The sequence below is a fragment of the Staurois parvus genome, unplaced genomic scaffold, assembly GCF_062004578.1.
Source record: "Staurois parvus isolate SC_StPar_1 unplaced genomic scaffold, SC_StPar_1.0 ptg000581l, whole genome shotgun sequence".
Taxonomy (NCBI): Eukaryota; Metazoa; Chordata; class Amphibia; order Anura; family Ranidae; genus Staurois; species Staurois parvus.
Window position 1 is genome coordinate 1,365,956 of NW_028318377.1, and position 144,179 is coordinate 1,510,134.

Consider the following 144,179-nt stretch of genomic DNA (forward strand, 5'->3'; position numbering starts at 1 on the left):
CACAGAATCAGCAGCATGCATGTCATGACTGTTGGGTCTGTTGGATTTCTATTACTCTACTACACCTGCTAGTAAATTATTTGCCAAAAACAGTGATTGATCAGGTTAGTGATGTCTGACTGCTATTATTTTGAACACAACTGTAAGTGTTCTGCAATAAAGCATTTACTGTTTTTTTACTCATTTCTCACCTGGCGCCTTCCTTCCGTCTGCTTTTCACGGCACCTGTCACGGCACAGTTTGGGAGCGGCTCCCTACATGGTCCCACTGCTGTCACCGATCCATCCATCAGAGTGTACCACGATCCAGCTCCTTTGCTGGTCCTTCCACTCCGCATGCCGACTGAAGGAATTCCAGATTAAGTCTCTGCTTTAAAGTTTTTCACTGGTTTCACTCCTCCTGACCTGCCGCCCTCCTTTCTTCTGCTTGAATCACAAGAATAGCTGAACAGAATTGCAAATCTTCTGGCAAGTAAAACAGTTCATATCCATGTTTTAGCTGAGTTAGCTGTTTTGTCTTAATTTATAATTTAGTTATAAAGTTTATAATGCATTGTTTGCTAATATCATAGTCTCCAGTAGATTTGGATTCCGCTCAGGGTTTGTTATAATCTTCACTGGTTGCTTTTTTATACGTCATAGAATAATAGAATATAGAAGGAAGTTCCCCCATAAAACATGCTGTGTTTGCACTATTGATAAGCTGGAACGGATGGGCTGGTTTTTTACATGTTAGGACTTGTGAATAGTAGAGAGAGGTAAAGCGCATACCTGTATCCAAAAATCAGTATCAGGAATCTTCACCTCTCTTACTACGGCCTGCACTACAACCTTCAAATGTTTTTATTGGCATATTTGCTTTTATTATTTGCCTGCCACCTGCTGGCCTAGAATTCTTTACTATAAAGATTAGAGATGAGCGAATCGAAGTAGGCGAAGTGGAATTCGTTTCGAATATTAGGAAAATTTCGATTCGCGTCGAATCCGAAAATAAGCAGACTTCGGATGCGCGAATCGAAATTTTTCCTAAAATGGCGGCGACATGTGCGGTGACGGAGCGGGGATGTCTGGGAAGGCGCGCAGACAAGGCGCGCTGACCCATAATGCATTCATTCATGACATGTGATCGCATTAGCCAATCAGCAGCCAGCCAGCCAGCACAGTGTAATGGTCGAGCTATAAATGGCGGCCATTTTAGAATTCTCCATTTGCCTCCAGTCATTCAACAGAGGCAGACCTGGCTGTATGCAGGGAGAGAGTTAGGGACAGAGAAATGTTACTTAGGGACACAGAAACGTTAGTTAGGGCCACAGAATCGTTACTTAGGGCCATAGAAAAGTTACATAGGGCCACAGAAACGTTACTTAGGGCCACAGAATCGTTACTTAGGGCCACAGAAACGTTACTTAGGGACACAGAATTGTTACTCAGGGACAGACAGAATTGTTACTGAGGGATACAGAATTGTTACTGAGGGCCACAGAATCGTTACTTAGGGCCACAGAAACGTTACTTAGGGCCACAGAATTGTTACTTAGGGACAGACACAGAATTGTTACTGAGGGACACAGATTTGTTACTGAGGGCCACAGAATCGTTACTTAGGGCCACAGAATTGTTACTTAGGGACAGACACAGAATTGTTACTGAGGGACACAGATTTGTTACTGAGGGCCACAGAATCGTTACTTAGGGCCACAGAAACGTTACTTAGGGCCACAGAAACGTTACTTAGGGCCACAGAATCGTTACTTAGGGCCACAGAAACGTTACTTAGGGCAACAGAAACATTACTTAGGGACACAGAATTGTTACTCAGGGACAGACAGAATTGTTATTGAGGGATACAGAATTGTTACTGAGGGCCACATAATCGTTACTTAGGGCCACAGAAACGTTACTTAGGGCCACAGAATTGTTACTTAGGGACAGACACACAATTGTTACTGAGGGACACAGATTTGTTACTGAGGGCCACAGAATCGTTACTTAGGGCCACAGAAACGTTACTTAGGGCCACAGAATTGTTACTTAGGGACAGACACAGAATTGTTATTGAGGGACACAGAATTGTTACTGAGGGCCACAGAAACGTTACTTAGGGCCACAGAAACGTTACTTAGGGCCACAGAAACGTTACTTAGGGACACAGAATTGTTACTCAGGGACAGACAGAATTGTTACTGAGGGATACAGAATTGTTACTGAGGGCCACAGAATCGTTACTTAGGGCCACAGAAACGTTACTTAGGGCCACAGAATTGTTACTTAGGGACAGACAGAATTGTTACTGAGGGACACAGATTTGTTACTGAGGGCCACAGAATCGTTACTTAGGGCCACAGAATTGTTACTTAGGGACAGACACAGAATTGTTACTGAGGGACACAGATTTGTTACTGATGGCCACAGAATCGTTACTTAGGGCCACAGAAACGTTACTTAGGGCCACAGAATTGTTACTTAGGGACAGACACAGAATTGTTATTGAGGGACACAGAATTGTTACTGAGGGCCACAGAACCGTTACTTAGGGCCACAGAAACGTTACTTAGGGAAACAGAATTGTTACTTAGGGACAGACACAGAATTGTTACTGAGGGACACAGATTTCTTACTGAGGGCCACAGAATCGTTACTTAGGGCCACAGAATTGTTACTTAGGGACAGACACAGAAACGTTACTTAGGGCCACAGAATCGTTAGTTAGGGACACAGAAACGTTACTTAGGGACACAGAATTGTTACTCAGGGACAGACACAGAATTGTTACTGAGGGATACAGAATTGTTACTGAGGGCCACAGAATCGTTACTTAGGGCCACAGAAACGTTACTTAGGGCCACAGAAACGTTACTTAGGGCCACAGAATTGTTACTTAGGGACAGACACAGAATTGTTATTGAGGGACACAGAATTGTTACTGAGGGCCACAGAAACGTTACTTAGGGCCACAGAAACGTTACTTAGGGCCACAGAATCGTTACTTAGGGACAGACACAAAATTGTTACTGAGGGACACAGATTTGTTACTGAGGGCCACAGAAACGTTACTTAGGGCCACAGAAACGTTACTTAGGGCCACAGAATCGTTACTTAGGGCCACAGAAACGTTACTTAGGGCCACAGAATTGTTACTTAGGGACAGACACAGAATTGTTACTGAGGGACACAGATTTGTTACTGAGGGCCACAGAAACGTTACTTAGGGCCACAGAATCGTTACTTAGGGCCACAGAAACGTTACTTAGGGCCACAGAATTTTTACTCAGGGACAGACACAGAATTGTTACTGAGGGATACAGAATTGTTACTGAGGGACACAGAACCGTTACTTAGGGCCACAGAAACTTTACTTAGGGCCACAGAATTGTTACTTAGGGACAGACACAGAATTGTTACTGAGGGACACAGAATTGTTACTGAGGGCCACAGAACCGTTACTTAGGGCCACAGAAACGTTACTTAGGGACACAGAATTGTTACTCAGGGACAGACACAGAATTGTTACTGAGGGACACAGAATTGTTACTGAGGGCCACAGAACTGTTACTTAGGGCCACAGAACTGTTACTTAGGGCCACAGAAACGTTACTTAGGGCCACAGAATCGTTACTTAGGGCCACAGAATCGTTACTTAGGGCCACAGAAACGTTACTTAGGGCCACAGAAACGTTACTTAGGGACACAGAATTGTTACTCAGGGACAGACACAGAATTGTTACTGAGGGACACAGAATTGTTACTGAGGGCAACAGAACTGTTACTGAGGGCCACAGAACTGTTACTTAGGGCCACAGAAACGTTACTTAGGGCCACAGAAACGTTACTTAGGGCTACAGAAACGTTACTTAGGGCCACAGAATCGTTACTTAGGGCCACAGAATCGTTACTTAGGGCCACAGAAACGTTACTTAGGGCCACAGAAACGTTACTTAGGGCCACAGAATTGTTACTCAGGGACAGACACAGAATTGTTACTGAGGGATACAGAATTGTTACTGAGGGCCACAGAAACGTTACTTAGGGCCACAGAAACGTTACTTAGGGCCACAGAAACGTTACTTAGGGCCACAGAATTGTTACTTAGGGACAGACACAGAATTGTTACTGAGGGACACAGAATTGTTACTGAGGGCCACAGAACCGTTACTTAGGGCCACAGAAAGGTTACTTAGGGACACAGAATTGTTACTCAGGGACAGACACAGAATTGTTACTGAGGGACACAGAATTGTTACTGAGGGCCACAGAACTGTTACTGAGGGCCACAGAACTGTTACTTAGGGCCACAGAAACGTTACTTAGGGCCACAGAAACGTTACTTAGGGCTACAGAAACGTTACTTAGGGCCACAGAATCGTTACTTAGGGCCACAGAATCATTACTTAGGGCCACAGAAACGTTACTTAGGGACACAGAAACGTTACTTAGGGACTCAGAATTGTTACTCAGGGACAGACACAGAATTGTTACTGAGGGACACAGATTTGTTACTGAGGGCCACAGAACCGTTACTTAGGGCCACAGAAACGTTACCTAGGGACACAGAATTGTTACTCAGGGACAGACACAGAATTGTTACTCAGGGACACAGAATTGTTACTGAGGGACACAGAATTGTTACTGAAGGACACAGAATTGTTACTCAGGGACACAGAATTGTTACTCAGGGACACAGAATTGTTACTGAGGGACACAGAATTGTTACTCAGGGACACAAAATTGTTACTCAGGGACAGACACAGAATTGTTACTCAGGGACAGACACAGAATTGTTACTGAGGGACACAGAATTGTTACTGAGGGACACAGATTTGTTACTGAGGGACACAGAACCGTTACTTAGGGCCACAGAAACGTTACTTAGGGACACAGAATTGTTACTCAGGGACAGACACAGAATTGTTACTGAGGGACACAGAATTGTTACTGAGGGACACAGAATTGTTACTCAGGGACACAGAATTGTTACTCAGGGACACAGAATTGTTACTCAGGGACACAGAATTGTTACTGAGGGACAAAGAATTGTTACTCAGGGACACAGAATTGTTACTCAGGGACACATAATTGTTACTCAGGGACAGACACAGAATTGTTACTGAGGGACACAGAATTGTTACTGAGGGACACAGAATTGTTACTGAGGGCCACAGAACTGTTACTTAGGGCCACAGAAACGTTACTCAGGGACACAGAATTGTTACTCAGGGACAGACACAGAATTGTTACTGAGGGACACAGAATCGTTTAATTAAAGAGTATGTCAGACAACATGCAGAGGAGTGGCAGAGGAGGCAATGTTTTAGGAGCGAGCAGACGTGGCAGCAGAGGAAGGGGTCGAGGCAGCACTATTCGCAGCCAGAGGCCAGTGCTCCCGGTGTCATCCAGCGGTCGTGTCTCCACCGACAACCCTGCCGTCATCGATTGGTTGGCTCGGTCGTCTTCCTCTTCCCAGGTCACCTCTGACACCTACAGCCAACGGTCGGTGGGTACGTCAGACACAACCGTTAGTTGGCATGGCCCGGGACCAAGCCCACTGAAATCACGTGTCCTCTACCTGCTCCTGTCCTTTGGTGTTCCCTCACCAAGCGAAGTATCGCATGCTGTGGGCTCAGCCCCACTGTACAGTGAGGAAGAGCAAACAGAGGGCGGTCAGGAACGGGGGGAGACATCTGCCTCTTCAGCAGCCAGGCGAAGAAGTAGTGGCGAGGAGAGTGGCTCGGTAGCCGGTCTAGAGACAGGTCTGTCTCCTGACCCACACGCAGCCGAGGGGGCTAGTAGTGAGGCGGAGACCCTAATTGATGATGATGAGGCTGATCGCACTCGGCAGCCTCGTCGTCATCAGGCTATTGCTTCCGCATCATCAGGAGAAGAGGGTGGCAGCTTGGCAGCGAGCAAAACAGTCGGTGGGTTGCCCAGGAGGCAGCAGGGTCGCAGCAGTGTCAGTGGAGGCAAACGGCCACGGAGTACAGCACCAGCTCCACTGCAGCCTACCACCACGGCCAGTAGTGGTGCCGGTGTGCACGGAGGAAGCAGCAGTCAGCCAGTGAGGAGTATCTGGGGCAAAGTTTCCTACTCGGCGGTGTGGCAATTTTTTGTCAAGCCGCCCTAGGAAGTAAACGTAGCCGTATGTCGACTATGTGGCCAGAAAGTCAAGCGTGGCCAGGGGGCCCATGTTGGGACTACAGCGTTGCGGCAGCATATGCAGCGTTGCCATTTGGTGGCCTGGGAAAACCGTGATAAAGATACGGCGGTTCTGCCCGCCCCAGCCCCCGCTCCATCACCCGCTCCGTTACTTGCTCCGTCACCCGACATCAATCGCCCTCTATCAGCCAGTCAAGGCTCCAACACCTCTGCTGAGGGGAGTTGTCGCTCGTTGCCATCTTCCGCTCGTTCAGATGCTTCTTCTCCTGCTACTCCTCTTCACGGATTCCGTCAGCAGTCTTTCTTGGAATCCGTTTCCAAGAGACAACAGTTTGCGAGCACGCACCCGACGGTGCAAAAGCTGAACGTCCTCCTGTCCAAGTTGCTGGTGCTGCAGTCCCTCCCTTTCCAAGTGGTGGACTCAGCACCTTTCCGAGAAATGATGGCTTGTGCCGAGCCGCGGTGGAGAGTGCCAAGCCGTCATTTCTTCGCCAAAAAGGCAGTGCCAGCCCTGCATTCACATGTAGAAGAGATGGTGGGCCAGTCTTTGAGCATGTCGGTCTCTGCCAAAGTGCACGGCAGCGCCGACGTGTGGAGCTGTAACTACCGTCAGGGACAGTACATGTCATTTACGGCCCACTGGGTGAACGTGGTGCCGTCACAGCCGCACCAGCAACTTGGACAGGTCACGCCGCTTTTGCCTCCACGTTTGCACGTCCTTGGTCCGGCAAAGATGTCCGCCTCTACCACCTCTTCTTCCGCCGTGTCCTCAGCCGCCACCCCCGTGCCAAGTCCCATTACCCGACCGGCATATCACATGTGCAGGGCGCAACGGTGTCACGCTGTGCTGCACCTGGTATGCCTTGGCGAACGTAGTCACACAGGGGAGGAACTTCTCAGTGTAATGAACAGAGAAATCGACAGATGGCTGTCTCCGCGCAAACTGAAAATCGGAACCATGTTGACCGACAACGGAAAGAACATGGTGTCTGCTCTGCGTCAAGGAAGGTTGCGCCATGCATGGCTCACGTGTTCAATCTGGTTGTCAAGCGGTTCCTAAAATCCACCATCCCACTGCAAGACATCCTTAAAATGTCACGTAAACTTTGCATGCATTTCAGCCATTCCTACACCGCAAAGCACACCCTCCTTGAGCTGCAGCGGCAGAACGGAATTCCACAGCATCGCCTGATCTGCGACGTTGCAACAAGGTGGAATTCAACCCTACACATGTTAGACCGCCTTTACGAACAGCGAAAGGCCATCACCGATTTCCTGATGTTACAAGCGGATAAAGGTACTCCCCTGTGTAACTTCGATGTCAGCCATTGGCAGCTCATGCGTGACACCTGCCGCTTGCTCAGGCCCTTTGAGGAGGCCACGCTATTCGTGAGTCGGCAGGACTATGGGATGAACGACGTCATTCCTCTGTTGCACGTCCTGGAACAAATGCTGTTAACAATGGCTGGTCAGGGTGCGGTAGACGTAGCGCACAGATCTCAACGCCACATGACCCCTGTGGGGGCAGGACAGGAAGAAGAGGAGGAGGTAGAGGAGGACATTTGTGCTCAGGAATTATTGAGTGAAATGGGTGGTTTTTCCACTCAGCGGACAGGAGTGGAGGAGCAGGAGCATCTGGTAGAGGAGGAGGAGGAGGAGACAGAGGACCCAGACGCACCGTGGCAGTATGCTGTGGAGATGGAGGCAGGGAGTCCCTCGCATTCCTTGGCACAAATGGCCCATAGCATGCTCGGTTGCTTGCGTAGCGACAGCCGAATAATAACCATCAGACAGGGATGACTTTTGGTTGTCCACCTTGTTGGACCCTCGCTACCGTTCAAAAATGGTGGCCTTTTTCACACCTGCTGAGAGGGAGGCCAAAATAACGTACTATAAAAACCACCTATGTAGTCAGTTGGTCTCTGCCTTTGTGCGCCAACGTCCATCCTCAGACACTGTGGGCCCTGTGCGCTCGCGTTCCGCTGCCATGGCAGCAGGGGAGGGGTGGGGTGGTAGGAGCAGTGGTAGCTCCACCAGCAGCGGCTGCCTCGGTCTGCAGTCGATGATGAGTAGCTTTCTTCACCAGCGCAGTGAGGAAACTACTAACCAGCCGCAGCAGCAGCAGCATCAGGTGGACCTGGAGCAGGACCTCAAACAACAGGCTTGGGCCTACTTGGACAGCACCCTGCCAACCGAGGTAGACAATCCCCTTGACTACTGGGCAACAAAACTTGACCTTTGGCCCCAACTAGCTGAATTTGCCCTTGAAAGGCTGTCATGCCTGGCCAGTAGCGTGGCATCGGAGCGCGTGTTTAGTGCGGCAGGAGGTATTGTAACTCCGCGGAGGACACGACTGTCCACCCAAAGTGTGGAGAGACTCACGTTTGTGAAAATGAATCAGGCGTGGATTAGTCTGGATTTCAAACCACCAGTTCCTGACACAACTGACTAAATCCGCCATGAATCATGCCCCTGCCATGTGCCACTTTCAGGTCTCCTCACACTGCTGGTGTGTTCAATTTCTTGACATAGGGTGCTGGCAGATTACGGGCCTCCCATAGCTGCTGCCAGGCCCCTAATCTGCCATGGGCCCCTATACCGCCTCCTCATGCTGCTGCCAGGTCCAGAGTCTCTCATGGGTCCCTGTACGGCCTCCCATTGCTGCTGTCTCCATCGCCACACTCTGCCATGTGCCACTTTCAGGTCTCCTCACACTGCTGGCGTGTTCCATTTTTTGTCATAGGGTGCTGGCAGATAACGGGCCTCCTATAGCTGCTGCCAGGCCCCTAATCTGCCATGGGCCCCTATACCGCCTCCTCATGCTGCTGCCAAGTCCAGAGTCTGTCATGGGTCCCTGTACGGCCTCCCATTGCTGCTGTCTCCATCGCCACACTCTGCCATGTGCCACTTTCAGGTCTCCTCACACACTGCTGGTGTGTTCAATTTTTTGACATAGGGTGCTGGCAGATTACGGGCCTCCCATAGCTGCTGCCAGGCCCCTAATCTGCCATGGGCCCCTGTACCGCCTCCTCATGCTGCTGCCAGGTCCACAGTGTCTCATGCCATGTGCCACTTTCAGGTCTCCTCACACTGCTGGTGTGTTGAATTTTTTGACATAGGGTGCTGGCAGATTACGGGCCTCCCATAGCTGCTGCCAGGCCCCTAATCTACCATGGGCCCCTATACCGCCTCCTCATGCTGCTGCCAGGTCCAGAGTCTCTCATGGGTCCCTGTACGGCCTCCCATTGCTGCTGTCTCCATCGCCACACTCTGCCATGTGCCACTTTCAGGTCTCCTCACACTGCTGGTGTGTTCCATTTTTTGTCATAGGGTGCTGGCAGATTACGGGCCTCCTATAGCTGCTGCCAGGCCCCTAATCTGCCATGGGCCCCTGTACCGCCTCCTCATGCTGCTGCCAGGTCCACAGTGTCTCATGCCATGTGCCACTTTCAGGTCTCCTCACACTGCTGGTGTGTTGAATTTTTTGACATAGGGTGCTGGCAGATTACGGGCCTCCCATAGCTGCTGCCAGGCCCCTAATCTGCCATGGGCCCCTATACCGCCTCCTCATGCTGCTGCCAGGTCCAGAGTCTCTCATGGGTCCCTGTACGGCCTCCCATTGCTGCTGTCTCCATCGCCACACTCTGCCATGTGCCACTTTCAGGTCTCCTCACACTGCTGGTGTGTTGAATTTTTTGACATAGGGTGCTGGCAGATTACGGGCCTCCTATAGCTGCTGCCAGGCCCCTAATCTGCCATGGGCCCCTATACCGCCTCCTCATGCTGCTGCCAGGTCCAGAGTCTCTCATGGGTCCCTGTACGGCCTCCCATTGCTGCTGTCTCCATCGCCACACTCTGCCATGTGCCACTTTCAGGTCTCCTCACACACTGCTGGTGTGTTCCATTTTTTGACATAGGGTGCTGGCAGATTACGGGCCTCCCATAGCTGCTGCCAGGCCCCTAATCTGCCATGGGCCCCTATACCGCCTCCTCATGCTGCTGCCAGGTCCAGAGTCTCTCATGGGTCCCTGTACGGCTTCCCATTGCTGCTGTCTCCATCGCCATACTCTGCCATGTGCCACTTTCAGGTCTCCTCACACTGCTGGTGTGTTCCATTTTTTGTCATAGGGTGCAGGCAGATTACGGGCCTCCTATAGCTGCTGCCAGGCCCCTAATCTGCCATGGGCCCCTATACCGCCTCCTCATGCTGCTGCCAAGTCCAGAGTCTGTCATGGGTCCCTGTACGGCCTCCCATTGCTGCTGTCTCCATCGCCACACTCTGCCATGTGCCACTTTCAGGTCTCCTCACACACTGCTGGTGTGTTCAATTTTTTGACATAGGGTGCTGGCAGATTACGGGCCTCCCATAGCTGCTGCCAGGCCCCTAATCTGCCATGGGCCCCTGTACCGCCTCCTCATGTTGCTGCCAGGTCCACAGTGTCTCATGCCATGTGCCACTTTCAGGTCTCCTCACACTGCTGGTGTGTTCAATTTTTTGACATAGGGTGCTGGCAGATTACGGGCCTCCTATAGCTGCTGCCAGGCCCCTAATCTGCCATGGGCCCCTATACCGCCTCCTCATGCTGCTGCCAAGTCCAGAGTCTGTCATGGGTCCCTGTACGGCCTCCCATTGCTGCTGTCTCCATCGCCACACTCTGCCATGTGCCACTTTCAGGTCTACTCACACACTGCTGGTGTGTTCAATTTTTTTACATAGGGTGCTGGCAGATTACGGGCCTCCTATAGCTGCTGCCAGGCCCCTAATCTGCCATGGGCCCCTGTACCGCCTCCTCATGCTGCTGCCAGGTCCACAGTGTCTCATGCCATGTGCCATTTTCAGGTCTCCTCACACTGCTGGTGTGTTGAATTTTTTGACATAGGGTGCTGGCAGATTACGGGCCTCCCATAGCTGCTGCCAGGACCCTAATCTGCCATGGGCCCCTATACCGCCTCCTCATGCTGCTGCCAGGTCCAGAGTCTCTCATGGGTCCCTGTACGGCCTCCCATTGCTGCTGTCTCCATCGCCACACTCTGCCATGTGCCACTTTCAGGTCTCCTCACACTGCTGGTGTGTTGAATTTTTTGACATAGGGTGCTGGCAGATTACGGGCCTCCCATAGCTGCTGCCAGGCCCCTAATCTGCCATGGGCCCCTATACCGCCTCCTCATGCTGCTGCCAGGTCCAGAGTCTCTCATGGGTCCCTGTACGGCCTCCCATTGCTGCTGTCTCCATCGCCACACTCTGCCATGTGCCACTTTCAGGTCTCCTCACACTGCTGGTGTGTTGAATTTTTTGACATAGGGTGCTGGCAGATTACGGGCCTCCTATAGCTGCTGCCAGGCCCCTAATCTGCCATGGGCCCCTATACCGCCTCCTCATGCTGCTGCCAGGTCCAGAGTCTCTCATGGGTCCCTGTACGGCCTCCCATTGCTGCTGTCTCCATCGCCACACTCTGCCATGTGCCACTTTCAGGTCTCCTCACACACTGCTGGTGTGTTCCATTTTTTGACATAGGGTGCTGGCAGATTACGGGCCTCCCATAGCTGCTGCCAGGCCCCTAATCTGCCATGGGCCCCTATACCGCCTCCTCATGCTGCTGCCAGGTCCAGAGTCTCTCATGGGTCCCTGTACGGCCTCCCATTGCTGCTGTCTCCATCGCCACACTCTGCCATGTGCCACTTTCAGGTCTCCTCACACTGCTGGTGTGTTCCATTTTTTGTCATAGGGTGCTGGCAGATTACGGGCCTCCCATAGCTGCTGCCAGGCCCCTAATCTGCCATGGGCCCCTATACCGCCTCCTCATGCTGCTGCCAAGTCCAGAGTCTGTCATGGGTCCCTGTACGGCCTCCCATTGCTGCTGTCTCCATCGCCACACTCTGCCATGTGCCACTTTTAGGTCTCCTCACACACTGCTGGTGTGTTCAATTTTTTGACATAGGGTGCTGGCAGATTACGGGCCTCCCATAGCTGCTGCCAGGCCCCTAATCTGCCATGGGCCCCTGTACCGCCTCCTCATGTTGCTGCCAGGTCCACAGTGTCTCATGCCATGTGCCACTTTCAGGTCTCCTCACACTGCTGGTGTGTTCAATTTTTTGACATAGGGTGCTGGCAGATTACGGGCCTCCTATAGCTGCTGCCAGGCCCCTAATCTGCCATGGGCCCCTATACCGCCTCCTCATGCTGCTGCCAAGTCCAGAGTCTGTCATGGGTCCCTGTACGGCCTCCCATTGCTGCTGTCTCCATCGCCACACTCTGCCATGTGCCACTTTCAGGTCTCCTCACACACTGCTGGTGTGTTCAATTTTTTTACATAGGGTGCTGGCAGATTACGGGCCTCCCATAGCTGCTGCCAGGCCCCTAATCTGCCATGGGCCCCTGTACCGCCTCCTCATGCTGCTGCCAGGTCCACAGTGTCTCATGCCATGTGCCACTTTCAGGTCTCCTCACACTGCTGGTGTGTTGAATTTTTTGACATAGGGTGCTGGCAGATTACGGGCCTCCCATAGCTGCTGCCAGGACCCTAATCTGCCATGGGCCCCTATACCGCCTCCTCATGCTGCTGCCAGGTCCAGAGTCTCTCATGGGTCCCTGTACGGCCTCCCATTGCTGCTGTCTCCATCGCCACACTCTGCCATGTGCCACTTTCAGGTCTCCTCACACTGCTGGTGTGTTCCATTTTTTGTCAAAGGGTGCTGGCAGATTACGGGCCTCCTATAGCTGCTGCCAGGCCCCTAATCTGCCATGGGCCCCTATACCGCCTCCTCATGCTGCTGCCAAGTCCAGAGTCTGTCATGGGTCCCTGTACGGTCTCCCATTGCTGCTGTCTCCATCGCCACACTCTGCCATGTGCCACTTTCAGGTCTCCTCACACACTGCTAGTGTGTTCAATTTTTTGACATAGGGTGCTGGCAGATTACGGGCCTCCCATAGCTGCTGCCAGGCCCCTAATCTGCCATGGGCCCCTGTACCGCCTCCTCATGCTGCTGCCAGGTCCACAGTGTCTCATGCCATGTGCCACTTTCAGGTCTCCTCACACTGCTGGTGTGTTGAATTTTTTGACATAGGGTGCTGGCAGATTACGGGCCTCCCATAGCTGCTGCCAGGCCCCTAAACTGCCATGGGCCCCTATACCGACTCCTCATGCTGCTGCCAGGTCCAGAGTCTCTCATGGGTCCCTGTACGGCCTCCCATTGCTGCTGTCTCCATCGCCACACTCTGCCATGTGCCACTTTCAGGTCTCCTCACACTGCTGGTGTGTTCCATTTTTTGACATAGGGTGCTGGCAGATTACGGGCCTCCTATAGCTGCTGCCAGGCCCCTAATCTGCCATGGGCCCCTATACCGCCTCCTCATGCTGCTGCCAGGTCCAGAGTCTCTCATGGGTCCCTGTACGGCCTCCCATTGCTGCTGTCTCCATCGCCACACTCTGCCATGTGCCACTTTCAGGTCTCCTCACACACTGCTGGTGTGTTGAATTTTTTGACATAGGGTGCTGGCAGATTACGGGCCTCCCATAGCTGCTGCCAGGCCCCTAATCTGCCATGGGCCCCTGTACCGCCTCCTCATGCTGCTGCCAGGTCCACAGTGTCTCATGCCATGTGCCACTTTCAGGTCTCCTCACACTGCTGGTGTGTTCAATTTTTTGACATAGGGTGCTGGCAGATTACGGGCCTCCTATAGCTGCTGCCAGGCCCCTAATCTGCCATGGGCCCCTGTACCGCCTCCTCATGCTGCTGCCAGGTCCACAGTGTCTCATGCCATGTGCCACTTTCAGGTCTCCTCACACTGCTGGTGTGTTGAATTTTTTGACATAGGGTGCTGGCAGATTACGGGCCTCCCATAGCTGCTGCCAGGCCCCTAATCTGCCATGGGCCCCTATACCGCCTCCTCATGCTGCTGCCAGGTCCAGAGTCTCTCATGGGTCCCTGTACGGCCTCCCATTGCTGCTGTCTCCATCGCCACACTCTGCCGTGTGCCACTTTCAGGTCTCCTCACACTGCTGGTGTGTTCCATTTTTTGTCATAGGGTGCTGGCAGATTACGGGCCTCCTATAGCTGCTGCCAGGCCCCTAATCTGCCATGGGCCCCTATACCGCCTCCTCATGCTGCTGCCAGGTCCAGAGTCTCTCATGGGTCCCTGTACGGCCTCCCATTGCTGCTGTCTCTATCGCCACACTCTGCCATGTGCCACTTTCAGGTCTCCTCACACACTGCTGGTGTGTTGAATTTTTTGACATAGGGTGCTGGCAGATTACGGGCCTCCCATAGCTGCTGCCAGGCCCCTAATCTGCCATGGGCCCCTGTACCGCCTCCTCATGCTGCTGCCAGGTCCACAGTGTCTCATGCCATGTGCCACTTTCAGGTCTCCTCACACTGCTGGTGTGTTCAATTTTTTGACATAGGGTGCTGGCAGATTACGGGCCTCCTATAGCTGCTGCCAGGCCCCTGCCATGGGCCCCTGTACCACCTCCTCATGCTGCTGCCAGGTCCAGAGTCTCTCATGGGTCCCTGTACGGCCTCCCATTGCTGCTGTCTCCATCGCCACACTCTGCCATGTGCCACTTTCAGGTCTCCTCACACACTGCTGGTGTGTTGAATTTTTTGACATAGGGTGCTGGCAGATTACGGGCCTCCCATAGCTGCTGCCAGGCCCCTAATCTGCCATGGGCCCCTATACCGCCTCCTCATGCTGCTGCCAAGTCCAGAGTCTGTCATGGGTCCCTGTACGGCCTCCCATTGCTGCTGTCTCCATCGCCACACTCTGCCATGTGCCACTTTCAGGTCTCCTCACACACTGCTGGTGAGTTCAATTTTTTGACATAGGGTGCTGGCAGATTACGGGCCTCCCATAGCTGCTGCCAGGCCTCTAATCTGCCATGGGCCCCTGTACCGCCTCCTCATGCTGCTGCCAGGTCCACAGTGTCTCATGCCATGTGCCACTTTCAGGTCTCCTCACACTGCTGGTGTGTTCAATTTTTTGACATAGGGTGCTGGCAGATTACGGGCCTCCTATAGCTGCTGCCAGGCCCCTAATCTGCCATGGGCCCCTATACCGCCTCCTCATGCTGCTGCCAGGTCCAGAGTCTCTCATGGGTCCCTGTACGGCCTCCCATTGCTGCTGTCTCCATCGCCACACTCTGCCATGTGCCACTTTCAGGTCTCCTCACACACTGCTGGTGTGTTAAATTTTTTGACATAGGGTGCTGGCAGATTACGGGCCTCCCATAGCTGCTGCCAGGCCTCTAATCTGCCATGGGCCCCTGTACCGCCTCCTCATTCTGCTGCCAGGTCCACAGTGTCTCATGCCATGTGCCACTTTCAGGTCTCCTCACACTGCTGGTGTGTTCCATTTTTTGTCATAGGGTGCTGGCAGATTACGGGCCTCCTATAGCTGCTGCCAGGCCCCTAATCTGCCATGGGCCCCTGTACCGCCTCCTCATGCTACTGCCAAGTCCACAGTGTCTCATGCCATGTGCCACTTTCAGGTATCCTCACACTGCTGGTGTGTTGAATTTTTTGACATAGGGTGCTGGCAGATTACGGGCCTCCTATAGCTGCTGCCAGGCCCCTAATCTGCCATGGGCCCCTATACCGCCTCCTCATGCTGCTGCCAGGTCCAGAGTCTCTCATGGGTCCCTGTACGGCCTCCCATTGCTGCTGTCTCCATCGCCACACTCTGCCATGTGCCACTTTCAGGTCTCCTCACACACTGCTGGTGTGTTGAATTTTTTGACATAGGGTGCTGGCAGATTACGGGCCTCCCATAGCTGCTGCCAGGCCCCTAATCTGCCATGGGCCCCTATACCGCCTCCTCATGCTGCTGCCAAGTCCAGAGTCTCTCATGGGTCCCTGTACGGCCTCCCATTGCTGCTGTCTCCATCGCCACACTCTGCCATGTGCCACTTTCAGGTCTTCTCACACTGCTGGTGTGTTCCATTTTTTGTCATAGGGTGCTGGCAGATTACGGGCCTCCTTTAGCTGCTGCCAGGCCCCTAATCTGCCATAGGCCCCTATACCGCCTCCTCATGCTGCTGCCAAGTCCAGAGTCTGTCATGGGTCCCTGTACGGCCTCCCATTGCTGCTGTCTCCATCGCCACACTCTGCCATGTGCCACTTTCAGGTCTCCTCACACACTGCTGGTGTGTTCAATTTTTTGACATAGGGTGCTGGCAGATTACGGGCCTCCTATAGCTGCTGCCAGGCCCCTAATCTGCCATGGGCCCCTGTACCGCCTCCTCATGCTGCTGCCAGGTCCACAGTGTCTCATGCCATGTGCCACTTTCAGGTCTCCTCACACTGCTGGTGTGTTCAATTTTTTGACATAGGGTGCTGGCAGATTACGGGCCTCCCTTAGCTGCTGCCAGGCCCCTAATCTGCCATGGGCCCCTATACCGCCTCCTCATGCTGCTGCCAAGTCCAGAGTCTGTCATGGGTCCCTGTACGGCCTCCCATTGCTGCTGTCTCCATCGCCACACTCTGCCATGTGCCACTTTCAGGTCTCCTCATACTGCTGGTGTGTTCCATTTTTTGTCATAGGGTGCTGGCAGATTACGGGCCTCCTATAGCTGCTGCCAGGCCCCTAATCTGCCATGGGCCCCTGTACCGCCTCCTCATGCTACTGCCAGGTCCACAGTGTCTCATGCCATGTGCCACTTTCAGGTCTCCTCACACTGCTGGTGTGTTGAATTTTTTGACATAGGGTGCTGGCAGATTACGGGCCTCCTATAGCTGTTGCCAGGCCCCTAATCTGCCATGGGCCCCTATACCGCCTCCTCATGCTGCTGCCAGGTCCAGAGTCTCTCATGGGTCCCTGTACGGCCTCCCATTGCTGCTGTCTCCATCGCCACACTCTGCCATGTGCCACTTTCAGGTCTCCTCACACACTGCTGGTGTGTTGAATTTTTTGACATAGGGTGCTGGCAGATTACGGGCCTCCCATAGCTGCTGCCAGGCCCCTAATCTGCCATGGGCCCCTATACCGCCTCCTCATGCTGCTGCCAAGTCCAGAGTCTCTCATGGGTCCCTGTACGGCCTCCCATTGCTGCTGTCTCCATCGCCACACTCTGCCATGTGCCACTTTCAGGTCTCCTCACACTGCTGGTGTGTTCCATTTTTTGTCATAGGGTGCTGGCAGATTACGGGCCTCCTTTAGCTGCTGCCAGGCCCCTAATCTGCCATAGGCCCCTATACCGCCTCCTCATGCTGCTGCCAAGTCCAGAGTCTGTCATGGGTCCCTGTACGGCCTCCCATTGCTGCTGTCTCCATCGCCACACTCTGCCATGTGCCACTTTCAGGTCTCCTCACACACTGCTGGTGTGTTCAATTTTTTGACATAGGGTGCTGGCAGATTACGGGCCTCCCATAGCTGCTGCCAGGCCCCTAATCTGCCATGGGCCCCTATACCGCCTCCTCATGCTGCTGCCAAGTCCAGAGTCTCTCATGGGTCCCTGTACGGCCTCCCATTGCTGCTGTCTCCATCGCCACACTCTGCCATGTGCCACTTTCAGGTCTCCTCACACTGCTGGTGTGTTCCATTTTTTGTCATAGGGTGCTGGCAGATTACGGGCCTCCTTTAGCTGCTGCCAGGCCCCTAATCTGCCATAGGCCCCTATACCGCCTCCTCATGCTGCTGCCAAGTCCAGAGTCTGTCATGGGTCCCTGTACGGCCTCCCATTGCTGCTGTCTCCATCGCCACACTCTGCCATGTGCCACTTTCAGGTCTCCTCACACACTGCTGGTGTGTTCAATTTTTTGACATAGGGTGCTGGCAGATTACGGGCCTCCCATAGCTGCTGCCAGGCCCCTAATCTGCCATGGGCGCCTGTACCGCCTCCTCATGCTGCTGCCAGGTCCACAGTGTCTCATGCCATGTGCCACTTTCAGGTCTCCTCACACTGCTGGTGTGTTGAATTTTTTGACATAGGGTGCTGGCAGATTACGGGCCTCCCATAGCTGCTGCCAGGCCCCTAATCTGCCATGGGCCCCTATACCACCTCCTCATGCTGCTGCCAAGTGCAGAGTCTGTCATGGGTCCCTGTACGGCCTCCCATTGCTGCTGTCTCCATCGCCACACTCTGCCATGTGCCACTTTCAGGTCTCCTCACACTGCTGGTGTGTTCCATTTTTTGTCATAGGGTGCTGGCAGATTGCGGGCCTCCTATAGCTGCTGCCAGGCCCCTAATCTGCCATGGGCCCCTGTACCGCCTCCTCATGCTGCTGCCAGGTCCACAGTGTCTCATGCCATGTGCCACTTTCAGGTCTCCTCACACTGCTGGTGTGTTGAATTTTTTGACATAGGGTGCTGGCAGATTGCGGGCCTCCCATAGCTGCTGCCAGGCCCCTAATCTGCCATGGGCCCCTATACCGCCTCCTCATGCTGCTGCCAGGTCCAGAGTCTCTCATGGTTCCCTGTACGGCCTCCCATTGCTGCTGTCTCCATCGCCACACTCTGCCATGTGCCACTTTCAGGTCTCCTCACACTGCTGGTGTGTTGAATTTTTTGACATAGGGTGCTGGCAGATTTCGGGCCTCCCATAGCTGCTGCCAGGCCCCTAATCTGCCATGGGCCCCTATTCCGCCTCCTCATGCTGCTGCCAAGTCCAGAGTCTGTCATGGGTCCCTGTACGGCCTCCCATTGCTGCTGTCTCCATCGCCACACTCTGCCATGTGCCACTTTCAGGTCTCCTCACACACTGCTGGTGTGTTCAATTTTTTGACATAGGGTGCTGGCAGATTACAGGCCTCCCATAGCTGCTGCCAGGCCCCTAATCTGCCATGGGCCCCTGTACCGCCTCCTCATGCTGCTGCCAGGTCCACAGTGTCTCATGCCTTGTGCCACTTTCAGGTCTCCTCACACTGCTGGTGTGTTCAATTTTTTGACATAGGGTGCTGGCAGATTACGGGCCTCCTATAGCTGCTGCCAGGCCCCTAATCTGCCATGGGCCCCTATACTGCCTCCTCATGCTGCTGCCAAGTCCAGAGTCTGTCATGGGTCCCTTTACGGCTTCCCATTGCTGCTGTCTCCATCGCCACACTCTGCCATGTGCCACTTTCAGGTCTCCTCACACACTGCTGGTGTGTTCAATTTTTTGACATAGGGTGCTGGCAGATTACGGGCCTCCCATAGCTGCTGCCAGGCCCCTAATCTGCTATGGGCCCCTGTACCGCCTCCTCATGCTGCTGCCAGGTCCGCAGTGTCTCATGCCATGTGCCACTTTCAGGTCTCCTCACACTGCTGGTGTGTTCAATTTTTTGACATAGGGTGCTGGCAGATTACGGGCCTCCCATAGCTGCTGCCGGGCCCCTAATCTGCCATGGGCCCCTATACCGCCTCCTCATGCTGCTGCCAAGTCCAGAGTCTGTCATGGGTCCCTGTACGGCCTCCCATTGCTGCTGTCTCCATCGTCACACTCTGCCATGTGCCACTTTCAGGTCTCCTCACACTGCTGGTGTGTTCCATTTTTTGTCATAGGGTGCTGGCAGATTACGGCCTCCTATAGCTGCTGCCAGTCCCCTAATCTGCCATGGGCACCTGTACCGCCTCCTCATGCTGCTGCTAGGTCCACAGTGTCTCAATCCATGTGCCACTTTCAGGTCTCCTCACACTGCTGGTGTGTTGAATTTTTTGACATAGGGTGCTGGCAGATTACGGGCCTCCCATAGCTGCTGCCAGGCCCCTAATCTGCCATGGGCCCCTATACCGCCTCCTCATGCTGCTGCCAGGTCCATAGTCTCTCATGGGTCCCTGTACGGCCTCCCATTGCTGCTGTCTCCATCGCCACACTGTGCCATGTGCCACTTTCAGGTCTCCTCACACTGCTGGTGTGTTCCATTTTTTGACATAGGGTGCTGGCAGATTACGGGCCTCCTATAGCTGCTGCCAGGCCGCTAATCTGCCATGGGCCCCTATACCGCCTCCTCATGCTGCTGCCAGGTCCAGAGTCTCTCATGGGTCCCTGTACGGCCTCCCATTGCTGCTGTCTCCATCGCCACACTCTGCCATGTGCCACTTTCAGGTCTCCTCACACACTGCTGGTGTGTTGAATTTTTTGACATAGGGTGCTGGCAAATTACGGGCCTCCTATAGCTGCTGCCAGGCCCCTAATCTGCCATGGGCCCCTGTACCGCCTCCTCATGCTGCTGCCAGGTCCACAGTGTCTCATGCCATGTGCCACTTTCAGGTCTCCTCACACTGCTGGTGTGTTGAATTTTTGTGACATAGGGTGCTGGCAGATTACGGGCCTCCCATAGCTGCTGCCAGGCCCCTAATCTGCCATTGGCCCCTATACCGCCTCCTCATGCTGCTGCCAAGTCCAGAGTCTTTCATGGGTCCCTGTACGGCCTCCCATTGCTGCTGTCTCCATCGCCACACTCTGCCATGTGCCACTTTCAGGTCTCCTCACACTGCTGGTGTGTTCCATTTTTTGTCATAGGGTGCTGGCAGATTACGGGCCTCCTATAGCTGCTGCCAGGCCCCTAATCTGCCATGGGCCCCTGTACCGCCTCCTCATGCTGCTGCCAGGTACACAGTGTCTCATGCCATGTGCCACTTTCAGGTCTCCTCACACTGCTGGTGTGTTGAATTTTTTGACATAGGGTGCTGGCAGATTACGGGCCTCCTATAGCTGCTGCCAGGCCCCTAATCTGCCATGGGCCCCTATACCGCCTCCTCATGCTGCTGCCAGGTCCAGAGTCTCTCATGGGTCCCTGTACGGCCTCCCATTGCTGCTGTCTCCATCGCCACACTCTGCCATGTGCCACTTTCAGGTCTCCTCACACACTGCTGGTGTGTTCCATTTTTTGACATAGGGTGCTGGCAGATTACGGGCCTCCCATAGCTGCTGCCAGGCCCCTAATCTGCCATGGGCCCTTGTACCGCCTCTTCATGCTGCTGCCAGGTCCACAGTGTCTCATGCCATGTGCCACTTTCAGGTCTCCTCACACAACTGGTGTGTTCAATTTTTTGACATAGAGTGCTGGCAGATTACGGGCCTCCCATAGCTGCTGCCAGGCCCCTAATCTGCCATGGGCCCCTATACCGCCTCCTCATGCTGCTGCCAAGTCCAGAGTCTGTCATGGGTCCCTGTACGGCCTCCCATTGCTGCTGTCTCCATCGCCACACTCTGCCATGTGCCACTTTCAGGTCTCCTCACACTGCTGGTGTGTTCCATTTTTTGTCATAGGGTGCTGGCAGATTACGGGCCTCCTATAGCTGCTGCCAGGCCCCTAATCTGCCATGGGCCCCTGTACCGCCTCCTCATGCTGCTGCCAGGTCCACAGTGTCTCATGCCATGTGCCACTTTCAGGTCTCCTCACACTGCTGGTGTGTTCAATTTTTTGACATAGGGTGCTGGCTGATTACGGGCCTCCTATAGCTGCTGCCAGGCCCCTAATCTGCCATGGGCCCCTGTACCACCTCCTCATGCTGCTGCCAGGTCCACAGTGTCTCATGCCATGTGCCACTTTCAGGTCTCCTCACACTGCTGGTGTGTTCCATTTTTTGTTATAGGGTGCTGGCTGATTACGGGCCTCCTATAGCTGCTGCCAGGCCCCTAATCTGCCATGGGCCCCTATACCGCCTCCTTATGCTGCTGCCAGGTCCAGAGTCTCTCATGGGTCCCTGTACGGCCTCCCATTGCTGCTGTCTCCATCGCCACACTCTGCCATGTGCCACTTTCAGGTCTCCTCACACACTGCTGGTGTGTTCCATTTTTTGACATAGGGTGCTGGCAGATTACGGGCCTCCCATAGCTGCTGCCAGGCCCCTAATCTGCCATGGGCCGCTATACCGCCTCCTCATGCTGCTGCCAGGTCCACAGTGTCTCATGCCATGTGCCCCTTTCAGGTCTCCTCACACTGCTGGTGTGTTCCATTTTTTGTTATAGGGTGCTGGCTGATTACGGGCCTCCTATAGCTGCTGCCAGGCCCTTAATCTGCCATGGGCCCCTATACCGCCTCCTCATGCTGCTGCCAGGTCCAGAGTCTCTCATGGGTCCCGGTACGGCCTCCCATTGCTGCTGTCTCCATCGCCACACTCTGCCATGTGCCACTTTCAGGTCTCCTCACACTGCTGGTGTGTTCTGCACTAATATAAAGGCTCTCTGAAGCCTAGAAACACCCTTTTATAAGTTAAATTCGCAGCGAATATATTCGACTCGAATCGAAATTTTTCCACGAATTCGCCGAATCAGTCGAATCGAATTTTTGAATACTTCGCTCATCTCTAATAAAGATATTACCGGGAAAGAGTTAAAAAGGCACACAATGCACCACACTTTGTATTTGTTATCATACAAGTGTAGGTAATAGCTGAATGACATTTAAATTTGCTAGAGCTCTGTGTATAAGATACAACTGCCATTGTTTTTAAAATAAAATACGTTTCACTTTTTTTTATTCTTTGCTGTGTATCAGATTAAGGAAGAGCAAAATATAGTTTTTCATGAAAAAAAAACCTGAAATTTTTAGATTTTGATTTTGTTCGAATTCTTGCTATTTTGGGGAAATACACTGTTTCCAATAGGGAAAGACAAATGACGGTGATTTGTGGTGTTTCCAGGGTGCATTTATTATGATTTTTATTGTTATTCAGGTTTATTTAATAATAATAATAATAATAATAATAATAATAATGATAATAATAACAATAATAGTTGCAAATAACTTTAAATAACGTCTCAGAGTTACAGACGCTCCTTTTAACTTGTGTCAAAAGTGGTCTTTACTATTTTACCCAGACTCACATTTTTTCACAGTAAGAAAAAAAAATAGCCAGTGAACAAGATTAGAACAAAACATTTAAGCGACAATACAAAAAAAAAGATCAGATACATGAAGAAAGGAAATAACTGATATAAAGAACATTACTTAAAATAAACTAAATTATCCGAAACACAACATTCCCCCTGCCAACAAAAAAGCCTAAGCAGCTCAATAACAAAAATTAAGCTTTTTAAAATAGCTAAAATTATTCTGTATCTAAAAACAGCTAAAATTACTCTCATTAATTAAAATTTCGCTTTGGTGAAATTTTGCAGCAAATTCAGTTCCCCCAAATCACTCCTTGCATACCTATTTCGGTACTCCCACAACATTTTTCCAGTCACCTCCAGTGTACATACTCCTTATGATGGCTGCATTGCATTTCTCAGGGTTTTTATTTTTTTTTTTATTTTTATAGTGACAGCAGTGAACCATTCCTATGTAATGTGTGTGTTGCACCATCACATTGGAAGCCCACATGACATGGTAACAACGCAGGAGTATAAATGGTGGACAGGGACAAAGTATTGTCACCATATTACAAGAAGTGCCTCAACAAGGACCTTTACAGTATTATCACCATGTAATACTTGAATAAATGCTGCAGATTTAAAAACAATGAAAAATACATTAAAGTGATAGATCACCTCAGGCTGCCCCCCTTTGCAGGTAAAGCTATGTAAAACATTAAACAAGTAGTGTCTATACTGTTTAAAATCCAGTAATACACTGAGGAAGATTTACTAAAACTGGAGCACTCAGAATCTGGTGCAGCTGTGCATGGTAGCCAATCTGCTTCTAACTTCAGCTTGGTCAATTAAGCTTTGGCACTAAAACCTGGAAGCTGATTGGTTTCAAGGAAATTTCACAGATGAACTTATTGCACAGGTGGCAACCTATCACGGTACCACGCTTGAATTCACTGAGCTCCTGAGAGCGACCCATTCTTTCACAAATGTTTGTAGAAGCAGTCTGCATGCCTAGGTGCTTGATTGTATACACCTGTGGCCATGGAGGTGATTGGAACACCTGAATCACATGATTTGGAGGGGTGTCCCAATACTTTTGGCAATATAGTGTATGTAAACAAAGGCGCAAATAAGCAAAAACAGAAAACAAAGGCAAACTCTTCAAAAAAGACACAGAGCAAAAAAAAAAAAAATAATAATAATAGTGGTCAACTCTCTAATGGCTCAACTAGTCTAATAGGTGAAGGGGTATAACCCAAGTACAACTCGTATAAGTTCTGTGTTGTAGGTGTTAGCATGAGAGTTAGGACCAAGAGCACACCCATCACATCCATGAGTGTTGGCTTGAAAAAAATAAAAAAAAATAAAAAAACAAAGGGTGGGGGGTGGAGAAGGGCAGAGAAAAAAAAGGAATGGTAGTCTGCCAAGGGTCTTTCCATATTTCTGAGGAGGTAAATAACAAAGCCTTAGGGCGCTCGCTCACTCCCCTCAGCTCGGGATCTTCAGATGGGAATATGCTCATTGAGCCAGATCAGCAGAGTAGCTTGCAGAGAAGGTGTGGTAGAACCAATAATACCAAGTCTTACAAAACTCGTCTTCCCTGTGATTGGAAGACACTAAAATCTCTTCTGTTTGCACCAGATTTTGCACTCTCCAGCTATGGTAAATAACCACCACTGTCTCGCCCTGCTCAGCACATGTGTAAGCCATGTACCGGGGTGGGCTCCCCAGGATACAGTGAAGTCACGGACGAGGAAAGCAACCCCAACACCAGTTTTTGTCACAACAGAATTTTACTTAGATGTGACAAATAAACAAAACCACAAATGCTGGAATATACAATAAATGTACATACACCCAGCCAAAGGCTGAGACCCTTGTGCTGCACGGCGCCTTCTGATGGATGAAGGTAGAAAGTGAAGTAGTTTACCTACTGGCGGGCACAACTAAGCTGCCACACCTTACCTGTTATTACCCTAAAAGAACAAGAATCAGTGTATGGGTGTATGGTATATGCCAGCCTGCGGTGCAGCACAACAGCTTACAATCTTAAACAAATCTACAGTATTCCCCCTCCCATAACTGGTCCTGTAGCATGTGCCTGAGTATTCCTTCTGAGCAAAATGCCAGTCTGGCTTGAGTTTGTAGGATTTTATCAGCTCTCCAATGTGAAATGTCACTTTAAGTTGCTGAGTCCTTTCAATGATCAGTAACAACACTTGTGGCCTGACACAAACAGAGACCCTAACTAACTAACTATAGGCCTGTGTCAGTCCTAAAGGCGCCAACACAGAAATGAGGTACGTGCATGATCTTACCGACCCGGGTCTGCTTTGCATCCGCTGGTGACTCTGAACAGAACAAATGTCTCTCCAATGTGCATGCGATATCACAGTATATATATTGCTCAGTTCCTCAGCTTCCCATCAGCTTCCTGGCAGCAATCTTCCTTTCTTTGAACAGGGTTAGCGTTTTGAACACCATCAGCTTCACTCAACTGAATTTCTGATTATGGAGGGCTGTCCTCACATCTGGATGGCATCGGATTCTCAGATCACACAGCCCCTCCTTCTCTCTCTCAAGCATTTTCTGCTCTCCTCTCCTTTTCCTGTTCACTCTCCATGTGTAAAACCCCACCCCTTCATGAATATAGAAATCTCTATGCAGTCTGAGGCTGTGTTAGAAAAATAGTGCCATCTTGTGGCTAAACTGCAGAATCTCAGTCAGAACGTTTTTAATTTACTTCAATCAGTGTTCAAACAATGAAAGCTGTTTCCCCATCTTACACATGCTCAGTTGCTCTCTATTTTTTGTCACTGGACCAATTTTGTAGAGGCTGATCTGCTGACAGCCTAAATATTTACTGCTGCTCAGGGGCTCTGGGCTTCAGTAAAATGGCAGCCTCCAGCAAGAAAAAACAGGAACAATGCTGGAGGCAATTTACAGCATGCACTCATTTTGATAGTATGATTATTAGTATGCAATATATGTTTCTTGCTAAAGAACATTATCATCAAGTTGTTATGGGTAAAAGTGCGATTTAGGTTGTTTTTGCAAGATTTTAGTGAGCGGGTTTACATCTACTAATAAACCCAACACACACACACAAAAAAACCACGTTGCATATTTGAAAGGTCTAATTCTTTTCATTTCTGCGATATTCTCCCCATGTTTGCTTAAAATATTAACTTGTTCTTTGCCAATGCTCTGTTAGAATAAAAAAATAATATATACAGATGCTGTGCTACCTTTCTTTTATTTATTACAGGTACTTATTTAGCACCATCAAGCAATACTTCATAATGTATTGTACATTCACAGCAGTCCCTGCCCTCGAGGAGCTTACAAGCTAATGTCCCTAACTCACATTCATATACTAGGAACTATTTAGGCAGAAGTCAATAAACCTACCAGCATGTCTTTGGAGGAAACTAGAGTACCTGGAGGAAACCCACATAGGCACAGGGAGAACAAGCAACCTCCAGGTAGGTAGTGCTAGGTAGAAGTGCTAACTGTGCAGCCCTACCTTTTCTATGTATACAAAAATACTACTATCTATCTTTACATGTTACCAATAATATGTGTTCAAATCAACATATCACAATTTATTCTAAAAAAAATATGAATAAACTCCGTATGTAAATATAGTCTCTGTATCTTTAAATATACGTGTGTGTGAAGTCCCAATCAATCACCACCTTATTCCTTGGTTCACTTATGAATTCATATTGTCAAATCATTCATCAGTTCTTGTACAACTTCGATCAGTGAGTCCCACCACCTGTTATATATTGCTATCACCTGATGATTTATCAGGTCAAATAGCAGTTCCCCTTTAAGGGGTTTATCACCATGCTCCGTCTTCCACTCTGGTCTCCACAGCAAGTATAGTGTGGTGGCCTCCGATTACTCCAGCACAATGTTGCCCAAAATGTTGTGTATGTCCCTTTAAGGGATTGCCGTTCCCTAGTGGTCACTCTGCAATAAAGTTCAGGACAGAGAGGGACTCCTCATAGTGCAGTAGTTTAAACAATGTATTTATTAAAGTTATTGCACTTCCAATTTAAATAAAGAAATGCACAGGTATTAAACATTCCACTTGTCATTTAGAACAGTAGCTCCAGCCCGCACTTCTGATTACGTCACCTAGTCTGGCCCAACGCGTATCGTCACAATATCACGTGGCTTCTTCAGGGGATCCTTATATAGTATATTTATATAGTAGGTAGCTTGAGGTTTTTCTAATATTTCATACTATGCTCTGTTGGACAGTCAGAGGCACTTGAGCTCTATATTCCAAAAAGTTTTATTTATTGAGCACTGCTCTATCTAAGGCAGCAGACCATTAGAAACATGAATTAGGGTACTTTCACACTGCCACGGGGTGTTTTTCCCTCACTTGTGTGTTTTGATGAGGATTTGTTGCATTTTCCCATAGAATTATATTGTTTTCTGTGTTTTTGTTGTGCTTTCTGAAAGCACACCAAAGATACAGCATGCAGGAGTTTTGGTGCACCTTCAGAAAACACAACAAACACGAGGGGCACAATAGAACTTTAAGGAATAGTGCAGCTAACCTGCTGAAAACACACGGGTAAGCTGCACTGCGCCCATGGTGCCGGAAAAATGCACCGTGACAGTGTGAAAGTGTCATTACTTGAATGGTATTGTGTTGTATGCAAAGTGTTGTGGGCTCTATTGGAAGCATATGAATCTGATACTAAAACCAAGGGGCTGAGGCGTGTTTCACAAAAAAAAGGACAAGTTTGTTTTCTATTTCTGTTAAGGTTAATTCATTATTAATAGTTTTCTGTGCCTAAAGCAATGAAGAAAAATATTCTAAGCACAATGGTATACCTGATATTTATAACAAATGTAGCCAGGTGCTGGCTATATCATTATGCCTTTCAGAGACATTTTTAGATGAGACAAAAATACTATTATCTATCTTTACATGTTACCAATAATATGTGTTCGAATCAACATATCACAATTTATTCTAAAAAAATATAAATAAACTCCATATGTAAATAAAGTCTCTGTATCTTTAAATATATGTGTGTGAAGTCCCAATAATCAATCACCACCTTGTTCCTTGGTTTACATATGAATTCATATTGTCAAATCATTCATCAGTTCTTGTACAACTTCGATCAGTGAGTCCCACCACCTTTTATATATTGCTATCACCTGATGATTTATCAGGCCAAATAGCAGTTCCCCTTTAAGGGGTTTATCACCATGCTCCGTCTTCCACTCTGGTTCATTCTTTTTCCCCCCTAGTGCCCAGTACTGGGACTGCTACATCACGTTTTGTTAGCTGAGTAGATCCAGTTCTTATGACAGCAGAGGATCTTGGGACCTGTAGTCCTATAGCCAATACATCCTGTGTTCCAAAAAAATGTGGCAAGCGAGCGCTCAATTCAAATAAGCTGCTGGCATAAAGGATGAACCCCTATATCCTCAAACAAACTGGAAACATAAAATGCAGCGCTAAATATTAAAATCGATAAGAAAGTGACAAGTGCATGAAAAGCCGCAAATGAGTGCACTAGGTAAGTGTAACAAAGAGTGTCGTCAAATGAGTGACGAGAAAAAACATGAATGAATAATCAATTAAGTGTATCAAATGGCAAATATAAACATTGGTGAACTGTATACATTAGTGATCAATTAATGATCTATTAATAATAATGGAAAATATATCGCAATAAATTAGATGACAATCTAAGACATCATTAAAAATACGTAGTCCAATAAAGATGATGTATCAAACTTCCATGCTCGTGACTTCTTGTGATATAAAATTGAAGTGTGCTTGCACTCACACAATATTAATATTGTGAATTACCAGTATTCACTAATGCTTATGGGACCCACCATTGCTAGCAGAAGAAAACAGACACCACCATATCAGGAACTTTAAACATCACAGGACGCAAGTTGCAATGTCTAGTTAAAGGAACCTCTTCTCTTCTAAGGCCAATGTTATTAAAATTAGCATTGCTGCTCTGGTGCCCTAGAGGGAGCTGATAAGTCAGCAAGCCTTTTCTCCCCCCTCTTACTGCTAGTGTCGCAGCCTGATAGTTGAAGCTTACTACTCATGACTGTATACAGTAATTTGTTAAGCATTGCTAATTGATTATTCCTATTTTACCAGTGTTCTATTTTATTGCGTTAACTGGGGGTTGTATATACCAAATCCATTATTCTTGTTATCTACTCTTTTGAACAAAACTAATATGGAGACGATACTAAAGAGCTGTGTCTCTTGTATTATTATCCTATACTGTTGAAATATGTCAGAACCCAGAGTGTCAAAGGTGTCAGGAGGCATGCAAGATCAGTGGGGACCACTGGGGACAAGCACTGTCAAGCGGTAGGGCTACACAAGAAAAAACAAATCTTACACAAATTTAAAAAAAACTATCATAGAAACATAAAAGAGTGCTGGTAGAAAAGAAGACCAAGTGGTCCATCAAGTCTGCCTCATTTTTAATTTTTTTTTCTTACTTATTTCTATGTTTTAATGTTTTCACTTACTTTTTAATGTGCTTTAGTACTATGCTAAGAAGGCAGAACAGGAGTAACATTCAGTTTTAATCTTTGTCAGACTGGCTGCATCCTTAGGTGCAATAAAACGATAGCAGGCCATGCTGTAAAGAGGGTTTATTGAGGGCCATAAAGATTTCAGCAGGGACTGAGCTATTGACACATAAAATGCATAAATAGTACAGGCCTATTATCTGTTTATTGCGCACTAACGTCCCGAGATATTGTTTCAGGATAGAGGTACAGTATATCCATGCTATAAAACAATTTACTTGGCACACGTTGTGTTTTCCTTTCTTGGATTCAAGTAACAGTGTGAATGTGTTGTTTTTCTAATGAACAGGTCAATGAATAGGGCTAACAGAGGAGCAACAATGGAATCTGTTAGCGGCTAAGAAGAATGGCACAAATTATTTTTTAAAGTGTTACTGAATGAAAGTCACATTGCTGCCTGCAGACTTTTAACATCTGTATGTGCCTTCACCATTAATGAAAAACTTCAGCGTTCGTATAAAGCTATTTGTATGTAAACAGCCATTGCACCATACATGTGAGGAATTGCCGCAATTGTCACAGTGAGCGCAATCCTTCTAGAGCCATAATTCATGCTTAACTCAAAATAATGAGCTATAAAGGCCTTTAAAGTGTCTCCCATTGTCAATTTTTTCCGTTTTACCTATTTTGAAGGCTTGACATGTTTATGTGATGAAACCTCACCTTTAATATTTTACTAAAAAAAAAAATGGGTGCATTTTAGTATATTTTTTACAGAACATATGAGTTTAATAAACAGATGCACAAAAGTTGCGTGACATTACAAATTGTAACTATCACTATTTTATACTTTAAGGTCTAGGCTTTCAGAAAATATAGACTTGTTTGGGAGTTTTAAGTAATTTTCTAGCAAAAAAGGCAAATTTTAGTATGTGTTTGAAAAGTTCCAAAATTGCCTCAGACATAAAGTGGTTAGGGTAGGTTCACACTACATGTGGAGAGATTGCCTCAGGAGGCTATTCCAGCACAGACCCACCACATGGACAAGGTAAAATGCTTGGTCTTCTATGTGTCAGGCTCACACCCAGGGGTGGACTGACCATTTGGAAACTCGGCACTGCCCGAGGTCCCGGGGTCAGTAGGGAGCCCAATGAGATGCCCCTGGTACCTTTTTCATAGGATTTTTTGAGTTTGGGCAAGGACACAGGGGCGCCATGATCCCCTATTGCCCGTGGGCCCCATGAGTTGTCAGTCCGCCCCTGCTCACACCATTGAGTTGTGGTGGTGTGCAGACACGGTGCGCTGAAAACAAAATACTGCATACATGTGCTGCATGTTTTTAAAACAATATTGTTATAATGTTATAAAACAATATCCCAAGCTTTGAACATCTCACGGAGCACTGTTCAATCCATCATCCGAAAATGGAAAGAGTATGGCACAACTGCAAACCTACCAAGACATGGCCATACACCAAAACTGACAGACGGAGCAGCCAGGAGGTCCATGGTAACTCTGGAGGAGCTGCAGCGATCCACAGCTCAGGTGGGAGAATCTGTTCACAGGACAACTGTTAGTCGTGCACTCCACAAATCTGGCCTTTATGGAAGAGTGGCAAGACGAAAGCTATTGTTGAAAGAAAGCCATAAGAAGTCCCATTTGCACTTTGCGAGAAGCCATGTGGGGAACACAGCAAAGATGTGGAAGAAGGTGCTCTGCAGTCAGATGAGACCAAAATTGAACTTGAATGGTACTTTAGATCAAAGCATAATCATGTGTTAAAATGGCCCAGTCAAAGTCCAGACCTAAATCCAATTGAGAATCTGTGGAAAGACTTGAAAATTGTTGCTCACAGATGCTCTCCATCCAATCTGACAGAGCTTGAGCTATTTTGCAAAGAAGAATGGGCAAAAAATTCACTCTCTAGATGTGCAAAGCTGGTAGAGATATAACCAAGAAGACTTGCAGCTGGAATTACAGTGAAAGGTGGTTCTACAAAGTTTTGACTCAGGAAACTGAATAGAAATACACGTCACACTTTTCAGATATTTATTTGTACAACATTTTGAAAATCATTTATCATTTTCCTTCCACTTCACAATTATGTGCCACTTTGTGCTGGTCTATCACATAAAATCCCAATAAATAAATTTATATTTTTTCATTTTTCCAATATGTGGAAAATTTCAAGGGGTATGATTACTTTTGCAAGGCACTGTATGTCCTTAAAGATCTGAGGTGACCATTCAGGCAATAGAAATGCTTACCAAGGTTCATGTCTACAGACATAAAATATTGGTTTGAAGAAACAAGTGAGTCAAATGTTTGTTTATCTAAAAAGTTGTTAGAAACATGTTTTGCAGAAGCGAAAAAAAATTATTTGGAATATATTTGACTGTTTTCCATTTAATTTTTTTGCATGTATTTTTTAACTATGTAAAAGTGGACCTTGCATCAGATGTAATTCTTAATAAGTGCAGGCATTTTAGACATGTTCAAACACACAAGTATCTCTCAGAGATCACAGTACTTTCCTTGGCAATACCTTAATCTGCTGTTCTCTCCATAACGTTGGAGCCATCTTTGTTTGGGCATTATACAGGATTAAAATCTACATGATGGACTGAGATGCTGTTTCATAGATGTCTGGGAAGTTCTTGGCTGTGTTTACAAATGTCTGATACAGATCAGCCCCTGATGCAGCCTCACACCTTGTGAAATGGGTGGAGCTTGAGGGGTCACAGGGGTTGCAATGGCAACCCTACCTATGCTCCGGGAGGCCTGAGTAGCCTCCCTGTTACATTAGGCTTTACACTGTGTCACTGGGGAAAAGTGCTTAAAGCATCACCCTGCATAAGTAATTCAGTTAACGCAGGGGCCTGCCCAGGCCCTTCCTGGGTCCTCCCCAGTTTCCAGTTTCACCTACACAGGGTAATGGGGCAAGCCCTTTTCCCCCAAGGGTGCACCCTCTACTCAGCCCCCCACCCAGCCTGTAAGGAAATATGTTTTATTTAACTGACATCCATTTTGTATAATGCCTCCATTTCTAGATGTGTGAACAGTTAGTTTCTGAGTTTCACTTATAACTCCTCTCTCTTTTCCTGATTCTAGTTTCTATCCCCAGTAAACAGAACCATCTTATATGGTACTCATCAACCATTTGCAGTTTCTGTTCTTCATGTAACTATACTGATAAGAGTGGAATGTTTCATTGGTCATCCTAAAATGAAGCATCACCTATTGAGATCTGTATAACGGTTCTTGTCTTGCATTATACTTTCAGAGATTTAGCTTTTACACTTCAGTGTCTGGAGCTTTATTTCGCCCAGGCCTGATGGCGAAAAATAATCAAGGACAAGTTTGGGCTACAGACAGGAATTGATCCTATAGCAGCACAGTGCAGAATCCTCCCTGTCCTACTCAGCCCTATTCAACCATGCATCTGCATACAAGGTGGGGGCAGGCTGGCCACACTCTGAGCTTCCAGGTGAGAGTATGTGAATCTGGAAATCAGAGTTTGGTGTCCAGGCCAGTCCTCTGAGTTTCCACTTTTACATACAAGACCACTTCTTTCAACTGGCAGTTCAAAGTGTGGCTGACCTGCCACTACCTTGTGAGCATGTTCAGCCAGATCTTGTATCTCAGTATCTTGGCATGCAGTGAAAGCAGCAGGTGGTAGTGGGGGGGGGGGCTCTGGTGGTCCACAAGCTTCAATCTATGCCTCTGGCCTTATCACAAGGGGAGAGGAGATTGAGGAAATGCTTCCTGCTGCCTGCAGCAGACTGATAACATAAACACACAGTAGGCAAAGGTATTTGACAAACTCAAGAGCAGTTTGTAATAAAAGGTGGGGATTTTTGAACAACTTTATTGCTGCTGTATAGTGTGATATATCAGGAATGTATTAATGCAGGCTGAATAGTCCATTTAAGGACCACACACTGTTGTTTGTTTCATACAGCTCATCATTTCATTTTAAAATTATTTGGTGACATACTGTATGTATTTACAAACAAGCATTTTTTTTGCTCAAATAAAATTGTTTCCATTTATGAAGTCATCTGTTGAAGAAAAGTAATTTACATGGGTGATGTCTTACAATCCGATTGAGTTTAGTCTTATGTACAGTATGGGGGGATTTACTAAAACTGGTGCACAAAGACCTGGTGAATCTTTGCATGGTAGCCAATCAGCTTTTAACTTCAGCTTGTTGAATTAAACTTTGACAATAAAATCTAAAAACTGATTGGATACCATACACAGCTGCACCAGATTCTGTGCTCACCAGTTTTACTAAATATTCCCCTAAATGTCTATAGAATGTGGAGATATGATCTGTTAGTTCAGCCAGGTATACCAATAATTTAGTAGCTAGCAGTTTGAGGCCTTATCTACTTAGATGTTAGAAAGATTGCTCAGTTAGGCCTCTACAGGACATAATTATTGGTAAATTTGGATGATAAAATGGATCAAATCTAAGGAAAAACTAACTGGTGAGCTGTCAACTTTATCTCCTATTGATGTCAAAGCCTAGCATCAGACTGCAGTGTCCTGTGCTCAGTTATACCTCTTACATCTTGAAATGCAGATGGTAAAGCACATCAAGCAAGCAGATGCATAGGGAGGTGATCAAGCTAGATCTCTTCATCAGCTGTAAAGAAGAAGAATCTTTAGACTCACAAAATAGCGCATACTGCCCTTTGGTACTTATTGTGGGGTTCTCAGACCCCAGAAGTCAGTAGTGACCATCAGTGGTGGATTAGGCACACCTTGGACACTGGGCTGTTCTCAACTATAATACCAATTATTAAAAAAAATTGTTGTCAAAATTTTCAGGTGATTGAAGTCATTTAAGACTTCACAACAAACATTTTTTTTAAATATAATTTTATTGTACAACCTTCTGGATATAAAATCCTGTTTTTAAAAGAACTTTTACAAAGATACTCTGGTTGTAGATAAATTCATAACAATATACCCCTGATTCACACAAATAAAGGTTATTATACATATGAATAAACAGCAAACTTAAATTGCCACATTTACCCAATGTGTTTCAATTGATATACACATTCTTCATCAGGGGTACCTTCATACAAAAGAGAAAAAAAGAAAAAAGTCCCATGGAAGATGTTCTTTCTTTTTAGTTATTTGGGGACGTGGAAGCCTTCTGGTCCTCCTATTTCATTGTACTCTATGGTCATAAAAGAGAGATGATTTAGATACCATTGGCTAATTTCCAATTTTTTTTATCTTGAATTTTTTTTTAGTTTGGAAAAAGCTTTTTTTTCCAGTATAATTGAAAACTGGCATTTCTCCTCCAGTACAAATGGAAACCATCAAACATCGAAAGATCGTCAAAACTGCAATCCTGGAGCTGGTGGCTGTACATGGCTCAGCCATTCTTCCAGCCAAGCCCTCAGAAATGCATTGAATGGAGCAAAAGCAAGTGTGGCAGGGCTATTTAGCAAATATGGGAGTGAGGTAGCAGAATGTTTCAGGTACACTGTGGTGGTCAGGATCTTTGGGCCACAGACAGACACTCATACTATTACCTACCACTGGTCACAGCAATGACTTTGATTTATACATTTGCGGTAATAGCAGTGATCTCTAGTAGTCTCATGTAACATGTTGCCAGTCTCTGTATCATGTAGCATGTTTCCAGTCTCCAACCACATCTGTGCAATGTATCTGACCATCTCCTGTTTTATATTTGCTGTCTCTGACAGTCGTCTGTAGCATTTCAAATGCTGAATAATATGTGTAGCACCTTGGTGATTTCAAGGATACCACTTGAGGCCCTCTAAACCTTGTAGATTTGTAAGCAGGTACTTACTGTGTGCCATGTGCAGCTAGTACAGACTGCCCGGGCGGGAAGGAGTTAAAACAGGTCCTGTGTTTTCCTGGTCAAATTTGGGCTCTGCCCCACCTCCCTGTGTCATATAAAAGGGGGAGGCAGGTTCGGCCTGGGGCTGGCCAGCAGAAACAGACTAAGCAAGACAAGTTGGGCCATGCAGGGAAGAGGATCCTTCCACCAGGATAACCCTTTGCGGGCTCCCCATTGAGAACCTTTAAATACAAGTGGACTCCTGCTAATATAGACTTTACCCCATGCAAGGTATGAGTGGCAGCCTGGGGCATGTAGAGAAAGGGCATGAGAAGACAGGAGATGTACAGGCTGTTCTATGGAAACCATGTATTTGCTGTAATCTTACATCATTCTTAGCGAGAGTTAATCGTTACTTGGCCTGGTCTGAAGTTCTTCCCTAAAGTGGTGCATGCAGGGCCTAGCTGAACGAGGGCTTGTACATAAAGGGGATGAAAAGGAGTTACATATGGACCACCTCACAAAGAGTTAACCAAGCAAGAGAAGCTAACAGAGTATATACCTGTCTTCTGCTGCCATAACAAACCCAAAAGTACGAATGCTAAGACAAACAGTCAAGTGGAAGTAGTACCTGGCAGGGTTGATGACAGCCCCAGTAGTGAGGGGCTTGATGAGCTTGAACCCCTCCCTAGTGGCTGGGGCCCCAGTTTGGTACCAATGTCGCGACATAGGTAGCGTAGGGACCTAGCCGGAGGGTACGGTGACAAGAGATTATTTTAAAGTGGAATTCCAGTCACACTGTAAAAAAACAAAAGTCAGCAGCTATAAAAACTGTAGCTGCTGACTTTTAAAAAACAGCCACTTACCTGTCCTTAGAGCCCAAGGTGTCTTCCCCGCAGCCCGTTTCACTGACTGGCTGGTATTCCCAGCATCTTCAGTGTGGGCATCTCGCTGTGACAGCTTGCGGCTTTACAGCTGGGTGCCCACTGCGCATGCGCGAGAAGCACTGCGCTTTCTGAATGTTCCTGTAGTCTTCTGGGACCTGTCACGTGTCCCAAAAGACTACGTGGAGGGAGGGGAAGAGGATATCTTCCACTTCTGATCGCCTAGGTGATCGCACTGGAAGTGGGAGCGGGTACCTGTCAATTTCAGGTACCCATTCCCCAAAGATGCCAATCCCTAATGGGGGGGCCAGTCTTTAAAGTGCAGTGGCTAAATGGTTAGCACTTCCACATGGCAATACTAGGGTCATTGGTTCAAATCCCAACCACATCATCACCTGCCTGGAGTTTGCATATTCTCCCTGTGCCTGCGTGGGTTTCCTCCAGGTACTCCAGTTCCCTCCCACACTCCAAAGACATGCTGGTAGGTTAATTGGATCCTGTCTACATTGGCTCTAGTATGTGTATGTATGAATGTAAGTTAGGGACTTTAAGTTGTATGCCCCTTAGGGGCTGATGTGAATGTGCAATATATATATATGTAAAGTGTTGTGTAAATTGACAGCGCTATATAAGTACCTGAAATAAATAAAGCGGGACTTCCCCTTTTGGGTGCAGTTCCATTTTAAGCTCAGTAGCAAGAAGTGTTTCACAATAGTGACAAGTGAGAACTTCTTCTGGCACTGGGAGTGAAGTGTTAGGCTACAACTGTGCTGGTGAGTGGGACATGAGCTCCGCTGTGTCCCCCTCATAGCTGCTGCAATCAGAAAGGGAAATAGATGGTGACATAGGAAGAGTGCTTTTACTGTAGAGTGTTGTTAACCAACAAGTGGAACTGTGCAAAAGTGAACAGCTTGCTTCTGAGTTGGGGTCAGGGGCGGACTGACCATTTGGAAACTCGGGCACTGCCTGAGGGCCCGGGGTCAGTAGGGGGCCCCATGAGATGCCCCTGGTACCTTTTTCATAGGCTTTTTTGAGTTTGGACAAGGACACAGGGGCCACATGATCCCCTATTGCCCGGGGGCCCCATGAGTTGTCAGTCTGCCCCTGGTTGGGATGCCACATAAGTTTGAGCTTGGCCTGACTATGGCCCCGTGCCCCTGTTCCCAGGGCATTAGCAAGCACGTTCAGGAGGGTCCCCATATCAGGAGCTTAGCCCCACCCATAAGTTGACCACTGTTGACCTAGATTGATAAAAAGAAATGGCTAATTTTATACAAATAGCAACACTGATTCTAGTAATAATAACCACCCATTTAGACATCATAAGACACCAAATTTCACAGTGTTCGATTTTAGCTTGGCTGAAGCTCAGATTTAAATACATTATACTTAGCACTTTTACAATGATGCTATTTTTTCTCATGGCAGGAGTGAAAGCTCTTACCATGGGAATTCACAGATTCCATATGTCTGGTAGCAGGTGTAATGGAGCAAGCACCATTGACTCCCTCGGGTCTTTAGCCACAAATGAGATTCTCATTGATATATTTGCCTTTGTGGGTTTGTACATTTCTTGGAAGTGCGTTCAGTGAGAACATCATAGACAAAGACATCGTGTTGGAAAATCCAAGAAAACCTATTCCAGGCGCTCATCAGGTCTTGTGCATCAGAAGGCCCCAGAGAGCTTGCTATGTGTAATCTTTTGGCTGACAAATAGGAATTCATCTATTTTTAATGAGGATTCTATAAGAACAAAACATATATCATATTATCTCCAGATAATACTCGATAGCACTTATTTATTTATGACACTTGTGCGCTTTACTTTCAGTGATCACATTTCTAGGTTTGAAGTATGGATAAATACCCAGATGACGCCAGACACAAAGACATATCAGATGATTGCATCTTACAAAGCCAATAAGTGGAAATGTATACTGTGTGCTGTTATTGTGTCATATGTGATTATTGGTACTTTAAAGAGGATCTGCTATCTGTAGAATATGTGCCGGGTAGGGAAAATATAGTCTTTTTAAAATTTTTTCTTTTCTTTTTTTTAACTTTAGTTCATATGAAAGCGATTGGCCTAAATGAAAATTGTACTGTATGAAATTTGAGGTCTCCATTGCTGACTTTGTCTTCTAAAGCTTGGTATACAATGGCAGAATTTCATACAGAAATGCATCTGAAAATTCTTAGGAAAATGTATACAGTTACATAGTTAGTCTGGCTGACAAAAGACAAAAGTTCAACCAGTTCAACAAAAAAAAAAAAGTTATAATCCTACACCCACAGTTGATCCAGAGCAATGCAAAAAAACCAGCAAAGAATGATCCAATTTGCTCCTGCAGGGGAAAAAATTCCTTCATGATTGAGGCAATCGGATATTCCCTGGATCAACTTTACCTATAAATGTTAGTATCCAGTTATATTCTGTGTATCTCAGAAATAATCCAGGACTTTTTTAACCTCCCTAGTGGTCTGATTATGTCCATATTTCTGTGCTCAAAGCGGTACATTTTTTTTGCATGGAAATATGTAGTTTTTTTTATTGTAGGCCTATAATTTTTAGGAATAACTCACTGAAATCTGTCCGAACAAGAGTCTAGTAAACATCCCGGGTATATTAAAATTTAAAATACTAAATCATAAATTATAATTTAATAAATAATCATAAAAAATAATAATATAATAATAATAAATTTAATTCAATAATATAATCAAACCAAAAACACTGAATTTTGAAATATAGCGCTAAGTTCGCACATCACTGAGCAAAGTTGCAAAATAGTTTTCAGTGTCTGATGACGAATTTCCCCACGAATCATTATCACTTAATTCTGCAAGTGGTTCTGATTTACTATCGCTGTTCTCTAGCCTGTCTAAAACTGATTTTGACCTAAAGGGACGCTTTTTGGGCGCCATGGACGTTTCTCAGTTTCCAGGCAGAAAGAACAGTAAAAATGTAGGCAGGGCACAGGACAAAGCACTCGGGACAAAATGTATGTGAAATGGTTTGATACAGTAATGTTATACTATGTGATTTTAGTGAATTTAGTGAATGTCACTTTTTGTAATTTTCAAATTTCCCGCCGTTCCATCCCTGTACGTCGCAGGGAACGGAACCCAGAAGACAGATGCCGGCATCCGCCAGAGGACATTACAGGGGACACTGCAGGAGGGACATCGCGGGAGCGCAGGACAAGGTAAGAGAAGAACAGATCCCGGAGCAGCGACGCATGGTAAGCTCGGTGTAGCTCGGGATTACTGCTTGTGGTTGTCAGGAATGGACTCACCACTGGTGGTGGGACTCACCTGCCGTGTGGGCTGCAGTACCAGGGCTGGCCAGTGGGTGCTCTCAGCAGCCAGAAGCTCACTCCTGCAATCAAGTCATCACCTGAGGCTGATTGCAGGAGGTGTATTTAAGGAGTGGCCAGGCCTGCAGTCAGGGCCTTGGTGTATAGTTTCCCTTGGCCCCTGTATCCTGATCCTGCCTGCTTGAATCCTGACTCTGCACGAACTCTGCCTGTACCGACCTCGGCTATTCCTGACTACTCTTCCGCCTGCTCCTTGTACCTTGCCTGCCCATTTGCTACCGACCCGGCCTGCCCGACTACGTTTAGTATTGTTCTTATTGTTATCTGTTGGATGTTTGGTTTGTTTGCACTGTGTTTATGTTTAGTCTTGCACTGCGTTTATGTATTGTTTAGTCTTTAATGAATTGTATTGTTTATACTATACCTGAAGCCTGCGTTTCCCTGTGTCAGTCCACACATCTCTGGTCATACCTGGAGCCCTAACAGTAGTACTGAAACTTTACCCCAAGCTACACTCAGAAATACCTCCAGGGAGGCTACAGCAATTCACTGAGCTGGCAAGAACCAACTCTTGAGGGAGTCTATTCCTTATTTTCAAACCTTTTACTGTTAAGAAACCTTTCTGTATTTGGAGAATACATTTCTTTTCCTTCAGACGTAAAGAGTGCCCCCTTGTCCTCTGTGATGTCCTCAGGGTGAATAACTCTACACCGAGTTCACTGAATTACTGATGTATTATACATGTTGATCATATCCCCTCTTAATCTTCTCTTCTCTAGGGAGAATAAATTCAGTTCCTCTAATCGTTCCTCATAGCTGAGCTCCTCCATGCCTCTTATCAGTTTGGTTGCCCTTCTCTGTACTTTCTCCAGTTCCCCAATGTTCTTTTTGTGAATTGGTGCCCAAACTGAACTGCATATTCCAGATGAGGTGTTACTAATGATTTGTACCGGGGTAATATGATATCTCTCTCTCTGGAGTCTATACCTCTTTTAATACAAGAGAGGATTTTGCTCGCTTTAGAAACCGCAGCTTGGCATTGCATGCCATTATTAAGCTTGTGATCTACCAGAACTCCCAGATCCTTCTCCACCATTGATTCCCCCAGTTGTACCCCCCCCAGTATGTATGATGCATGCATATTCTTAGCTCCCAAGTGCAGAACCTTACATTTATCAACATTAAACCTCATTTGCCACATAGTTGCCCAATTACAAAGAGCATTGAGGTCGGCTTGTAAATTGGAGACATCCTGTAAGGACGTTATAACACTGCACAGCTTGGTGTCACCTGCAAAGACTGAAATTCTATTTTTGATCCCAGACCCTATATTGTTTATAACTATATTAAAAAGTATGGGTCCCAACACTGAACCTTGGGGTACACCACTGACAACCCTAGACCATTCAGAGTATGAATCATTTAACTACTACTCTCTGAATACGATCTTTTAGCCAGTTTTCTATCCATTTACATACGGATATTCCAAGCCCGTAGACTTTACCTTACACATTAGCCGTGTGTGGGGAACTGTGTTAAACTCTTTTGCAAAATTCAAGTATACCACGTCCATAGCCACCCCTCTGTCCAAGTATACCACATCCACCGCCACCCCTCTGTCCAAGTATACCACGCCCACAGCCACCCCTCTGTCCAAGTATACCGCGTCCACCCCCACCCCTCTGTCCAAGTATACCGCGTCCACCGCCACCCCTCTGTCCAAGGTTTTGCTCACCTCCCTATAAAAAGAAATCAGATTTGTTTGACAACTTCTGTCTTTCATGAGTCCATGCTGTCTGTTGCTTAAAATATATTTTCTAGCAAGAACGCATTTATGTGGTATTTTATTAACCACTTCCGGACACTTTCAGCGCTATCATACTTTGAATGACAATTGTGCGGTCATGCAACACTGTACCCATATGAATATTTTAGCATTTTTTTGAGACAGATAAAGCTTTATTTTGGTGGTATTTATTCACCACTGGGATTTTTTTTTTTTGCTATATAAATGAATATGTCCAAAACGTTTGAAAAAAAGTGTTTTTCTTATAAACTTTTGCAAATAAATATTTCATCATGAATTTTGGCCAAAATGTATTCAGTTACCTTTTTAGTAAAAAAAAATAACTCAAATTAGTTTATAACCAAAAATTATAATTTTTTCAAAATTGTTTCTACATTTTTATTTTTTTATATTATGTTTTTTTTTGTTTTTACATACTGTCACCCTAGCAGTATGGTGACACTGTACTGCTTGTGGGGGGTGATGAATATTTGCTTTTTTTTTATACTGATTGCTTTTACACCCATAAAGGCTGTAAAAGCAATCATTTCTCCTTTTCTCTGGCTGCATTCTTGCAGCTGTTGAGAAATACTGTGTGAGCTGTGATTGGTCACAGCTTGTTACATGGTACAATGCAGTAGTGAATAGCCTTGTACCATGTGACCTCTGTGATCATTCATAGATTTCACACATAGTAATGATGTCAGAGGTCACATCTTGCTTACTACTCTGCATGTGATCACTGATTGGCTAATCAGTGATCACATGATCAGGACCTCGCACAGAGGTCCCATACGACGATCAGAGGACACAGTGGGCACTGGATCGCGGTGCTGCAAGCTCCCAGAGAGAACACACAAGCAGGGGGCGGGGAGGCCGTTTATAAACGACCGGACGGGAAGTGGTTAAACTCTCCAGTATCTTCCCAATTATAGATGTTTAACAGATCTATAATTACTTGGTAAAGATTTTGACCCCTTTTTGAATATTGGCCTTATGCCAATCCAGTGGTACTATGCCAGTCATTAAAGAGTCCCTAAAAATTAGAAACAATGTCTTTGAAATGACAGAGCTCAGTTCTTTAAGGACCCGTGGGTGTATGCCATCCGGTCCAGGTGCTTTATCCACCTTTTATTCTGACCAAATATTTCTGGATCATATCAGTTGATAGCCAATGTGGATCATCTGGAGCTGTGTCAATACCATGCCCATTATGGTCAAGAGCTCCCCCATGCTGTGTATACACAGAGCTGAAGAAGGTATTAAATAAATGTATCTTCTCTTTGTCCCCAGTCACCCACCCTAGATTATTTTGTAAAGGGCCTACATGCTTGGACTGCACCTTTTTACTATTAATATATTTGAAAACCTTTTGGGGGTTGGTCCTGCAATCTTTTGCAATCTGTCATTTTTGCACCGTTGATTTACTTTTTACATGTTCTGTTATATTCTTTGTAATGCTTAAATGAAGACAGCGTTCCTTCATTTTTATATTTAATAAAAGCTATTTTCCTAATATTTATAGCTTTTTTTTTAACTTTGGCATAAGCCATCTAGGGTTGATTTTTAGACTTTTAAACTTGTTGTCCATAGGAATATATTTAGCAGTGTGTCCACATACAGTCTTTTTGAAGAACTCCCATTTCTGTGTTGTGTTCATCAATGCCAATATTCCCTCCCAGTCTAAGTCTTGGAGAGCAGCTCTCAGCCTTTGAAAATTAGCTTTCTTAAAGTTGAGAATTTTTATTTTTCCCATATGTGCTTGTTGTTTACAAAAATTCTCACAACTTTTGATTGTCATTCAAAAGATTTTGTTTGTTTTTAACTTTTGATTTTAGAATGAATGGACTTTACCAAAGAAAAACCACATACACTGTTAAAAATTTGTACATTCAAGAAAAATTTCTCATCCTACTCCTTCAAATTTTCTTGTCACTGCGGTCAAACACTAATGTCGATCTGACCCTACTTACAATCAGAAAAATGAACAAATGTTTTTACAACGTCCTTACAATGAAAAATGTAAAATTAAATACACCCAGCTTAATAGTGTTAGTTCCCTAGCTATAAAAGTACAGATCCAGAGAATTTAATTCTTAAAAAAAAAAATGTACCTGGAAATAGTCTGCAGATTGGGAATTGTGACTTTACTCTGATTTTCTAACCCATGAGCTTGTTCTATGTTATTAACTCAAGAGGAGACCAAGGGAGCTAACATTTTCAAATGAAAATTCAACAATATAAGCCTAATATTACTCCCCATACTGGTTTTCTTAAATATACAGAATTGAATCAAGTAGGATATGATTATTATTATAATACAGTATTTATATAGCGCCAAAAGGTTTGCTCAGCGCTGTACATTATAGTGGGGGACAGTACATGAGACTATACAGTAACAAAACAATACACGAGGGGATCGAGGGCCCTGCTCTTTCGAGCTTACAATCTAGGAGATATATATAAGAGAAGTTTGGGTTTTGAAAAAAACAAATATATATACTCACCTAGGTGGATGCTGCATTTGTCCCCCACCTCCTCTACATCGAGAACTGAGTGATCAAAGACCACTTACTGGTCAGTCGTTGGGCTTCAGTGAGCAGAGGGCTGGGGGGGGGGAAGATTTAATAAAACTGGAGCACTCAGAATCTTGTGCAGCTGTACATGGTAGCCAATCAGATTCTAACTTCGGCTTGTTCAATTAAGCTTTGGCAATAAAACCTGGAAGCTGATTTCTATCCAGAGCTTTACCAGATTTTCTACTCTCCTGTTTTAGTAAATCAACTCCATTGTGTTCCGGAAGACATAAGCAATGCACTAATCCTGGACTGTTGGAGCAGTGATCCTTTCACTTTACTCAAATATGGACTATGATATTCCATTTTATGTCTAACTTAATAAAGATGTAAGCTTTTGGGATAACTTAAAACCCCTTTTCAGTTTTTATACTTGTATAAGGCCTGAAGAAGGTATCCAAGTTATCCCAAAGGTTTGCATGTTTGGTAACTTAGGTTAACCAATAAAGAGTATGGCTATAAAAGAACAATCCCCTAATAGATCTTCCATTTCTAAATTTGTTGAGGAGGATGGGATAGGTCAGGGTTGGCTAAAATCTGCATTGTCTTTATAAAAATGCTCTTTTCTTTTTTATTTACAGATATGCTTAAGATTTAGTCTCCTCCTCAAAACCATTAATTTGAAATGTGATCTTTTACATAGTTACTAATTTAATGTTTTATTATGAACAATAGATTCAATGACAAGTACCAGAGTTCAGAACGCTGCATAACTGTCTCCTTCTGACCACACCATATGAGTGCAAACAGCTAATCTTAGGGAAACAATCAAAAGCCAGCAGATGCCAAGCCACTGAGTGGATAATAAAGCTGTGCTTGCTGTTTGTATTAGTGTATTTGTTTTTTGTTTTGTCCTTTTCAGTCCAATAGAACTTTTTGATTCTGCAATATGTTTATTCAATCTGCTTCCCGGTTGGCAGGTTAAATAGGTAATGGGTATACAACACGTACACAAAACAAAAAAAAAGCAAGATAGATAATGGTAAGACATCAACCGTAAGAGGTAATGTCTGGGCACGCACTTTATGCATTGTTATACAATCAATCCGTATTAATATATTTACTTTACCTACTAATATCTTTACTTTTTAATAGCTTTAATTTGCAGGATGCATTTTAATGATCAAAAGGAACATTCTTGAGTGCTAAGTGAAATTTCCGCGACTACTTGTGTGGGCTTAATATCAAGAGCAGAGGATGCACTCAAAGCATACAGACGGAAGGTCGTGACCTGTTATACACTTGTAGTATGACCTCGTTTTCTCAACAGGCAACGGGTTGTTCATGGACAGCATCAAACTTCACAATTGTTTTCTCCCTCTCTTTAAGAAACATATTTGATTCATTCCAACAAACTGATGGACTGCACTAAGACTTACAGCCAAAATGCAGCCTGTTTTTTCGTTTCAGGTAAAGTGGGGAAAGTTTAAACTTGTGTCTTGTTTTTATTGCTCCCTGTGTGTCCATTTTGCAATTTTTTCCCCTTGCTTGAGACAGGATGCCGGAAAATTAAAAATAATAATGTTTTTGAAGATTATAAGGGCTAGACACTATTTCAATTTTACAGTGATATTATTTAAAAAGGTGCCCCCACTTCCTTTAAAGCTCCCCAGGGCACCCTAATATACAAATACTGACTTAAAGATGCAAAATCACAAGCAAGCCAACTGCCTCTAACTGTTGCCCAAGAAATATTGGTTAGGAAGAGAATATCTCCTAAATTTAGACTTAGATAAATAGTGGTTGTGGCTACATAGTGCTAAATAATGGGGATGAGTTAATGGGGAATGGTTAAATAGAGTCTGAGTTTACGCACAGCATACACTGCACACATGTGCCACATTCTTATACTACTACCAGGCTACTTAGAAACCAGTATCTTCGTAACCAAACACTTTGGTCAAGAGAAAGTGACATGAAAAATAGCATAAAGATTCAGACATGAAAGTGCTTATAACTCTAAAAATTTTTTACTTTAATGCAGTCATAGCTTTTTCCAGTGCCATGCCCATCTGTAGTGGCTCTCCCCATTCTCGCAAGCTTTCCTGAGGCAGCAGGTGCCCTCATCTCCCGCTGTTGTCAATCAAACCTATGATAAGGAAGTGGAGGTCGGGGCCAAGCCGTGCTGTCTGTGTCCATTGGACACAGGCATCAGGGCTCAGGAGTGAGCCCGCAGGTGTGCCATCATAGGAAGCAGCTTCCTCCGGTGGCACACAAAGAGAAGGAGCCAGGAGCCCTTGCGAGGGACCTGAGAAGGGGAGGATTGGGGCCACTTTGTGCAATTCCATTGCACAGAGCAGATAAGTATGAACTGGTTTGTTATTTAATAAAATAAATAAAATTAGCACTTACAATCACTTTAAAGTAGAACTAAAGGCAAAAGATTTTTCTCATTAACCCCTGTCAGTTTTTTGTGCCTTCTGTGTCATTGGGGAGATGTCTTTTCACTTCCCACCCCATAGTCAAAACAGGAAGTGAAAGGAAATCCCTCCAAAGTGAGGGAATCCCTGGCTGTCACCAGAACTAGTGTCCCCAGTGGGAGATTTCCCCTCTGATACTCTTCTGGAGACAACCCAACATTTTTTTTGTTACCTTTCAGTTTCAATGATAATGGTAAACAGGACAAATAGAAATAGTGAAACCCCTGGCATGGGTGGTCAGTGAGAGAAAGAAAAAAATGTTGGTAGTCATTGTCCAGTATCATTGGTCAATTGGAGAAAAGCACACTGTTGGTGTTCAGTGGGAGGAAAAATGTCTGGCGTTATTGGTCAATGGATGAAAAAAGCCCAGCTTCATTGGTCAAAGGGAGAAAAATGGCTGACGTTGTACCTCATCAGGACAAAAAAGGTTCTAATATTATTGGAAGAAAAGTGGCCTTGACACCTGTAGGAGTAAAAAATTCCACAGCATCAGTCAGAGAAAAATGCCAGGTTTCATTGGTCAGTTAGAAAAATACCTGGTGTTATTGGTCAGCAGAAAGAAAAAAAAGGAGGAAAAGGGAGGAAAAGCAACTCTAGCATTAGAGGGAGAAGTTGGGATGGTTGGGAACTATGGAAGGCTACTAATAATTATCAGTCCAATGTATGGCAATTGGTTGGTTTTCAGCACTTTCACGTGTGTTGGAAGCTGTATTCCCCATTGCATGCTGTGGTTCCATTCCCTGACTGTAGTATCACTACAGAACAAAGTACAGATAGAGCAAGCAAGAAAAAAGCACCACACATGTAGCAGCAAGGGATGCCTCATCTAAAACACTTGGAAGTCTTGGATGCCAATTGCTCCAGTAGCTCTGCAAAAAAGGTCAAGACTGGAGTCACTGCCAATTAAAATGGTAAGAATTAGTAGGTTTTTTTTTGTTTGTTTTTTTACAAGATGCTTGTAGGGCAGTTTTTTTATGTGACAACAAGGCCACTTTAACAACTGCTAGATGCAGAAGTGGAGAGGCCATCCATAAAAGAACTAGAGGCTCAAACTAACTGGATGGACATGGCATAGAAATGCTGTTTTATTCTGTACAAAATAGACTTGGGCCTAGCCCCATTGTACCCTCGTTTCCTCTGGGTCTAAAAAAATAATACAAATAAAATGTACATGAATAAAGCAGTGCAATAGTTGAATCTGTGGAACAAAGATGCCTATATTATCCATGGTATTTGGGGGGAATTAGGTGCTTGAATCCTTTTTTGTGGCATAGGTGGAGGACTAAGGACTTGGACACACCAAGACTACCCTTGCTGACTATCAATTCTACAAAAACTGCCAACAAGCATAGTTTTTATGTTGTGACTGGATGCAGGTTGGGAATGTGCCAATACTCAGTGGTGGCACACAAAGCTCACCCTGGGACCATTTTCATCTTCTGATTGCATCCAGGTTACCTCTGCCTCTGCCCTCCATGATATATAGCATCTCCCCGCTGTTATCTATTATTGTGCCAGCGCTGTTGGAAAGATTAAGTAACCACAGCTGTGCTTCTAAAAACAGACCAATTCTGTGTGATCCAATCTGTTACGGCAAGCTATACAATGTATTTCACATATTTATCAAGTTATTTATAGACCATTACTACTTTCTCAATTCTTGTAGCTCTGTGTACTCAATGTATCATTTGCTGTTTTTTTATGTTTTAATTCTTTCTGCCTATTATATCAGAAGCATGTGTTGATTTTCCTTTCACATGCATGGGAAAAGCCTATAAAAGCCTTTAAAGCATGTATATAAAATACGGAAAAAATGTGCTGTGCCAGAGTAGTGCGGTGGGTCGCAACTTTATATTTTCTAAGTCTAATTATGTATACAGGTTGTCTTAAAATTCTCACAGTTTAATCAAGGAAGAGGAGGGGTTCTAGGCCTTAAAATGGACCCCCTCAGCAATGCTGAACTTAGTGTCCCTTGTATGCGTTCCAAGATCAAATTAAAAAACTAATATGCCACAAATGAACATTAGAAAGCTTGGTTTCTTCAGTCCTTTACATAGATTGCACACATTTCTGCAGTCAATTTAGGAAATGTATTGAAATTGTACTAGTAATTTGGATAGCCAATGTTATACTGCTGAGGTGGTTAGACTTTGCCTTTAAAAATGTAAAGAAACATTTTAATGTTTCTTGCTAAACTAAGCTCCAAGTTGATTATTAAGCATGTCTCTCAGTTCCATTTAAAGGAAATCTGTACTCAAATATTTACATAGATGAACTTTGCTGACTTCTCATTCTGAAAATGCTGGTTGTCTAGCTGTCAAGCTTAAGTTAATGAGAAAGTGGAGAGAGCCAGGCACAGAGGCAGATGTATCATTTATACAGGCTGTGTGGTTGCATAAGGGTCTTCTAGGACTTTGGAACTCATTTATACTACATACTAGGTGGCTTGTGCTCTGGGATGCCCCCTAGCACTCACCCCCTATAGGGCCTGCTGCTTAGGTCCCGGTTCTTTCCCAGAAGACGCACCAGCAGCCAGGCACACAGTCATAGTCCTTCTTTTGGCTCAATGATCAGTCTAGGGGTTTCGTTTTTTGATTCCTTATTGCAAACTTGAACTTTCTTGGGTGCAGGGTAACTGGGATACTCCAGCAACATTAAGAAGTAACTTGAGGACACTAATCCTCTTCCTACAGAATATGAGCACAGTCCTTGAAGCATCGCATAATAGGCTGAGCTACACTAGGACATCATGAACAATGTACCCTTTTTATAACGCACTAAATGCACTCCAATGCAAGAGAAAGAGCAGCATCACACATTCACTGGGATCTCTCCCACTAGTCTGTACTCACTAGTGTCCATGGATAATGAAATGCCTCCTTCTGGTATCTTCCAGACACCTTTCTTGTGAAGACTTTAGATCAGATTCTCAAGAAAGAATGCCCTCAGTCAGCTCGAGCAGCAAAACAGGTCCCTCAGCCAGCATGCCTGGGACCTTGATGAGCAGCTGAAGCCCCTCAGGCTGGGATTTCCTCCTCCTGGAAAAACAAAACCCCACTGCTCCAGGCTCTAAATTATTTATGCTCCCTCCCAACCACCATCTGGGCACTATCCCCTAGGGATTGGCCAGAGCTGCATAAATATTCAGCTGCTGATTTGACTCTCACAGCCTACTATCTTCCAGAATCCTCCAGAAAAAAGGAGGAAACAGTCATCCCTGCAGCCAGTGAGACACAGACCAGATCAAAATAATGACATGTAGCTTAACTGATTACAGTGAGCTAAGAGCTAAATTTACCTAATCTAGAACCTATCTAGGAGGGTGTAACATCCATAAACTTTTATCAGTGAATAAGAAGAGTGTCCAAAAACCAAAACTGAATTTTAGCATTGGTTTCAACTCTTCCATGGATGTTGGCTATGTAAAGTTTTCTGTGGATTGCTTTGGTGCAGGGGCGGACTGACAACTCATGGGGCCCCTAGGCAATAGGGGATCATGGGGGCCCCTATATCTTTGCCCAAACTCAAAAAAGCCTATGAAAAATGTACCCGGGGCATCTCATGGGGCCCCCTACTGACCCCGGGCCCTCGGGCAGTGCCTGAGTTTCCAAATGGTCAGTCCGCCCCTGCTTTGGTGGAAATAGTTCTGCTTCCACTTATGCTGCAATGTGTCTGTATTATTTGACCTCTATCTTATTATTGTTCAACCATCCCTGTCATTCACTTTTGGTTTTCAACTACTATGCTTCCTTGATGAAGTCTTGCCATACTTTGTGTATGCAGTCATAACTGTGGAGACTGTTACTATTGACACACCAAACAATTTGGCTGTTATGTTTACAGGAGGCTCCAGCTAAACAGGGAACCAACAAATTGTTCTTTTTGGAAGTCTGACAAGTCACCCATTTTACTGACCACTCATACTAACCACTCATACTGACCACTGTTGAACACAAAACCTGCAATATACTAGCATACAACCTAGAGAGAACATAAAAGGAAAAAACATACAACTGCAACTTTTTTCTTTTTTTTAGTGTAGTCTACACAAATAATATTAGGCCCAGTAATACAGGTGTTCACATTGCTGTGCCCACCTCCTGTATGAGACATTCTTCATGATGGCCTATAAAACATAATAAAAATAGCACACGATACATACTGTGGGGATTATTTACTAAAGCTCAGAATCTCGTGCACGTCTGCATAGAAACCAATCAGCTTCCAGGTTATCAAAGCTTAATTGAACAAGCTGAGGTCAGAAGCTGAATGGCTACCATGCATGAGATTCTGAGTGAACCAGCTTTAGTAAATAAACTCCTGTATATCAGTTATAGCCTTGTTAGTCCTGTGGTCCATTGTAGAGATGTGCAGGACAAAAAAAATTGTTTTATTTCGTTTCATTTGTTAAGTTAATAACCTTGTTTAGTTATATTCATTGTGTTAGCATGATTCGTCTTTGGAATCTGTTGTATATATTTGGATTTGTTTCTTATATTTGGATTCATTTCATATTTTTATTTATTACAAGTACTTATATAGCACAATCAATTTATGCAGCACTTTACATATATATTGTACATTCACATCAGTCCCTAACCCTCAAGGGGCGTACAATCTAAGGTCCCTAACTCACATTCATACATACACATACAAGGGCCAATTTAGACAGGAGCCAATTAACCTACCAGCATGTCTTGGGAGTGTGAGAGGAAACCCAAGCAGCCACAGGGAGAATATGCAAACTCCAGGCAGGTGGTGCCATCGTAGGGACTTGAACCAAGGACCCTAGTATTGTCAGGTGGAAGTACTAACCATTTAGCCACTGCACTTTAACATATATCCACGTACTAGGGCCAATTTAGACAGGATCCAATTAACCTACCAGCATGTCTTTGGAGTGTGGGAGGAAACCGGAGTATCTGGAGGAAACCAAAGCAGCTACGGGGCTACATATATTCAAATTCATTTTGTATACTTCAGAAGATTGGCTATATTCTTTTTAATATGGTAATTTGTTTTTTTGGGGAGATTACTTATCCCCGCTAGTCCAACCCACAAAGAGAAATGGAATAAGCTGATTTCTTTTTTTAAAATAATAATGAAAAATGTTCATGCAAAATAAAAATGAAACAGATCTGAAAGAACAAATGGAACTAAATTAATTTTGGGTTCATTCATTATGTTATGAGTTGGAGATTGTGATGGATCCACCTCCATCCACACCAAACACAATAAAGAGGCCTAAATAGGAATCCTCATCTTATTTCCATTTTATACCTAACTGTATTTATTGCAATATGTTTCCATTTTATATGCAGTGCATTTTTTTGTGATAATTAAAAATGTTAATGCAAAATAAAAATGAAATGGATCCAAATACGTTTGCATAATCCTTATGTTGTTATGTTATTTCGGATACTTCAAACACTAATAAAAGGCCCAATCTATCACATCATGTCATCTGAATGAAATTAATGAATACTAATGAAGTTTTGTTATACTTTATTTTGTATTCGTTGAAATTTGTTACTATTGTGATTTGGAGATTTGTATACATCCAAGTCTCTGAAGTAACAAAACAAATCACACACATCCACTTCCATAGAATCCAAATGAATTATCCAATGGGTAAAGGCAAGGAATCCTGCAGCTCCTCTAGTAGACCAGTGGTGATTCTCGCTGTTAAAGAGAAGAACAGGGAGGGTTCAGGTGTGTTAGGCTCCATGTACACGGGACACTTCTGAACGATGGAAACTGACTGCCGGAAAAATGTATGTTTAAAAACACCTGTTTAGCCGCATTTGCGTACCGCGTTTATGTGCGTTTATGAGCGTTTGCGTTTAGAAGCGTTTTTTAAAGATAACCTCAGGAGACCTTCCAAAATGCCCAGAATGCACTGAAAAAACAGTAAAAAATTAACTATTTCAGCCATTTTGAGAGAAATAGAGAGAGCAGAAGCAGAGAAAGCAGTATTTGTTGAGATTAGCTGTCTTTTTTTTTGTGGTGTTTGGATGTGTTCCAGCTCATTTCTGTGCAGAAATTATTGCAGCAGTGTCTAACATATTTTTTTTTCATGCAAAACCTCAAAGTATGGTGTACCAGGTCCATTTGAGTACTGGGAAAACACTTTGCATGCATTTTTCATGATGAAAAAAGGCTCTGGACAGCATCTGGAAATGGAAGAGTTAAAAAAAAAATTCAAACGCAAATGCTTATAAACGTGGTTAGCCGCGTTTACAAGCGTTTGGCGTTTGAAACGCTGATAACGTCTACTCCTGAATGCAAGCTTTCTGCGTTCAAAAAAATGACTGTAAACTCAATTGCCTGTAAACAAAGATGTGTACATGGACACATAGGAAAACATTAGGGAGAGTTCAGGGGCTGCTGAAAAAAACGCTGAACAGATCCTAAACGTGAGTTTATCAGCTGCAGTGTACATGAGCCCTTAAAACTAAAGATTTTAATGGATAAAACAACAATTCCCATTTACAGTTGGATACACATCTATAGGAACCACAGTGTAATGAAGATGCTGACCTCAAGAATTTCTCTGCAGCCATCAGGGTGTGAGCAGTAATGTCACCAGCAATGGAAGACTATATTTATGTCATTACATGTTTCTTTTAAAGAGACTATGTTGCCAGACCATTCATTTTAACAAAACTTTCTTATAAAAATATGTTTTTTCCATATTTTATACGTGTTGTTTACCTAGAAAATCCTCCCTTGTCTAGACATCCAAAAGCCCTGAGACTGCTGCTGGGTTTGGCCACCATGGATGTGATGTCAGCAACCCCAGAGCTGTCACTCAATTGACATTGTATAGTATTCACCTTCACTCCTTCCCTGCAAGCTACACAGGTTTTTTTAGGGAGATGAGGGGATGTGCATAGGATCTGGGCCAGTACTGAAAGTATTTGGACACTCCCAGAAAAAGAGATGGCTATGACTAGAGGGGGGGGGGGTTTAAAGGGTTAAAACAATCCCACAACCTTTGGATCTGCTAATGCACTGATCTATGAGTAATGAATTAATAATTCATCCAAAACCCTATTGCAATTGTATATGCTATATTATTTGTTTTGCAATTTTTTTTCTCACAAAGGTTTCTCAGAGCAGGGCTTTCATCTAACTGTGCACATAAAACACCGCAGGCTATATCAATGATGAATATCTAAAGAGCACACAAAGAAACTTTTCAAACAAAGGGCTAGTTTACTGTCCTTCAGACTTTAGGAAGGCCGGATTATGGCCAGTGGGGGTAGAAATTGTCCAGTGCCCAGGATCAGTGAAAATAAATATGGCCTCAGGCGTGGTGGTCAGTAGAAGGGAGAGTAGTGCCCCATCGTTGATATTAGTGGGAGGAATAGTACTACAGCATTGTTATCTGGGGAAGAAATAGTGCCCCATTGGTGTCAGTGGAAGGAATGGTGGGAGGAATAGTGCCCCAAGGGCTAACAAAGGGCTGCATCGCAGTTTGGAGACCCCTGATATAAAACAATGCTACTACAGAATAATCCTTGTTTCTAAACATGAATGGTGGTTTTTTATACAGTGTACTATTCAAACTATGAAAATGATTTCTATGCCTCCTCAGCACTAAATATCACAGTTCATATGAGTCATGAGCCTGAGGAGGATGACTTTGGAACACAACTTTTCTTCACACCAGCCCCACAAAAATTTAAACAACTACATCATCCCCTGAATAAATAAACTGAAAACTAACAAGGTGCATTGTCTGCTCTATTTTCAGTAGTAACGGGATATATGCTGTAGATTGGCAGTGTGATTTACAAGCTCGCCTTATTTTATATGAAAGTAGGTGTGAGGTCTCCGTTGGCATTTTGATGGCCCAACATGTTGGGGTCACACTTACTAAGCCCTGCCTAAACAAATCACAAACAAGAGAGCTCTGGTAAGCAAGGCATTCCTATGTTTTTCACCTCCACCGCCAACATAAAGAGAGTCTTGTGATTGTAAGTTCAGCATAAAGTACAGTCTGTGCCGTTGAAAATTATAGCAGTTGAGCTGTGGTCGGGGTATGGCGAGGACCCTGAGCTGTGGCCAAGGCAGTTTGCTGAATCTGTATCTCTCCAGATCGTCGAACAAATAGCGATTACAGTTAAGAAAATTCCAGATTTACATATGAAACCATAAATATTTTTTTCATGGCTAACAGGGGATAAAATGAAATTTCACTAGGTAACAAACTGACCGGTACAAGGCAGGCTTTGTCACCACTGTGTGTATATGTAAAGAGTATGCGTAAAACTGCCCATTTATTTATTGCATAAGCATACTGCTTCATTTATCTCCTGGTAAACATAAAGGTGACTAACTGTGTTTGTATTTAATGTTATATAGTGTTCAAATTACAAATGAACAACTGTGTAGCAAAATACTTTCTTGAGCAAATATATACATATATATATATATATATATATATATATATATATATATATGCTATATTGCCGAAAGTATTGGGCCAGCCCTCCAAATCATTGGATTCAGGTGCTCCAATCACCTCCATGTCCACAGGTGTATAAACTAAAGCACCTAGGCATGCACACTGCTTCTACAAACATTTGTGAGAGAATGGGTTGCTCTCAGGAGGTCAGTGAATTGGTACCGTGATAGGTTGTCACCTGTGCAATAAGTCCATCCGTGAAATTTCCTTGCTACTAAATATTCCACAGTCAACTGTTAGTGGTATTATAACAAAGTGGAAGCAACTGGGAACAACAGCAACTCCGTGTAAAATGAAGAGTGGGGTCAGCATGTGCGCAGAAGTAGCCAACTGTCTGTCAACAGTTAAAGACCTCCATATTGCCAAAAGTATTGGGACTCCTGCCTTTACACACACATAAACTTTAATAGCATTGCAGTCTTAGCCGTAGGGTTCAATATTGAGTTGGCCTGCCCTTTGCTACTATAACAGCTTCAAATCTTCAGGGAAGGCCGTCCACAAGGTTTAGGAGGGTGTCTATGGGAACGTTTCACCATTCTTCCAGAAGCGCATTTGTGAGGTCAGGCACTGATGTTGGACGTGAAGGCCTGGCTTACAGTCTCCACTCTAATTCATCCCAAAGGTGTACTATCAGGTTGAGGTCAGGTCTCTGTGCAGGCCAGTCAAGTTCCTCCACCCCAAACTCCCTTATCTATATGTCTTTATGGACCTTGCTTTGTGCAGTGGTGCGCAGTCATGTTGGAACAGGAAGGGGCCATCCCCAAACTCTTTCCACAACTTTGGGAGCATGCAATTATCCAAAACGTCTTGGTATGCTGACGCCTTAAGAGTTCCCTTCATTGGAACTAAGGGGCCAAGCCCAACCCCTGAAAGCAACCCCACACCAGGGGCAGACTGACCATTCGAGCACCCGGGCATTGCCCAAGGGCCCGGGGTCAGTAGGGGGCCCCATAAAATGCTCCTGGTACCTTTTATAGGCTTTTTTGGGTGTGTTTTGAGTGTGGGCAATGACACAGGGGCCCCATGATCCCCAGTTGCTCGGGGGCCCCATGAGTTGTCAGTCCGTCCCTGCCCCACACCATAATCCCCCCTCCACCAAACTTTACACTTGGCACAATGCAGTCAGGCAAGTAATGTTATCCTGGCAACCGCCAAACCCGGGCATGTCCATTGGATTACCAGACAGAGAAGAGTGATTCATCACTCCAGAGAATACGTCTCCACTGCTCTAGAGTCCAGTGGCGGTATGCTTTACCCCACTGCATCCGACACTTTGCATTGCACTTGGTGATGTAAGGCTTGGATGTGGCTGCTTGGCCATGGAAACCCATACTATGAAGCTCTCTACGCACTGTTGTTGTTCTAATCTGAAGGCCACATGAAGTTGTGGAGGTCTTTAGCTATTGACTGTGCAGACAGTTGTTAACACGCTGACCCTGCTCTGTCATTTTACTTGGCCTACCAATCTGTGGCTGAGTTGCTGTTGTTCCCTGTTGCTTAAACTTTGCTTATTTTTATTATACCACTAACAGTTGACTGTGGAATATTTAGTAGCCAGGAAATGTCCCGGATGGACTTACTGCACAAGTGACAACCTATCACATTACAATGCTTGAATTCACTGAGTTCTTGAGAGCAACTCATTCTTTCACAAATGTTTGTAGAAGCAGTCTGCATGCCTAGGGGCTTGATTTTATACACCTGTGGCCATGGAGGTGATTGGAGCACCTGAATCCAATGATTTGGAGGGGTGTCCCAATACTTTTGGCAATATAGTGTGTGTGTGTATATATATATATATATATATAGTAAACATAAAAGGTTTTTCAACATTTGGTCACACGTACTACAATATAAATTTGCATTTCAGATGTTATAATTACAGGATAACACTTGATCAATCAGATAGATATATGAATTTTAAAATGCATGGGACTGAATTGGTAGTACTAAAATGGTTGAAACCCTAGACATGAAATATGAACAAAACATATCCCTCTATAGCTTGTACTTGTCTCACTTAAGAGCACCAAGTATCATTTCTGTCTGCTGCCTTGTTCCTCTGCTATCAGCATGAATCACTTCTAACAAGTTTACCTGACACCAAGAGAAAAAATGTGACAGGAGACAGACTTCCAGCAGATTGACAGCCTCAGCTCTGTTCTTGTGTGCTGTGTGGAGGGGGTGTATCTCTTCCCTTCATCCAGTTCTCAGAGCTCTCCTCACTGAGCTCTGCAGAGTGTGATTTCAGCTCTCTGCCCCCTTTTTTCTGAACTCATAGACAAGCTTCAGCACTTTAAACAGATGTAGAGAAGAGAAGACTGCAGATAAGCAGGTACAACGTATGTAGGAGGATTACATCACTGTATATCACCTGAGACTAGTCACTTCACTGGGTATATGTAACGATTTACAATATGTTTATTTGAGATACCGTCTTGATTCAGACACTTTAACTATTTAACAAACCAAAAGTTCATCAACTTTGGATAATAAGGACTGTGGCACTTTACTGCTTAACCATAATAAACAATACATATAATAAATAATTTTATAAATGACCAATTTAATATCAAGAAATAATAAAATACACGGCTCAAAAAATTAAAGGAACACTTTGAAAACACATCAGATCTCAATGGGAAAAAATATGCTAGATATCTATACTGATATGGACTGGGTAATGTGTTAGGGACGTAAGGATGCCCCATCTTTTGATGGAATTAAAAATTGTCAACTACAGAGGACTGAATTCAAAGACACCCCGAAAATCAAAGTGAAAAAATTATGCAGCAGGCTACTCCATTTTGCAGAAATTTCCTTGCAGCAACTCAAATTGTAAGGCCCCCATGTCTTGTATGCATGCCTGACAACGTCGGGGTATGCTCCTAATGAGACGACAGATGGTGTCCTGGGGTATTTCTTTCCAGATCTGGACCGGGGCATCACTGAACTCCTGGAATGTCTGAGGTGCAACCTGGCGGAGTCGGATGGACCAAAACATGATAGCCAGAGGTGTTCTATTGGATTTAGGTCAGACGAGTGTGGGGGCCATACAATGGTTATCAATTCCTTCATCCTCATGGAACTGCCTGAATACTCGTGCACCAGGAGGAACCCAGGACTCACTGCACCAGTGGAGGGTCTGACAATGGTTCCCAGGATTTCATTCCGATACCTAATGGCAGTCAGGGTGCCATTGTCTAGCCTGTAGAGCTCTGTCCGTCCCTCCATGGATATGCCTCCCCAGACCATCACTGACCCACCACCAAAACGCTCATGCTGAATGATGTTACAGGCAGCATAACGTTCTCCAGAGCTTCTCCAGACCCTTTCACATCTGTCACATGTGCTCAGGGTGAACCTGCACTCATCTGTGAAAAGCACAGGGAGCCAGTGGAGGACCTGCCAATTCTGGTGTTTAGTGACAAATGCCAATAGAGCTCTATGGTGCTGGGCAGTGAGCACAAGGCCCACAAGAGGACGTCGGGCCCTCAGACCACCCTCAAGAAGTCTGTTTCTGCTTGTTTGGTCAGAGACATTCACACCAGTGGCCTGCTGGAGGTCTCTTTGTAGGGCTCTGAGAGTGCTCATCCTGTTCCTCCTTGCACAAATAAGAAGATACTGGTAATGCTGATAGGTTAAGGACCTTCTATGCCCCTGTCCAGCTTTCCTAGATTACTGTAACTGCCTGTTTCCTGGAATCTCCTCCATGCTCTTGAGACTGTGCTGGGAGACACAGCAAATCTTCTGGCAATGGCACGTATTGATGTGCCATCCTGGAAAGGTTGGACTGCCTGTGCAACCTCTGAAGTGTCCAGGTATCACCTCAGTAGTGACACTGACCCTAGCCAAATGCAAAACTAGTGAAAAACAGTCAGAAAAGATAAGTAGGGAAAAAAATGTCAGTGGTCTCCACCTGTGAAATCATTCCTGTTTTGGGGGTCATCTCATTGTTGCCCATCTAGTGCACCTGTTGTTAATTTTATTAACACCAAAGCAGTTGAAACTGATTAACAACCCCCTCTGCTACTTATCTGACCAGATCAATATCCCAGGAGTTTAATTGACTTGATGCTATACTCTGATTAAAAAGTGTTCCTTTAATTTTTTTGAGCGTTGTATATCGCTCAGCCAATGACTCAAGCAATTACAATGTAATATAATAAATGTAAAGTTTGACCCAAAAACTCCTGCGCTGCCACTAATCTAATCAGCAAACTCAGGATAAGATATAAAATGTAAAATATAATAAAATTCAAAACACCTGAGCTTCAATGCAATCACCCAAATTAATAATGAATGGCGTTGCGGTGCTCTCAGTCACTCTTACTGGTGTGTAATTATAATAGCATAAACGTGTTATAAACATATATAAATCAATACCACCTCCTTAATTTGCAATTCTTCTTTTACATATAATAAATGTAAACACACTATAGAGCTACTTACTAGTGCATAATTAATAACATAAAGCTGTGCCATAAACTGTTATAAATCAAATCTTACAACCATCAACTTAACCTCCTTGGCGGTATTCCCGAGTGTAGCTCGGGGTAACATTTCAGTACCAAAAGCGGTAACCCCGAGCTACACTCGGGCATACCCTGCGGCGCTGCTCCGGCATGTGTTCTTCACTTACCTTACCCTGCGCTCCCACGATGTGTCCCCTGCAGCGTCCCCGGCCATCTCCTCCGGCCGATGCCGGCATCCGGCTTCTGTGTCCTGTCCCTGTGACGTCGGGACGTACGGGCGCCGCCGCCGGCGGGAAATTTAAAAATTTTAAAAAATGTCATTTTTTTTTTTTTTCATTTTACACAGTAAAACATTGCTGTTTCAACCTATTTCACATACATATTGTCCCTAGTGCTTTGTCCTGCGCCCTGCCTGCATTTTGTCTGTTCTTTCTGCCTGGAAACTGAGAAACGTCCATGGCGTCCAAAAAGTGTCCCTTTAGGTCAAAAGCGGTTTAGATCAGCTAGAGAACAGCGATAGTAAATCAGAACCACTTACAGAATTGAGTGATAATGATTCGTGGGGGAAATTCGTCATCAGACACTGAAAACGATTTTGCAACTGAGCTCAGCAATGTGCGAACTTGGCGCTATATTTCACATTTCAGTGTTTTTGGTTTGATTATATTATTGAATTAAATTTTTTATTATTTTTATATTATTTTTATGATTATTTATTAAATTATAATTTATGATTTTGTGTTTCAAATTTTATCATACCCGGGATGTTTACTAGACTCTTGTTCGGACAGATTTCAGTGAGTTTTTCCTAAAAATTACAGCCTACAATAAAAAAAATACATATTTCCATGCAAAAAAATGGTACCGCTTTCAGCACCAAAAATCTGAAATAATCATACCGCCAGGGAGGTTAATATTGTGAGTCTTCTTATATATACAGTGTATAATAAAAGGAAACACACTACAGATCCGCCAACCCACAGGCAGATAAATAGTGCTAACTCCGGACACTACCGCAGTTAGAGAACACCACTCCCAGGCGCACATTATTTAGGAATCGGTACAACAGAGCCTGTACCAACGTCCACCAACCCAGCAATACTTGTCACCTCACTCCCAGTGACATGTCCACAGTTACTAATGGATATGGGAGATGAACCTCTGTAACTATGTGCTTTCTTTCTCTCTCTCATGGGCCACTTTGCATCTCTCCCATGACTGTGCTGCAGGTCTGGTCTTAGTATGTGGACAAGGACAACACCCCTTCACTACCAAAGTAACCGTTACCCTACGCCAAGTCACCCATTTCCTGGCTGGTTGGCTGATTTAAGCAAGGATACCTATACAGTTGTCCCTCTCAATGGCAATAAAGCCTGTGCTAGGCACCAAACTACATGCTGGAATAAAGTGTACTGTATCTCCTCTAACTAACAGTTCCTTGGTTACAAGCCCTGTTCTTTAGATACAGCATGCAATGCATCACAGAGAGACATCAGACCGAGCATTTAAAGGAACATGAACAGTCTTCACTGAAGTAATGAGACCTTCATAGCACCAGTGATCTGCTGATCACTAGTGCAATGCTTTAGAGCAGGGGTGTCAAACTGGCGACCCTCCAGCTGTTGCAAAACTACAAGTCCCATCATGCCTCTGCCTTTGGGAGTCATGCTTGTAACTGTCAATCTTGCAATGCCTCATGAGACTTGTAGTTTGGCAACAGCTGGAGGGCCGCCAGTTTGACACCTGTGCTTTAGAGGCTCCAGGAACAAAAAATAATAAATGCACATTTTTACCTGAAAAATATGTGTATGTATTATTTTTTGTTAGAAGGTGAACTTATCCTTTAATTGAGAAGACAGCAGGCTTGACCCAGATAACTAAGAAATGTGAGCCAGCATGGAAAAAAAAACATTAACCCCTTGGAAGCACCTGCTTACAAGCTATATTTATTCATGTAAAACCTTTTTCCCAAATGGAAAAAAAACTGCTGTAACTGACTATTAAATATTAGCTGGGAATTGGCTTTAGTTTGTTAGTGTCTTTATTTCTAGTTAAATCTAATTTTCCCTTCCCCCAGACTGACAATGCTGCTGTCCTTCATCTGCTGTGCTGTGCTCCTTCATCCAGAATGTTGGCCCTCTAACACATTAGGTGTGTTACTGGCCAGATCACCAGGTGAAAACAAAGGGAGAAAGTCTAAAAAACAAAAATGAGTGCAGCCACAACATCTAATGATTGGTAAACTGCAATATATTACATTTTTGGCTTTAGGTTTTAAGAATAGATACTTGAATAGAATATATTTTAAAGCAGAGTTTAGTGTCACTTTAATGTGCTCTGCATGCCTATTATTTTTACTTTGCAGCATTTTTACTTTGTAACATCTCATTAACTAAGAATTTTAACAAGTTGATGACACTCATTTCAGGTAATAAGATCATTGTAGATTTTCATCAGCTGCAGGCATCTAGTGTTGCGTTGTGATATCTTTCATGGTCAAGTGATGGACGTGTGTCACAAGGAACATCATGGAGTTCCCCAATTAGACCTTGGATTGAGGAACCCTTTTTCCCATTCTTGTTTTTCTGGCCAAAATTCAGTTAAAAGAGGTACCTGAAATAGAGAAAGGAGACATCATTGGATTATTTTAGTTAAAATGAGAATACAATATTTCTGAAAAATGTTACTTGTTTTTTTTCTCTCACTATTCACACATTAGTTTGCCTGGGAAAGGTTCACAACCTACTTAAACCTGATGGAAGGGCAGGAAGGTTAAACATTTATTTATTTCAGGTCCTTATATAGTGCTGTTTATTTACACAGCGCTTTACATACATATTGTAGATTCACATCAGTCCCTAACCCTCAAGGGGCATACAATCTAAGGTCCCTAACTTACATACTCATACTAGGGACAATTTAGACAGGATCCAATTAACCTACCAGCATGTCTTTGGAGTTTGGGAGGAAACCCACACAGGCACAGGGAGAACATGCAAACTCCAGGCAGGTGGTGCCATGGTTGGGATTCAAACCAACGGCCCTAGTACTGCCAGGCAGAAGTGCTAACCATTTAGCCACTGTGCTGCCCACAAACATGGACTTGTCCTGTACCAACACACTCTTGAAGCGGTGGAGATGTCAAGACTCTGCATCAGTGCTACTGCTTCAGTAAATGTGACTTTCCTTGAAGACCACTGTTAGAGTAACCCCAGTACTGAAGGCCATGAAGACGTATCAGCATTGTGCGGGAAGGATCTGGGGTCTCTGTTACCTGCTATGAGAATACCAGTCCATAATACTGGCAATGTAGCCAGAAGGGTTGGATACATTTTTGCTAAAAAAAAGTTAAAGAATTTAAAAATAAAATCTGTAAAACACAAGATCAGCACCATGGACAAAGCATAACATTGTGTTCTAACTCTTCATTTAAAAGAAATCAACTACAACTGAATGACATGAATGTGGATAATTTACTATGAATATTATGATATGCATAACAGTTTTCTAAAACATTGTAGGATGTGACAAAAATAATGGTGTTTTAAAGTAGAACTGTATTAAGGATATATACATTGAAATATTTGCTTATTCTTAAGATGCAGTAAATTAAATTGAGTCCTTAGTGAAACCTGTAACTACAGGCACTATGAAGCAATTCATCCTCAAAATGTATGGCAATAAAACAGACCTTCCTTGAAAAATGGATGGTTGATTTACTGCTATTCTCCCACCCTCCAAACAGAATAAGTTTAAATGTAAAACTAATTAATACAACATTTATTTTACAGAAAAAAGTAAAGAAAACAAGATGACTGGGTTCTGGTAGTAAAGCAGACCTTTTTCATGGAAGGTCCACTTTATGTACTTTTATTTCAGCAGGTCAGCTCCCACTTTTTTGAAGCCTTCTATTTTATACTGTAAACACAGAACAGTTGCACAGGAGCAATGACATATAGAGTACTAAGGATCCCACTGACTTCACGGCTTCTCATGTAAACTTTGAGGATGAATTACTCCAAAATGTCTGCAGCTTCAGTGATTAGTGAGTGCTTGTTTATTGTTTGTTAAGAATATGTAAATATTTGAATATCCATGGCCTGACCACAGTTCTACTTTACAGGCTCTGTGGTGGATTGATTTTCAGAAGGTGGTTGACAGATGGCTGAGAGGTTTTAACCTCAGAGCCTGTTTTAACCCTCAAAAGCACACACAATGTTGTGCATTGAATGCAGTTTCAAGGCAGTTGCCTCATTCATTTGAATGGGTCAGGTTTGCCAGCAGAACTGCCCATTGAACATCACAGGGGGCATACATTTTGATGTGGAAATGTCATGTGCACAATTCCATTCAGTTGCCTTTGCAGATTAAGGGTGGCGGTGGTCATTGAGAGGTTGTAAAACCATGGCTAAACTGCCTATTTTTATTGCCCCTCAGCTGCTCACTTAAACAAGCCCTATGGAGGGTTGTTTAATAATTACAATACTGTTGTAATATATTGGCAATTGTGGTTTATACCTGCAGCCCAGTACAATATTCCAGGGGAAGAAGAAAGGGAGCAGAATCTACCCTTTTCCCTCCTAAATTAAGGTTGGGAATTTGAGCTGGCCACCTGAAATACTTGAGATCATAGTGATTATTGGAAATCACTGGATATAAGCAAGCAGGATCTCAATTCTTGGTATGCAGTAAGAAAAGCTAGTGGGTGATTTTGTCCAGCAGAGAGCACTTGTGACTGATCTATGTTTTTGGAGTGCACTGACCCTTTAATACAACAAACAGCAGTAGTCATTTCTAAATGTTGTAAAATAATAGCCCAGTATATTTTAAGCTGCTTCTACATTGCTCAAGAATTCAGTGACCTTTAAAAAAATCCATATATCTACATTAATGGCATAGGACAGGATACATAAACCATCTTTCAACCTCGTTTGTATATCTGCAGTTGAAATGTTGCTGTTTCCTAGCATATGTCCCTGGTTTTGGTCTCCCTCTTCCCTCTTTTTACTGTGACAAGCCCTGTACGTCAGCATTCCTCCATAGACTCTGTATAATGTACATACACGCCGACCTCTGACCTACATGTCATCGCTAACACCAATATCAATACCACAATATGACACTGATGGGACCATTTGCAGAGGCTAATTCAAACAAACAGATGGGTAGCTATATAAACACTGTGACGCCAAACTGGTCAGCCTTTATTTCATTTTCAGGGTATAAAAGCTAGGACTAAAGAAACTGCTGCTTAAAAGACTTAGAAAGGCTAACGGGAAACTGGAAGCTGCCAAGTGACAACAATATTGTATTGACTGAAAAAACTTATTCCCCTTCCCTTCTGTATACTGGACCTCTGTTTTCATTTTCTTTTCTGTGCAGGAATCCTGTGCCCCTGCTCCCCCATATAACCATTACCGTATTTTATCCCTCTCACCTCCTCCTCCTCTGCTTTTGTCCAGAAAAGAGTTGATCAACTAAGGCTCCTCCTGAAAATGCTAGGGGTGCGTTGAGCCAGGGTTCGAGAACAGGGGTGGGCAGGAGGGGCAGAGAATGGATACAGGGCAGTAAAGCGAAACAAAATAGAAAGCACACCAACCTTGTGCATTACCTCAGTAAACCACATTTTATTGAATACAGAATGATACTCACAAACAGTGAAGCAAATCAAGCATGTAAGTCCTCAAAGGAACTTTAGAATAGTAGAGCCTGCGCGAGTCCCATCAAGAAGAAGAGACCCCCTTCGAAACGCGTCAGCTGTATCGTGAGTGTCTCCCCCTATGATGGGACTCGCGCAGGCTCTACTATTCTAAAGTTCCCTTGAGGACTTACATGCTTGATTTGCTTCACTGTTTGTGAGTATCATTCTGTATTCAATAAAATGTGGTTTACTGAGGTAATGCACAAGGTTGGTGCGCTTTCTGTTTTGTTTCGCTTGGCAGTACTGGTCGGGCTTCCCCAGCCTTGTTTGGAGCTGCACAACCCTATATGCACTGGTGGTCTAATTTTGAGTTCTGGTTCCATCTACCCACCCCTTCTTGGGTCTCAGAGCGCAGGAGAATTCGGTTCTGGTTCTATTTCAAAGGGCAGTAAACCCATTCTATGACATGCAATACCAGTGGGGGAGGGGCTCAGTTCCACATTCTTGCCATGGGCGCTAGATGAACCTGTCCCGGTACTACCTTGAGATGTGAGCAATGGTGGATACATCTCCCATCTAGATTGACCACCAGTGAAAGGAGCAATTTTTCACTGGCCACCCATGTAAGAGGACATTTCTACACTAACTACTAATGTTAGAGGAAATCACCATTTTTACTGTCTACCTTTTTTCTAGAGTTAATATTTAATTCAAGAATATTACTGAGAATAATTTTGTAGGGGGTTGGGAAAACTATCTGCCCTAAGTGTCAAATACGCTAGATGTGCCACATTACTTATGTAGCGCCCTCCTAGTTTAGCTAAGGGGCGTTAGATCCTAATTGTTAGACAGGAGCTGAATAGCAGCTCAGGTGAAATAGCCAGAGGGGTCAAATTGTGGTCAGGGATGAGAGGCTCTGCAGGCCAGCCCCTCTGAAATTTCCCCCTGCTCAGAGGCTTTTGGAGGCAATGGGTGGATCTGAGGAGTGGCTGGCTACACTCTTGAGGGATCTCAGCCAATCCTCAACAGAAGGCTTGGCAAGTGGCTGGGAGGAGGCCTAGTGGAATGGGGCCTGCCTGCGAGCCTGGAGCTGGAAAGGAGAAAAGCTTAGAACTCACTGGCCTCCTGAGTGAGGATCACATGTATGGCATCAAAGGAGCAGCCCAGCTGATAGGCCTGGTAGCAGCAGCTAACCCACAAGCGGTACAGGAGAGGATCTGAGTGAATACACCTGCATATCCTGGGCATATATAGGAAAGAGCACTCTGGTGAGAAACCAGATTAGTCCTCTGCTAGTGACTGTTCACCTGTTTAAAGAGACATGAGCCAGATCCCCTGCTCAGGAAAAGACATCCAGATTGCTGGGTGAAGAGGAGAATTTCATCTAGGGTCTGGGGTGGTACACCGTGGAGACGCTAGCTAGCTCTCCAAAAAAGACTGTGCTACAAAAGTGAAGTTTGTGAATAGTTCTAGGAAGTTGTCGATTCCCTTGGGCATCCTATATCCCACTTACCCAATCCCAAAGCTCCAATGGAATGGTTTAGATCAAAGCATATGCATGTGTTAGAATGTCCCAGTCAAAACCCAGACCGAAATCCAATTGAGAACCTGTGGCAAGACTTGAAAATTGCTGTTCACAGACGCTTTTCTTCCAGTCTGACAGAGCCTGAGCTGTTTTGCAGAGAAGAATGGACAAAAAGTTCACTCTGTAGATGTGCAAAGCTGGTAGAGACATCCCCAAAAAAACTTGCAGCTGGAATTGCAGCGAAAGGTGGTTCTACAAAGCATTGACTCCTGGGGGCTGAATACAAATGCACACTACACTTTTGAGATATTTATTTGTAAAAAAAATTTGAAAACCATTTATCATTTTCCTTCCACTTCACAATTATGTGCCACTTTATGTTGGTCCATCACATAAAATCCCAATAAAATACATGTACATTTTTGGTTGTAACATGACAAAATGTGGAAAATTTCAAGGGGTATGAATACTTTTTCAAGGCACTATATAATCCTTTTTTAGAAGGGGTTAACAAAAATTTAAATTAAAGCTGGTCTAGGGTGAAACAAGGAGACCTATAACCCACAATGCAGCATGCTCTCGTACCTATTGGCAAAATAGACAATGATAAGAAAAGTATTTTCTCTCTTCTTTTGCAGGTGCACATTTTTGGCTAGTTCAGTCTTCACAACACATATAAAAAATATTATTTAATGTGTGCTTGTACTCACCAGCAAGGCTCCCACTTTCCATTCATTACACATCTGCATCAGAGGCTGGTCATTAGCTCCGAGGAAAGGGATTCGTCCCCGAAACGCGTCAGCCATTTGACCGCACTGACAGTGAGAACACCTTGCCTGCCGTTGTGGCCATCATCATTTTTCTATGCTTTTTAGATACATGCTTCGTCTGTGAGTATGTTTTTATTTTTTCACTCCTCACAATAACCGTTGGATGATGCACTAGGTGTGTGCGCCACCTGTTTTCTCTTTCTCCAGTGTGCTTGTATTCATTCAAATCACAAAATCATTAAAACTAATGGAAAAATCTTAATGTGCATTAAAATCAGCCTCCTGTAATCCCAACAGTACTCGGAAACAGGGAGGAGCCAATCAGTCTCTACTACAAGTACTTCTGACAAGGATCATCCTACCAGAACGAGAAAGGAGAAAAATAACCTCATCAATGTTCGACTGTTCCTTCATTGCCCAATCACAGGATAGGGCAGGGAATTACTAGGCTGTGCTGCCTAATTGCAGTACAGAAAAGTCAGGTCACCAGTCTGGCTGCTAGCTGAAGGGGGTCCGGAACCTACATGGTCTGAGTAATTAAAGCTAATACACTTCACGTGCAGCACTGATGGAGAATGTGAATGTGATTAGACTGGATCTAAATATCCTTTGTGCTGACATGCAAAAGCTCAGCAAGAGTAAGGTTTGTGAGGTTGAAGACACTATACATCTGCTATCAGCCATACAGACTAGTCTGAGCAAAGAGTCAGGGTGACGAAGGCCAAGGTTGACAACCTGAAGAACAAGCTACATGGTAACATAATTAGGTTGGATGGGTCTCCTGAGAAAATGGAGGAGAATGACCTGACTAATTTTTTTGAACACTGAGTTTGTACATAATTTGACACCGATAATTGTCATCCTGTTTCATATCAAACGGGTCAGCAGGGTCCCTGCCCTTCCTCTACTGCCTGGATCTCCACTACGGTCAATAGTGATCTGGCTTCTAAATTATAGGGACCAAATTCACATCCTGCTCAAAACTAGGAACAAAGGTAATTAATATCACCATGGCCACCCTATAGCTGGATTATTCCATGCGAGTGAGAAAGCAACACAGCCAATGTCAAGCAGTCAAACAGTAGGTACAACCCATGGAATGCTGTTTTGTTTTGTTAGATAGAGGCTGAGTGGCAGCCTGTGATGAGTCAGCCTGGGAGTGAGGCGGGAGTTCATCTCATGACAGACTGGGAGGTTCTACAGGACAGGGCTTCTGGAGCCTTCCCACCTTTCCAGAAACTAGAGAATTTTCTGGAACAGGGCAGGAGGAGGGGAGGAAGCCCAGATCTGCATGTTTAAGGGACCTTGGCCAGTCCCCTGGCAGGAGGATGGGCATGGATTGAGAAAAGATTAAAGTGTGGAGCCTGGGAGGGGGTCCCGGGGAGGGGACCATACCTACAGGCTGGTGACTGGACAGGAGGATCTTCACTGCTCAAAGTCTCCTGGGGAGGACATCCTGAGTAGCAGAAAAGGAGCCAGCCTAGAAAAAGGCTTAAAAGCAGCTACCAACCCACCATGCTGACAGGACAGGACAGTGTGAGAACTCCTACACACCCTCAGTCAGATAAGGGGAGAGGGGGCGGTCAAGTGCAATACCCACCTAGTCTTTTTCTTAACTGCAAGATCTTGGGACCCCCATGCTCAGGGATACCCTCAGCACAGCTGGGTGAAGAGGAAGATTCATCTGGGGTCTGTGGAGGTACACCAATAAGGGACAGTGCTATATTTTTCTGCTAGTCCACATTTTTGTACATAGTTGCTAAGAAGTTGTCCTCAAGTTCTACAGTTCCTTGGGCATCCCATATACCCCTAGACCCCATACAAGTTGTTGACCCCTTAATAAAAACAACTAAAACCAGATCAAGGACTGTTTTACAGACTCTGAAAGTACAAGTGTGGAAAATGTGTGTTGCCTGGCCTTGCAAAGCTTAAACGGACCCAATCAAATCCAGCGGCCCTTGCGAGGGTAGTGGTATACAAGTATGCTATGGTCTTTTCCACAAAACTGCACGTTCAATATCAAGGCAAACGTCTTTGCTTCTTTAGGGGACACCATGGACAATTCCTACTACTTGATATTGATGCTGTATGATTTGGGGTTAATTCTTGTTTTGGCAGGTCATGGACACTTGCTTCTACTAAAGCATATCAAACAAAGTAATGAGCTGGTATTGTTTTGTTCTTTGTTCATGATGTTTCCCATTTCATTTTGAGTTTAGCCCTAAACACAATAACTAGTAGTGAAGAGCAGGGGTCAGCAACCAGTAGATCTCAGCCAGGTGACTGGTAGACCACGGTCTGAGCTTGCTCACCCACCATCCCACAGCATCAAAGACTGCAATCCTTGCTAGCGGTCTCCAGAGTGGTGCCAACAGCAGGAAAGAAGAGATCTTCAGGTCAGTGTGAAGCAATACACTGGGCATAATAGTACAGGGCTGCTTTCACACTGGTGTGCTGCGATTTACCAACCCTGCGGGTGCAGTGCAGTGTGCCTGCAGCTTTCCTGCAGGTTTGCTGTGCTTAGCCTTAGACTTCTATTATATCATGTGGATTTGGTGCACTTTCTGAATGCACACCAGAACTCCTGAATGCAGGAGTTTTGGTGTGCTTTCAGAAAGTGCACCACACCTGTAGGATATAATAGAAGTCTATGTCTATGGCAAAGCTAACCCAGGAAAATCACAGATGCACTGTGCTGCACTCAAGGTGCAGGTAAATCGCAGCACATTTGCGTGAAAGCAGCCTTTATAGAGGCTCAGAACCGTATGGGTTCACTTACATTTGCAGTTTGGGGAGTGGTAAAACCCCATAGTTAAGACATGTTTTTACCATCCCCATCTGCACCCCCTTTAGCTGCAGTAGCAGGAGTTATACGCCCTGTCATGGTTGGTGGGTTTAGCACCTGCCAAGTATGACTCATGCTTGGCAGTTGGTGAATAAGGCCATTCTGTTAGTGCTCTGCAATCTTGTGCAGTACAGCAAACAAGGGGTTAAAGCAGGCAGCGTTGTGTTGCTTTCTCACCATCTGCCCCCCCCCCCCACAGAAGCAGTTGCAGAGTGCTTGCAGAGTGGCCCCATTTACTTGAATGGGTCTCGTTTGGTAGGCTGTAGCACCCGCCAAAAGCATCAAGGGGTTTAATTCCTGCTGCAGCATGTGTAAACCTTTGGCTGCTGCCACAGCAGCTACAGGGGGTAGGGATTGGAGGCGGTAAAACTGACTCAACCACAGGGTTTTACCATCCTCCAACTTTACGTGTGAACGAAGCCTAATGGTGCTGCTGCCAAATGCAACTAAGGGCACATTCAGGCACTGCTGTTCCTCTGAAAAGGATCTGAGTGTGTTTTACAGGTGGTGAGGAGGCGATATCTTGCCTCCTCACCACCTGATTTAAACCCATGATTGCCATGCAACGCACGCGATTGTGACACGGTAATACGGCAATTAGAGGCTTAAATCAGGTGGGAGTAAGTGACACTGTGGCCAGTAATCTTTGACTTTTTCCATGTTGTTCAGGTAGATCTTCACCTCTTTAAGGCTACGTTCCCACTAGCGTTGTGTGCAGGCGGCAGAGAGGTGTTTGGGAAGCATTTTTACTGCTTCCCAAACGCCTCTGCCAATTCTGCACATTACAGCACATGGTGCTGTTCTAACGGGAGCGTTTGCGTCACGTCGCCGCAAAACGGACGCCTCTGGTCGAGTCAGGAGGTGTTGAAGCCTCCTATTCTAGTCTATGGTGCCGCTCCGCAAACGCCCGGCCCACGTTTGCGGCGCAGTTGCAGGGCGTTTGCGGAGCGGTAACACCATTCAAACTGCATTATAGGCATTTTGCCAAGCGTTAAAAACACCCCACAATGCCTAGCAATCGCATGCGGCGTTTGCGGAGCGTTTGCCGAGTGTTAAAAAACACTCCGCAAACGCCGGACCAACGCTTGCCAAATGCTATAGGGGCGTTTGGCAAGCGTTGGTAAAACAGCCAAGTGTGAACGAGCCCTAAGGCTGCCTACCCCAGGTGTAGACCATGATAGTAATGACTGCATGGCCATTGTTCAACTAATCAGGAGGCTTAGTTCACCAAGCTGAGACACCAAGATAAGGGTCCTTATTTCCAAAAAAGAGACATTTATTTTTATCTCAGTGAGATTTGAAAATGACACACTGCAACCTGATAAGTGATGATTATGGCACCTCTCAAAGTCAAAGGGAACGGCTTCCCTGGATCCACCAGAAGACAGGGTGCTAGTGTGTCCATGTATAGCTCAAGAAGGCAAACTTATATAAATGGAAGGATAAATGGAAGGATTGCCGCTCTCCCAACCGCTACAGTAGTATAAGCAAATGATAAGAGGTGGCTTCAACCTACATAGCTCTGCCAAAACCATCAGGCTGAGTGGTTTTAGTGGACATATGTAGGTTGAGGCTGCCTCTTATCTGTTGCTTGTATGGGCTGGTCTGGAGAGTGGGGGTCCCTCCATTCACATTTGAAAATTACAGTCACATGGCCTTAAACTTGTGTAAAGCTTCATGAATTACACCGATGGCCAGACCAGAGCAAATTCGGCCCTAGGACTGCTGTGACCTCTGCACCATGCAGGGCCTGAATAAACTCAATATCCCAATTTCCATAGCAGACCTTCCTACTCATAAAGGTGTGTCTGTCCTAATCCCCAAATAAGTTATTTATTTAAACAGCCCCTCCAGGGAATGGAAATACAGACCTCTCACAAGGAATATCCATAACCAAGCCTTTTTAACATTTACATTAAATTGGTTTGTGAGCAGTTGAATTTTTCCATGATAAACAGCCTGTCATTAAATGCTCAAGTGCTCACTAAAACTGTTATTGGAATGAAAACTCAACAAATGTCATGTAGACCCCTCACTAGACACCTGTCCAGCCCGGATCTCCAAGCTGGGTGGAATTACCCTCAGAATCCCTCACCTACCTTGAAAGGACACATTTGACACATGCCAAATATTTAGAGATTCGAGTGTTTACTTATACTTTGGAGAGTGATGTTCTGTGGTTGCCCCAGACGAGTCAGGTCACAGACATGTCAGGATTTTCTGTAATGTCTTCTGTGTTTACTTTTAGAGTTCATCACCTTGAAATTGAATGGAACTTGCAAAGTCTATAGAAATGGAATTCTGTTGCAGAACGTCAGTTGTTTTAAACTTGAGCCAAGACATTGTCTGAGTCAGTGATTTGACGATATACATGCAAATATAGTGACAATTTTCTTGTGACTTATTGTTGTGTTTGTGGAACTTTTTTTTTTTGCATAAAACAAAGTCTCTTCTGTGCTTCAGTTTAATTAGCAACCCTCTGTAGATGACAGAAAGTGGTGCCCAAAGGTCAGTATGAGACATGCTTCGAGCAAAGTAGAACCATGAGCCATTAGGTTCAATGCAGTAACCTACAGAGATTGTTGTTTAACCCCTTCATGCCTAAGGGTAAAACAAATCTAAATGCCTAAGCACAATTTTGCAACTTTGACATGTACAACCGTACATAGCATCACAACTACTTTGTACATCCAGGTGGATTATACCTTGTTTTTTTTCAGGACAAATTGGGCTTTCATTTGGTGGTAAATGGTAATGGATATCTCCTGATTTTTTATTTATTATCAAAGGAAAACTGGCCCAAAATAGTAAAAAAAAAAATAATTTTTTTTTATTTAGCTGTGTGTTTCTTGTTACTACCATAACCTACCACCAAAGAACAACCCAAAATAAATTCTCCAGCTCTTGACGATTGCAGCGATACCATTTATGTGTATGTTATTTGTTGTTTGTACCTGTAGTCCAGCCCAGAAACAATAGCGCACATTTTGTTTTTGTTTTTTTTTTACCTAAAACACACTGACACCAATTTTTTTTTAAACCTGACCTTTGACCCTGACCTTGACCCAAACACTTACCCTGGCACTGAACTAGATCAAACCTTGATCTAGGTATTTTTTATTTATTTTTTAATATTTATTTTTTTTTTTATATATATATAAATATTTTGTTTCCCCTCTATGCCATGAGTTAGAGAGATACAATGTGTCTCTCTCCTCCATTCAAAGAGAGAAAAAAAAAACAAGGGGGCCGGGCTGTACAATGACTGATCACTGTGATCACAGTGATCATGTGACCCGGAATCTGGAGTCCCGGGTCCCGATCGTTAGAACGTGGCTAAAAATAACAATAGCATGGCTGTATGTAGGCAGGTGCATATCGGCCTCCCTGCACTGGTGGCACTATTTTGGCAGTCGCTATGTAGAGAAGACGGAGAACAGGATAAACCGGAACCTCCCCCTGACGTCATCGCGCTGACGGCCATCTTGGAAACAGTCTATTTGAATGCTTTTAATTGTTCTACAGCTTGTAAGTAGGATTTTGTTTGCACAAATAAAGGAGTTTTGATACGTATTGCACTATGAGAGGCATGTTCTTTCTTCCATGACTTTATCTGGCACTGCATTTCGAATTCCCATTTGGGTTTGGAGGTTTGGAAGATCCCTGTTCCAGGCATGGCACATAGAATCTGTTAATATCTCATATGACAATGCTGGTTGGGACCCCCTATAATTAAGGGGTCTCCATTTCTGGTAAGCCTCTATTTAATTATTTGGTGTTGTACATACCTTGGTGACTATCTAAAGGAAGATTACCCACATTGCACCTATAGCATCGATTTACAGCACAGGGGCAGACTGACAACTCATGGGGCCCCTGGGCAATAGGGAATCATGGGGCCACTCTGTCCTTGCCCAAACTCAAAAAAGCCTATGAAAAAGGTACCAGGGGCATCTCATGGGGTCCCCTACTGACCCCAGGCCCTCGGGCAGTGCCCAAGTTTCCAAATGGTCAGTCCACCCCTGTTACAGCATTAAATACCACAGTGTAGCGCTAACAGAAAACTAAATGATAGCTGGTGAATAATGATTGGTGATAATAAATACAAAATTAGTGTACAATAACCGATCCCCCTGACATCCACATCAGAGGGATCCACATATAAATAAATATCTAAATATAATAATGATTGATAGATTATGTGTAACACGTGAATTCCCTCTCATTGGGAATATACTGTCCACATGTGAAATGTTATCCGTATACACAAAAAATGTGAAATGCCACTATAAATGTGCAAAACCAACTGCAAACAAAAATGCTGTAAAAAGTCCCAAAAACAACAACACATTTGGTGGTGCTCCAACTTCACTCTCATGCAGTTGTAGTGATGTGTAAGTGATCAACAGGTGATAATCCTCCAGTGGCCAAAATACCGCCTCAACTCCTTACTTAGACCCCAAAGGGCCAGCTCGCTTTGGGGATCAACAGATCCTACAAGGACAGACTCCTCCTAGGCTTCTCCTCAATAATGGTATGCCTCTCCAGCCTCCAACCAGCTAATAGCAAGCTTCTCCCCGGATCATAGTAAAACACAGAGATCCTCCATAGTGTAACCTGTTTATTCCAGCATAAAATTCAAATAAAAAATGCCCACTCACATTGTTGTCTTCACATCTCAGCTCGTCTACCACATGCTATGGGTGTATTCAAATGATGTGGATGTCAGGGGGATCGGTTATTGTGCACAGGGGCGGACTGACCATTTGGAAACTCTGGCACTGCCCGAGGGCCTGGGGTCAGTAGGGGGCCCCATGAGATGCCCCTGGTACCTTTTTCATAGGCATTTTTGAGTTTGAGCAAGGACACAGGGGCCCCATGATCCCCTATTGCCCGGGGGCCCCATGAGTTGTCAGTCCGCCCCTGATTGTGCACTAATTTTGTATTTATTATCACCAATTATTATTCACCAGCTATCATTTAGTTTTCTGTTAGCGCTACACTTTGGTATTTATTGTGTCATACACTTATTGGGTATAAGGTTAGTGTCAGCAGCTTTATGGTTAGGACTCCATTTAAGCGCAGGAGGATCCTCTTTATACCTGTTACACAGGGGCGGACTTTCAACTCATGGGGCCCCCGGGCAATAAGGGATCATGGGGCCCCTGTGTCCTTGCCCAAACTCAAAAAAGCCTACTGACCCCGGGCCCTCGGGCAGTGCCCGAGATTCCACATGGTCAGTCCGCCCCTGCTGTTACAGCATTATCACCATTTGTCCCCCCCCCCATCCTATCCATCACTACCAACAACACCACCATCAATCCCGCCCCGCAAGCCAAAGTCCTTGGCGTCATTCTGGACTCAAACCTCTCCTTCCAACCTCATGTCAAATCACTTACAAACACATGCAGGTTCCACCTTCGCAACATCGCCAAGATACGCACCTTCCTTACCCCAGACACCACTAAACTACTAGTACACTCCCTGATTATCTCACGCCTCGACTACTGCAACTCCCTCCTCACCGGCCTACCCCAGTGCAGGCTCTCCCCGCTTCAGTCTATCCTGGACTCAGCGGCTAGACTCATCCACCTCACCAACTGCTCCACCTCTGCCACCCCCCTCTGTCTATCCCTCCACTGGCTCCCTATTGCCCAATGCATCAAATTCAAACTACTCACTCTGACCTACAAAGCCATTCACAACACTGCCCCTAACTACCTCACCGACCTGATTCCCAGGTATCACCCTATCCATACCCTTCACTCTTCACAGGACCTCCTTCTATCTTGCCCCCTGGTCTCCTCCTCCCACGCACATCTGCAAGACTTCTCCAGGTCCTCCCCCATCCTCTGGAACTCACTACCTCAATCCATCAGACTGTCACCTTTCCTCCTCACCTTCAGGCGCTCCCTGAAAACCCACCTTTTCTGGGAAGCCTACCCCACCCTCACCTAACTGCCGTTCTCCTTCCTACCACTCCATCCCCCACAGCCACTTCCTCCTGTACCACTACCCCCTCCCTCCTAGATTGTAAGCTCGAAAGAGTAGGGCCCTCTAACCCCTCGTGTGCTGTTTGTTGTTGCTGTACTGTTTCATGTATTGTCCCCCCCTCTATTTTACAGCGCTGAGCAAACCCTTTGGCTGGCGCTATATAAACTCGATGTAATAATAATAATAATAATAATAATTTGTTCTTATATGGGCTTATTATATGTTTACATGGACAGCATGTCACTGTTTTGCTGATTTGATCACATTTCACAGTTTTTTTTATGTACGCTTGTGATTAGTGTAATTTGCACAGCATTATTCATTTATTTATTTGTTTGTTGATCGTCTTTCATAGGTATGAAGGTCTTCATAGTGCTTATGCATGTTGTATGAAGTTTATTGTTTCACATAGCGCAATATTTATTTAATTTAGGATAAACTCTTGTGCCTCTGAGGCCTCTGTAGGTGTCGTCAGTACAGCAACTCCCTGGACACTGCTGCCCTGTAGACCTCGGCGGCCATCTTTAGTGTGGGCAGTACTAATAAATAGCACTGTTCCGCTGCAGTTGGTGTGCATTTGCAAAGTGACTAGGTCAGAGACAGGGACCTGCTGGCTAGGGACAGTGTGTCTAGCATTGGGAAAGGTTTCAGTGGAGGAGGGACGGATTAGGGACTGCACGTCTGTGCTGCCAGCTAGAGACCCTTCCAGCCACCTCCTTCATCAAATGTTGCTGGACATTGTAAGCCATTTAGAGTAGCTCCTATAACACCGAGACTGTGTTTTGCAAGACTTTCTGTAAAGTCCTGGTGTGCCAGGTCTGGCCATGTTGTGCAGACCCTGTTGCCACTTTGGTGGAACTTTTAATGTCAATACACTTTGCTGCATTCCTCGCAACAAAAAAAGACCAACTATTTTGAAAAAAAAAAAACAATATTTTTGACTTTTTGCTATTAAACATGTCCAGTAAAAAAAAAAAAAAAAAAATCTAATTTCTTCATAAATTTGGGCCAAAATGTATTCGCCTACATGTCTTTGCTAAAAAAAAAAAAAAAAAAAAAAAAAGGTATAACATCTACAAATGAATGGCGGTGTATATATACTAAATTTTTTTTTCACTAGTAATGGCGGCGATCAGTGTCTTATAGCAGGACTGAGGAGGGCATTCTGACACTGGAGGGGAACTGACTTGGTGTCACTGACATCCCCAGTGATACTATTAAAGAGATCAGTGCTAATAAAAAGCACTGACACTGTACTAATGACACTGGGCAGGAAAGGGTTAACATCTGGGGTGATCAAAGGGTTAACTGTGTGCTGTTTCACTATGGGGGCTGTGTGTGTGTGTTTCACTGTAAGCACACTGCTTTGTATGGCTCTGCTATGCAGAGCCATACAAAGCAGTGTGCAAGAGCTCACGGGAGAGATCTGTATTGTTTACATACAGGTCTCTTCCCCATCAGAAATCCTCGGAGATCGCCGGGTGTCGGCAGAGAATCACTGGCAAGGACCCAGTGATTAACAGCCGAGGCCGCAAACTGCGAAATAACGTATATATATATGTGATTTTGCGCACCTGTGCCGCCCTGTAGCAGTATTTCGGCTATTGGGCGGCATGGAAGCGGTTAAATACACTTACATGTATTTCCATAAAAGTCTATGATGAAAATGAGGAACATAGCTTCAAAAAAAGTTCATGTACCTTTTCGTGCTTTGAGCTTCAATCAGCTGTGCATAGAGAGAACAACCGCAACAGAAAAGAATGGGATTCTGGATGCTGAGAATTGTCACACATAGAAAGATGTGTGAAAACACGGAAAAAAAAAAAAAAACTGCTCGGATTTAAATGGGGCCAAAAAGTCAGTCCACCCAAAGCTATTTTATTTTGTTTAGTTTAGTTTCCTTTATTTATTTTTTACCAGATTTATATTTTCCAGTGGATTAGAAGTATTCCAGTCGAATTTCAATTGAAAATATCAAATAGATACAAATTCGTTTTGAAGAATAGCTTTTTCTATTCTATTTGAAATTTGAATATAAGAAGATGGTTATATCCTTTCTATTTTATTCTATTCTATTTGACTTTCAAAAGTTCACATTTCAGAAGACGGCTAGCTTCTTTTTAATTCTATTCTATACTTTTCCAATCCATTTTATTCTTTTATTTTCTATTCTATTCTTTTCTATTCCTTTATTTTATATGCTACTCTATTCTATTCTGTTTTACTCTATTCTTTTCTATTTTATTGTATTCTGTTTTATTCTATTCTATTCTTATCTAAATTAAAATTTCGGAAGACAGCTATATTTAATATTTTTTTCTATTCTGTTTTATTCTATTCTTTTCGTAATTTGAATTTTGGAAGATGGCTATATTCTTTCTAATTTATTCTATTCACAATTCTAATTTCAGAAGACAGCTATATTCTTTCTATTTTATTCTGTTTTGTTCTATTTTTTCTGTTCTATTCTATTCCTTTCTTTTCTTTTCTATTCTTTTCTTTTCTAGTCAATTAGTTATTAATGATTAATAAAAGCAGCACAAAAACAATTATATATATATATATATATATATATACATATATATATACAGTGAGGAACAGAAGTATTTGAACACCCTGCGATTTTGCAAGTTCTCCCACTTAGAAATCATGGAGGGGTCTGAAATTCACATTGTAGGTGCATTCCCAGTCTGAGAGACAGAATTAAAAAAAAAATTCAGGAAATCACATTGTATGATTTGTAAAGAATGTATTTGTCTTGCACTGCTGAACATAAGTATTTGAACACCTGAGAAAATCAGTGTTAATATTTGGTACAGAAGCCTTTGTTTGCAATTACAGAGGTCAAACGTTTCCTGTAGTTCTTGACCAGGTTTGCACACTCTGCAACAGGGATTTTGGCCCACTCCTCCACACAGATCTCCTCTAGATCTGTCAGGTTTCGGGGCTGTCGCTGAGCAACTCTATTCTATTTTATTGTATTCTTTTCACAATTAAAATTTTTGAAGATGGCTGTATTCTTTCTATTTTATTCTATTCTATTCCATTTGAAATTTGAAATTCAGATTTCGAAAGACGGTTATATTCTATTTTTATCCCAATCTATTCAAAATTTGAATTTCAGAAGATGGCTATATTCTTTTTATTCTATTCTATCCTTTTTTTGCTATGCTATTCTTTTCTATTCTATTTTATTATATTCTATTCCTTTATTTTCTATTATTTTCTATTCTTTTATTTTATATTCTATTCTATACTTTTTATTTTGTATTCTTTCCGATTCTGTTTTATTCTTTTCAAAATCCAAATGTCATAAGATGGGTATATTTTAGCACTAATACACAGTCTTTGAAGTAAATCAGCAGTAGTCAGCAATATGTTTACATTTCAAATGTGTTTTCAAATTCGATTCTAATTCAATTTAAATTTGGATAAATCATTATTTCGGACAAAATTTTGTTTCGTTATTTCATTTTCATTTAAATTCGTTACTATTGTAATTTGGAAATTTTGATACATCCAAATCTCCAAATAGGAAATTTTTTGTCTGATATTCAATTTAGAACAAAACAAATCACACATGTCTAATCCAAAAAGCCCATTGGACTGACCTTTTTATCTTTCAACTGCAGAAGTACAAGCACTTCCCAGAATATGCTGCAAAGGCCCTGCACACAGCAAACACACCTGCCCTTTTAAAAATGATTTATGACAAATCTGTAAGCATGTAAAGGATTTCCGTTTTTTATCAGAAGTTCAGATAATGGAGATAAAGTCCCAAAACAGCCTTTTCTTTACAAAGCGGACTTCCTAGTTGAGGATAGTGTAGGATGGTGATATTATTATTATTGTTATACAGGATTTTTATAGCACCAACAGTTTGCTCAGCGCTTTACAATATAACGGGAGACAATACAGCAACAATACAGTTCAATACAAGAGGATTAGGAGGGCCCTGATCCTTGGAGCTTACAATCTAAGAGGGTGGGGCTAGTGATACAAAAGGTAGTAACTGTGGGGGATGGATAGGTAGGAGGAATAGAAGATTCCATTGTTAGCTGAGGGCAGGTTAGGCTTCCCTGAAGAGATAGGTTTTCAGAGATTGCCTAAAAGTGAGCAGAGTAGGCGATAGTCTGATAAATTGGGGTAGAGAGTTCCAGAGGATGGGGGAAGCTCTGGAGAAGTCCTGGAGATGAGCATGGGAGGAGGAGACAAGGGAGCTAGAGAGCAGGAGGTTGTGGGAGGAGTGGAGAGGATGGTTTGGGTGATATTCGGAGATAAGATTGGTGATGTAATTTGGGGCAGAGTTATAAATGGCTTTATATCTTATTGTTAATGTTTTGAATTGTATTCGTTGGGCAATGGGAAGCCAGTGGAGGGATTGGCAGACAGGGGTGGGAGATATGGAACGGTTAGTAAGGTGGATGAGTCTGACAGCAGCATTCATGATAGACTGAAGAGGGTATGATATTCTATATTTATAACTGGGTATATGGATATCCTCAGTCTGAGCCAAAATAGTGCATAACATGGTGACACTGTACTGCTAGGGTGACAGTATGTAAAAAAACAAAACAAATAATAATATAAAAAAACAAAATAAAAATGTAAAAAAAAATGTTTAAAAATTATAATTTTTGGTTATAAACTAATTTGGGTTATTTTTTTTTTTACTAAAAACATAACAGAATATTATTTATTTGCAAAATTTTATAAGAAAAACACTTTCTTTAAAAATTTTGGGACTTTTTCATTTACATAGCAAAAAGAAAATAAAAATCCCAGTGGTGAATAAATACCACCAAAATAAAGCTTTATCTGTCTAAAAAAAAATGCTAAAAAATTCATATGGGTACAGTGTTGCATGACCGCGCAATTGTCATTCAAAGTGTGATAGCACTGAAAGTTGAAAATTGGCCTGGACAGGAAGGGGGTAAAAGTGTATAAAAAGTATAAAAAAACAAAACTTTAGTGTCACTTTAATTTGAATTTAGTTATCACTATGGGACTGTCTGAATATTTACACATTTATTATATTATATCATATTATTCTATTATTTATACAGATATTGCACACATTTTTTGGTAATGCATTGCTCATACATACATTTATTTATTTTTGTTTGTGTTCTGTTTGTACATATTGTACACACTGCATTTATTTTCTTGTAGTAGTGTCATGTTTGTACAAATTGTACTTTATTTTGCATATAGGTTTGACAGATAGCAATACATTTACAGGCCAGTACAGTACTAACCTTTTCACAGTTTCACATTTGGGTTGGTTTACTGGATAGCAAAAGCGCTTCAACACATTATGATTTTTTACATGATTTGTTTTTTCTCACGTGGTTAAAAGATATATGTATTAGTCATCACAATTTGTTATATTTGACTCTTAAGTTTTTTGAATAACTGAAAACATGCTGTGGCTCAGTCTATTTAAAGTTTCTTTATGAAAAAATTGTGTGGTGAAATGTTCTTATTTTCTCTTTGTACAATTAAGAACTATCATATACATCTAAAATATTGGAAATGTTAGTGACAGGGTCTTCTTAACTAATTTAAACTTGTTAAGTTGTCCATTTATTTTTACAGATAGATATTATGGATGTAATTTTTTTTTCTATGTTGTGGATTTTCTATGCTGCTAGATACTATAGCAATCACATGGGTTGCTCAGGTTATGGTTATTCCTTTGTTTTTTTTTTTTACTGAGTTCATTGCTCTTTATAAGAAAACACATGTAATACCTATATAAATAAGTTAAAGAGTCACATAAAAAGTCCATTATTCATTCTGCAAATGTAGGCCCATTAAAAACAGCAGTGTATTATGCTCTTAGTGATTTGATTATTGACCTTTCTCTGAGTAATCCCACTCTAGATAAAGTTGGAAAACCATCAGCCTTGCATGTACAAATACTGCTTGCAAATTGCAATGTGTTCAGACTAAGATAAGAACGCACAAGATAAATAATTCTGCTCTTCTCAGGGAACTGTAACTAGTCCCCTTTTTTCACTTTTTAATGGCGTTCTTAGTACTATGTTTAATGCTGTTGCGCAAAGAGATAAGATTCTTGAAGAGGGAAAAATACCCATAAATAGCCTTTTCTTTATGTTTTTTTTGGATACTTTAACCCATATGTTGAAACAGATATATGTTGTAGGTTATGGGGATTCTTTAAACGGGCTGTAGAAATGAAACACAAAGTAGATTTTTGAAAACAAGTAGAATTTTGTTTGAACAGCTCAGCTAATTTCATTCAAAATCCCTTAGAATTTCAACAAACCTCTGACAAAAAAGTCTTCAAAAGACTCACCATGCCTCTTAGAAGATGTCTTGGGGTGTTTCTTTTTCAAAATGTGGTCATTTTGTAGGTTTTTCCACTGTCCTGATGCTCCAGGGCCTCAAAAATGTGATAGATAGTCATGAAATTTTATGTGAAAGGTGCTCCTTGGATTCCGGACCTCTTTGTGAGGCTAGGCTGAAAAAGTCTCACACATGTCTTTGTTAAAACACATTCTGCTATGCCTCCCATACTCGGGAGGCATAGCAGAATGTGTTTTAGGGTGTAATTGCAAGTATGCCTATGTATTTTTCTTCATTTTCCAAAAATATTTTGACAAAAAATTACAACTTCAAAAAACTCACCATGCCTAAGTACCCTGAACTGTCTACTTTTCAAAAAGAGGTCTTTTTTTAATATATTTTCAAATATATATATCATAGTTTGTGGACTCTATAACGTTCACACTGACTAAATAATATACACCGATTTAATTTTGTTTTACCAAAAAATATAGCAGATTACATTTTATAATGAAAGATTATTTAATTGCAAAGTTTTATAACAGAAACTTTTTTCTGACTTTTCTCCTTTGTGTTCCAAAAAATAAAAAAATCCCAGTGGTGAATAACCACTTGCCCTCCACGGCCATGCAAAGCTGTATATAAATGAAATTTATGTCCTTTTTTTTCCGCACAAATAGAGCTTTCTTTTGACGGTGTTTGATCACCTCTGCGTTTTTTTCTTTTTTGCGTGATAAATAAAAAAAGACTGACAATTTAAAAAAAAAAACAATATTTTTTACTTTTTGCTGTAAAACATATCCAATAAAAAAAGTTTAAAAATCAAATTTCAGCATAAATTTTGGCCAAAATGTATTCTGCTACATGTCTTTGTTAAAAAAAATCCCAGTACGTGTAAATTAATTGGTTTACAGGAAAGTTATAGCGTCTACAAATGGCAGCATGTATACTGGAATTTATTTTTTTTTTACTAGTAATGGTGGCTATCAGGGACTTGCTGGAGGGCATTCTGACACTGGGGGGGGGGGGGGACTTACTAACTGCCACTGAAATCCCCAGTGACACCAATACAGTGATCAGTGCTAATAAAAAGCACTGACACTGTACTAATGGTACTGGGCAGGAAGGGGTTAACACCTGGGGTGATCAAAGGGTTAACTGTGTGCTGTGTGTGTTTTACTATGTGTGCTGTTTTACTATGGAGACATGCTGCTTTGTATTTTTCTGCTGTGCCTGGTGGGACCCGGTGATTAACATCCCTAGCCGCCAATGGCGGCATGGGTAGGGCAGCGCGTGCGAAAAGCAAATCACAGTGTTGCATGACTGAGTAATTGTCATTGAAAGTGTGACTGTGCAGAAAACTGAAAAATATCCTGGGCAGATTGGGGGGGAGGGGAATAAAACAGTCTGGTTTTCAAAAATCACCCTTTTCTTTCTCAGCAGTGATGAAGGGGGCAGATGTACATTCCTGCTGCGCCACTCAGTCCTAGAATACTGTGAACCCAACTTGCATGGTGAGGGGATGACGTGTCAACAACAGGAAATGGTCAGTCATTCTGTGCGAAGAAGACTGGCAGTGTTGGAATTTGGGGACAGTGCTGAGGTGTAGAGAGGGTGAAGCTTCGGAACTTTTGTATTTAACCACTTGCCTAATGAACACTTATACCCCCTTCTTGCCCAGGCCAATTTTCAGCTGTCGCACTTTGAATGACAATTGTGCGGTTATGCAACACTCTACCCATATGAAATTTTTATAGTTCTTTTCACACAAATAGAGCTTTTTTTTGGTGGTATTTAATTCTGCTGGGTGTTTTATTTTTTTGCGCTATAAACAAAAAACAGCAAAAAAAAAAGTTTTTCTTTGTATCTATTATAAAATTTTGCAAACAGGTAATTTTTCTCCTTCACTGATGTGCATTGATTATGCTGCACTGATAGGCAGCACTGATGGGCATGGATAGGTAGCATTGATGGGCACTAATGAGGTGGCATGGATAAGCAGCACTGATGGGCACGACAGGAGGCGCTGAGAGGTGGCATTGATAAGTGGCACTTATGAGCTGGCACTGATGATGCTGCAATGATAGATGGCACTGATGGGCAGCACTGATGGGCAGCACTGGTGGGCAGCATTGATGGGTGGCACTGCAGGGCACAGGTGGGTGGCACTGCTGGGCACAGGTGGGTGGCACTGCTGATGGGCACAGGTGTTTGGCACTGCAGAGCAAAGGTGGGTGTCTCTGTTGAGCCCTGCTGAGTGGAACAGGTGGGTGACATCGATGGGCACAGGTGAGTGGCACTGCTAGACACAGGTGGGTGGCACTGATGGGCATGTGGGTGGTGCTGATGGGCACAGGTGGGTGGCACTGATGGGCACAGGTGGGCGGCACTTATGGAAACAGGTGGGTGGCACAGGTGGGAGGCACTGCTGGGCACTGATCATCAGGGCACTGATGATCAGTGCCCTGATGATCAGTGCCGATCCCTTTGCTGACAACTGCAGTTTCTTGGCGGTACTTTCCTCACTCTGTGACAGCGTGAGGAAAGTGCAGCCGAGAACCGGCAACTGTATTTACCCAGTGATCTCCGTGTCATTGGACACAGCTGATCACGTGGTAAAAGGCAGCCGTGATTGGTCGTTTACCATACCCCATGATCAGCTGTGTCCATAGAATACACCGGGTGCGCGCCGCTGGGAGCACACAGGGGGGCGGGTTGCTGGAATGACGTCCATGGACATCGTCCCAGGATTCCACAAACACGCTGTAGCTATCCTTCGGCTATAGCGCGGTTGGGAACCGGTTAAAGTATAACTAAAGGCAAAACCTTTGTTTTTGTTGTGGATAGAGTGGAGAGGGATTAGACTCCTTGCTAGTTTTTATCAGTGTCTTGGCTGGTTCCTGCTCAACCGGCTGAGATTCGAACCATCTATGGTCAGCCTAATAGAGGAGAAATCTTTCAATGGGGACACTAGCTCTGGTGACCTGGTGGTCCCTAAGGATTTCCCTTAATTTGCAGGGATTTCCTCTGATTTCCAGTTTGGTTATGGGACACCTTTGCAATGGGACACAGATGACAAACAAAATCTGATACGGTTATAGCCCTCCCTTGCTCCATCCAAAATGGAAAAAAAAGTTTGTCTATAGTTCTACTTCAATATGGTAACAGGGAGGATTGAAAAAAACAATCTTGGAGTTCTACTTTAAATGGAAGGCTCTTCTGCATGACTTTTTCATATTCAGACCCAGTGACAATGGTTGCCGGTCCAAGCCAAAGAAATGGAAAGTGGATCTCCCTAGTGGGGACACAAACGACAATAAAGTTTCTAACCCTCAACAATCAAAAAACTAAAGTTTGTGCTTTAGATAAAATGTAATGTTAATTTTACTGATCTACCACTTCAACTCCTATGAACTTCTGGAATGTAAACTGGAGTCAAGATTCCATGACAATATAATATGTTCAGAAATTATGACCCGCAAACCTTTCTGTTATCTGTAATTGGGAGAAATATAAACACAGTTACAAAATGATGTTGATTTACAGAAAGTCGGTATAATTGAGACAGCAGCTGTGAACCAGCTCACTCTTGGCTTCCTGTGCACAAAGATATGGGTTCGTTTTATGGGTTTTATTTCTTTGCTTGCATGCTGTAAATGTGAATTATGTTTGCTTTCTTCTCCTTAATGTCATAGAAAGAAAAAAAATGCATTTTCAGTAAACATGAACCTTGAACAGTGGCATATGGTAAGCAGGAAGAATCGGGATAAACAGATTTTAAATTGGTCTGATTAAGCTTGTTTGCATCTTAGTAGGGCAAGGGTGTTTTCAACAGAACCATTCCTATAGCCTTAAATAAGGTTTTTCAGCAGATGCTGAGAAAAAAAGTATTGCTGAGTAATAAAGAGGAGCAAAATGATTGGAATAAGCCATGCGGGTCACTTTGTAGAATTCACGACAATGTGCAATTTTTCTCTCTATAGCCTTGAGTAGGTTATTAAAGATGATCTGTCTCCAATACTGCTTGACCACCACTCCACCACTTATCCGTACTTAAGTAACCCATGCCAGACACTAATTGGAGTTTAATGATCATATGCACCCCATTATTAATAAAATCTACAAATAACATATTACATTCAATACAGTATGCATGGAGCTTCAAGGACATTGTAGGCATCTCTACTTAACAGAGTACCTACGTGAAATGCAAAGGTAGGCCTTCATACACACAACACCAACTCTGAGATAATAGCACCAACAACCATGAATGACCGATATCTCTGCCACTGAACCATAAAAATGAAGGGGAGCCGTACCTAAGATGGGTCCATACCAATGCACATTTTGCCCCTAATCACCACCTTGAACAATCTTGTACCCCACCAGTTGCTATGACATATCCACACCAAACCTGTAACTGTCCCCCAACAAAATGCAACATCATCACACCGAAACTAAGGAAGAGAGAAGGAAAAAGAATGGGAACTTTTCCAGATGCCAGCTCTCTGACTGATAACTTCTTAGGACCCTTTTACTGACTATCCTCTGAAGCCACTCCTGTTTCTGTCTAACTCAAAAATCTGGTAAGTACCCCTTGATTCATGTTTGCTTTAACCACTTGCCGCCCGCCACGGTAAATATGGCAGGGTGGCACATGCAAGCCCAATCATGTACATGCACATCATTGTGGGAGTTAGGAGCGCCCTGCTCCACTGCACACTTCGGATTACAGTTACCTGTAATTGGTAAACAGGTAACATGTGATCGCTGATTGGTTATAGCGATCACATGATAACAATGTAAACAACCAGTCGTGAATGGATTTCTATTTATAAACAGCTTGCTTACTGTTGGGACCTGTGATTGGCCTATAGCAATCACATAGTGCATGCCTGTACCATGTGATTATCACAACCAAAAATCAAGCTGTTCATTATTGGTTAATACCCAGATGGTCCGTCAGTGATAAGGCGGTACTGGTCTGGTCAGATCACACTGCTCCTTGGTATCTGGTATCCCTACGGTAGACGTGTATTGACACGAAACGCGTCTAGGAGGAGCCTTCGCACGCCTTGACGTCACACCGCCGGGTCAGGAGGTCCGGCGGCCCACCTATGTTTCTCACTGCACTGAGTCCCCATACCTCAGCCCCAGCATTTTTAGGCTCTCTGTGTGGACCCAAGGAGCAGTGTGATCCGACCAGACCAGTACCGCCTTATCACTGACGGACCATCTGGGTACTACTAAGCAGCGCCTACATGAGACCTCGGCTACATGAGACCTGTACATGCGCATTGAGATTGCGCTTCTGGTAAGCGGACAATCTATCTACCCCTTGGTATTGGATTGGATTACACTAATGTTTTTCTGGAAGTTCCTCATAAATTGAACTGTTTACCACTTCTGATATTTCCGCATTGGACAATCACATTTTTCCATTTTAAATTGCTATAAGGACATTGTTTGTAGCGCTGCACTTTTATTTTATCCACATGATATTACCGCAAAGGTCTAAGAAACACAAAATTTCAGTAAAAAACACACTAAAGTGAATTTTGAGAGCAAACAAATGCAGTAAGTAACCCAAATTTGTGGCAAAATATAAAAGACAAGGTTGCACCAAGTAAATAGATACCCGATGTGTCAAATCTTAAATTTGTGTGCACCTGTAAAATGGAGACAAACTTCAGTACCCTATATTTTCTATAGGTGACGCTTCAAAAGCTCCATATAGGTCACCAGTTTAGAGTGAAGGAGGTCTCGTGCTCTCGCGCTATGACGTGCATGCAGGACCAGTGCCAGACTATTTTGCACCCTAGGCAAGACCAGCTACTTGCCCCCCCAAAAAAAACCCCAAATAAATAAAATCTTTTAAAAACAGTAGAAAAAATTAAATCAACAAAACATGAAACTGCTAAATTTCTTTTAATTTGCAAAAATAAGTGCCATAAGATACCACCAGCACCAATGTTAAAGACAAAATCAGTGTCAGGGGCGGACTGTATCTGTGGCTGGCAGTGGCAGGGTGACAGTTGCAGTGAGTGGAGGATGATGGATCCACACTCTGACAGATCCCAGGCTGGTAACATATATATTTCAAACAACGTTTTCACACATAGGCACACCTGGCGCATGCATTTATGTTTGTACGTGTGTATATGTAGGGGTGGGGGGGGGATGTTATGTGCTTGGGTGTAACTCTATTTTTTTGCAATTAAAAATAATTTTTTTTCTTAACTTTTTTTTTTCATCACATACAGTCATGGTCAAAAATATTGGCACCAATATTGGTATGGCACAAAAAGGAGAAACAAAGAGCCAAATCTAACACATTCCTCGCAAAACCCCAAAAATGGACTGGACAAAATTATTGGCACTCTCAATTTAATATTTGGTAGCACACCCCTTGATAAAAATACCTGAAATCAATTGTTTCCTGTAACCATCAGAGAGTTTCTTACACCTCTCTACTGGAATTTTGGACCACTCGTCTTTTGTGAACTGCTACAGGTCTCTCAGATTGGAAGAATTCCTTTTCCCAACTGCTGTTTCGAGATCTCCCCACAGGTGCTGTATGGGATGGAGATCTGGACTCATTGCTGGCCAGTTCAGTGCTCTCCGGGACTTTGTCTGAAACCATTTCTGGGTGCTTTTTGACATGTGCTTTGGTTCATTGTCCTGCTGTAAGACCCATGACCTCTCACGGAGACCCAACTTTCTGTCACTGGACCCTACATTGCACCCCAGAATTCTTTGGTAGTCTTCAGATTTCATAATGCCATGCACACAGTCAAGACATCCAGTGCCTGAAGCAGCAAAGCAACCCCAAAACATCTGTGAACCTTCACCATGTTTGACTGTAGGGACTGTATTATTTTCTTTGATGGTCACATTTCTTTTTCTGAAAACAATAAAATGATGGGCTTTACCAAAAAGCTGTAATTTTGTTTTGTCTGTTCCCAGAAAGAAAGGATTTTTGCTTCCTCAGGTTTTGGCAAACTCCAATCTGGCTTTTTTATGTTTCTGTGTCAGCAGTGGGGTCCTCCTGGGTCTCCTACCATAGCGTCCCTTTTCATTCAGATGGCAAAGTATAGTGCAAGCTGACACAGTTGTACCCTGTGCCTGAAGGTCAGCTTCAATTTGTCTACAATTTGATCAAAGTTCTTCATTCACCATCCGAACAATCCTTCGTTGCATTATTTTTATTTTTTTATCATCTTTTTTTATTTTAAACATATGGAACATACATAATACAAACAACAGACGCCCATGCAGGGGCAGGGTCAAAGCCCAAAAGAATATACATAAAACAACAAAAGGTTCAAAACAACTCAAGAAAGAAAAACAAAAAGAAGAGGGGGGGGAAGGGGGGACCACATATAATATTAAAGGACTAATTATTTATAGACAATATAACAGGACCATAACAGATAAAAGGGAACCCAGCTCGCAACAGAAAAGACATAGCACCTGGGTGTCTATCCGTCAATCAATTCCCCACATCAGCCGCCGCAGTGGCGGTAGAAGTATCATCAAGCCAACATGACCTAATTTTATAAAATTTGTGGGTGCATCCTCTATTAGAATAGGTAATCTGATAAAAGGGTAAATTAGAATTCACCAGTCGTTTTCAAAAGGTTACAGCAGGGGAAGACGGTTTTTCCCAACTTTGAGTGATTGTTTTACGAGCATAGAACAACAGGACTATTGATAAGGTGCGCTTGGCCACAGCAAGAGCCAACGGTTCTACCAGCCCCAATGAACAGAATTTTGGGTCAAGGGGAACATTAATACGTACTACTTCTTCAATTGTATGCAATGCTGCCTGCCAAAAAATCTGATAAAGGGGTAAATTAGAATTCACCAGTCGTTTTCAAAAGGTTATAGCAGGGGAAGACGTTTTTTTCCAACTTAGAGTGATTGTTTTACGAGCATAGAACAACAGGACTATTGATAAGGTGCGCTTGGCCACAGCAAGAGCCAACGGTTCTACCAGCCCCAATAAACAGAATTTTGGGTCAAGGGGAACAATAATATGTACTACTTCTTCAGTTGTATGCAATACTGCCTGCCAAAAAGACATAATAGCAGGACAGGTCCAAAAGGTATGAAAAAACTCCCCGTCTTTGTGAGAACAACACCAGCATGCTGGAGAAAAAGTAACCGATACGGGGTAAGTAAAATTTTAAATTGAATCAGTTTATCTCTGGCATAAACTAAGGGAGAGAAGGGATAATCCCAAATCTCGGACCAATCATCATCATCCAAGTTAGGAATATTCGTCCTCCACTTCAGATATAAAGATACCATTAAGGGCTGGCTTCCACAAGAAGATATCTGTCAGGGATGCGGGTGTGACCAGAAGTGTGTGGACTGACACAGGGAAACGTAGGCTCAGATATAGTAAATATAATTTATTGAGACTAACAATACAAATATAAACGCAGTGCACCAAACCCCAAGCTAACACAAATACATACAACAAGGTGAAACAAACCCAAACCTAAACTGATATAGATACACAGGTACATACACATATAGAGCAAAACGTAGTCAGGCAGGCCGGGTCGATAACTATCGGGCAGGTAGGTACAGGAGGAGCAGGCGGAGAGAATGGTCAGGGTCACAAGCCAGGGATCAAACAGGAGAAGTCAGCAGAGGTCAGGATCAGGCAGGGTCGGCAACAAGTCAGGCAGGAACAGGAATGCAGGTTACAAGATACAGGGGCCCATGGAAAAACACACACCAAGGCCCTGACTGTGAGTTTGGCCATTCCTTAAATACAACCCCTGCAAACAGCTTCAGGTGTTTTGGCTGACTGCAGGGGTGAGTCTCTGATTGCTGAGAGCACCCGCTGGCCAGCCCTGGTACTGCAGCCCACAAGGCAGGTGAGTCCCACCGTTGTTGGCAAGTCCATTCCTGACAATATCTGTATAATACCGATAAGTGTTTTTTCAGGTGTGGTACACAAAGGACAGACTCCAATTCAGAATAGGAAAGGAAGAGCGGTCAAACAGGGAACTGACCTCTAAAGGCATGGAAGACATGAAGGTATCTGAAGTAGGAATGCGGGGGAAAATTTAATTTAGCTTGAAGAGTGGGAAAGGAAAGTAGCTTGCCACGACCCGTGATGTGCTCCAAGGTTTTAATATGGTACATAGCCCATAATTGGGGGTCTAGGAAGGAGGCGAAGTGAGGAAGAGAAGGATTTAACCACAGTGGGGTATGCGGGGAGCAAGTGCTAAGGGGGAGAGATTCCAATCTAAGCCCTGACTCCCAGGCCCAGAGGGTGGTACGCATAGATGGGGTGAGACAATGTGGTGATCTGGAGCCCCTACACACTAAAAATTGTAGAACTTCCAAGGATTGTAGAATCACTGCCTCCAAGACAATAGAAGTGTTGGTAAGGTCTGGCTGCATCCACCAATGTACAGTAACCAGCTGAGCAGCAAGGAAATACTGAAAACAGTCTGGCATAGCCAAACCTCCCCTGCCCGTAGGTCTAGTAAGGGTAGAAAACTAAAACCTGGGAGGCTTGGGACCCCAGAGAAAGGAAAAGAATAAGCAATTCAGTTTCACAAAGAAAGACTTAGGAAGCCACTGAGGGGAATTACGAAACAAATAAGTAAATTTGAGGAGAAATTTCAACTTTAACAGACTAACTTCGTTGCATTCTTTAATCAATTTTTCTCTTTTGTCCACAACCAGGGAGATTAGCAATAGTACAATTGGCTGTAAAGTCTTGACAATGTTGTGCACAGTGGACACAGGAACATTAAAATCTCTGTAAATGTACTTGTAACCTTGAGATTGTCCATGCTTTGCCACAATTTTTGGTGACAAATCCTCAACAATGTTCTGCTGTTCTTTCTCAGAAAGGTTGCGTCGATTTTTCAACATTTTAACTATTTGATGGTGTGATTTCTATATTGCCAGCACCTGTTAATTGATACAGGTGCAGGGGCGGACTGACCATTTGGAAACTCGGGCACTGCCCGAGGGCCCAGGGTCAGTAGGGGGCCCCATGAGATGCCCCTGGTACCTTTTTCTTAGGCTTTTTTGAGTTTGGGCAGGGACACAGGGGCCCCATGATCCTCTATTGCCCAGGGGCCCCATCAGTTGTCAGTCTGCCCCTGTACAGGTGATTTTAATTACAAATTAGAGGAGCATCACCAACTTGGAATGCAATTATTTCTTACAATTTTGAAAAGGTGCCAATAATTTTATCCAGTCCATTTTTGGGGTTTTGCGTGGAATGTGTCAGATTTGGCTTTCAGTTTCTCCGCTTTGTGTCATACCAATACAAGCAAAAGAAATAAACATGAGAATGCCTAAGCATTTGTAATTGCAACAATTTTCTGGGTGTATTATCTGACAGAAATGCAGTGGTGCCAATCCCGGTGTGTATAACTATTTTTAACTGTTTTTATTCCTTATGCTGCTAGCCTTAGTAAACAGATAGGAAGGTATATTATATTTAAACTTTTTTTTTTTTTACATTCCTTCATTTGCTTTCTGGTTTCTGGTCTAGGCCAAAACGATGTCATACATCCCAGGAGTCTTCATGGGCATTTATTATCCTTCATCTGGATGAAGGGCTTCCTCACCAAACACACCCTCCTGCCTGCATGCCTGAGCTAAGGGCAGATGGATTCCAGGAAGTAATTGCTACATGAACCATTTGCCCTTACTTAAGATGGTCACAGCTAGAAATACTGGGGGGGGGGGGGGGGGTTATTCAAAGTGATTTTGAGGGAGTTTACTGTGACTATTAAAAATGAATGAACCACTTCAGCTCTGAAAGGTTTTACCCCCCTTCATGACCAGGCCATTTTTTGCTACTTAGCTCTGCACTATTTTAACTGGTAATTGTGTGGTCATGCAACAAAATGTATATAATACTTTAACACAAATAGAGTTTTCTTTTGGTGGCATTCGATAACCACTGGTTTTTTGATTTTTTGTGATAAAAACAAAAATTGACCAAAACTATTGTATTTTTGTATATATATTTATATATATATATATATATATATATATTTTTTTTTTTGTTTTTACTTTCCATTATAAAACATATCCAGTATAAAAATTACAAAAAAAAAAATCTAATTTCTTTTTAATTGTCTTTGGTAAAAACAAAATTCCAATAAAAGAGTATTGATTGGTTTGTGTGAAAATTATAGACTACAAGCTATGGTACATATACTGGAATTTTTTTTTTAATACTACTAATGGCGGTCATCAGCAATTTATAATGGGACTGCGATAGTGCGGCAGACAATCTGACATTAACTGACGCTGGGGGAACTGACTAACTGCCACAGTGACGCTTAGGCTAGGTTCACACCTCTGCACGTTGCTATTGATGCATTTTTCAAGGGTGTTTTGAGGCGCATTTTGAGTTTTAAACGTGTGTTTGATGCATTTTGCATTTTTTTGCTGCCAATAGAACAGTTTTGACTATGATGTGACTTTGATGTAACTTTGAATGGGTGTGACTTTGATGCAAATTTGAGTGGGTGTGACTTTGATGTAACTTTGAATGGGTGTGACTTTGATGCAACTTTGAGTGGGTGTGACTTTGATGTAACTTTGAATGGGTGTGACTTTGATGCAACTTTGGATGAGCGTGACTTTGAGATGACTTTGAACTGGTGCAACTTGGATGCGACTTTGTTGCTACTTGAGTACCAGAGACTGTAAAGTGCCATCAAAGTCACACTTATTAGCAGAAAAAAAGTTGCGTCAAAGTTGCACCCATCCAAAGTTGTATCAAAGTCACACCCATCGAAAGTCACATCAAAGCAGGGTCACAAAGATCTCACTTGCAACCGGGCTCTAGCGTTCCACCACTGTGGGGGAGCCCCAGTGGGGTTGTTGGTTGCAGGGTTTTGAGCTGAAAGCGTCTCCTCATACAGCCCAGAGCCTGCACTGACAGTTCCCCCTCCCTCCTCCCTCGCATGGATGGGAAAAGAGAGAGAGAGAGACAGACGATCTGCTCTTCCTCCTCTCGCCCCTCTCCTCCTTTGTGTGCACTGCGGGAAGTGTGAAGCCCAGCAGCTGAATTCAGTAGCAGTGCGTTTCTGCAAAATGCAATAAAAAACTCAAAGGTGTAAAACAGGCCTAATACAGTGATCAGTGATAATACTAGACTGTCACTGTACTACTGACACTGGCTAACATTTAGGGTGATGGAGGAGTTCAATGCATGCCTAACAATGCATAATGTGTGTATTATGTCCTGTTTTTACTAAGACATCTCTTTGTTTCTTATCCCTGCAAAGCAACATAGAGATCATTCCCTCTGTACAGAGCCCTGTGTTGATTGTCAACACAGAGCTCTGGGCTGTGATTGGACATAACCGATCAGCAGGTACCAGCTGTGAATCATTGGCCAGGACCTGCTGACAGATTCGCGCTGTGTACAATTGCGTATCAGCAAGAGGGTGCGCATACCCTAAACCTGGAAGCAGGCAGCAACATATCAGTACGTCGCTGCGCCTGCACGGGCCGCAACTCCACAGTACATTGAAGTTTGGTTAAATAGCATTTTTTTGGTGCTCAGACACCATTTAACTCCACTTTAATCATAGTTCTACTTTAATTTTTTATATGAGCCTGGAGTGCAGAATTAAACTACATTTGGTACGGTTATGGTTAACTGCTTCTCGACCTCCCTATAGCAGATACAGTCAGGTCCATAAATATTAGGACATCGACACAATTCTAACATTTTTGGCTCTATACACCACCTCAATGGATTTGAAATGAAACGAACAAGATGTGCTTTAACTGCAGACTGTCAGCTTTAATTTGAGGGTATTTACATCCAAATCAGGTAAACGGTGTAGGAATTACAACAGTTTGCATATGTGCCTCCCATTTGTTAAGGGACCAAAAGTAATGGGACAATTGGCTTCTCAGCTGTTCCATGGCCAGGTGTGTGTTATTCCCTCATTATCCCAATTACAATGAGCAGATAAAAGGTCCAGAGTTCATTTCAAGTGTGCTATTTGCATTTGGAATCTGTTGCTGTCAACTCTCAAGATGAGATCCAAAGAGCTGTCACCATCAGTGAAGCAAGCCATCATTAGGCTGAAAAAACAAAACAAACCCATCAGAGAGATAGCAAAAACATTAGGCGTGGCCAAAACAACTGTTTGGAACATTCTTAAAAAAAAGGAACGCACCGGTGAGCTCAGCAACACCAAAAGACCCGCAAGACCATGGAAAACAACTGTGGTGGATGAGCGAAGAATTCTTTCCCTGGTGAAGAAAACACCCTTCACAACAGTTGGCCAGATCAAGAACACTCTCCAGGAGGTAGGTGTATGTGTGTCAAAGTCAACAATCAAGAGAAGACTTCACCAGAGTGAATACAGAGGGTTCACCACAAGATGTAAACCATTGGTGAGCCTCAAAAACAGGAAGGCCAGATTAGAGTTTGCCAAACGACATCTAAAAAAGCCTTCACAGTTCTGGAACAACATCCTATGGACAGATGAGACCAAGATCAACTTGTACCAGAGTGATGGGAAGAGAAGTGTATGGAGAAGGAAAGGAACTGCTCATGATCCTAAGCATACCACCTCATCAGTGAAGCATGGTGGTGGTAGTGTCATGGCATAGGCATGTATGGCTGCCAATGGAACTGCTTCTCTTGTATTTATTGATGATGTGACTGCTGACAAAAGCAGCAGGATGAATTCTGAAGTGTTTCGGGCAATATTATCTGCTCATATTCAGCCAAATGCTTCAGAACTCATTGGATGTTTCACAGTGCAGATGGACAATGACCCAAAGCATACTGCAAAAGCAACCAAAGAGTTTTTTAAGGAAAAGAAGTGGAATGTTATGCAATGGCCAAGTCAATCACCTGACCTGAATCCGATTGAGCATGCATTTCACTTGCTGAAGACAAAACTGAAGGGAAAATGCCCCAAGCACAAGCAGGAACTGAAGACAGTTGCAGTAGAGGCCTGACAGAGCATCACCAGGGATGAAACCCAGCGTCTGGTGATGTCTATGCGTTCCAGACTTCAGGCTGTAATTGACTGCAAAGGATTTGCAACCAAGTATTAAAAAGTGAAAGTTTGATTTATGATTATTCTGTCCCATTACTTTTGGTCCCTTAACAAGTGGGAGGCACATATGCAAACTGTTGTAATTACCCTTAAATTAAAGCTGACAGTCTGCAGCTAAAGCACATCTTGTTCGTTTCATTTCAAATCCATTGTGGTGGTGTATAGAGCCAAAAATGTTAGAATTGTGTCGATGGCCCAATATTTATGGACCTGACTGTATACTGCTACAGGGCGGCACGGGTGCACAAAATCATGTATATATACATGATTTCGCATTTGCGGGTAGGGGGCGCCTGCAGCCATTCGAGGCCGCGGCTGTAAATCACTGGGTCCCTGCTGGTGATTACTTGCCGGTGCCTGGTGATTGCCAGGCATCTCCAATGGGGAAGAGAACTGTTTGTAAACACAATAGTTCTCCCTGTCAGCTCATGCACACTGCTTTGCATGTCTGCACAGCCATGCAAAGCAGTGTGATTACAGTGAAGCACAAACACAGCACTATGTAAAACAGCACACAGTTAACCCTTTGATAGCCCCTCATGTTAACCTCTTCTTGCCCAGTGCTATTAGTACAGTGTCAGTGCTTTTTTTAGTACTGATCACTGTATAGGTGTCGCTGGGGATGTCAATGACTCCAAGTCAGTTCCCCCTAGTGTCAGAATGTCCGCCTCAGTCCCGCTATAAGTTGCTGATCGCCACCATTACTAGTAAAAATGAAAAAAAAATCCCACTATATATACTGCCATTTGTAAACGCTATAACTTTCACATAAACCAATTAATTTACACATATTGGGATTTTTTTTAAGCAAAGATATGTAGCAGAATACATTTTGGCCAAAATTTATGAAGAAATTTGATTTTTTATTTTTTTTACTGGATATGTTTAATAGCAAAAAGTCAAAAATATCGTTTTTTTTCCAAAACTGTTGGTCTTTTTTTTTATAGCGCAAAAAATAAAAATGCACAGGCGATCAAATACCACCAAAAGAAAGCTCAATTCGTGGGAAAAAAAGGATGTAAATTTCATTTGGGTGCAGTATTGTATGACCGCGCAATTGTCAGTTAAAGTAACGCAGCACCGTAATGAATAAAATGGCCTGGTCAGGAAGGGGGGTAAATCCTCAGGAGGGCAAGTAAGTGGTTAATAATTACAAGTTTGGAAACAGCTTCTATAAATTAAACAAATCCCTGAATTATATACAATGTTCTGTATGACCGGAAAACAATTTACTTTTTGCGCTCTTCCTGCCAACGCAATGTGAGATGTCGGCCGGCAACAGCAGAGAAAACAAAACATACAGTAGCAGAAAGATTACAGTAATGACTTGTGTGTTCATGATGTAAACTTTATACAAACCAGATAGAACATTGCTATACGGTTCAAGTGGAAACTTTCCATAACCCCATCAGACTCTGCAAAGAAACCACAACTTTTTTTTATCTTTGAAAGTTATATCTCTGAGATTTGTTTTTTTCTTACATCTTTAAAAACCTTTACATCATTTTTGATCTTTGAAAGTAGAAGTAGATTTTTAAAGTCATGTTAAGCATTCAAAAAGAGGACCTGTCAAGGCTCATGCTATCCAAGGGATGTTGTACAGCCCTTGTGATAAGAATAAAGTTGATGAAACAAAATAAAAATATAGTGTAAAAAAAAAAATTAAATAAAATAAATAATAAAAATATGAAAAAAAATTAAATTGAAATTGAAAGCACCTTCCCCCCAGGTTCACGCGCAAAATTACGCTTTGAGCAGAAAATTGATGTTGCGCTGATCACAATAATGCCACAGACATTCCAAAACAAATAATGAGATAAGAAGACAATAGATAATATAACATAATCAGTAAATGGAAGGAATATGGGAGTGAAAGGAAAGGTGAAATAATAAAGGTCCAAAATGAGGACCAAAAGGTGTAACAGACAATAAACCGTGACCGTGGGCAAAACGCACGGAAATGATCAGGGAAAAATAAAATATGAACTAAATCACAGTAATAGTGGGACATGTGAGTCCGTTATAACATAAATGAAATAACGTGAACGCAACTGATGAGAAAGTGGAGCAAAATGTGAAAAATACAAAATAAAGTGCTTAATATTAAAAGTGGACAAACCACTTATCACAGAAGAATGACAATAACAACGCACAGTGAGGCCAAAAATTGTGACCATGCGACTAAAGAGTCATAACACAATGTGCATCAAAAGGCTATGTGACATAACACGACTAATAAGTGACCATATAAATACCATAAATAAATGTGGCAAACATATATAGAGTGCAACTAGTATAAAACAGAAAATGGTGATACAAGCGCACAGTGAAACCAAATGAATGTATTACTGTGCACTGTACAATACAATAACACAATGAGGAATAAACAACATGTGACTAAAATAATCATAAATGCGACATAAAGTCCATGTGCAAAAACGTCCAACAAAAACGCTTAAAAAAACCCCCCACAACGTGCATAGGTAAATGATTGTTGAATCCCACACTGGCTAAATTGCCTCCTCACCTCTGCGCCCAGACCCCAAGGGGCCAAAAGGCTTTCAGGACACTCACTGCAGGGGCCCTCTAAGTGGAATCCCAAACGGCGATGTAGGGATCATATCCCCCTCACTGGTGGACCATACTGTTCAGCGGTGGTAATATATCTTTCACCTTTGGACACGGAAATCCGCCAGCGTACAGAACTCCTGCCAGGGGTTCGTTGGACCAGAAAAAACAGCCAGCTCACAGCACTCCCAGGGAGACAAGAAAAAGCTGTTTGATCCTAACTTCTCTGATCCTCCCCTTCTTCCACAGTCCCCAATCCGTCTGCTGATAGTACATATCCCAGGAGTCACTCTGCACATGCTCAGTTTGGTGTGTATTGCTAGAGATTTTTTTTTAGTTCTTTGGGAGAGACCCAGGATTGACTTTGCTAATTGCTAGATTGAAATGAGGTTCAGGTAGGTATAAGGGGGCGATGAGGGGGGAGCAGCACCCAGAAGGTTTTTTATCTTAAAGTGTTACTAAACCCAGGACCCTGCATTCACTATATCTGTTCTGCCACAGTACACAGAACATGGAAATGCAATTATTTTAGTAAATATAAATTGCTAAATACCTTTTCTCATCAGTCTTGTGACTTCTGTCAGAGTCCAGCTAAGCACTGGTTAAAGCTTGTAGGAGGAATTTTCATTTTTCTCTGACTGTCCTATAAGGCTGCATGACTCCTGACCCTCTGTCTGGACAGCGCTGATTGGCCCTTTGCTGATCACATTCACCATCCTGGAAAAAAAAAATCTCTAGCAATACAGACCAAACTGGGCATGTGCATTTTGCCCCCAAGGTTCTGTTCTATCAGCAGATGGATTGGGAACAGTACAAGAAGGGGAGGATCAGAGAAGACAAAATCAAACAGCCTTTTTACACAATGCAGAGGATTAACCCCTTAGGTTCCACAGTGAGTATAACAAGCATGCTTTACTGCATATACAGAGTGATGTTACTGTTGTGGGTTTAGTAACACTTTAAAGATGCTGGGTAGGTTTCATTTTGTAGAACTATTGGTAGTGGTGTATTATATACAGCTAAGCAGGAAATTTCAGCAGACAGAGAATGGATGCTGAAACTGAACTTTATTGAAACCAATAGGAGGCAAAGCTGGCAAATAAAAAAAACATCAATTTTCTGGGCTAATAGGTAAAGGTTGTCAATAAATAATATGAGGGGGTGGGCACTACCCTGGGGAACATGTACCTGTGAAAAAAAAAACTTTTACCGGCAGAGGTTGCTAGGGATGTATATGGAAACCAACATATGGCTTCTATGAATGGAGGAGGGGGGGTGAGGAATAGGTGGGCATAGTCAGCACTTGCCAACTGCCTGTCACAGGTTCAGCCACTCATATTGACCCCTGTAACAATGGAAGATCAGTGCTGTAGGGATATCTGGGGGCACGGGATATGAACACAGCAGCCACCACCACACAGAACACTCTTCATTCATGGTAAGTACTGTCCCTGTTGCTTTTTTTCTAAAATAGGTTTTGTGCTCAAATTCAGATTTAACAACCTCCAACCGTGCCATAGTCAAAAGACGGCTACAGCGCGGTCGTCTAGTTCTGGGGGGGGATTCATAGACATCCCTCCAGAACTATGCCACCTTGTGTGCCCCCAGGGGTGCATTGGGCACACTCTGTAATAACTTTGTCCTTTGGACACAGCTGATCACAGATCGTGGTAAAGGGCCAATCACAGCGGCCCTTTACCATGTGATCAGCTGTGTTCAATCACAGCTCCCATGTAAATAAATGCCAGTTATTGGAATTTACTTTCTTCACGCGCTGAGTAAAGGAAAGGCGATAACCAGTAATCCTGTGAAAGCACACATTTACTCTGATAATCAGGGCACTGATCATTGGTACCCTGATTATCAGTGCAGCCCCATCAGTGCCAGTCAGTGCCCAATAGTGAAGCTTATTAGTGTCCATCAGTGCAGTAGAGTTAGCTCCATAAATATTGGGACATCGACACAATTCTAACATTTTTGGTTCTATACACCACCACAATGGATTTGAAATGAAATGAACAAGATGTGCTTTAACTGCAGACTGTCAGCTTTAATTTGAGGGTATTTACATCCAAATCAGGTGAACGGTGTAGGAATTACAAATGTTTGCATATGTGCCTCCCACTTGTTAAGGGACCAAAAGTAATGGGACAATTAGCTTCTCAGCTGTTCCATGGCCAGGTGTGTGTTATTCCCTCATTATCCCAATTACAATGAGCAGATAAAAGGTCCAGAGTTCATTTCAAGTGTGCTATTTGCATTTGGAATCTGTTGCTGTCAACTCTCAAGATGAGATCCAAAGAGCTGTCACTATCAGTGAAGCAAGCCATCATTAGGCTGAAAAAACAAAACAATCCCATCAGAGAGATAGCAAAAACATTAGGCGTGGTCAAAACAACTGTTTGGAACATTCTTAAAAAGAAGGAACGCACCGGTGAGCTCAGCAACACCAAAAGACCCGGAAAACCACGGAAAACAACTGTGATGGATGACCAAAGAATTCTTTCCCTGGTGAAGAAAACACCCTTCACAACAGTTGGCCAGATCAAGAACACTCTCCAGGAGGTAGGTGTATGTGTGTCAAAGTCAACAATCAAGAGAAGACTTCACCAGAGTGAATACAGAGGGTTCACCACAAGATGTAAACCATTGGTGAGCCTCAAAAACAGGAAGGCCAGATTAGAGTTTGCCAAACGACATCTAAAAAAGCCTTCACAGTTCTGGAACAACATCCTATGGACAGATGAGACCAAGATCAACTTGTACCAGAGTGATGGGAAGAGAAGAGTATGGAGAAGGAAAGGAACTGCTCATGATCCTAAGCATACCACCTCATCAGTGAAGCATGTTGGTGGTAGTGTCATGGCGTGGGCATGTATGGCTGCCAATGGAACTGGTTCTCCTGTATTTATTGATGATGTGACTGCTGACAAAAGCAGCAGGATGAATTCTGAAGTGTTTCAGGCAATATTATCTGCTCATATTCAGCCAAATGCTTCAGAACTCATTGGACGCCGCTTCACAGTGCAGATGGACAATGACCCAAAGCATACTGCAAAAGCAACCAAAGAGTTTAAGGGAAAGAAGTGGAATGTTATGCAATGGCCAAGTCAATCACCTGACCTGAATCCGATTGAGCATGCATTTCACTTGCTGAAGACAAAACTGAAGGGAAAATGCCCCAAGAACAAGCAGGAACTGAAGACAGTTGCAGTAGAGGCCTGGCAGAGCATCACCAGGGATGAAACCCAGCGTCTGGTGATGTCTATGCGTTCCAGACTTCAGGCTGTAATTGACTGCAAAGGATTTGCAATCAAGTATGAAAAAGTGAAAGTTTGATTTATGATTATTATTCTGTCCCATTACTTTTGGTCCCTTAACAAGTGGGAGGCACATATGTAAACTGTTGCAATTCCTACACCGTTCACCTGATTTGGATGTAAATACCCTCAAATTAAAGCTGACAGTCTGCAGTTAAAGCACATATTGTTCGTTTCATTTCCAATCCATTGTGGTGGCATATAGAGCCAAAAATGTTAGAATTGTGTCGATGTTCCCAATATTTATGGACCTGACTGTATATCAGTACCCATCAGTGCAGCCTTTTCAGTGCCTCCTCATCAGCGCCCATCAGTGCAGCCTCATCAGCATACATCAGTAAAGAAGAAAAATTACTTCTTTGCAAAATTTTATAACAGAATCTAAGAAACAAATTTTTTTTCCAAATTTTGTCCTTTTTCGTTTGTTTATCAAAAAATAAAAAACCTAGTGGTGATTAAATAGCACCAAAAGAAAGCTCCATATGTCCCAAAAAAGAGATAAAAATGTCATTTGGGTACAGTGTTGCATGACTGTGCAATTGTCATTCAAAGTGTGAGAGAGTTAAAAGCAAAATATTGGCCTGGGCGTGAAGGGGGCAAAAATGGCTGGTGTTGAAGCAGTTAAAGTGAAACTGAGCCAGGGGCGGACTAACTATTCGAGCACTCGGGCACTGCTGAGGGCCCGGGGTCAGTAGGGGGCCCCATGAAATGCCCCTGTTACATTTTTATAGGCTTTTTTGGGTGTTCTTTGAGTGTGGGCAAAGACACAGGCGCCCCATGATCCCCTATTGTCCGGGGGCCCCATGAGTTGTCAGTCCGCTCCTGAACTGAGCCCAAATTTTGGGGTTTTTTTTACAGAGTGGGGTGTCAAACTGGCAGCCCTCCAGCTGTTGCGAAACTACAAGTCCCATCATGCCTCTGCCTTTGGGAGTCATGCTTGTAACTGTCAATCTTGCAATGCCTCATGGGACTTGTAGTTTGGCAAGAGCTGGAGGGCCGCCAGTTTGACACATGTGGTTAGAACCTCTGTACGGCTTTTACTGATGTGCCCCATTGGGGGCGCTCCTTTATGCAGCAGGAAAGGTAACAGGGACAAACCCAGCAATAAAAATGCAACTGCATTACAAATGTTGCTCCATGCGCTGCCTTATAAAATAAACCCAACGTTGTACAGGAGGCATCATACAGTGGGGATCGAAAGTTTGGGCACCCCAGCTAAAAATTTGTATTAATGTGCATAAAGAAGCCAAGGAAAGATGGAAAAATCTCCAAAAGGCATCAATTACAGATTATACATTCTTGTAATATGTCAACAAAAGTTAAATTTTATTTCCATCATTTACACTTTCAAAATAACAGAAAACAAAAAAATGGCGTCTGCAAAAGTTTGGGCACCCTGCAGAATTTATAGCATGCACTGCCCCCTTTGCCAAGCTGAGACCTGCCAGTGTCATGGATTGTTCTCAATCATCGTCTGGGAAGACCAGGTGATGTCAATCTCAAAGGTTTTAAATGCCCAGACTCATCTGACCTTGCCCCAACAATCAGCACCATGGGTTCTTCTAAGCACTTGTCTAGAAAACTGAAACTGAAAATAGTTGACGCTCACTAAGCTGGAGAAGGCTATAAGAAGATAGCAAAGCATTTTCAGATGTCAATATCCTCTGTTCGGAATGTAATTAAGAAATGGCAGTCATCAGCAACAGTGGAAGTTAAAGCAAGATCTGGAAGACCAAGAAAAATATCAGACAGAACAGCTTGCAGGATTGTGAGAAAAACAATTCAAAACCCACGTTTGACTGCACGATCCCTCCAGAAAGATCTGGCAGACACTGGAGTTGTGGTACACTATTCCACTATAAAGAGATACTTGTACAAATATGGTCTTCATGGAAGAGTCATCAGAAGAAAACCTCTTCTACGTCCTCACCACAAAAATCATCGTTTGAACTTTGCCAATGAACATATAGACAAGCCTGATGCATTTTGGAAACAAGTTCTGTGGACCGATGAGGTTAAAATTGAACTTTTTGGCCGGAATGAGCAAAGGTACGTTTGGAGAAGAAGGGGCACAGAATTTAATGAAAAGAACCTCTGTCCAACTGTTAAGCGTGGGGTTGGATCAATCATGCTTTGGGGTTGTGTTGCAGCCAGTGGCACAGGGAACATCTCACGAGTAGAATTTCAGCAAATTTTGGATGGTAACTTGATGCCATCTGTGAAAAAGCTGAAGTTAAAGAGAGGATGGCTTCTACAAATGGATAATGATCCTAAACACACCTCGAAATCCACGGGGGATTACATCAAGAGGCGTAAACTGAAGGTTTTGCCATGGCCTTCACAATCTCCTGACCTCAACATAATTGAAAATCTATGGATAGACTTTAAAAGAGCAGTGCGTGACAGACAGCCCAGAAATCTCAAAGAACTGGAAGACTTTTGTAAGGAAGAATGGGCAAAGATACCTCAAACAAGAATTGAAAGACTCTTGGCTGGCTACAAAAAGCGTTTACAAGCTGTGATACTTGGCAAAGGGGGCAGTACAAGATATTAACTCTGCAGGGTGCCCAAACTTTTGCAGACGCCATTTTTTTGTTTTCTGTTATTTTGAAAGCGTAAATGATGGAAATAAGATCTAACTTTTGTTGACATATTATAAGAATGTCTAATCTGTAATTTGATGCCTTTTGGAGATTTTTCCATCTTTCCTTGGCTTCTTTATGCACATTAATACAAATTTTTAGCTGGGGTGCCCAAACGTTCGATCCCTACTGTATGTGCCTTGTTAAACCCCCCCCACTGAGTCCTATAATTTGCAAAGCAATGTTACTCTGTTTATAGCTGAGGCTGGGCAGACCTTCGCAATAAAATACACAATCAAAATCTCCTAAACGAAATGGGATCCATGGAGAAAACAAGCAGCAAATAAAAAACGGCGCCTATATTTTTTCAGATGAGACACAGATACACCTGGTCACATGACGGTGCAAGGGAAAAATCCGAGCAGCAAACTCACCATTGGCCTAATATGGAGGGGAGACTTGATGTAAACGTTCATAGAAGAACATAAGTCCAGTTGTTAAAATAAAAATGCGCAGACATAACGCCTCGTCATCAAGCCGTATAAAAATATATTATGGATCAATAAAAGTCTTCCAGTGATTAACAGCCAGGGTTCTTCGGATAATTTCCTTGGCTCGGATTATAGTTTTGACATATGAACTCCTGAAGTAAAATATACTCAACATTTCAAGTGGCTTTACTCTACAAAAAAAATGACAACGGAAAATCTGCTTTTTATGACTTTTTTACATTTTTTTCTTCTTTCATACTGTATGTTAATTGAGAGAAAGCAATACACTTTGTCCAAAATGTAAATATGACATTTACCCACAAGATTCTTCTCTTTTCAGAAATTGATTTGTATCCAAGAAGAAGAAAGATGTAAGGGGACCTCTAAAGATTGGGTTAGAACCCCTGCCAGGTTGTACTGGACTTGTAGGGTTATCTAGCTGCTATTGTTATCTTAAAGTGGTTGTAAACCTCAAACATGAAATATGAACAAAGCATATCCCTCTATAGTGTGTCATTTCTGCCTGCTAATTTGTTCCTCTGCTATCAGCATGAAGCACTTCTGACAAGTTTTCCTGACACCCAAGAGAAAAATGGTGACAGGGGAGGGAGCTCCAGCAGATTGACAGCCTCAGCTCCATTACTGGGAGCTGTGTGGAGGGGTGTGTGTCTTTTTTCTCCAATCAGCTCCCAGAGCTCTCCTTACTGAGCTATGCAGAGTGTCATTTCATCTCTCCGCCCCCTGCTTTCTGGAAGCTCAGACAAGCTTTATAAATTCAGAACTTTGAATGGATGTAGAGAAGAGAAGACTACAGATAGACAGGCACAATTTATGTAGGGGGATTTGTATGATCTCTGTTAACCACTTGAGGCCAGTCACCTCACTGGGTATATGTAATGGTTTACAACCACTTTAAACTATTGATGTCAATCATCTGGTTCCTGGGCAGGCATCTTCTACATCTCAGAGGATCTCCATGGTCTCCTTGGCTTGTAGTGTAATGTAACAAAAATTAAAATGGAAGCATCACACCACTGAGGTCCAGATACAGCCTTATTCCATTAAAAGTCAGGGGTACAATTCAGAAAGTATCCAATGCGCTTCGGGGGTCCAAGAGCCCCTCCTTCATCAGAGCTAGAAAGAAATAAGAAGATTTCTATATCAATTTGATATTAATACAATATCCCCTCCATGGGGTCATAACTAAAACAAAATAGTAAATAATATTGGGAGTGTCAAAATTAATATACAAAACGTCAGACAAATTTCATAAAAAGGAAAAAAATATTAATTATAATAATAATAATAATAATAATAATAATCACTTTTAATAAAACAATACATTCTGGGTAATATATCGACCTTATAAGAATAAATATATAAAAATTTGTTAAAATATATCTCAAAACTGTATTTAATACTTGGACCACGGTTTATATAATCTGATTGTACCATTTTTGTTACATTACACTACAAGCCAAGGTTGTTATTGCCATCTGTGTCCCTGATGGGGAGATTCACTTGTTCTGGTGACCATTGTCTTGGAATAGTGAGGGCTTAATCATATGTACGGTGCTTTCTGAAGAGCGATCCAAATTTGGTGCACTCTTCAGAAAGCATCTGACAGGCAGTGAAGAGGCATTGTATCGTCACCTCACCGCCTGCTATAACCCCTTGATCTCACACACTAGTGTGCAGAGCGGCCCCATTCACTTGAATGGGTTGCGTTTGGTGGGCTCATCATAAGTGACAGGGGCTATAATTCTTGCTGTGGCCATGACATGTGTGCACCCCCGGCTGCTGCCTCTGCAGTTAAAAGGGCTAGCAGTTGGGGGGGAACAGTAAAAATGTGGTTCAACCGCAGGGTTTTACCACCCCCAGCCTCACGTGTTAATGAGCGCTTAGGCTAAGTTTACACTATCATCAACTGCAGGTTCTTCATCTGTGTTTTTGAAGCCATCACAAACTTTCAACGCTTTGTGTCAATTATGTGTAATGCAGCAGACAGTGTTGTTCACATGGGCACGCCGCTTCATGACAAAGTCTGACATGTAGTGTTTGGTTGGCTTTACTGCTTCCCAAATGCCTCCATTCTTGTCAATGTAAACGTTGGGTAAACAAGTCACAAATGCCCCTATGGTGTTAGAGCGCATTACTAGCTGAGATGATGGTACAAGAATTCATACCATAGAAAACCAACACAGAGGAGGCGTCTGGAAAGCGTTTTTTTAATGCATTGCAAACTCATCAAAAATGTGCAATAGGCCTGTTAATGGACGTCCATGGTATCTAAAAATGTAAAGAACATCTAAACAAGCCCGAGTGATGTGAAATCCAAAATCTTATAGTTATAATTACAAGAATCATGTGTCCCCCTTTGGAGCAATTATCCTTCTTGGATACAACACACTTTCTGTTGTATTTTTTTATTTTTTTTGCCCAAAAAGTTCTAAGGATTTTAAAGCTGAATTGTGGAATTCTTAGAAAATCTACCCTTGTAGTGGTTTAGCTGCTCATTATGTTTGAGGGCAGAACAATCAGGTGTAACATTTACCATATTACTGCTTCAGCAGGTTCTGGTTCACACCTCTTATCTCTGATGCCCCAGGTTATGGATGCACCCTCACTGTCTTCACATACAATGCAGTACTATTGGTCCTGCATTGTACTCAAAGACGTCAGTGAGTGACTGCAGCCCAGAGATTGGGACTTGTAGTGCCCTCTGTGGGGGATTTTAGGATTCCTTAGTCTCTCACAGTCTAGGGCGCTACAAGTCCCAGCACAGCAGGCTACCATTCCTCAGTCCCCTACAGAGGGCACCACAAGTCCCAGCATAGTAGGCTGCAGGCCCGGACTGGCCATAGGGCACACCGGCATTTGCCCGGTGGGCCTGGGCCACCTGGATAGGAGGGGCAGCCGGGAGGAACATTTCTCGGTACCTCTATGTGCCGCCTGGCTGTCCATCCTATGCATCTCCTGTGCTCCCCCCCCGTGTTTGCCTCCCCCCATCTCCTGCAGCACTGCTGTAGGGGATCTGTCAGCATATTCCGCCCCCCAGTGCTGACAGTTCCATGCCCACCACAGAACAGAGAGGAGAGAGAAAGCTGGTTCTGCCCCTCCTCCTCCCACCCTCTCCTCCCTCTCCTCCTGTGTCTGCCCCACCCACACTCCCCGCCAACCTTGTGTCTTCTTTCTTTCTTTCTTTTTTTTCATACAAAAAATGTAAAAAAATAATAGAATTGTAAAAAAATTAAATGAAAATAAAAACCTACTGACACTAGTGGCGGAACTACCAGGGTCGCAAAGGTCTCTCTTGCGACCAGGCTCTGACGTTCTGCCACTGGGCTCTGAGGAAAGGGTCCCTGGGCTTGGGGCTGCTCAGTCTGAAATGCCTATTTTTTGTCCCAGTCCAGGCCTGGTAGGCTGCCATATCATAGTCCCCCACAGAGGGTACTACAAGTCCCAGCATAGCGGGCTGCCATTCCTCAGTCCCCCTACAACAGCACTCCAAATGCCTGCATAGCGGGCTGCTATCAGTCCCCCAGACCCCCACATACAGCACAAAGAGACAACAGCGGCAGCCTGCCACCCCTATACACTTGCTCCCTGATTGCCCTACATCTTGCCCCTCCCCACTCTCCCCTTACAATAATGTCCTCCTGGCTGGTCCCCCTCCGGTGTCTGAGCAGCATGTCTCACTGCTGGTCCAGCGAAAGGGAGGTGGAGAAAGTCTGGACAGGAGGAGGACGTCACATCCTCCTCCTCTGATGTGGAGCCTGTGCATGCACTTCATGGTTGTTAAGATGTTACGTGGTCTTAGCAACAATAATTTTGACAGGGCAGGCAAAGGGCAAGATCTCAGTGCAATCTGCCAAAAGGACAAGGGAAGCATGTGCCAGAAAGGTCACTCCACCCCTTCTCTTCAGGTGTTCATTATTTAATAAAAAAAAATCTGCAGCAAAAGCGGCCTTTTTATGGGGAACCAAAGCACCCGGGTCAGTCCACCCCTGACCAGGTCTCTACTTGCATGGAATTTGCGCATTCTTCTTGTGGTTGCATGGGTTTCCTTCCACATTGGAAAGACGCTGGTTGGCAAATTAGCCCTAGTACGTGTATGTATGCATCTCTTAGATTGCAAGTTCCAAGGACCAGGGCCCTCCTAACCCGGGGCGGACTGACCATTTGGAAACTCGGGCACTGCCCAAGGGCCCGGGGTCAGTAGGGGGCCCCATGAGATGCCCGTGGTAGCTTTTTCCTAGGCTTTTTTGAGCTTGGGCAAGGATATAGGGGTCCCATGATCCAATATTGCCTGGGGGCCCCATGAGTTGTCAGTCCGCCCCTGCTCCTATCCCTCTTGTATTGAACTGTATTGTTGCATTGTAAAGCGCTGAGCAAACTGTTGGCGCTATATAAATCCTGTATAATAATAATAATCCTTAGATTGAATTTGTAAGCTCTTTGAGGATAGGGACTGATGTGAATGTACTATATGTAAATTGTTGGTGTTATATAATATTAATAAAAATATCTAAACGATCTGGTCATTCATCAGCCCTTGAACACTTTCAGATTAGGGTTCAAAAAGAACAAATTTACAATAACTGCATAAATGGGTCACTCTCATCAACATTGGATCAGATTTTCCACTCCATCTAAGTAATATCTAAGAAGAAGAGTACTAATTGTTGACCGTTAATCCTCCTTTGTCCAGGAACCTTTACTAAATGGGCCCATAAGTGAATTTTATGCATTCTGCAAACTCCTTGAATTTCACACCCTGCTCTAATGACATACAGAGCTTTCCCGATTTAATTGAATTTCACTTTTCTGGGAAAACTGGACAGAGCGGCGTTAAGTAAATTCAGCCAGATGGCCTTTCTCTTCCCCACGCTACTTTCTAAACACAAATAGCTGCAGAGCCCACAAAGCCCTCGCTGACCACAATGACACAGAGAAAGCCTGCGGGGTCAGGCAGATCTTCCTAAGTGTGAGCATCTGGTTGGCTCATCTGTCAGCGTCCTGAGCTCCTTGCTCTCCACTATTCAAAGAGGATCCTTAAATACAAGAAGCAGGAAGACCAGCACGAAGAGTCGCTGACAGTCAGGCCCAAATTCCGAGTCTGAGCACGCAGCCTACGGAGAAGAATCAGGTGCCTGGTTCACAGGCCAATGGGACGTGTTGTGATGGCTCAATTCCAGATTTCACAGCTATTTAAAAGCGCACTTGTATAGCTTATCCTTGTCTTCCAATCCACAACTTAATTCATTTCCCTCTTTCTTTATTTAAACACCCTTTTAACCCCTCCCTTCATTCTCCTGATTGGTATCACTAGGGAGATGGGAATGCATGCGGTAAACTTGCAGCCCCTTCCCAGGGGGCCATGAACCTGTGTCCCCTGTCCTGGGTCTCCATTGTGCTGGCTGTGCTAGCTACAGCTACTCTTTACTGCAGACTTACTCAATTGGAATTTAAATGCCTCATCATTGTTTTCATACAGAATGGGAGAAAGATGCATTTAACGGCAAATCACAGGCGTTCTAGCGGAAAAATAAATGGATGTATGAATACATCACCCATCAATGTCTGCATTATTTTTGTGTTTTCCAAATCCGGTGCGGGGACTTTGGCCATGATAGCAAGAATTGTGCCATTTAAACTACATACACATCGTGTAAAAAAAGAAAAAAAAAAGTTTATGTTTGAATTTAAATGTGCAATTGTTTTGCGCATCAGTTTTAGGCAAATTAGCTGTGAGCATAATGTGATAAAAATTACCTAAAATAAACAAAAACAAAATATTTACAATCTCTATGTGTAACAATACATCATAATCAACAAAGCAACTCCAATAACTAACATTTATAGGTAGGGTTGATCCAGGGAATATCCGATTGCCTCTCAGGGGATCAGGAAGGATTTTTTTTTCCCTGAAGGAACCAATTGGATCATGCTTTGCTGTGTTTTTTTGCCTTCCTCTGGATCAACTGTGGGTATGGGATTATAACTTTTTTTTAATGGTTGAACTGGATGGACTTTTGTCTTTTTTCAGCCAGACTAACTATATAACTATGTCATATAGCATAAAGTCCATCAAACAAGTCCATATATATCCCATGCAAGACAAAGTGCATCAACTCCCAGCAAGTGCTGAAGATGTGTAAATGGTCAAGATACTTATAGGTATGCTCTCACCTTGTTATATTGACCCCTGTCACAAAGGTCAATATGCGCTCAGGTATGCACCTCCTCTGCTTGATCAGCAAAGCAGCAGGACTTCACTCTAACATCCTATTGTTGAGTAAATAAGTCAGTGTCTCCCATATGGTAAAACACAATAATAGCTGGAATAGCGTAAAACTGATGTTTTATTAAAGTAAATTAAAAATAAAATTCCACTCACATGTAAACTCATGGACCATAAGCATGTATCAGCTGTTCTGTAAACCCTGGGGTGGATGGCAATGGATTGTGTAAACTGCCTAACCAGTTCCTCCAGCCATCAGCTCCCACTCTCGCTTAGTAACACGAAACCACTCCCAGGCAATGCCCCTACGCGTTTCATCGTTAGGGTGCCAGGCTGTATCATGCAGAGATAAAGCTATATATATGCTGAATGGGCATATATAAAAAGCAGTGAATATTACATTAACCAAACATTAATTGCAGGTGAATCAATCACTGTAATTTACAACAACTGCATTAGGATAGATAGAATGGGTCCAGAGATGGGCAACAGAAATGTTGAAAGGTCTTAGGGATAAAACATATCAGGACAGACTTTAGAAACATAATATGTACAGTCTGGAGGAAAGAAGGGAAAAGGGAGATATGACTAAAACCTCTAAATACATCAAGGGGGTGAATAAGGTTCAAGAGGACAGAATTTTCAATATGAGGCCAAGAACATGGGGACATGACCTTAAACCAGCAGGAGGAAAGTTCAAAACTAACCTGAGAAAGTATTATTTTATGGAAAAAGGTAGTTGATGCTTGGAATAGACTCCCAGCAGAGGTAGTGTAATGAACCACCTGGCGGGACCTCTAGCAACCCACAGGATAGGATTCCCCAGAACGCGGAGTCTAAGTCCCAGTCTGCTTGTTCACTAGGGCCCCTGATGGTGGGGATGGACTTGGAGCAGACCGAGACCAGGTCGCAGCCCCTGAGTACACCCACCTGTGGGAGAGGGGTCCGCCAGAGGTATCTGCAAGATGAGAGCCTGATGTAAAGAGGCGGATGGGCCCGAGCAGGACGGATGGATGGATGAGCAGAAGCGTGGTCAGACAGGCCGAGCCGGTAACCGTGGGAGCAGTGAGGTACAAGGCAGCGGGCAGAGAATAGTCGGGTCACACGCCGGGTCAGTAACAGAAGATCAGATCCAATGGGGGGCATCCAAGAGAGAGGTCAGGCAAGCCAGGGGCCAAAGCAGGAGAATACAGCACGGTCAGCAATGATCAAATAGCAAGGAGTACAGGAGCAGGAACACAGGATAGACCAAATGGCAATCCGTGTCAGCGTAGGGCGAATTTAAATACCGCACCCTGCGCTGTCATTGGTGCCAGGTGCGCACCAGCGGCCCCGAGTGCGCATGTGCGAGTTGCATCTCCGCCGCGGCCGGCCAGGACCTAGTGCCCGCACACCAGCGCGAGCCAGCACACTGCGCCTGCGCCGAGCCACAAGCCGCGGCAGCCCCTGATAGGTAGTGAGTCAGTCAACAATCAACAATCAGTGGATTCATACATGTTTGGGACAAACATAGATTTATACTCAGTCAAAAAAGAATAAAAAACCCAAAAAAACAAAAACACATATAAATATAATAAAAAAAGGGGACAGACTTGAACCACTTGGACTTTTTTCTGTCATCACTCTTTTATTGTAGCACAATCCTTGGAGTGGTGTGTGATTATCTTTGACTGTTCTGGGTCACACTTGCTGCTTCCTCCTGCCTTCTAGTGAATTCTAGAATGTATTGGAAGAGGGAGACTCTGGGCCTTAATATTTGTGTGGTTTCGCAAAAGATGCCCAGACGGTGGCTGAGGAGTACATAAATGGTCTGCAGCAATTTCTGCTTCACACAAATGTGAACCCAGCCTTAGGCTCCACGTACATGGGAAACTTCTGAATGATGGAAACTGACTGCTGGAATGCACTGAAAAACAGTAAAAAATTAACTATTTCAGACATTTCATGAAAGAAATAGAGAGAGCAGAAGCAGATATAGCAGTATTTGTTGAGATTAGCTGTCTTTTTTTTGTGTGGTGTTTGGATGTGTTCCAGCTCATTTCTGTGCAGAAATGATTGCAGCAGTGTCTAACATACTTTCTTCCATGCGAAACCTCAGAGTATGGTGTACCGGGTTCATTTGAGTACCGGGAAAACGCTTTGCATGCATCTTTCATGATGAAAAAAGGCTTTGGACAGCATCTGGAAATGGAAGAGTTAAAAAAAATTTCCAAACGTGGTTAGCCACGTTTACATGCATTTACAAGCATTTGGCATTTGAAACGCTGATAAAATCTACTCCTGAACGCAAGTTTGGTGCGTTAAAAAAAACGATTGTAAACTCAACTGCCTGTAAACGACTGTAAACGACGATGTGTACATGGACACATAGGAAAATATTAGGGAGAGTTCAGGGGCTGCTGAAAAAACACGGAAAAGCTACTAAACGTGAGTTTATCAGCTGCAGTGTACTGGAGCCTTAGGAAAATGTAAAAAAAGTTCATACAAAACACGTCTGCATGCCTACATCGAAGAGCGGTATTGGGTGGCTTCATTCAATCTTTTAGTTGGAAAAATCGCTCCTGTTTATGGGACCGACTTTTGTACCCTTTAAATGGAAATCTGGCTGAACAAATATTTTCTAAATCCAAGATCTATGTGTATTTATACTTGGATTTTGATGCCTTGTGTTTTTCTTCAAGATCTGTGCAGTAATCACTTGTGAAACATCTCCTCTACTTCACCTTTCTGCAGGAGTGTTCCCTAATAAAGACTGATCACTGCTGCTCTCCCTCCTTGTGCAGGGTGACTGGTCTTGTCTCCGCCCCCTCCTGCAGTTCTCTGCACAGGCTATATATAGCACAGTGATGACATCACTGCTACTTTTCCAAGGTAATAACTAGGTTTGCAATGGCATTTTGTGCACACAAAGAGGATTTATATGCTTTATGGCTAGAAAGGAATATATGTAAATGAAAATATGTCCAGTTTTAAATGAACAAACTTTCAAACTGCAATCGTGTGTTTTTCAGACCAACTTTTTCTTTCCACGTCTAGCCAAAAGCAGGGGCAGGTTGCTTGGAAATTCTGTCTAATTTTGACTGGAGTCGCTCTTCAGTTGAAAACAGCGGTAAAGTGTTTCATGTTCAAAGTGGAGTTTGACATGAAAAAGTGCTATGTTTAGATACCAGGGTTACGATGTGTATTTTTGTTACGTTTATATTTGGTGTATGTTTATGAACTGCAGGGAAGAATGACTGAAGCCGAGTCTTCAGCCGTGTCTATAGACAGAGCATCGGTTGTCCTGACTTTCCCGTATTTATAAAGATTGATACAGATAAAGACGTTCAGGTTTAGGGACTGGCACTGCAAACTTCTAACCGCAGAACAACAAACTCCTGAACTGCGCAGAAAATATGCCCCGTACAACAGTTACACAAAATAAACACCCACCTAATGAAGTCCCTTGACTTCTCTGTGTATGTGCCAACACCGATAGAGAAGCCAGAGACTGGTAGCAGAATGATAAATATATATACAAAAGCAAAGGTTAAAAATGACATTACCCAGAGACACCGGTGATAAGGGTACAGAGGAAAGACAATGGTAGTAGCAGCTCAATCAATGTTAGAGTATTGCGCCATCGGCACATTAACACTAATTCTGTGTTTAAAAATTTAAATCTGAGCCCTTAAAGTGGTTGTAAACCCAAAATTAGGTGATACACAGAGATGATACAAATCCTCCTTCATAAGTTGTACCTGTTTATCTGCAGTATTCTCTTCTCTACATCCATTCTCAGTGCAGAATTTATAAAGCGTGTCTGAACTTTCAGAAAACAGAGGGCGGTGAGGAGAGCTCTGAGAGCTGATTGAAGATAAGGGGCACACCCCTTTCACACAGCACACAAGAACAGATCAGAGACTGTCAATCACAGGCTGTGTGCTTGTAGACCAGTGAGGAGGGAGTTGCAGTAATCGAGGCGGGATATAACCAAGGCATGGATGAGTTGTTTTGTGGTGTCATTGGTCAGGAAGGGGTGGATTTTGGAAATGTTCCGGAGGTTGAGGCGGCAGGATTTAGCCAGTGAGTGGATGTGGGGCCCAAAGGAGAGGTCAGAGTCTAGGATTACACCTAGCACCCTGACATGAGGGGAAGGACCAATGGTTGTGCTGTTGATTTTAATGGTAAAGTCATGAGTGGGGGATCAGGGGGGGGGGGGGGGGAAATATTACAAGCTCAGTTTTTGAAAGATTGAGTTTAAGGTAGTGAAGTGACATCCATGCTGATATGTCGCTTAGTAGATTTGTGATACGTGAGATTGAGGGGGTGAGCTGGGGAGTGGAGAGATAGATCTGGGTGTCATCAGCATAGAGGTGGTATTGGAAGCCATGGGAGGTTATCAGTTGGGCCAGGGAGGAGGTATAGAGAGAGAAAAGGAGGGGCCCAAGGACAGAATCTTGGGGTACCCCAACAGAAAGAGGGAGAGGAGCGGAGGAGGAGGAGTTGTATGTGACACTGAAAGTGCGCTGAGAAAGGTAAGAGGAGAACCAGGAGAGAGCAGAGTCACGGAGGCCGATGGAGTGGAGTTTACTGAGGAGAAGCGGGTGGTCGACTGTGTCAAAGGCAGCGGAAAGGTCAAGGAGTATGAATATGGAGTAATGGCCATTGGTTTTAGCAGTTAGTAGGTCATTAAAATATGAACAAATTCCTATGCATACCGCACATATCTTATTTGTAGTGCAAAAAAACCCAGAAAAAAACAATACAATATTTAAAATGCACTGTACTCTGTAACGCACTGGACACCATAATCTACTGTACACTGCAATGCACTGGACACCGCAATGCACTGTACTCTGTAACGCACTGGACACCGCAATGCACTGTACTCTGTAACGCACTGGACACCACAATCTACTGTACACTGCAACGCACTGGACACCGCAATGCACTGTACTCTGTAACGCACTGGACACCACAATCTACTGTACACTGTAATGCACTGGACACCGCAATGCACTATACTCTGTAACGCACTGGACACTGCAATGCAATGTACTCTGTAATGCACTGGACACCAATATGCACTGTACACTGTAATACACTGGACACCATTTTGCACTGTACACTGTAACACACTGGACTCCGCAATGAACTGCACACTGTAACGCACTGGACAACAAAATGCACCGTACACTGTAATGCACTGGACACTGCAATCCACGGTACTCTAATGCACTGTACACTGATACACTGACACCGCAATGCACTGTACCTGGTGCTTGGTGCGCGCTCCTCCTCTCCTGTTGCTCCTCTGGCTGCAGCAGGTGAAATCCTGGGCTTCCAGGCTGCCGCTTGCTGGTCCTCATGGTCGAGGACCCAGCGAGCAGCCTAGCTATTTGCTGGTCAGTTCTGTTTGTTTTTTTTCTTTTCCTGATTTTTCTTCCGGTGGGCCGGAAAAACATCTTTGGCAGGCCGTAACCGTCCCGCGGGCTGTAGTTTGAGGACCTCTGCTTTAGAAGTAAATAACTTGTAGACAGTATCTCAACAAAAATATAATTCATATTGCAGGATGTGCCTAAAATCTGACGTGCACCTTAGTGAAGGCTTTTGGGAAAATCAGTGAGCCAATCACATAAGCAGTAAATGTAACTTATGGAGGCATTCTGTACACCAGCTGTGTACAGAACACCTCCAGGTTGGTTTTCAACATTTTTGACAAATATGTGAAAAGCGTGGCGTGCATTTGTATTCAGCCCCCCGGAGTCAATACTTTGTAGAACCAACTTTTTCTGCAATTCCAGCTGCAAGTTTTTTTGGGGATGTCTCTACCAGCTTTGCACATCTAGAGAGGGACATTTTTGCCCATTCTTCTTTACAAAATAGCTCAAGCTCTGTCAGATTGGATGGACAGCATCTGTGAACAGCAATTTTCAAGTCTTCCCACAGATTCTCAATAGGATTTAGGTCTGGACTTTGACTGGCCACTCTAATACATGAATATGCTTTGATCTAAACCATTCCATTGTAGCTCTGGCTGTATGTTTAGGGTCATTGTCCTGCTGGAAGGTGAACCTCCACCCCAGTCTCAAGTCTTTTGCAGACTCTAACAGGTTTTCTTCTAAGATTGCCCTGTATTTGGCTCCATCCATCTTCCCATCAACTCTGACCAACTTCCCTGTCCCTGCTGAAGTAAAGCATCCCCACAACATGATGCTGCCACCACCATGTTTCATGGTGGGGATGGTGTGTTCAGGGTGATGTGCAGTGTTAGTTTTCTGCCACACATAGCAATTTGCTTTTAAGTCAAAAAGTTCAATTTTGGTCCCATCTGACCAGAGCACCTTCTTCCACATGTTTGCTGTGTTCCCCACATGGCTTCTTGCAAACTGCAAATGGGACTTCTTATGGCTTTCTTTCAACAATGGCTTTCTTTCTCCACTCTTCCATAAAGGCCAGATTTGTGGAGTGCACGACTAATAGTTGTCCTGTGGACAGATTCTCCCACCTGAGCTGTGGATCTCTGCAGCTCCTCCAGAGTTACCATGGGCTTCTCGGCTGCTTCTCTGATTGATGCTCTCCTTGCCTGGCCTGTCAGTTTAGGTGGACAGCCATGTATTGGTAGGTTTGCAGTTGCGCCATACTCTTTCCATTTTTGGATGATGAATTGAACAGTGCTCTGTGATATGTTCAAAGCTTGGGATTATTTCATAACCTAACCCTGCTTTAAACTTTTCCACAACTTTATCCCTGACCTGTCTGGTGTGTTCCTTGGCCTTCATGATGCTGTTTATTCACTAACATTCTCTAACAAACCTCTGCGGGCTTCACGGAACAGCTGTATTTATACTGAGATTACATTACACACAGGTGGACACTATTTACTAATTAGTTGACTTCTGAAGGCAATTGGTTCCACTAGATTTCATTTAGGGGTATCAGAGTAAAGGGGGCCGAATACAAATGCACACCACACTTTTCAGTTATTTATTTGTAAAAAAAACTTTGAAAACCATTTATCATTTTCCTTCCACTTCCCAATTATGTGCCACTTTGAGTTGATTTATCTCATAAAATCCCAATAAAATACATTTACGTTTTTGGTTGTAACATGACAAAATGTGGAAAATTTCAAGGGGTATGAATACTTTTTCAAGGCACTGTAGTTGTGGTAGTCAGGTATCGGCATACTTTTGACTGTATAGTGCAGAGATTGACCTTTATGTTAAAAATATGATCCTGAGAATATGGTACAGCAAGTAAAACTGAAAATCATATCAAAAGTAGCTTCAATTTTACAATATTACCTTGAAACTTATAATCACTGAATAACGATTTGATGGCAGCTTCTCTTTACTAAATGCATAACAGAAATCAACTACATATCTATTCTTTTGGTCCAAACATATAAAAACTATCGGAGAATTTAATAGAGGAGAGTAATGTGCTGTAACATAGTTCCAGTTTTGTTATAATGGACTGCATTGCCAGTGAAATAACAGTTTACCAGTAAAATGACAGCATTTATATGCTAACACGTCGTACTACCTACATATTGTTTATACGGAGTGAAAGCGGAATCTCCATATTACCCCCCGAGGTATGCTCATGGCCTAATTTGGTCATATGCCTACAACAGAAAGAATTAAACTGTCTCTAGTGAGGGGAAAGACAAATAGTCTCCGCGCTCAGAGCGATACATTGATATACCGGGACACTGAGCAGAATTTAGCTTTTAAAGAGCAACTCAAGCCAACAAGTAAAATAAAACAGTGTACTATTCAAACATTGCACAAGTGTTATAGTTAGAAATTCCACTCAATTGGCCAATAAAGGTAAAATACTGGCAAATATGAAAAAGAGCTTTTTAATCTGGTTAAGTATTCATTAGTAAATCTTAACCACTTCAAGTCCGGACACTTTTACCCCCTTCCTGTCCAGGCCAATTCTCAGCTTTCAGCGCTATCACACTTTGAATGACACGTAACACTGTACCCATATGAATTTTTTAGCATTTTTTTTAAACAGATAAAACTTTATTTTGGTGGTATTTATTCGCCACTGGCATTTTAATTTTTTTTTGCTATATAAATGAAAATGTCCAAAACTTTAAAAAAAAAAGTGTTTTTTTTATAAAAGTTTGCAAATAAATAACCTTTCTTCATAAATCTTGGCCATAATGTATTCAGTTATCTTTTTAGTAAAAATAAAATAACCCAAATTAATTTATAATCAAAAATTATAATTTTTTTTACTTTTTTTTACATTTCTATTTTATTTTTTTATGTTACTATTGATTTTTTTTTTACATACTGTCACCCTAGCAGTACAGCGTCACCATAGTAACATTATACTACTTGTGGGGGTTGATGAAGATTTTTTTTTTACACTGCTTGCTTTTACACCCATAAAGGCAGTAAAAGCAATAATTTCTCCTTCTCTCTGGCTGCATTCTTGCAGCCATTGATAAATACTGTGAGAGCTGTGATTGGTCACAGCTTGTCACATGGTACAAGGCTGTTGTGAATAGCCTTGTACCATGTGATCTCTGTGATCATTCACAGATTTCACAAGTAGTAAGCAATGATGTCAGAAGTGACATCATTGCTTACTACTATACATGTGATCACTGATTGGCCAATCAGTGATCACATGATCGGGACCTCACACAGAGGTCCCGAACAGCGATCAGTGTTCTGCTGTGTCCTCCGGACACAGTGGGCACCGGATCGCGGTGCCGCGTGCTCCCAGGGAACGTGCACAGCCTGAAAATGTGGGCGCCATTTATGAACGGCAACCCGCTCCTGCACTGCTCACGTATGGCCGTTTATGTACATGGGCCGGAGGGGAAGTGGTTAAAGAATAAGATCACCTTTTGGACAAAAATAATAAATGCACATTTTATGCAGGTAGAAAAATGTGCATTTGTTATTTTTGTCCAAAGGAGCCTGGAAAGCATTTCACCAGCGATCAGAAGATCATTGATGCCATGCAGGTCTCCTGCAGACATGTCAGAATATCGGCTTGCTGTACGAGATGTACGGTCAAGCAGATATACTGATAGGAAGCTTCAATGAACTACCAGAGCGCGCCACAGAACCATGGCAGTTCATTGAAAACTACAAGCCCACAGCCGCTAAGGCTACTGGGACTTGTAGGCACTCATTCACAGAAGTCTGTGAATGAATGACGTGGCTGTGTGGGCGGAGCCCTGCACGGCAGCGCAGTTTTTAAATCTGACAAATAGTCCAGGGAAACTTCTCCCCGTATTATCTGTCAGAGGGAGGGGGGGCTGCAGCTATAGAAACATGTTACATGTTCCACCCTAAAAACAGGGGGAAGATGTAACATGTTCCAAAAAGTGAACTTATCCTTTTGTTCAATGTGTTTTTCATGCTTTATGCATTTTTTTGTAGGCAGAGAAAGAGGGGGTTAAACACAAAACCCTGCCAAACAAACGCACCAAAATTGCATGTACGTGCATTTTTCATGTACACCTATTGAAACACACTATACTGGACGAAAAGAAACACTTGCAACTTATCAAAAATGGCACTGCACGGCATCACTGCAATGCTGCACTGCTGTGAATGGGCACCATTGAGAATAATGCGATTTCCATTGTTGTGCATTTCAGCACCACAACAGACGCAGGAGAAAAAGCACTAGGCTGAACTGGGTTTTAAAGTGTATGTAAATCATAAGGTCCCATTTATACCTGGCTGTTCCAGGAACATGTTGCAGATACGCTACAAACATGCATTGCGCTTGCGGTGCCATTAGCCACTTGCCCTCCAGAGGATTTCCCCTCCCCCCTTCCTGACCAGGCTGTTTTTTGCGTTACGGTGCTGCAAAACTTTAACCAACAATTGCGCAGTCATGCAATGCTGCACCCAAATGAATTGTACGTCCTTTTTTTCCCCACAAATAGAACTTTCTTTCGGTGGTATTTGATTGCCTGTGCAGTTTTTATTTTTTGCACTATAAAAAAAAAGTCTGACAATTTTGAGAAAAAAACAATATTTTTTTACTTTTTGCTATTGTCCAGTAAAAAATAAAAAAAAAAATTTTGTCAAAAAATTTATGCCAAAATGTATTTTGCTACATATCTTTGCTAAAAAAAATCCCAAGAAATGTAAATGAATTGGTTTACGTGAAAGTTATAGCGTTTACAAATGGTGGTAAATACACTGGAATTTTTTTTTTTTTTTTTTTTTTTTTACCAGTAGTGGCGGCGATCAGCAACTTATGGCGGGACTGCGGCGGGCATTCTGACACTGGGGTGAACTCACTTGGTGTCACTGACATCCCCAGTGACACAAATACAGTGATCAGTGCTAATAAAAAGCACTGACACTGTACTAATAACACTGGGCAGGAAGGGGTTAACATCTGGGCAGTAAATAAATAAAGGCTCCCTCTTTAAATTCTGGAAGTTTCTTCCAGAGGCAGGGAGAAGCAATCAAACTCCCAGCCTGTGAAACTCTGAACAGACTAGGACAAACGATTACTACTCCCCATGGGCGGACTGACAACTCATGGGGCCCCCGGGCAATAGGGGATCATGGGGCCCCTGTGTCCTTGCCCAAACTCAAAAAAAGCCTATGAAAAAGGGGCATCTCATGGGGCCCCCTATTGACCCCAGGCCCTCGGGCAGTGCCGAGTTTCCAAATGGTCAGTCCACCCCTGCTACTCCCTTGATTACAGGAGACAACAAGTAAATTTACCTAGCATCACACGCTAGGAGGGGGCTACACTTCTTTATGCAGTGCTCACCAGCCTTCCTCTGTTCTAGCTGTGATAAAATACTTTGTATGTATGAGGAAGCATATAACTGACACCATAATGCTATACTCAGGTCTTTTTGCAGAAACCCACTACGGTCAATTTAACATGGTTTCCTATGAGACACATTCACATCTATGCTTTTTTTTGCTGCCACATTTTTGGAAAGGGCCAGGGACTTTTTTTAAATGCTAGACGGTGTGTTTTTGGTTCAGTAGGCTTCAATGAAGACTCTGCAGAAAAGCATGTAGTGAGTTTTTGATGTATTTTTGACACCTTTTAACCTCCCTGGAGGTATTCCCAAGTGTAGCTCGGGGTAAAGTTTCAGCACCACAAGCGGTAACCCCGAGCTACACTCAGGAATACCCTGCAGGTTGCTCTGGGTTTTCTTCTTCACTTACCTTGTCCTTTGCTCCCGCGATGTCCCTCCTGCAGTGTTCCCGGCAATGTCCTCCGGCCGATGCCGGCATCTGATCCCTGCGACGTCAGGACGTATGGGGGACGGAACGGCGGGAAATTTGAAAGTTGTAAAAGTGACATTCAAATGTGACCATTTCACATACATTTTGTCCCGAGTGCTTTGTCCTGTGCCCTGCCTGCATTTTTACTGTTCTTTCTGCCTGGAAACTGAGAAACGTCCATGGCGTCCAAAAGGCGTCCCTTTAGGTCAAAAGCGGTTTTAGACCGGCTAGAGAACAGCGATAGTAAATTAGAACTACTTGCAGAATTGAGTGATAATGATTCGTGGGGAAATTCCTCATCAGACACTGAAAACGATTTTGCGACTTTGCTCAGTGATGTGCGAACTTGGCGCTATATTTCAAATTTCAGTGTTTTTGGTTTGATTATATTATTTAATTACATTTATTATTATTATTATTATTATATTATTATTTTTTATGATTATTTATTAAATTATAATTTATGATTTTGTGTTTCAAATTTTAACATACCCGGGATGTTTACTAGACTCTTGTTTGGACAGATTTCAGTGAGTTATTCCTAAAAATTACAGGCCTACAATAAAAAAAATACATATTTCCATGCAAAAAAATTTACTGCTTTGAGCACAGAAATATGGACATAATCAGACCGCTAGGGAGGTTAATCTGCCCAACAACAAAATTGGACAAAAAAAGCAAAACGTGTCAAAAATGTGTCTGCAAAAATGCTAAACACACAGCAAAAAGCACTGCAGAAATGGACCAAAAAGCAAACTGCATAGATGTGAACCAGGCCTTAAACTAAAATAATTCTAAAATGTTCACATATACGCCCCTTGAGGGTTAGGGACTGATGTGAATGTACAATATATATGTAAAGCGCTGCGTAAATTGACAACGCTATATTAGTACCTGAAATAAATAAATAAAAAATATATACACTTTAAAGTAAACCCATGACCATTCAGAGCAATGCAACAGGTTCACTTTATTCCTTGCTAAACTGCACTCCCTTGGCATCAGGGACGCTACTCTCTCCTGGATCTCCTCCTACCTTTCCCAACGCTCCTTCAGCGTCACCTATAACAATGCCACCTCCCCCTCTCTCCCCCTCTCTGTCGGAGTCCCCCAGGGCTCTGTCCTCGGACCCCTACTCTTCTCCATCTACACCTCTTCCCTTGGCAAACTAATACACTCCCACGGTTTCAACTACCACCTCTACGCCGATGACACACAAATTTACCTCTCCACCCCCCACCTCACCCCCTCACTCTCCACCCACATTGCCCACCTCCTAAACGACATATCAGACTGGATGTTGCTCCATTTCCTCAAACTTAACCTGTCCAAAACTAAGCTCCTGGTCTTCCCCCCACCCCGCACCTCCCCCATCCTCTCCATCACTATTAACCATGCCACCATCACTCCTACCCCACTTGCCAAGGTCCTGGGTGTCACCCTGGACTCCCACCTCTCCTTCCTACCCCACGTCCAAGTGCTCTCAAGATCATGCAGGCTCCACCTCCACAACATCTCCAAGATACGTACATTCCTCACCCCAGACACTACCAAACTACTCGTGCACTCCCTCGTCATCTCACGCCTGGACTACTGCAACTCCCTCCTCACCGGCCTACCCAAACGAACACTAACCCCACTCCAGTCGATCATGAACTCGGCGGCAAGACTCATCCACCTCACTAACCGCTCCACATCCGCAACCCCCCTCTGCCAATCACTTCACTGGCTCCCGATTGCCCAACGCATCAAATTCAAACTACTAACCCTGACCTACAAAGCCATCCACAATGCTGCCCCAACCTACTTAACTGACCTGATACCCAAATACTACCCTACCCGTGCCCTTCGCTCCTCTCAGGACCTCCTACTCTCTAGCTCCCTGATCTCCTCCTCCCACGCCCGACTGCAAGACTTCTCCAGGACCTCCCCCATCCTCTGGAATTCCCTACCCCAATCCATCAGACTGTCACCCACCCTCACCACCTTCAGGCGCACCCTGAAGACCCACCTCTTCAGGGAGGCCTACCCCTCCCTCACCTAACATCTGACCTCCACTCCTCCCACCACCTCATCCCCCACAGCCACTTCCTCCTGTACCACTTTCCCCTCCCTCCTAGATTGTAAGCTCGAAAGAGCAGGGCCCTCGAACCCCTCGTGTATCGCACTGTCTCTGTCTTGTCTCATGTCTTGTCCCCCTGCCTTTGTACAGCGCTGAGCAAACCCTTTGGCGCTATATAAATACTGTATAATAATAATAATAATAATAATAATTCTTCCATTTAGTCTGGCATATTCTTATCTCTACTTCACTCTCCTTCTGCTCCTTCTTGCAAGGACTGCAACATGCCTTGTACAATGGCATATGACTCAGTCCATAGGACAGATCTAGACAGACCCAGATCCCTGTGAATGAACAACACAGCTGAGTGGGTGGAGCCACACACAGCTGCAGTAATTTCAAATATGACAGCAACTGCGGGGGGGAGAAGAACCCCTGCTGACTATCACGGGTGGGCTCAGAGGGTGAGAGTGGGTGCTGGAACATGTTATATGTTGCACCCAGGGCCAGTGCTTCCACTAGGCAAATTAGGTGGCTGCCTAGGGTGCACTGCCACCTAGGGGTGCCTGGGCACAGCACAGGCCGGCATTCTTTCTGTGTGGAACGCCCAAACATCATGAATGATCCTCCAGCTGAGGGGAGGGGTGGCAGAGGGGAGGAAGAAAGGACAGAGGAAGATGTCTGGGGCCAGTGTAGCAGCTGCTCCTTCCAGTGTTCCTCTCAGACTCAGTCTCTTACTGCAAACCGGCTGGCAGCTGCTGATCACTGTGGAGTTCCAGCCCTTCTCTTCCCATTCATCAGCAGAGGCAGAGCTGTGCCTGAGGAGGAAGGTAATGTCTGACTCTGATGTCTCCTGTCTGTGTGAGTGTGATTTGGCCGGACATCCATCACATATGCAATGTGTCAGTGAGTGATGACATCACCATGATATGACAGCCTTCTCTTCTAGTGCCTGCTGGGCTTGCTGATCTGTGTCAGTGCTTGTGGAGCTGTGCTGTGTCGGATCTGTCACAGTGTGGGATCGCTCAGTTAAGGTGTTCTCTGTGTGTGTGGGTTGGCCTGCCTGCTGTCACAGCGTTTTATCTCCCCCCATTGCCAGGGGAATTCCAGGCTGGGATCTGTCAGCCTGGGATCTGTCCATCATCCTCCACTCACTACAACTGTCACCCTGCCACCTCCAGCCACAGATACAATCCATCCGTGACACTGATTTTGTCTTTAATATTGATGCTGGTGGCATCTTATGGCACTTATTTTAGATTTAACAGTTTCATGTTTTGTTGATTTAATATTTTCTACTGTTTTTTAAATTTTATTTATTTATTTATAGGGGGGGGGGGGGCGCAAGTAGCTGGTCTTGCCTAGGGAGCAAAATAGTCCAGCACTGTCCCTGATTGCACTACAAATATGGGTGTAGCATGCTCAAAAGGTGAACTTATCCTTTAGGCCCCATTCCCACCTTAGCGCATCAGAACTGCAAGAGTCGCAAGATTCTGGACCGCGCTAAAATCATGCCAAAACATGGGATGCGTGTATGGGTGCTATTCATGCTTAATGGCATTCTAAGTGCACCAATAAAGGTGTTTTGTTGCTTAAAAAAACATGAAAAAAGTGCCAAATCATGCTTTCCAAAAGCGAGCCAAAGTCAGCTTCAAAAATAGATACAAGAGCAACTTTGGTGCGTTTTTGGAGTAGAGGACTGCCCATTCAATTGTATTTTAGCACTCCATATACAGGGTCTTAAAGTCTTTTGAAGGCTGAAGGTTTTTTACCTTCATGTCCTCCCTAATATGCACCTAAGCCCCCTCTCGATCTAGCGGTATGCACTGGAGTCTTGGTTATCCCGGGACTCCCTCTTCTCATTGGCTGAGACAGAGCTGGAGCCATTGGCTCCCACTGCTGTCAACCACAGCCAGTGAGCCAATGAGAAGGAGGGGACGAGGCCAAGCCGCCAGTCTGTGTGTGAATGGACACATGGAACAGCAGGTGCCCCCATAACAAGCTGCTTGCTGTGGGGGCACCCAACAGGAGGGAGGGGCCAGGAGCACCGGTGGGGGACCTGAGAAGAGGAGGATCCAGGCTGCTCTGTGCAAAACCACTGCACATAGCAGGTAAGTATAGACATGTTTGTTATTTTCTCTTAAACAAATAAGCCTTTAGAATCACTTTAATGTATCAGGGGCTGAAGGGGAGGTTGTTTAGGTAGAACTGTTGGAGTGGAGAGAAAAAGGAGTACATTATTAGGGTGGTGATGCTCATTCATAGTCCAATGACCAAGCTAGAGGTCAGGAGGTAATAAGGGAAGCTGTGGGCTCAATTCACTAAAGAATATCTTATGGGATAATTTAATCACGTGACACATTTTTTCCAGTTATCTCATGAGATGCTAACAATATCAATTCAGGATCACCTTATGAATTATTTACCCCACAGACCAAAACCTCTCAGTAATAAATGGCATTAAAGTCTATTCACTAAAGAAGATAAAAAATAAAGGCATGAGTTCAATAAGTAGTGGTCCAGGCATGAGGTGGAACTGCCCTGCATCTGAGTACCACTAACCAAAATATGCTATTTAATTTATTTTTAAATTGTTACTAAACCCACAACAGTAAAATCAGTCTGTATATGCAGTAAAGTATGCTTATTATACTCACTGTGGAACCTAAGGGGCAATCCTCTGCATTGTGTAAAAAAGCTGTTTGATCCTGACTTCTCTGATGCTCCCCTTCTTTCAGTGTCCCCCTCTTAGCTCCTGATAAGACCTACTGTGTGAAGTAAATCTGCACATTCTCAGTTTAGTGTGTATTGCTAGAGGTTTTATTTTTTTCCTTGGGAGAGTGCATGTGATCAGCAAAGGGTCTGTCAGCACTGTCCAGACAGAGGTCAGGGGTCCTGCATCCTCCTACAGCAGAAAGAAAACCCCTCTTACAAGCTTTTACCAGTGCTCTGCTGAAGTCACAAGACTGCTCTAACTGCTGGTGAGAAAAGGTATTTAGCAGTTTATATTTACTAAAATAATTGCATTTTCAGGTTCTGTGTACTGTGGGAGACCAGATATAGTGAATGCGGGTTTAGTAACACTTTTATTACTCAAAGCAAACTCACCCATCCATCCATGTCTCCATGCTTTATTTTGGTAAGAAATCATTTTGAAAAACACATCCTGGCATTTCTGGCAGTGGCCATTTTGAGTAAGGGCAGATGAATCATGTATCATTTACTTCCTGAAATTCATGTGCCCTTAGCTCAGGCAAAGGCTGAGGTGATAACCCTCCCTCCCATCCTGAAGACTCCTGGGATGTATTACATCATTTGCCTAGGCCTGGAAACCTGGAATTAACTGAAGAAATGTAAAAAAAAAAAGTTTAAAACAAGTTAATATGATATACTATCTTACCTATTTACTAATGCTAGCAGCCAGGGGCGGACTGACCATTTGGAAACTCAGGCACTTCCCGAGGGCCAGGGGTCAGTGGGGGGCCCCATGAGATGCCCCTGGTACCTTTTTCATAGGCTTTTTTGAGTTTTGGCAAGGACACAGGGGCCCCACGATCCCCTATTGCCTGGGGGCCCCATGAGTTGTCAGTCCGCCCCTGCTAGCAGCATTAGGATTAACAATAGTCCGTGTTGATTGAGAGAGTAAAGTTCCTCTTTAAGGAATGTAAAAATATAATAGCCAATAGGGAGCAGTCTCTACCTTTTTGGATCAGCTCTCTCAACAGTAATGCATAGAAACCAAAATATCGAAAAACAGAATCTTTGGGGCTGATTTAGTTAAAGTATAACTAAAGGCAAAACTTTTTTTTTGTAGTTTTGTATGGAGTGTAGATGGATTAGACCCCCTGCTGGGTTTTTATTGCTGTCTGTGCCCCCCGTTAGGGAGATTCACCCTCTTCATTTGTCCTGTTTACCATTATCATTGAAAGTAAAAGAAAATGCCACATTTTGTGTTGTCCTATGAAATGTAATAGAGGGGAAAGCTAGTTTTGGTGATCTGGGGGTCCCTAAGGAATTCTTTTAATTTGTAGGGATTTCCTCCCGCTTCCCATTTCAGCTATGTGACAGGAAGTGAAGGGAATTCTCCTCAGTGACAATGTTGTCTTTTTTATTGGTGGAAGAAGGATATTTATATGTCTGTAATTTTTGATACTATTTTCACTCAATATTTGACATTTATACAGATACTTTGTAGTTACCTAATATAACTTAATTGTTTTTGATTCGCCACGTGTGTCCTGTGAAAGCAGCTTCCCTTTGAGTAGTATTCTAGTTAAATTTTTTCTTTTGTATTAATACATACTGTATACTGCAGGGATCGCAGGGACTGACTTAATAACTTGGCATATTTCTATGATTTAAACCATTTTAACTCTTTATTTGTAATAAAGACTGACAGGGGCTTTAATCCTTCTCCACTGTATCCATCCCATTGGATATCAAGTCATGAGATAAAATACCGAATAGTTTCATAAGTAAAATACCTCACATTTTGATGAAATAACTCATGCTTTATTTTAGGTTTTTTGTGAATTGCATGAATAAATTTGAAAAAAAACTATGACTTATTGTATCTCAGATTTTAAGAGGAAAATAACTCTTAGTGACTTGAGCCCTGTATGCTTCAACCATCTCTTAGCAAGTAGAACAATTGTGCATTTCGGTTGTATTGGGTAAAATTCTGTAAATAAACATTTTAAATATTGTAACTCATGGTTCAATTCCTAATGAAAAATGTGTAACTTTGATAACACACAACTCTTCTTACAAGTTAATTACTCTGCTACCATGTTGTACTAAGAAGCACAGAATTCATGACCCCGTGTACTCAGCAAGACAGAGCTATTGTATTTACAAAAACTTGTATAAAAGAAGAGCTCTGTTTTTGATCATACTTGCTTTCTGTTATAACCTCCTCATGTTTTTTTTTTTTTTTTACATAAACACTTCTGTTGCTGTCCCAGCACTCGGCATTTGAAAAAAAGCATGCACTAAGTGGGTGAAATGTCCCTCTGCTTCTAGGGGAATGGTACATTGAAGCAAATTCTGCCTGGCAATAATTATAAACATTGTAGGACTACTTGCTATTTTTGCGCTGTACTTTTATATTACTAATAATGGCCTCAGTGAACTTCAACACTGGTTACTAGAAATGTGAAAATGTACCAGGTGGTCCAAGAGCAAATTTTACAAAGTCATGGAAGCTAAAATGCCCCCCAACTTTATTATTGTCAATTGTAAAGAATTATGGAGACCAGCATTGCTTATTTTTTCTTCTGAGGCTGTTAGCTGTCTGGTTATTGTGCTCAGCTTGTGCTAGGCCTGAGACTCAAAAAGTGAGAATCAATATAGCTCCTGGCAATTAGGCAGCAAGAATTTAAAGGTGGAGGTCAGCAGGCAATGATGAGGATCTGTCTATAGTAGGAAGAAGGCAAGCCCAAAGGAGAGAAACACTTCCATGGTTAGTGCTAACCTCCCATATTCTCAATATACACTTGAAGTAAATAGATATTTTGGGAACATCCAGTGGATGAAAGAGGCTACCTATGGGGTGGTGTTATCAAGCAAATGCACATCATGCCCTTCTGTATTTATTGTGGTGTAGAAAGGGGCTTGTCTAAAAATACCTACAAATCTGAGCAGTCTATTAGATTGAAAAGTTTTGAAAGTTTTTTTTTATGGAGGCTTTGAGTAGATATTTTGGAGATATGATAGTCATTCACAAGGATGAGAAGGTGCATCCCGGTCAGGGACGGACTGACAACTCATGGGGTCCCTGGGCAATAGGGGATCATGGGGCCCCTGTGTCCTTGCCCAAACTCAAAAAAGCCAATGAAAAAGGTACCAGGGGCATCTCATGGAGCCCCTTACTGACCCCGGGCCCTCGGGCAGTGCCCGAGTTTCCAAATGGTCAGTCCGCCCCTGATCCCACTGGTGTATAAAATAACATTTCTCATTATTTAGGGGCCTTTAACCTTCCATTGAAGGGTTGGGGGGCCTAATGATGTGACAGTTGCTCACCTTTAGAATTTTTTTATTCAGAGGTTTGCTAACTTTTATATACTTCTATGAATAGGCAAATCTTTTGGCTTTTTTTTTTTTTAAATTGCTGAGATCTACAGTACCAGTCATTTTATATCTTCAAGGCTTGAGCTTCATGCCCATTTAGGATTCCCCAAGGTGTGTCGTTGTGGGGTGTAGAGTGCTGATATCACCATGTTATGTCCCTGTATAGTCATCTACCCAGGTTTTCAAAAGTGTTCCCAACTTGGAAGAATCTCTTTCTGAATGTTACATTTATGAATAGGTCACACACTTTCTATGCCAAGAAGGGGGAGGTTGGGGGCATTGGTGGTCAAAGTTGGGCGAGGCTTATCTGAAATGGGGGAGGCTCAAAAGGCATGGATGCACCATTTTAAATACATTTACAGTTTCTTGCAACCAGGCGTGATGTTAAATTAATTGTCTGCAAGGCAATTATAAAATTAAATCACATAGGAGTTGATATACTAAAACTGGAGAGTGAAAATCTGGTACAGCTGTACATGGTAGCCAATCAGCTTCTAACTTCAGCTTGTTCATTTAAGCTTTGACAATAAAACCTGGAAGGTTATTAGTTTTTATGCAGAGCTGCAACAGATTTTGCACTTTCCAGTTTTAGTAAATCCACCCCATTGCGTCTGGCTGGAAGCTGCTACAAGGCTTTTGCTCAACAGTCTTGCCACGGTTTTGACACAGTTCGATAAGGAGACTACATAAAGATAGTTTCACATTGCTCCAGCAGGCAAACAGAGTGGAATAGAAGTGTAGGGAAGGTACCAGTGAGTGTGGGACTGAACTATCAGGAGAATTTCCTGAGGATTATCCTGGATCCTGAGGAAGTGCAACCTTAAACCGTGCAATGTGTTGAGTGTCTTTGGTTTCTCCCTTTCTCCTTGCTATGGCCTGTTTTCACTTCTCTTTGGCTGGATCTTCTATGTAAGCCGAATATTTAGTGTAGTGCCATTTTCACCTAATACTTACCACTCTCACCTTGCAGGCCTGTATTTATCAACCCTCTTGAGCAGACCCCACTTAATTTTTCTATTTAATATCTTTTTTTCTTCCCTTCACTCTTAGTTGTTCTTGTTTTTTTAACCTAAGGGCTATGAGTCCTATTTGCTTCCCTTATCACTCTAAACCGTGTCAGTAAGGATTTTCCATATTGTGAGCCCTGTGATTTATATGTGAGTTTGTCTAATAAATGACACTTAGTCATGTTACTTTTTTGGTACACTAATAATCTAGAGATTCAATACTTGGAGAAATTACTTTCTGGTACAAATTTGGGCCTACACGCATCCAGGGTATATATTTTTTCTTAACATGGGTTTCCAGCCTTAGAAAGGGAGAAATTTTGAGTACTTGTATTTTAAATGGTTTTAGATAATATGTAGGGATACCTCTTTTTATCTCTTTATGTACAATTTGCTTTATTGTTTGAATGAAGATCGGTTGTACTTGGGCATTAAGAGGAATTCCACCCTTATCATAAAAATTACAACAAAGGCACCTTTAGAAATGTTTAGTAATGGCAAGCTACAAACAGGTACTTATAGGTAATTGCTAGCTTTTTATTCTTTGCATACCTTATTTTTATTTCCCTCGGCATTGTTCTAATGATATATATTTTTGCTAAGGGCAGATGAATCCATCATTCTTTACTTCCAGGAACTTGCCTAGAAATCTGGGTATGCCTCTTAGAACACATGACAAAAACTTTCCAGGGTGCATCTGTGAAGTAACAGCAAAAAAAAAAAATTGTTTTACTAATAAATTTAAGATGATATCATATCAGCATGCAGAGCTGTATGTTGCTGAGATTTTTATTTAAGGGAAAGAAAAGTCTACTTAACCCCTTCCTGCTTAGCCCTGGCATTCCTTTAAGTGGGTCTTTATGCCCAAGGACAGGACAGACTGCCAGATCATGTGACCATTGCGATTGGTTGTCACAGTGATGACATAATTGAGCACCCATCCCTCCGCTCTTAATCATGACTGAGGGGCATGCAGAATATTGAGGCTAATCACTTACTAGCCACCTAATAAAGACAACCACCCCTCAACCTTCCCCCACCTGAAATAACCACACAACTCTCCTTCTATGGTATCAAAAGGCCATAGCAGCCCATTTATTTAACATAACAACTATTACATAACAATGCATCAAGTACAATCAATGTATTAACTGAACAGTAATGATCCCAACCAGGTCCAAGGTCTTCGAAGGCACTGATAATCACATCAAATAACCTGGCTGTATCTGCCACCCAATGAGAAGGCCCCCAGCCTTCGGGGACAATGCCACAGCTACGTAGTCCCAGATACAGCCCATTAACTCTAACATAACCAACATAACCTTATAATTGGGAAGGGACTCCAATACATAAAATGGGCCCAACCCATAATCCTCAAAAATCTTACTCCAACACTATCTTCAAAGACCCAGCGACCCCTGCCAGCTGCCATGACAAAACACAAAAACAATGACCCCAAGACATAAAATTCAAATACAAAAAAGAAAAGCAAAAAGAGCCCCAAAAAAGGCAAGACAAACACAAAGGACAGAACCAACATTAAACAAAAAACACCAACGAAACAGATCCAGGGAGGGATGGCAGGAGAAAGCTCCCCAGTGCTACCAAAAGCTACGACTGACCCCCGACAAGTCCAGGCTCCTCTCCTCATCCTGGAGCACCTCCCTCTTCACTCAGAACTCCAATCAGATAAGCCACCACACCTTACTAATGAATATGCACCCACCCTATTAGAATCTCCGCCTCATCTGCAAGCCCCAGTCATGCTGGCCCTCCCCTTAGCTTTGCTCAGCTCCAGGCCATGTATTTGACTGAGGGACATGCAGAATATTGAGGCTAACCACTTACTAGCCACCTAATAAAGACAACCACCCCTCAATCTTCCTCCACCTGAAATAACTACACAACTCTTCTTCTATAGTGTCATACGGCCATAGCAGCCCATTTATTTAACATAACAACTATTACATAACAATGCATCAAGTACAATCAACGTATTAACTGAACGGTAATTACCCCAACCGGGTCCAAGGTCTTCGAAGGCACTGATAATCACATCAATAACCTGGCTGTATCTGCCACCCAATGAAAAGTCCCCCAGCCGCTACTAAACTTCCTTGGGGACAATGCTACATCTATACAGATACAGCCCATTAACTCCAACATTACCAACGTAACCTTATAATTGGGAAGGGACACCCGTACCTACAATGGGCCCAACCCATAATCCTCAAAAATGTTACTCCAGCACCGCCTTCAAAGACCCAGCAATCCCCTGCCACAGCACACGAATGTGAACCCTTACACTCTTGTAGCCCTCCAAACCCACAACGCCCGCTGGATACCATCTTAGAGGCCCAACGACCACAAATCAATGCCAACAGCATTGAGGTGCACACCATCTGCCCTAAAAAAACACCATAACTCCTCTTCCAAATCCCGATGATGGACTGCTAGGCCACCATTCCGCACAAAAGAAATGCGCCACCTACCTGCTGACTTTTCATCCTGGCTCTATTGAGTTTCTTGACCGAGCGAGCCAGGTTCCAAGAAGACTGTGCAACCATGTCTGACCAGACAATCGCAGTCTGTGGAAAAAAGGACCAAAGGCGCAAAAAATATAACTCACGCATAGAGCGCAAGCCGAGATCATTGCTGCGCACATGCAAAACAAGAACATCCGGAGGCCTGTCCAACCTGGAATAATGGTGGATCTCAGGTACAACCCTAGACCACAACATTCTAGGCACACCAATCCAACGAAGCCTGGCCTCACTCCGAGAAAAACCCAATTGTCGACCTTCCTGCCAAATGTCCGCCCGCCTAGCCCCCCAAAAGACAGAAGAATGGTCCAGGATCCACGCCAAGCAGACTTCAGAACCTGCAATGAAAAACAAAAAGGGAGGGTGTAGTATAACACCCTCAACACACAACCCCAAACATATAACACAGAAAGACAACAAAGAACAGGTAACAGGCACCAGCGAAAAAGAACCATCCCAAGGAATCACATCCCCTACCCATCACAACAGCCGAGGACACTCGTATAAGCGAAACCTAGCGGAATCCCAGCACCCCATGTGTTGAACAACCCGATCACCCAAACCCCACCGGGCACCCTCCGTAGCTGCTGCAATCCTAAAAGAATGAGACTAATAGTGTTCAGTACTCATACCAGCGGACTTCAAACAATGTTTAAACACCGCCCCAAATTGGAAAAGAGACAGCACCGTCCCATTCTCGTGAAGAAAGAAAACTCCAGGAAGATCAGGTCTCGACCGGACATACTCCCTAATGGCCCACACAGGACATTACCTCGGACAGCTCAATCAGACCCAATTGGTCCATTGTTGACTTCCGCAGAAAAATACCCAACCTTCTACCCCGCAATACCACATCACCAACACCTAAACCGCCCTCACCCCGCGTGTTCCTACTAACCAACTCCCCCACTCAAAAAGCCTCAAAAAAGGCCAGCAGAAATGAAAAAGAGCAGTTTAATATGGCAATGAACAAATTCTGTCCAATCGGCCCACCACATCATGGAGAACCTCAAAAAAAACCGGACACCTGGCATCCGGAACTGAACGGCCCTTCCGATAACCCTGCCAAACAAGGAAATCCTTTGTAACATCACATTGACCCGACAGTTTCAACCGGAAGGCCAATCCAATCAGTTTCAGGTCATCAACGAAGCAGATACACCAGATCCAAAATTCCGATCAATGAAATAAAGAAGGAGGTACAGGGCATCATCCAATCGGGAACCACTCCCAACTGCACTTACCAGATCCTGCCATTCACGCCAAACCCTCTTGTAAAAGACCCAAGTAGACTTGCGAACTGTGTCTGTTTATACTTTGCTACCTCTGATCCTATCTGCCAAAAACAAATGGAAGGGGGGTCTGTTTCCCTCCATTTGGCCGCATTGGATCGGAGGGCAGTTGGGTGTAAACAGGCAGCCAGTCCGTTTACATCTGAGTGCCCATCTGACAGCGGACACAGACCTGTCATCCAGCAGCACCGCTCAGCGGGAGATCAGCAGATGGATCTCCTGTTGAGCAAAACCGGATCTGGCCCATGTGAAAGGGGCTTTACACTGCTTAGTTACTGCAAACAGGTTTTTGAGTATCTTATGCATAAATGTACATAGCAAAACCGGACATAATTTATAGTCTGATATTTGTCAGTGCAGCTTCCAATACTTTAAAATAATTGAATAACCTGCGGAAGTGGGGGGATGGAGTAGTGGCTAACATGACAGTGATACCAACCTTGTGCAACCATCAGAGTGCCTGTCAATACAACACAATGGAAAATCTCTGAGATTGTTTGATGTTTTACACTGTACATATGCTCCGGTATAAATGGGATTCAAATGTACGCTGCCTGCCTTTAAACACAGACCAGGCAGATCTCAACTCCAGTCTCTATTAATTAGAGAGCTATATGTTGAAGGCCTTAGGCTTTGTAGAAATATTTTTAGCATGTAAAGTATACCTATGCGAACTGGAAGACCTGGGTTTCCTGGAACTAGAGTTCAGTTGTGACTCCTTAATTCATCACTGAATTTCAGACTAACTTAGGCAAGCAAAAGATAATGTGATTTTCTATCCTGCAACCATGGGTTGCAGGAAAGAAAATAGCTTAATTACCCCATCAACACTGACTGTTGCTGAGCTATTGTGTTCTGCCAGCAGGGAGCCGTCACTGCTGACAGAACACAATGATTACTGCCAGTGGCTATAGCCACTGCCAGTAATTGCATGTAAAAAATAACGTAAGGCCAGCTGTACTGAAGTTGATCAATGGATTACCTTCAGTACAACCAGCCTGCCCATAAATGGATTGAGTTCCGTCCGATCCCTGCTTAACTAGCCAAGATTCGATCCATCTATGGCCGGCTTTATTGCTCTGTGTACATTGTTATTGCTCTCTGTACATTTATATATATATATTGGCTGCATATTTTTCTGTAAATATTTTTATTGCACCCTGTTGACCTTTTTAGTAATAAATCCTATTATCTGAAAAGTGTTGAACGGTTTCTAAAGCTCTTTAATGCAAACAAAGAACCCCTGTCTCTGAAGAGCGCTACTGTGTGTTTTAAAATGTCTGCATACATCTGTCTGCAGTGACATTGTGTATACAAACGATTATTAAAACATCATAGTGTTATTGCTAATATTGCTGAGTTTCCTCTTTCTCTGTACAAAAAGGAGGTGGTGGCAGTGTGAAGGGTTAATTGCGTAATTAACCTGACCCAGTAACAATCGCTCCCAGGCTGCAGGTACATAGATTGTGGTCCATTAGCTGGAAAATCTTTGTGCAGGGTGCAGCTGGGCGTGGCATTGTTATGCACGTGACAGCGCGGTTTTAGATTGGCTAGTCCTTCGGTCACGAGTTTGGTGAGAAGGACTGGGGTCTGACGCCGTGATCGTCACACTGCCCATCTCTCCAGATGTTATTAAATAAAAACACGAATGACCACTCTTAATATGGGGTCACATTTTTCCGGTAAGCCTTGCATGCAAGTGGTTGGTGTCACATTGGCTATCCTCGGAAGTTTTTCCTATCTTATCACGGCATTTGGAGACAATTCTGTTATTTGATATTTCATTTATGAACATTTTGAATGATTTTTGATCATTATTTTCATATATTTTATATTTTTGTTTAAATTGTCTAAGCGCTGCAATTTTTTTGTACACTATTTATGAGGTGCCTGGTATCAAGGTACGGTGTTCAACTGCTATTTATTGGTGCTTCACTTCTTTAGTGCAGATTTTGGGTTTTACTAGCCTTTTAGATAAGGAAACCTTCATCATTTTGCCATGCTTCTAGTGAGTGAATGGCCAGGAACAGGTCCCTTGTGAGGCACAGTGTTTAGCGTAGGGAAGGGTCCCAAGCAAGAAGGGATAGCTCAGGGCAGGCTCTTCTTTCACTAAATATACTCTGATCAGTGCAGAGGTGTGGAGCTTGTGCAAGCTGCAGATTTATCCTTTGCATATTTCAAAAAGGGGCAATGTCTTGGTAACTAAAGCTGTCATCCAGTAACACACATTTAACAAAACTTGTTAAATATTGAGACTGTATTTTTTCTGGATCGGTATACACTCACCAGCCACTTTATTAGGTACACCTTGCTAGTACTGGGTTGGACTCCTGTTTGCCTTCAGAACTGGCGTAATTCTGCATGACATTGATTCAACAAGGTGTTGGATACATTCCCCAGAGATTTTGGTTCATATTGACATGATAGCATCACGCAGTTGCTGCAGATTTGTCGGCTGCACATCCATGATGCAAATCTACCAATCCACTATATCCCAAAGATGCTCTATTGGATTGAGATCTGGTGACTGTGGAGGCCATTGGAGTACAGTGACCTCATTGTCATGTTCAAGAAACCAGTTTGAGATGATTTGAGCTTTGTGATATGGTGCATTATCCTGCTGGAAGTAGCTATCAGAAGATGGGGACACTGTAGTCATAAAGGGATGGGCATGGTCAGCAACAAAAGTCTGCGTTTAAATGATGCTCAATTGGTACTAAGGGGCCCAATGTGTGCCATGAAAATATCCCCCATACCATTACACCGCCACCAGCAGCCTGAACCGTTGATACAAACAGGTTGGATCCATGCTTTCATGTTGTTTACGCCACATTCTGATGCTACCAACTGAATGTCGCAGCTGAAATTGAGACTCATCAGACCAGGCAACATTTTTCCAATCTTTCATTGTCCAATTTTGGTGAGCCTGTGTGAATTGTAGCCTCCGTTTCCTGTTCTAAGCTGACAGGAGTGGCCCCCGGTTTGTTCCTCTGCTGCTGTAGCCCATCTACTTCAAGGTTCGATGTGTTGTGCTTTCAGAGATGGTATTCTGCATACCATGGTTGTAACGAGTGGTTATTTGAGTTACTGTTACCTTTTTATCATCTCAAATCAGTCTGTCCATTCTCCTCTGACCTCTGACATCAACGGGGCATTTTCGTCCACACAACTGGCGCTCACTGGATTTTTTCTGACCATTCTCTGTAAACCCTAGAGATGGCTGTGCATTAAAATCACAGTAGATCAGCAGTTTTTGAAATACTCAGACTAGCCCATCTGGCACCAACAACCATGCCACGTTCATAGTCACTTAAATCCCCTTTCTTCCCCATTCTGATGCTCGGTTTGAACTTCAGCAAGTCGTATTCACCACGTCTAGATGCCTCAATGCATTGAGTTGCTGCCATGTGATTGGCTAATTAGCAATTTGTGTCACCAAGCAATCGAACAGGTGTACCCAATAAAGAGGCCAGTGAGTGTATATTGGTGCTACAGACCTGTGCTAAAGATCTGCCTATCTGTTGCTTCAAACAAACTTGCTCAAGAATTCATATAACATATATCAGCGCACTGTGTACTGTGTGTGAGTGATTCCACCAAAAACAAGGTACTTAATTCAGGTCCCACCTACAGATAGTTCTTACTAAACTAATTTGTTTAAAAATGTTCCTTCTGATTAAGTCCTGGTCCATCTCTCTTCCACAGAGGAGATTGAAGGATTAGTTCCTTGTGCATATCTGGCGAGTGTCCCAACAAGTCCGGTTGCTTATCTGACTTGTGAGAAGATGCGAACATTTTTACCTGCCTGACATTTTCATGGAGATATTTGTCTCATCTATAGGCAGGCTTTACCTTTAATGTACATCCTTATTTATTGCTGCCATCCATTTATAGAAGTATGAAGAATGTCCAGCTTCGCAGTTCAGTATATCCCCCCCCCCCCACGAAAACAAAAGTTTCATTGTATAAATGTGCTGAACAGCATATTTTACTTTAGTTTTTACAGTAACTTAAAGAATATGACAAGTTTACAGATCTTTCTTTCTCAGCTATCTGCTGAAAAAAATGTCTCATTCTTGGCAGGCAATTTCAGTTGATGTGTCCAAATGTTCTGCCAGTAGTTTGCATTCCCATCACTGTCTACAGATAACAGAGCAAGTGCTAATGAAACACTTATCTGTGTCTTGACCTGGAGCTTGGAGGGAGATATAAAGTAAAGGTTGTTGTCACCACGATCTAATTCTGTCTTTAGAATCATTGGTACACGCCGAATGGAAAATGGCAACTGATCAATCTATGAATGAGATACATTAAATTGTATGCATAGCAAAAAACTTTTTTGTAGTTTTTGAAAAGAGCGGAGAAGGGTTAGAACTCCTGTTAATGTGATATTAATGCTTACATGTATTTAGCCTGTTCCCGTCCAGCCAATAGCAAAATGACGGCCAAGCGGGACTCTCATCGATCCGGGTGGGTGTCATATGATGTTTTTCCCTGATCGCTCCTTGCACACGCCTGCATGGCCATGCTGTGCGAGATTTGTCACTGGCTGTGTATCTCAGACACAGCCAATGACAGATCTGTGTACTGGCCCATTGTCAGTACCATGTAACCTACTGTGACCAATCACAGCAGGTCACATGACAATTGTAAACAATGAATGGCTTCCTTTCATGCCATCCATTGTATACAATTGTGTCACTAGCTGTGATTGGTCACAGTGATCACATGTACAGACTGGGCCAATCACAGCCCAGCTGTGTCATGTGGCCAATCACATCTGATCACAACAAAAAAACCTGAATAAACTGATTCCATTCAGTTAAATACTTGCTTATAGCAATGAAATTCTTTGCTAAAAGAAATCATAATGTGTAAAACAAAATACTGATCACTTCCCCAGAGTAGTACAATGTTACTATGGTAATATTATACTACTCTGGCGACAGTGTGTTATGAAAAAAACAAATTGTAAATAAAAGAAAAGTAATACAAAAATAAATAATTAATTTTTTTTTTTCCCAGACTGTCACCAGTCAGTGACCCTGATCACCACCAAACCAGTTATATGAAGACGCTGTACTGCACTTTTGACAGTATGTAAAACAAAAAATTTGTCAAAATGTTTTTTTTTTTAAATTTCTTCATTTTCCAAAATATTATGGCAAAAAATTACAACTTCAAAAAACTTGCTATGGCTCTTACTAAATACCTCAGACTGTCTACTTTGCAAAAAGGGGTCATTTGGGGGCTATCTGTACTATGCTGACATTTTTGGGCCTCAAGAAATTAGACTGGCCCTCAGTACTTCAGGATTGATCGATTTTCAGATATATACCATAGTTAGTGGACTCTATAACATTCCTACAGACTAAATAATAAATACAGATTTGGGTTACTTTCACTAATGAAATGTGGCAGAATACATTTTGGCCTAAATTTATGAAGAACAATTATTAATTTGCAAAAATTTATTACAATTTTTTCTACATTTTTGGTCTTTTTTTGCTAAATTAGCCATTTGTTTTTGTCATTTAATGTGCGAGAGCGCTGAAAGCTGAAAATCGGCCTGGGCATGAAGGGGGTAAAAGTGCTTGGTATTGAAGTGGTTAACCATTAGCCGCCCGGCCGATGGCCGTTTGGCGGCTTCAGATGTGCTCCTCCATTCCGGGTGCGCGCCATTTGGCGTGCTCCCGCACATGCGCCGTTTGCGGTAATGCAGAGCGGCGCAGCAGTGCGATCTGTCGGCGGCCGTGCACCTCGGACACGGCCGATGACAGATCCGAGTACCGGCTCCCGTTGCTGGTACCGTGTGACCTGCTGTGACCAATCACAGCAGGTCACATGACAGTTGTATACATGGATGGCTTCATTCATGATGCCATCCATTGTATACTAGTGCCTAGCTGTGAATGGTCACAGCTAATCACATGCACATGTCATGTGATTAGCTGTAACCAAATCACAGCTAAGCACAAAAAAAAAAAAAAAAAAAAAAGCTGAATGAATCGATTTCATTCAGGTAAATGCTTGCTTATAGCAAAGTAATTCTTTGCTATAAGCAAATTGTGTAAAAAAAAAAAATACTGATCACTTGCCCAAAGTAGTACAGTGTTACTATGGTAACATTGTACTATTTTGGTCATAGTAAAATATGAAAAAAAATCTTAAAAAAAATTTAAAAAAATGTAATAAAAAATTAAATATAATAAAAAAATTTAAAAAAATTATAAAAAATATATATATATATTTTTTTCATACTGTCACCAGTCAGTGTCCCTGTTCACCGCCATGCCAGTTATATGATGATGCTGTACTGCACTGGTGACAGTATGTAAAAAAAAAAATAGTGAAAATAATTTTTTTCATTTTTTCATTTTCGGAAAAATTATGACAAAAAAATACAACTTCAAAAAACCCGCCATGCCTCTTATGAAGTACGTCGGACTGTCTACTCTGCAAAAAGGGGTCATTTGGGGATATCTGTACTATTCTGACATTCTTGGACCTCAAGAAATTAGATTGGCTGTCAGTACTTCAGGATTGATCAATTTTCAGATCTATACCATAGTTTGTGAACTCTATAACTTTCCTTCAAACTAAAAAACTAAAAAATACATCCTAATTTGGGTTATTTTCACCAAAGACATGTAGCAGAATACATCTCGGCCTAAATTTATGAAGAACAATTATTTATTTGTAAACTTTTATAACAGAAACAAAGAAAAATGTGGTTTTTTTTCAAACTTTTTGGTCTTTTTTTGTTAATTTAGCAAAAAATAAAAACCCCAGCGGTGATTAAATACCACCAAAAGAAAGCTCTAGTTGTGTGAAGAAAATGATAAAATTTTAGTTTGGGTACAGTGTTGTATGACCGCGCAATTGTCATTCAAAGTGTGAGAGCGCTGAAACCTGAAAAATGGCCTGGGCAGGAAGGTGTAAAATTGCACGGTATTGAAATGGTTAAGGTAAATCAGATGTTATTGAAAAAAACATATTTTTGCTGGTCCATGTTGTATTACATTTTTTGCAGAATGAGATTGTCCTTTGAGTGCTGGCATTAAAGGCTAAGTTACCCTTTACCAGAAAGTAACCTATGCAGTCAAGGGGTCCCAGCTGGTATTAAAAAAAAAATGCAGCTTTGGGAAAATATTCATTCTTTTTATTGTCATACCTGTAAGCCTGGTTTTGACCTCTGAGGACGTGCTGTTGCATGAAATGCGTTAGTGGGGGTGCGCGTGCTGACATCACGCTGTTGCATCAAGCTCATGTGGCGGTCATACTTGTGCCGATAGCATTTGCTTGTTTTGGATCGATTTTTTACTGCTGTTTTTGCACTGGAATGTATAAACATAGTATTTATGAATAAAACTACTACACTATGGTCTTCTTGTTCAGCTCCTGTCCGTGAGTGTTCTTTACACCCGTTTACATATCTGTTTACACCCGCTGCTGCATAGAGGAGAATGGAGGTTCCGATCGGTTGTGCCTGAAAAACAAAAAGAGCCCTAATTTTATACAGATAATTAGATTCACACCTTAGGTCCATAACGTTCAATTATTATTTCTTTGGCGTTTCAATGTTATTTTATTTATATTATTTATTTATTTGCACTTTTTGCACACTTGTTAATGACTTGTTTGAATTATTTCTGAATTTTATGTACATTTCACTTTTTTTGGTGCTGCATCATACATATATTTACCATAGAGGGCTTTGCATATTGACCTTTTTTTGCAAGCTGCTGTTTTCCTCTGAGGGCTGACTTTCTTCTGCCTTTGGTATTTCTTTCATACCTTTAGGCCATTTGGGTCCCCCTGGAAAACCTGGGCAAAAAATTACCAATTATCAATCGGCACGTCCTGCATTGCTGCTAGGATGTGCAAAATGTTGGCTGGTCACTCCCAGCATTACAAGAGTGAAAAACAACGGTTTTCAAAATAAAATATGCTGTTCAGCACATTTATACAATGAAACTTTTGTTTTCGGGGGGGGGGGGGGGGGATATACTGAACTGCGAAGCTGGACATTCTTCATACTTCTATAAATGGATGGCAGCAATAAATAAGGATGTACATTAAAGGTAAAGCCTGCCTATAGATGAGAGAAATATCTCCATGAAAATGTCAGGCAGGTAAAAGTGTTCGCATCTTCTCACAAGTCAGATAAGCAACCGGACTTGTTGGGACACTCGCCAGATATGCACAAGGAACTAATCCTTCAATCTCCTCTGTGGAAGAGAGATGGACCAGGACTTAATCAGAAGGAACATTTTTAAACAAATTAGTTTAGTACGAACTATCTGTAGGTGGGACCTGAATTAAGTACCCTGTTTTTGGTGGAATCACTCACACACAGTACATAGTGCGCTGATATATGTTATATGAATTCTTGAGCAAGTTTGTTTGAAGC